Below are 121,222 nucleotides of genomic sequence, written 5' to 3'. Positions count from 1 at the left end.
TTTTAATTAGAATCCAATTTTTCGTCACGTATCCATTTATTTATTTTTTTAATTTTTATAGTAAGTGAATTATTGGATGAAAAAAACCAAAGAGTCTAAATATAATTAAATTCTAAATTATATATATATGAGAAACCTTTACACATTTTAGAAATGTATGGTTTTTAAAAAATATAAGCGAATACTATGTATGATTTGAATCTCTTCTAAAAAAATGCATAATTGTGCACGGGGCTACACACAGTATACGTGGTGTGGGGATTGGGGAGTACATGCTTTTCATGACAATAGCAAATTTCATTGACCATTCTTAGGAAAAAGAAGAAGAAGAGGTTTTTGTATTTTAAATAAGAGATGAGGAATTTAAACCATGAACATATCTATTAAAAACACACAAAAATCTCATACGGTCATTATTCAAAAAGGATTTTTGAAGTTTAACAAAATTGAATTAATAATAATAATTAAACTCACCACAATTTCATATACAATTTCATAAACTTATCAATTAAAGACATAATATGTAATTTTTAAAGTTAGCTCACACCCTGTTATATATGTGTGGGTGGGTGTCTAGGTGTGTGTTTTAATGCCATTTTGAAAATGGAAGAATGAATGAGACAAATGTTTAAAATTACGCTCAAATGAGAGCTGAATGAACTTTTTGTCTAGAGTTTTCTCGAGCAATGTATCACGCAAAGTCGAGCAAAGTTACAATTTGATGATCAGTCTTGAGAGAAATGTCATGCAAGGTCAAGCGAACTTTCTATCTAAGAGTAATTTAAGTTTGTTCAATGGTTTAATTGAGCAAAAGCCAATTCACTCAATTGATGCGTCAAGTGAAAACATCAGAGGCTTAAAATTTTTGTAGAATTGTGCATAAAAGTATACTTTTAAGTGGTAGTTGACTGTTTCTAATCATTAGTAACGATTCTTTTTTGATAAAAACGGTCAGACATTAGTAACGATTCTAATAGTATTTTGAAGGTAGTAACTCTATTCAAAACCACCATGCACTCTTAACGCAATTCACAAATATAAGTATTTGTGGGATGTGAAGGGTAAGAGTCAAGATTCAAGTCTCAATGAAAAAGTTTCGAACATATATATACTTAAATTATTTTAAAATAAAATTCTATCTCAGATTTAAAAAAAATAAAAAATAAAAAATCTCTTCAATGGTAACTTTGCAATGGTGTTTTTTCATTGTCATGGGTATGTTACATATTCATTTATTTATTGTAACACATATACAAGAAAGTCAAAGAATTTTCCAAAAATTTTACTTGTAGAATTTAAGCTCTATTAAATCTTGAGTCAATTTGTTAGGATATACGAGTCCGTTGACAAATTTATCAACAGCAAAAAATAGGAGTCCATTGACAAACCCTAGGAGAGGAGACAAATATTAATTCTTATAAAAACAGCAAGTCAAGTCAGCCTATGATTTTATGGTATTGTTGTTCTTGTTTTAACCCCATTTCCTAACATATCCTGGCCGATTTGCCCACTCATTGTTTAGGATGCTATTTCACTCTTTCTTTTCAGATTCACTTTCTTACTCCATATGTGCATTGCATACATGGGTTTTGTTTCGGCATGTAATTTATGTGGTTGTTTTATCTTATGGTCTTTGAATGGAATTTAAGCATTTAGTGGGATAGTTATTGATTATTAGAGCTAATTAAATATATGTGAGAATGACTTGGAGGCTAAGTGGGTGAGAGAGAATATAGTAGAGAGCCGACTTGATTCTCTTGTAAACGGCAACAGGCGAAGACAAGTGAAGCACCTGTTTACAAGAACCACTAGACAAAACAAAACCCCCTTGCTCTCTTAAACTCAAATTTTGAATCTTTAAACTGAAGCATTATTTACTAAGATGCACAGACTTAATACAAGTACAGATACAGCAATACGAGCAATTTTTGAAAACTATAATCTAATACGATTGATAGGATACTGTTATGACACAACTACGATATAGATACGACACTTCAAATAAAATGTTTGTACATCCTAGATTATCTTATATTATTACTAAACATGGTAGGTACACTCAATGAGCTATAAATTTTTTCTATAATGTAATTGAGGTCAACAATTGATATAATTTAAAGTAGGAGAGGAAGAGAGAACAACGGCAATTTTGGCTTGGAGTTTGTGGTTTATATGGTGCTTAAAGGTCAAACGTGTGTTTCATGACTTCATCAAGAGGAAGCCACGCTCACGTAGTAACATCCATGTTTTTAAAGTAAGGGTTTTATTCCCAATGAGTGGGATGGGAAGACGACAATGAGGGTATCTATGATCCGGCTATTTCCTTAATTGCAATCTCTATTCTCTACTAGTGTGCATGCAAATGCCATATATATATATATATATATATATATATATATATATATACATGTGACCTGTGAAACATACTTTGTAAAATATTAAATATGCAACATATATATTGGGTAAAAAGAAAACTCAATAAAACTAAAGAACCAAACGAGTTTTAGGATAAATCCTGTTACAAACACAGTATTCAAATTGAAAAATATAAAAGTCTAACAAGTCCATTGACGAACTATCATACAATACAAAATTAGAGGTTCGATTGTGTCCCAATCTCTCCAAACTATTACTTAGCACATATGTTTGCTTCTTATTATTCTGAAAAATACATGAAAGTTTTTATATTTAAAAACATAAAGTCGTATTAAAGTTTGACTACTTATTATACTTTACAAAGTTACTTCAACTTTTATTACTAAACTTTAATAGTATTATATAATTATGTTAAAATATACGACATTAGAATAATTTCATGTTATATTTATTATTATACATCAAGATTTTCATCTTTATTTATTTATTTAAGTCCTGAATTTTTCCTGTGTTCTAATATCTTTATATAGTTGGGATGCTAAGATTTTAAATAAAAAAAATAAAAAATAAAAACACTAGTTCACCAAGAAGTGACGTGGACTAAAGAAACAAAACAGCCACAAAAAAATTCCAATGAAATCAAGAATCATGAAATTTATGGAGCATCTAATAGAAATAAAGAAGTTCAGCCTTTCGCATCTTCAAGAAATCATGTGATATGTGTAATATCAAACATATACACAGTTCAGCTTTAGAAATAGGTTGTAAAAGTTGATTTAGTTGTTAAGTACTTAAGTAGCTATTCATAAGTGAAGGAAAAAATAAGCAACATTTGTTAAAATACCTTTGTCAAATAATATAATTCTAGTCTAGTTTAGGCACTAAGACTCAACAAATCTTTTAATTTTAAACAATGAGGGCACTCGTTTCAATTTATAGATTATCCATTTACACTAGTGTCACAAGAGCAGACATTCAGGTTTGCAAAACATGACAAAGTGCAGGCCATGGCTAATGTGGATGCATCTATGGGAAGGAACATGTGCTTCAGGAAGAGGGAAAAGTAACTATGATAGTTATAAGTACTTTTAACATTGTATCCCAATCTCAGATCTATGACCACAATACATACATCACTATCACATGAGATAAATGTCCTTCCTAAGTTCTCTAAATAACGACCCATTATTCCATTCTATTTCAATACATTTAACAGAGCCCAACTAAATCATTGAATTGGGCACATGATTACGTCTCACCACCTTCTCCACCTAGCAGGCTAGCCCTATCTTCTTTTGAAAAAGAGCAAACTTTATTACCTAAAACAGATCAACAAACTACCACAGTGGTGGAAAAGCACAGACGAAAAGATATAATCAGAAAGAGTCAATTTTGCATGGCCATGTTGGGAAGGCACAGCTGAATCAAGCTTTCAATCATATAACAAGAGCAAGAGACAAGACAAGTTACACTACCATATGTATAATTACTACTATACGTAAATATTCAGTGTATAAAGAGGTCCCATATGGATTTGCAGTTACGTGCAGTGGAATACTATTTACATGTCTAAGCTTATCTGGATTATCAGCAAGAAGTTTGCTACCAACTAATTGATCCTTCTTTTCATTTTTGTACTGAGCAACACGGATGTTAGTCTTACTACCCTGAGACCTATCCATACTTTTCCCATTAGAGGAATTGAGGTTTTGTGTGGTTTCCTCCTCTACCCTTCCAGTTCTTGTATCTTGCTGTGAATGAATGCTAATCTCATGGTGATTATATACAAAAGGATCATCTAAATTATCAGACCGAATGCTTTGTGTATTTTTGTTTTCTTCTTCCTCGTCAAATTTGTGGTCATCAATGATGCTATGTTGGTCAGAACCAGAATCAATTTTCTTCTCCTTAATGCCTTTCCTGTCCTTGTCTCCATTTTCATCATCTGAACCCCCCTCCACTTGAGCTATCATATTTTCTAGTACACCAAAAACACTGTTCATAGCCACTTGGGTGGAATCATCCACCCCTGTTAAAGCATCCAATGCTTGGGATACACTGAAGGTGGGGGGACTAGGATCATACATAATAGAATTAGTTTGATCCTGAACAGGCTGCATAATTTCATTATCTCTCTTCAGATTATCGTTACCTTCATTTCCCATCGCATCAGCATCAGAGGAGGTGCCAGGAGGTACTTCCTCTGTTATACCGGATGATGCCACCCTGCCTTGGTCAGTTCAAGAATCTCCAGTTTCCTAGTTATTATTCTACTCTTTTTCCTCTATTTGAGCTATTCCACCATCCTGGCCTTTTTTCTCATCAATTGTTGGCTTGACATCTGTTTCTGATCCAAGCTCACCATTGTCAAGATATGGAGAAGATTTTTCTTTAGAGAACTCATCATATTCACCATTATTTCCTGACTCACTGGTGTCCTTGACTGAACCAGATATATCAACTCCATCACCCCTTGTCGATTGAGATGGATCTGATTCTAGATCCCCAGTAGGTTTGTCTATGCCAGGTTGAGCGTCATTTAAGCAATCTGTGAGGTCATCAGCCCTTTTTATCTGGTCTGAAGAAAGATGGTCAGTGTTTAAACCTTCTCTACCTGATATTCCAGCTTTTTCTTGGATCTAGGCCTTCAATCCTGTTGAAACATCAGATCCGAGCAATATCAAGAAGTCCATTAAAATTTAAGTTTGTGCTTTGGGTATGCAAAATTCCAGTTACAGCGGTTGTAAGCTTTTCACGAACATCTTCTGGCACAGCATCTTGTCAAGCTTTCACAAGTGTCTCTCTTTGATCCACAGCAGTCAAGACCTGGACATTATTATAAAATAAATGTCAATAAATATACACAATTATGGTAAGCAATGAAGTGACAGTAAATACATGTTAGAAATTAGCATTCCCCATCAAGTACCACCAGTCACCAAGGAGCCAGTAGAAATCCTCCACCTTTTTTTATTAAAAAAAAAAAAAAAGCATAATATCAAGTAGCAGGTAGAAATGTCTCAGAAAACAATTAATTTTCTACATAATTTTAATTGATGTGACTCCTAAAAAGGTTCTCATTCTCCCTCCCAAGATAGATAATGTGAGTCTAATCATCACAGGCCAGATGAAAAGTCAAATATCAAAAGAAATCAGATATTCCTCTCTAGCTGCAAAAGGTCTTACATTCTACTTTTAAGCATTAACATGAATCAAATCCCCGGAAAACATGAAAATGGAAAGAATACTACTTAACATTTGCAGCAAGCAATTATCTTAAAAGGAAAAATAAAAACCATTGACAACAACAATGTAAAACACAATCAAAATCTTGTTAATCCAGATTACAGCATAGATTAATAATTAGTTAACACAAGTTATAAATCCACATATATGACCAACATAAAATGACATACGAAAATCATACATTTCAACTAACTTTGACTCACATGCACATAATACAAATTATCGAAAATCAACCTCAATTTTGCCAAATTACAAAATTTCTATGTTCACTGCAGGTGCATAGAACACACAGAAATTATTAATGGCGATATTTTTTTTTTTTAATAAGTAATTTCATTAAAAAAAGTGCAATAAAAAGGAGCGCAAACCTAGACACAGGAATTATAAAAAGGAAGAGTCAAAAGAGGCGATTAATAACAATATTAAACATTAATATGATTGTAGAAGTGACATCATGGCAAAAATATCATAGAAATGAGAATTTTAAGCCTTACCTTCTGTTTTTTTCTTCTGTTAGAGTACCAGGCATGGTTATATCAAGCATATTCATAACCACTTGTGCTGTCTGTAGCCCTCGACCTCTTTCACCATCTACTGAGCTGACTTCCTCCTCTTTGACCAATTCTGAATCGACAGAGCTAATCTGCTGCAAAGCACCATTTTCCATTTCTTGCAGGCCTGCATCTTCAGCCTCCAAATTTTCTTGGGAATCTCGTCTGGAACTTAAGCAAAAACTAGCAACAGTGTCACTATCTTCAAGCATACCCTTTATAGGATCCACAGAGTATCCATTCAAAGCATTCGGCTGAGTAAGATCCGAGAGCTTATCAACCTCATCATTCTTATCAGATGATCTGCTTTCCACAAGAGCTAAGCCTTTTGAAGGGTTGATGGTAAAGTCCACATCTTTTAGGAGAGGATGGCGGCCCTTCAGAAGTCCCAGCTCCACTGCTGTCAGCCACTGCACATCCCCACATCAGAATATCATTTGCAAGAATGCAGGGTTAAATTCCACCGAGTCTTTTAGCAGGGGGTTTTAGTATAAATAAATAAATAATAATAACAATAACCACTGTCATTGCCATTATCAACCACATCTTCAAGAGAGCTAGAGAATCATATTAAGAGTATCAGACACTAGCATTAAGTAACCAAATCTAGGAATCAAACAGTGTTTATGGCATTTCCCAATGTTTACAATAGAAACATCCATGATTCAAATCCCCCCTCCCCCAAATATCAAATCATTTTTAATTATCAACAAAGAGGAACCAAACCTAGTGTCAGTCACCCTAGAGAAAATTTCTTGGCGTCAGAATTCAAAAGCTTTATAATTAAAAGAGGGGATAGCAAAGCACCTTTCTTTCATAGATTGGCTAATTCTCACAGGCATATCAAACCCTGACATAGTGGGGCCAAATTTGTGGGTCACTGTGAGATACTCAAACCATCAGACACATTAAGCCCTGCTCAAAAACCACCGATAAAACCTCTCCCCCAGTTTCCTTTAGCATCTGACTCAGCACCTTTACAGCCAAAGTAAATAGAAGTGGTGGTAAAGAATCCACTTGCCTTAACAACCGAGAATTGCTACAAAAAGCCAGCATGGGAACCATTGACCAGAACTGAGAAGCAGACACTACAAACACAAGCAAAGCATCCACCACCTCCACCTCTCCGCAAATCCTATCCCATCTAATAGATAAATCAATGAGTCCAAATTCATATGATTGCAGGCTTTCTCAATATCTAGCTACAAATCAATCCTAGGAGACAACTCTTTACTCTACTATCCAGACACTCACTAGCAATAAGAACCGAATCCAATGTCTTTCTGCCTCCAACAAAAGCATTATGTGACCAAAAGATGAGTTAATATGAATTGCATTCTATTAGCCAACACCTTTGCTACAAACTTATACACACTTCTCACAAAGCTAATGGGCCAAAATTTCCTAAAATTATTGGCATTATTCTTTTTGGGGAATCAATGCAAGGAAGAAGGCATTGAGAGATTTTCAAATTCACAATGCCTATGAAAATCTGCAAAAAAAAAAAAAAAAAAAAAAAAGCCATAACATTTGCTTCAACCACCCCCCAACACTTTTTGAAAAAATGCCCTAGTAAACCCATCCAGACCTGGATCTTTGTAACCCTTCATCTCCTTCAACACCTATATGACCTCCTCCTTTGCAAATTTCCCCTCAAGGAATTGCCTCTCATTCTCATCAATGCTAGCAAACTCTAACCCATCCGCATTAGGTCCCCAATATAGTTTCTTATAAAATTGCACCACTTGCTCATGAACTGCAGATTCATCCTCATAAATTATATCATCCATCTCCAGGCCTCTCGAATGATTGAAGAATGATACGTTTGTGATAATCAGTCAATCTATGAAGAAACGTGTGTTGCAATTCCCATCTATTAGCCATAATGCTAGTGAATTCTGATGCCAAGAAATTTCATCTAAGGTGGCTAAGGCTATGAGTGAAACAATAAACCACTTAACTAACTCAACTAATGCTGTGTTTGCTTGCACTTGAGGAGGAAAAAGAGAGGAAAAGAGTGATGAAGGGAGGGGAAAAAAAGGAAAAGAAAATAATATATATCTTGCCTTTGTTTGATTTGCTAAAAACAAAAAGGAAAATATATATATATATATATATATTTTTTAACTTTATGCCCTTAAAACAGTAAGAATGTAGATATGAGAATGAGAGCCAGAATCTTAGAGGAAAGAGAGAAAAAGTGTGGTAATAAACAATTAACGTAAAGGTAATAGTAATTTCTCAATATAAAAAGCATTTGATGATAATTACCAGCTTCTTTTCCTTTGGGCTCCCTCCAAATAGGACTTTCGTGAAATTGAGGGCCAAAATGGAAAATTACCTCTTCCATTTTCATTCAAACACCAAACAAAGGAATTAGCTCTTCCTCACCTGCTTTTGCTTTCTCATCTTTCTTTTCCTTACATCCAAAATGATGTAAATAGAAAACTACAGAGACCCCTCTAACCCTCTTAGAGATAGAGGTCAATGAAATCTTCAACGCCAATGTGGCATTTGAACTGCATATGTTAAAAAAGGAAGAAGACTATTATCAAAAAAATAAATAAATAAAAGAAAAAGTACAAGATTTATTTGCTAAAGTTAATTCAATTAAGAAACAAATTTTTTATGCAACAATTTTTATAATATTTAAATATATTAGCCAGATGATGCACACCAATTTTCTGATGGCCAAGCTGAACATAAGTTGTCCATCATTCCCCAAAACATGTCACATTCTCCTACAAGGCAAGGATCAATAGGCATGACTCTGCAAGATAAATGACCATGGTAACTAAGGCAGTTCAAGGGAAGTCATAGACTACAATAACACAAACACAATACAATTTTTGACACATCAAATTATACAACCAGGGGAGAACAATCTCTAAATTATGATTCAGCCAGAACATTACATTAGTTGATTGCCAACAAACATATCTATAAATGTGCTCACAGAAAAAGAATGCCTCATGAGTCATGACAGCTTTGTAGAAGGAGATATAAACTAATCAAATTGAAGTGGAAGTCTTCTTTTTCTTCTTATCATTCTTTTTATTCATATAATTCTTTTTCTTCTTTGCTTTTTCAATATTATTTGCCACTTGTTCCCGGTTCTTGGCTGTGGAGCAGTCCGCAAGGTTGGTTGTTTCCAATTTCCTTGTTGGCTTAAAAACCTCAGTGATTGAAGCATCTAACACATCACTTGAGCAACGAAGAGTAACACCCAATCTCATGGCTTCATTCCAAAGCTCTCTCCCCTTCTCAAAGTCCCCTCCACTACAAACTTTTGGTATGAGCACATCATAAACTGGCCCATAACCACCCAATGAACTCCTCTTCATTCGCTCAAAGAGCTCAAGAGCATGATTTATCCTCTCAACTCCACATAGAATACCAATCAAATCATAGTAAAACTTACGATCTGGTATCAACCCTGTCCCAATCATCTCATCCACTATCTGATTACCTTTGCCATGTCTCCCAGTCAAATACAATACCCTTGCAACAAGATAATAGGTAGTCCAATCCGGAGAACAACCTGAATTCTTCATTATCTCAAGAATTCGACAAGACTCCTTCACTCTTCTTGTCCTTCCAAGACAAGAAAGCAAAATATTATAACTAACTGAGGTTGGGGAAATCTTATAAGACCTCATTTCCATCATCACATTCAAGGCCTCAGGAACGAGACCGGAAGGATTACGTTTAAGATTCCTCTCACAAAGGCATCTAAGGAATGTGTTATAGCAAAATAAATCTGGCATAAACCCAGCCAACTTCATCTCTTTGATAATCCTTCGTGCTTCCTTCACGTTCTCCTGCTCAGACCAACCATAAAGAAGTCTCTTGTAAATGCAAGGCTCTATTCCAGAAATCTTATCCTTGTGATGCCACACAACCCCCTCCGCTCTCCTAGCATGCCCTTTTGCACATAAAGAGCTAACAATTGCAGTAACGGTAACTCCATCTTGGGGGCACTTGTACTTGTCCAAGTTCTTGAAAATACCCAATGCCTCATCTTCTCTCCCTAGTTTAACCAAAATGTCAGCTACAACACTGAAAGTATGAGTGTCCATTACCCGACCCTCCTTCCCAAGATCCGAAATCAATATATCCATTGCTGTGTGATCTTTCTTCTCTGCAAACACCCGAATGGCATAATTGTAATCCTTGTCTTCCAAACCACACTTCAAATTCTTATGAGACCACAAAAAGAATCTCAGCAATCTTCTAGTGGGTGCTTCCTGCTTGCAAGAATCTATTATCTGGGTCACAAGTGACGATGTTAAAGAACCTGTAAATTTATTTAACCCCAACTCTAATTCATCCAAACCATCAACTGTGCTTGAAACAACACTACACAGCTCCTGCAGCTCGGGCAGTGCCAGGTTTGGCAGCATTGTGCAGTAGAGAGACAAAAAAACATGTCTGTGTTTCTGGGTCTTGATATTTTGCAGCAAAAAGCTTTGCCATTTCAAAGATTTCAGAATGAAATGCATCGTCTTCTATAAGGAAATTTACCAAACACGTAATGAGCACGTATCACATGGGCGAGCATGTATGAGAAAATGAACCTGAAGAGAGAGCTATATTAAAAAAAAAAAAATAGTTTCTTCAATATCTGACTGACCAAGAATACTAAAAACACAAACGAGGAACTTGTTTATCATCACCCAAAATATATATATATATATATATATCTTCTAGTAAATCTAACGTGAGAACTATAAATAGATAAACAATGGTTATAAACTGTAAAGGTAAGTTTGACAGTGAATGAAGTTATGAATTTGTAATGGAAAATGAATACCACAAAACAAAAGTAAGCTTCCAAGCATTCTAACACATGTCAAAGCAAATACAAATATAGTTTGATAGAATCGAGAGAGAGATTGGGTCACCTCTGATATTATAGTGTGTGGGGATGGGCACTTATGCAAGCACTAGCAGCTGTAAAGGATGTGGGGGAAGGAATTGGGTAAGGGGAATGGAGAATAGAGAGGGAGAAAGGATGATGTCCAGTATTTTAGTCTGAAGCAGAAAAATTATTCACCGTTCGAGGGAATGTGCAGAATAGCTGTGTAAAGGGGTTGTGTGTAGTTAGTTAGGCAACATTCGTGAGAATAATAGAAAGTAGTATCTTGAGTTTTAGAAACTCGACTACCACATTAAAAATTGACTATCAAAAACTCGCTTTGTACTTATTTTGTGGTGTTGAGTTGGGCGAAAATCCACAAAGATCTCGAGTTTTAGAAACTTGAATTCTTATAGTGACATTTTTAAGTCCTATAGTGATGTTTTAAAGACACCAATTAGTTTTTTGTGTAGGCAGAAATTAAACTCTAGATCTTTTATTCAATTATCAAACATTTTACCAGTTGAGTTAACTGAAACCTACACATAACTAAACTTTATTATCAATAGATTTCAAAAATGTACACATGCAAACTTTCCATAAGCATAATTGCTGCAATCAAAATATGGGGGAACAGTCAAAGGATCACACAAGGTAAATAAATCCAAGCAAGGTGAACCTATGCTTTGATACCAATTGAAAAATGTTGTTTATACCCCTAAAGTCGGCTTACTCCCAATTTTATAAATTTTGCAATTAATATGTCCAAGTAATTAATAAACCAATTTCAAGTTCAATACGGATAAAGCAAATAAATTAATAACAATTACACGAACAACTCACTCATCCACCAACAAAGAACAGTTCACAAAGTGAACTCAATCAAGAAAAACACGCACTTCGAGGTCAAGCCCAACTCATCAAATCCAATACAAAGATTGTCGGTGATACGGGCTCACTTACAAGACTTCACGCTCATGTCAAGGATTATGTACCCAAGCTCCCCGCTTTTGCTCTAAACTGCAAGCTCCAGCCTTGTGTCTTCACAGTTAAAGATTTTTCTTGTCTTTATGGCTTCAAATCAACACTCCAATAACATAGGTGGAGATCTTGTGTTTTGTAGAGTAATCTCCTCTCAAGAATATGTCAATTGGAGAGGGTGAAAGACTTGATGGCTTTGGCAACGTTTTCTATTCAAATTCTTGTATCATCTTTCATTTTTGAACATTGGGAGTTTAATTTTTTTCCTAATATGGTGTAGATTACATTCATGGGATGATTGGCTACAAATAAATTGTGAAAGCAAGGTCGGTTGCCTTCCTTAACATGTCCACTTGACTGAGAGTCGTGCGAATGTCATGCAAAACTTTCTAGACTCCAATAGCTTTTTGAATTTGTTTGATTTCGCTCGGCCAATCATCGATTTGCCTGATCGAAATTCCCAGGCTTTTATAGTTAACGACTTTTCTGACTCCATCCTTAGGTCAAACGACTATAAATGAAATTGAAGAACAAATACATTTAAAAAATTTCATTATAAATAAACTTTATCCTAATACATTGTGATTAAGTGGATCCGGTTTGGGAGGCTTCACCAGGAATGCTACTATCATGACACTAGATTTTGGCCGCTGGCTGTTGGCACTAAAAAATTGGTCAGTTAAAGCCTCCCCAGTTAGTAGCAACCCAGCTTATAATAGATAGTTGCATTTAGAAAAATGAAAATGGAGACTCTACTCTAAAGAAATCTTATTCGCATTCTTAAAAAGCCCTTGCTTCCGGCATCTAAATAGCTACGTACGAACTTTACAACTGTAATTGACTTAGCAGACTGTAAGGACTCGATTCTGGGCTAGGGCCCAACAATTATGGGGTTCTGGTCCAAAGAGCCTTAGACAATGAATTTATAGAGAATGAGTTACAGAACTAGGCCCTTACGAAGTGCGCGCTAGTTATCTTTATGCCATGCAACAATTAAAAATAAGCAAATCTCTCTCATGTCCATCAAGTATGCGATCCGAGGAGAGGTATGGTGTGTATCCCTGTCTCTACTTAAAGGTTATAGCCTTTCTTCTTTTTTGTTCCCTCTTTTTCCTCCTTTTTTCCAGTCCCCTCTTCATGGGGACTCCTCTCTCTTATATATTGAGGTCATCAGAACTTTACACTTGTCGAACATCTGGACCTTCACTTGAGTGCCAGTTCCATCGGACATCTCTCCCATCTTTCTGTGAGTTGTAGTAGCCAAGGTAACACTGTTCGTCAGTCCTCTCCACATTAATGCGGCCAAAAAAGTAGCTACCATGCATTTAATGTGGCAACTGTAATCTTTCCATTGGCATCTTGTGCTTTCTTCTCTCTCACGGGCTTGTGGGGCTCATCCCTACTACTAATGCTCGTTAGAGTGATTTTTTACTGTTGGCAGGGTGTGCGCTTGAGCCATACATAGTACGTCCGAGGAGACATTCCTCCTCGGATCGCCTTTTAAACAAGTTTGGGCCCATTAGAATTGGGCTGGGACCCTTTTGGTGCCGACACCTTCTCCTCGGACGTGGTCAAATTTACAATGGGCCTAAGGTCCGTTATATGATCTGGCGATTTTACCCCTACACAGGCAATTCATGGTGCTAATCTTACTTATTTTTATTATTTTTTTAGGGAACATGATGTTTATCTAAAAAGAAAGAGAGTGGAAAAATTATTGACTTTACTGTTTTTCATATAAGTTTTGACTTAGAAGAGAAAGGAAAGGAAAGATTCACACTAATATTTGGTCCATGTAATTTGGATTACCATTCAATTAGATTTCTAAATTTTTAATTTGTATACCCAGCCTTTCAATATTTTTATATGTCAACGTCATTTTATTAAACAAAGATTAATTGGAATTCAAAGGTTAAAATGAAATAGCATACGTTCATTTAATTTTTTTTAAAATAAAAAAATCCCATTAACATAACGAGCAAGTTAAAATAATTTTTAGTTTTTATAATGAGTAATTTTTGTGCTTAGTCTTGACAAGATTTATAGGGATGGAGACTTTTCTCTTAAACCCCAAAAGAACTGTAGGAAAAAAAAAAAAAATAGGGCTTAACTTGAATTCAATGCTAAACTAGAAGTGTCAAGATGGTGATGAGTAATTTTACCCCCCCAAAAAAATTATTATGAAAAGTATTTTTAAGTTATTAATTTTCCCTATGGATGTAATATCTCAAAAATAAATTCACTAAATTTTAGATATCATATTCCGGTAAGAATGATACTATTGACACATATATTAAATAATAATAATAATAATAATTAAAAGAATACCGACTTAGTTGAACAATCAAAAACTTTAAAGACTTAATTGTTTATTACTCAAATTACAACTTACAAAACTAAAAGTTATTTGCAATAATAAAAACAAAAGGTCACATCATCCGTGGATATTTTAAAACTATAAATATATAATTATACTGTGTTATGTCCGTGTTAGCATTGTTTAATCAAGAATCATGTGTAAATTAAGAAAATAAAAAATAAAAATTTATATATTAATTAAAATTAAATAGATAATAAAAAATAAAATAATCTTTTACTCTATTTTTTTTAAACGAAGTGACTTTTTACTTTAAGTTATATAATGAATGCATATTGTGTAAGATTAAGTTTTAAAAAAAAAAATTCATATATAAATCCCAAATTAATTGAATAGAATATGGTAGATAACTGTGCAACTAATATAAAAGGAGATGTCTGAAAAATATAAAGGGAGTTTGTATAATTAAAACTTAAGTGCATATTTAAATGAAAAACCTTGAATTCAATAATTAAAAAAATAATAATTGAAAGCATATTTAAGTGGTAACCTCAATGTAATAGTTAAGAATTATGAACAAACCAAATTACAAAACATTAAAAAATAAAAGTAGATAAACTTACATAAGAATTGAATTTATATCTTTGAAAGTGTGGGGGGGAGGCACTAAATTTCACCCCATCAAAACAAAATATGTAAATATAAACTCCAAGAAATTTTTTTGAGCATAACTTTTGATTAAGTGCTTCGGAACCTCAATGAAACTCCCTGAAAAAAATAAAATACAAGACAACATGAATAATAAAACAAAAAACAAAATTGGGAATTTATTTTTTGAAGTGAAGAGGAGGGATTGAATTTGAGAGAAAAACAAATAACAAATAACTTTAAAAAAATGATAGATACTTGGATGTTCAAAATATTAATTGTGAGAGCCAGTTAATCATGAGGTATTATTAAAACTGTACGAATTAGGCCTATGACCCAATCCGAGAACATTAACCAATCCGAAAATAGCCAAATGAGGTTATAATGGGAATGGTATAAAGAGAAAAATAAAGATGGTACGAGATAAGTCCAATACACGTCCGAGGAGAAAAGTCATCTCGAAAACGAGGATCCGAGGTCAGTAAGAATGTCCTATCATCCTAGACCTTCTTCAAAGTTGCATCACAACTAGGAGTTGGACGTTGGGTAAGGGGTGAGTAAAGGGAGGCGACAAATATCTTCAAAAACTGCTACCTCCACATTAAATGCCTCCCAACTAACTCTCTGGCCTTAATGTGGAGGTGATACCTGAATAGCGACTAAGCAATCTTACAGCTACTATTTGATGGTTTTGGGAGGTGTTGGATGGGACAAGAAGGAGCTCCTCGAATCTAACTTACACGTGTATGATGGAGATGACACCAAAATTATAGTATATAGCATGGGAAAGTGGCCTAAAGAAAATGATCGGAAAAAATCAAGAAATCTTTGTAAGAATACAGTGAACTCTTGTAGCTTTGTTATAGTAGGAGGTATTATGACATAAGCTCCTCAGGCCGTGCCGAGGACGGATTTTCTTATTTACTTGTGTTCAATAATCTTAATTCAGCAACTTTTATAGTCCATCTGTTGGAGTAGAACTAGTTCTTTCACCCACGCTCTATAAATTCATTGTTTGGGCTTGTTGGGCTTAAACTCAATCCTATACTAGGTCTAATCCAAATTCAGTCCTTTCAATTGGCGCCATCTGTGGGGAGAGCTTAATCTACTCTGAAAGAGATTTGGATGCGTCGTCTAAGATGGAAAAAACAGGTCCACACCAGGCAGCGACAGGTCCATACCAGATGGATGCTAATTTACACCAGGCAGAATCAAGGGGATCCCAACATGGCGATCCACGTAGGAGCCTCAAACGAAGAGGAGGTCGTGAGGAAAGTGTGCACACAACTCATACCAGTAAAAGTCAATCTTGAGGGAAGAGTCATATTTCCTATGCAAAGGATGATAGAGACATGCAACGTGAAATCGATGAATTGAAGAGGGAATTGCGTCACACTTAGCGAAGACATTCGTTGCCCAACTCCGAGCCATCCTTTGAAGAGACAGATGGTGCTAATTATAGACGGAGATCCAGAACTTCGTCTAGCGAGACTTTCTCCTATGATGAGGAGTACCACCATAGACGTAGATACAAGAGCCTGCCTCACAAAAGCTTGGGGAATGATGCCATGAACAAGGCGCTGAGTCAAGTTTCTAGATCACCCTTCACACTAAACATAGAAGGTGCGAATCTTCCTCGGCGATTCCATCAATCCACATTCACCATTTATAATGGTCAAACAAATCCAGTGGAACATGTTAGCCATTTTAGTCAAAGGATGGCCGTTCACTCTAAAGATGAGGCCTCAATGTGTAAGGTTTTTCCATCTAGCTTGGGCCCAGGAGCAATGAGGTGGTTTAATGGTTTAAAGACAAACTCCATTGACTCCTTTAAAAAACTCACCCGGGCTTTTGGTGCTCGCTTTACCACTTGTAGCAGGGTTCCTCGACCTTTGAGATCCTTATTATTTATGTCCATGTAGGAGGGAGAGACTCTTAAGGCCTACTCAGATAAATACTGGGAGATGTTTAACGAAATAGAAGGAGAGTACGATGATGTGGCCATTACCTTCCAGCCAAGCATGATTTGAGGAAATCTCTAACTGGTAAGCCTGTTACTAGTGTACGTCAATTGATGGATTCGATTGACAAGTACAAGAGGGTAGAAGAAAACCAACTGTAGAGGAAAGGAAAGGCTAAGGTGATCCCTCAAGAGATGAGGGATTTCAGGTCGGACTAGTACAATAATAACTGGTCTCAGAAAGACTTTGTTGGGCAGTCAGGATCTGCTAACACCCAGGTGGTTAACACTGTGTTTCGAGAGCCGGTGTAGCAGGTGCTAGAGAAGATTAAAAATGAACCATTCTTCAAATGACCAAACAAGATGGCAGAAGATCCTATGAGATGTGACTAGGACCTTTATTGCCAATATCATCAGGACCATGGGCATACCACCAAAGATTGTAGAAACTTGTGAGACCATTTAGACCAGCTGGTTCGGGAAGGGAAATTGAAGTAACTCCTGCATCACTCTAGTGGACGGGGAAGCCAAACGGGTTCGGAATTTCGGGGAGATGCTTCTTCAAGACCCCCTCTCGGCATAATAAATGTCATATTCATTGCCCCCGGAAGGACCAGATCTTGTCCCTCTAGAGTAATGTCGGTATCCCATTACCTAACTGAGGAGTCTAGCTCAATGTCGAAGAGAATCAAGATGGGCACCCCACTAGTGTTGGGTTTTTCGGATGAGGACAAATTTGGAATCATACAGCCTCATGGTGATGCTTAGGTGGTTACATTTAGAATTAGTGGGTACAATGTAAAAAGGGTGATGATTGACCAAGGCAGCAGAGCTGAGATAATGTATCCTGACCTGTATAAGGGGCTAAATTTGAAACCTATGAACTTAATAGCCTATAGTTCTCCACTGGTAAGTTTTGAAGATAAAATGGTTGTTCCGAGAGGTCAGATCAGATTACTCGTACAAATCAGCCTAGATGTGGTAGAGGTGGACTTCATTGTCATAGATGCTTTCTCTCCATACATGGCCATTATGGGCAGACCCTGGCTTCATACCCTAGGGGCCGTCTCCTCCACTCTTCACCAAAAGGTGAAACATCCTTTTGAAGGCCAAGTGTTGGAAATTTTAGGAAATCAGTCCACAGCCAGACAATGCCTAGTAGCAGCTATACGACATTGGCCTGAGATTGAAATCTCGGCTACTGCTGCGAACGACTTATAGCAATCAGAAACTCTGATGTTGCCCTTTAATAAACCGGCCGATGAAGCGAAATGTAAAGATCTAGAAAAGGTAGTCATTGGCGATGATCCGGAGAAGTTCTTTTAGGTTGGGGCTCAACTACCTCCACAGGAGAGGGAAATATGAAACCCCGGGTATAGACCCAAGTTTTATTTGTTATCATTTGAATGCTAACCCTTCTATCACTCTGAAGAGACAACCACCTCGGCGTCCGTCCAAAGAGCACATCGAAGCTATCAGAAATGAGGTAATAAAGTTCAAACAAGCAGAGGCTATCAAGGAAGTGTTCTATCCTCAGTGGTTAGCTAACATGGTGGTGGTGAAAAAAAAAACTAGGAAATGGCGTATGTGTGTGGACTTCATGGACCTCAATAAGGCTTGTCTCAAAGATCCTTTCCCTATGCCTTGGATAGATCAGCTGGTGGATGCGACAGTAGGCCATCTTCAGATGAGTTTTTTGGATGCCTTCCAAGGATATAACCAAATACCACTAGCATTGGACGACTAGGAAAAGACAGTTTTCGTTACTCCCATTGGAAACTATCACTACAAAGTGATACCCTTCGGTTTGAAAAATACAGGGTCTACTTATCAACGGATGATGACTAAAATGTTCAAACCGCAGCTGGGCAGGAGCATCGAAGTCTATATTAATGATATGGTTGTAAAGAGCAAGGTAGCGTCGGAGCATATGGAAGACCTCACAAATGTCTTTGAGGTTCTAAAGAAGCATAAGTTGCGCCTAAATGCATCCAAATGTTCATTTGGTGTAGGTTTGAGAAAGTTTTTGGGTTACATGGTGACTCACAAGGGAATTGAGGTAAACCCAGATCAGATTAAGGCCATTAACGCCTTGCAAGAACCTCGGAATCCCAAGGAGGTCCAGAAACTGACTGGGATGACTACTGCTTTGAACCAATTTATATCCAGATCAGTAGATAGGTGTAGACCCTTTTTCCTTTTATTGCATAAGTGGAAAGGATTTGAATGGACCGAGGAGTGTGCTATAGTCTTTCAGCAGCTTAAAGAATATCTATCTCGGTTGCCCATCATGTCCAGTCCTGAGATGGATAAGGTTCTATTTGCCTAGTTGATGGTAGCCTCCCATGTAGTAAGTTTTGTTTTGATACGAGTAGACGATGGAATACAACGACCAGTTGTTGAAGGCCAAAATTTCACAAGAATGCCCATTCCATGAAAAAGTAAAGGAGGCCCAATTCAAGTAGCAAGAAGAATCAACATTAAGGCCTAATTTATATTCAGATTTCCAGCAAAAAGGTCATCAAAAAGTCCAGCAAAATTCAGTGAAAGAACTGGGCCGGGATACCCAGAGGCTGCCAGAGGCCCGAGATCCTCAGAGGCCCGGGATCCTCAGGTAATGCAGGACAGCTACTGTAGAATTGAGACAACTCAAGAAAGGTACCACGAAATACAAGAAATGAAGAACAGAGATGTCCTTCTCAAGTACCCACTGGTGCAGCAAAGAATCAGAAAGTATAAAGCAAACATTCATGAACAAATGAGCTGTATCACAAGGAACCAAGAATGAGAAAATCATACGAAGAAGCAACTGGAAGAGAACTTTCAACCCAGCAGTAAAAGATTCCAACTATTTGGGAATAACGACAAAAAGGAAATAACACCGACAGCCAATTCTGAAAAATGAGAAAACTTGAAAGAAGAGAGATTGAAGGCTAATTGCTGAGGACGTCCTGGAATGGAAAGTCAGCAAATGACTTTTAGAGAAACAGCAATGAAAGATGAAAACCATGAGAAAAAAGGGAAGAGACTAGCCCCTAAGAAAATGACACAGCACGAGCTCTGAGGGGCAAAAGAGGGAAATCACTAGTACCTCAGAGCCCTAGAAAGCACGCTATAAAAGGAAGAGAAAACCCATGTTGAAGGAAGAGGATTTTCAGTAGGAAGAATATCATAACAGAGTCATTAGAACTCTGTAAAATTTAAGAAAAACAGAGGAATGTCTCCCGGTATCCCAGAAACAGCCACTATAGCACATACTTGGATTCAAAAGGATTCAAACTTTGCAAGTCTTAGAGGCTTGAATAGCCATCAAAGTCTGTAATTTTTGAGCTTATTTGAACCTTGTATCACGTCTTAGTGAGCACATTTGTAATCCACAATCAAGAAAAATAATGAAATATCTCATATTGATTTGAGAATTTCTAACGATTACTTTGCATATTTCTTTACTGCTTCTTGTTGCTCAATACATATATATTCTTGCTTGTAAAGCTGAGTCCCTGCCCAAGTAAAGCCACTCGGACTTGAGTTCCAAATCCCACAAGTCTTGTGCAAAAGCATAAGTCTGTGAGAATTGGGGCCAGGATCCTCGTGGCTGAATCATTCTCATAAAATTCACTTACATATATGTATGTGTATTAATATATATATATATATATATCCTAATAGTGCAGAGAACCAGAGATTCTGGGTTCTTACAGGCCTAATACGCCTCGGGATCCCACGACAGTACGCCCCGGGATCCCATGACAGTACGCCCGCTGTAGCAAGTGAAGGAATTCTTTAAAATGTTTATACGATAAAAGATAAGCCTTAAATATTCTATTTCAATATCTTTCTCATTGTGAATATTATGAACATCTTTCACTTGTTTTGTAAGAGTAAAGGATCCTTTTATGATACTAAAACACTTATAATGGTATTTTATTGCTTAGGAGGAATCGCATTTTTGCCTTGAGGAGATTTATGTGACTTGCGCACAACTTGGTTCGTAATCAGCCCATATTTAGCTGCGGTGAACCAAGTCCAGTCCACCAAAATACAACTATTTGGCCCAGGATCCTTGGGCCTGTGTGCTAAAGAAAAAAGCACTCTCACACCAGTCTACTACGTAAGCAAGTCACTATTTACCACTAGAAAAGGCCATTTTGGCAGTAGTGCATGCTACAAGAAAACTCCCCCATTATTTCCAGGCACACACCATGGTTGTCCTAACTCAACTTCATTTAAATCAGTACTTCAGAGTGCGGATTATACAAGGAGAATTGCCAAGTGGGGCAAAATTCTAGGAGCTTTTGATGTCAAGTATATGCCTCGTACCTTTGTAAAAGGCCAAGTTCTCGCTGACCCAGTAGCCAAGTTTGCTGAATTTCCTGAAGAGATAGATGTGAAGCAACATGGCATGGATGAAAAATCGGTTGGCCTAATCTCCACACAATATCCCCCATCCTGGAAAGTATATGTGGATGGGGCAGCAAACCAGCGAGGATCAGGAGTGGGGCTAGTTCTGGTATCTCCTGAGAAGATCACCATTGAAAAATCATTGAGGTTGGGGTTCTCAGCTATAAATAATGAAGCAGAATACGAAATTTTGTTAATGGGAATGACGATGGTCCAAAAAATGGGTGAAAAAGCAGTAGAAATGTTCTTAGATTCAAGACTGGTCGTAGGCCAGGTAAAAGGGGAATTGGAAGCCCAGGATGCAAGGATGCAGGAGTACTTAGGTCAAGTTAGGCATATGCAAATAAAGTTTGAGTTCTTCGACTTATTGCACATCCCCAAAAGTGGAAACACCCATGCAGATTCCTTAGCTACCCTTGCCACTTCCTCGGCTTAAGATTTGCCTTGAGTAATACTTGTCGAAGACCTATGCACCCCTACCTCATTAGAGAAAGACGTGCTCTAAGTCCATTAGATCAAGGTAGGACCGAGTTGGATGAATCCTATACTATTATTCCTCGAAAGAGATATATTGTCCGAGGAGAAAGCAGAAGCTGAGAAGATACGGAGGAAAGCTCATCGGTTTTGGCTGTTCAAGGACAAGAAGTTGTATAAACGCTCTTCTTTTGGTCCCTAGCTGCTTTGTGTACATCCCAAGTCATTAGAATTACTCCTAGAAGAGCTACATGAAGGAATTTGTGAAAATCACAAAGGAGGAAGATCTTTATCTCATTGAGTCATTACTCAAGGGTACTGGTGGCCAGGCATGCAAAAGGAGGCACAAGAGTATGTTAAAAAGTGTGATCAATGTCAGAGATTCGCTCCAAACATCTATCAACCTGGAGGAGTTCTTATCCCTCTTTCCAACCCTTTGCCATTTGCTCAATGGGGTTTGGATATTGTAAGTCCTTTCCTAAGGCACTGGGAAATAAAAATTATCTGCTGGTCGAAGCTGAACCTTTGGCTAATATCCGAGATGTAGATGTCAAGAGATTTATCTGGAAGAACATCGTTACTCGATTTGGTGTTCTCCATACCCTTATTTCGGATAATGGCCTTCAATTCGACAGTAAAGCTTTTAGGAAGTACTGTTGTGATCTTGGAATAAAGAATAGATATTCCATTCCAGTTTATCCTCAAGGAAATGGGCAAGCTGAAGCTGTTAATAAGGTTATAGTGAGCGGACTTAAAAAGAGACTGGATGATGCAAAGGGAAGATAGGTGGAGGAATTATCGCATGTCCGTTGGACATATTGAACAACGCCTTGCCGGTCAATCGGGGAAACTCCCTTTTCAATGACATACGGGGCCGAGGCTGTGATTCCTCTGGAAACTGGCTTCCCAATGCTAAGAACAAATGCATTTACCTCGGACGGCAACAATGGGTTGCTAGAAAAAAGTCCAGACTTAATCGAGGAACGAAGGGAGAATGCAATGGTCCAACTAGTCTATTACCAACATAAGCTCAAGTAAGGTTATGATACCAATGTAAGGCTAAGACTGTTAGTCCCAGGAGATTTGGTATTGAGAAAAGTTTTAGGGACTATCAAGAATCCAGCCTGGGCAAAATTAGGACCTAATTGGGAAAGATCGTACCGTATCACTTTGGTGGAAGGAATAGATGCGTATTATCTTGAAGATTAAGATGAGAAAACTGTACTCTATCCTTGGAATGTAAACAATCTAAAGAGGTATTATTATTAATAAAAATAGTCCTGTTTAGTTTTTCTTTAATTTATTCCAACCATGTATCATGTGTTTCCTTATCGATTGAAGTATTAAACAGAAACTAAGTTATGTTAGGTTCATTAGACCACAAACTTAGTGAAAATTAATACCCTTTGACATCTATTGAAGTATTAAATAGAAACTAAGTTATGTCAGGTTCATTGGACCACAAACTTAGTGAAAATTAATAACTTTTGACATCTATTAAAGTATTAAACAGAAACTAAGTTATGTTAGGTTCCTCAGACCACAAACTTAGTGGAAATTAATACCCTTTGACATCTATTGAAGTATTATATAGAAACTAAGTTATGTCAGGTTCATCGGACCATAAACTTAGTGGAAATTAATACCCTTTGATATCTATTGAAGTATTAAACAGAAACTAAGTTATGTTAGGTTCCTCGGACCACAAACTTAGTGAAAATTAATATCTTTTGACATCTATTGAAGTATTAAATAGAAACTAAGTTATGTCAGGTTCATCGAACCACAAACTTAGTGGAAACTAATACCCTTTGATATCTATTGAAGTATTAAACAGAAACTAAGTTATGTCAGGTTCCTCGGACCACAAACTTAGTGAAAATTAATACCCTTTGACATCTATTGAAGTCTTAAATAGAAACTAAATTATGTCAGGTTCATCGGACCACAAACTTAGTGGAAATTAATACCCTTTAACATCTATTGAAGTATAAAACAAAAACTAAGTTATGCCAGGTTCCTCAGATCACAAACTTTGTGGAAATTAGTACCCTTTGGCATCTATTGAAGTATTAAATAGAAACTAAGTTATGTCAAGTTCCTCGGACCACAAACTTAGTGGAAATTAATAAACATTGAACTGAGTTATGACAAAATTATAAGACAAAATAAAGTCCATGAGCATCACTTAAGGCATTTTAAGGTACTTTGGACTTGGCTATTATTTAAACGTTTGGATATTTTCTCAGAGTTGGAAACTTATTAGAATTGATAGATTAAAAGTTTGTCTAATAGTGGCTTGGACAGCCTAAAAGAAAAGGGTCAGTAACATAACAAATAAAAAGAATATATATATATATATATATATATATAATAATTATAAGTAAAAAAAAGGGGTTAGCATCATACCATGCCCAAATATCTCTTGACATTGAGGAAAACCTCGTTCTTTCTGATATTCCGCAGCTCGACCATATCATTTGGAAGTAACAAAGCCTCTTCCAAGGCCGAAGCAACATGGCACCCAATACCCCCATTGAAATCCTTGAGTGATGCATCATCTCTTAAGGGTTCACTACCGAGCATGGGTGCTGGAAGCGAAGCCTAAGGCTCCGGAGGCTGATTATTCGCCCTTTCCATGCCTCGATGTGATGCATGGCTAACGTTGCAGCTCGTTGAGCCTTGTCTTCATGAGTAGGACGAGATCTCCCGGTCTCCACCACATCTTTATCTTTCTACTCTCTCTTCCTCTTCGGATCAGCAGGTTCAGGTCTGGAAGGTAGAGATGGTTGAGGAGGAGGTAGAGGAGATTTGGGAGGAAGAAGAGGAAGTTTGGGCTGGGTGGATTTCCCTAGTGCACCTCGCCCGGGTTGGTCCTCTATTAATTCCATCAAACTCCTTTGGGATTTCCTTTGGATACCCATTTCGTCTGATATACTCTTGGGGGATAAAGGCTAGTTAAACACTTCAAATTCGTCCGAGGAGTCTGATACGTCTACGATCCCCTCTAAATCTTCTTTTTCTTCTTCTTTCTTTTCTTCCCCTTCTTCAAGAATGAGTTGGAATGAGGATGCTCCTATTAAAGGGGTGGCAACAAAGAGTGGTTGAGTACGGGGAGTACCTTTAGGAATTGGAATACCCTTTGGAACAACGAACCCTTGGCAGGCAACACTGATACAGTGGAGCCGAGGATCGTTGGCTTTTATCACGTACTTAAGGGATTGGAAGGCAAGAGAAATGGGTGTATACTTGAGAATCAGGTGTACCGCTCGTAGTTGACCGTCGGCCTCGTTTACGTACACCTCGGCCCGTAAAATCCTATCCAAACTCTCTTTGTTGACTAAACTGAGCTGGGGTCTAGTAGAACTTTTATCTGCAAAATCATTAAAATGAAAAAAAAAAAATTGTCAGAAGCAGGGGTATTAGGAAGTAAAAAAAAAAATATATATATATATATATACACAAACCAAGACACATAAGTCTACGGCTACACCCCCACCTAGTTTTCCCTCCTTAGTCAGATAGGGTAGACCATCGTGCCATTCCCTAGAAAAGATTAAGAAGGCCTCTTTTAAGTTTTTGTTTGATGTAGGGAGGCACTGGGTTAACCTTACTGCAGGATACCTCGACTTAAAGTAATATCCCTATCTCGTCAGATGGTGCAAGTTGTATACCCAATTCACATTGTGGTGGGTCAAATTTAGGTTCATTCTCTCGTTTAGAGCTTCTATACTTCCCAATACCCTAAACATATTTGAGGCGCACTGTGTGGGAGATAGTCTAAAGAACCTGAGGTAATTCCTAGTGATGGTACCCATGGGAATGGTCATCCCTCCCTCTATGAAGGCGATCATAGGAATGGCCACCTCTCCTGTTTTCCTAGCATCTACCCATTCCCCCCTGGGCGGCGTACCTCATGCCTACTATTGGTGGGATCCCGTACTTAGCCCTAAACTTTTCCATACCCTCCTTGGACTCAACTTAACATTTGAACTTTCCCATTTTCCTAAGAAGTTTTGAAGAAAAATTAACAAGTTTCAAAATGAAAACTGAGAGGGTTCAAGGAAACTTACAGGTTTGAAAAGAAGATCCTCGGACAAATTTTTAGTATTTGTAGACGCATAGGGAGGTGAGAAAGAATAACAGGTTCAGTGTATGTGCTCTAGGACTGTGTGATTGTTGAAAGTAGGGAAAGGAATTGATTTGAAAAGCTAATTTATACTGGCGCAAAAATTACAAGTAGGAAAATTCCCACTCGTAAAACTAGAAAAATCCTCCACCGTTCGATTTACATCATGCCGTTGAACGTGGGGGACAAAGGTACTGCCAAAATTTAATGATGGCACGCTCTGGACACCGAAGCGTTAGGAGCATGCCTTGAGTAGGTAAAAAGGCATTTAGGAGATCAGGAAGACGAAATAAAACTATAGACAGGATGGGCTGAGGACATCAAAATCCTCATTTCCCCCCAAGGAGTTGAAAAGTAAGATTTTGAGAGGTTATTGTGGGGGCCAGTTAGTTAGGAGGTATTATTAAAACTATACGAATTAGGCCTATGGCCCAATCTGAGAACATTAATCAATCCGGAAATGGCCAAATGAGGTTATAATGGGAATGGTATAAAGAGAAAAATAAAGATAGTACGAGATAAGTCCAACACACGTCCGAGGAGAAAAGTCATCTCGGAAATAAGGATCTGAGGTCAGTAAGAATGTCCTATCAGCCTAGACCTTCTTCAAAGTTGCATCACAACTAGGAGTTGGACGTTGGGTAAGGGGTGAGTAAAGGGAGGCAACAAATATCTTCAAAAGCTGCTATCTTCACATTAAATACCTCCCAACTAACTCTTTGATCACATTAATGTAGAGATGATACCTGAACAGTGGCCAAGTAGTTTTACAGCTACTATTTGATGGTTCTGAGAGGTGTTGGATGGAACAAGAAGGAGTTCCTCGAATCTAACCTACACGTGTATGATGGAGATGACACCAAAATTATAGTATAAAGCATGGGAAAGTGGCCTAAAGAAAAGGATCGGAAAAAATCAAGAATTCTTTGTAAGAATATAGTGAACTCTTGTAGCTTTGTTACAGTAGAAGGTATCATGACACAAGCTCCTCAGGCTGTGCCGATGATGGATTTTCTTATTTACTTGTGTTCAATAATCTTAATTTAGCAACTTTTATGGTCCATCTATTGGAGTAGAACTAGTTCTTTCACCCCCACTATAAATTCATTGTTTGGGTTTGTTGGGCTTAAACTCAATCCTACACTGGGTCTAATCCAAATTCAGTCCTTACATTAGTGAAATAAATCATGAATCTGGCCTTATTATTTATAGCGACCTGAAAATCTAAAGATGAGAGTCATGGCATAATAAAACTATTATCCATAATCATTCCTATATTTATCTAACAAACAAAATTTCAACCATGGTAAACTTCAACCCAAAAATTTTTTTTGTTAAGAAGTTGTTTCTATTTAAAATAATAATTTTAAGTTGTGAAGAAGTTGTTATAAGAAAAAAATATAAATATAAATAAAAATAAAAAAATAAATTTATATAAAATCAAATACCATAAAAATCAAGTTGTTAACGTTAATTACAATGTTTTTCCCTAATATATGATAAAGATCAAGTTGTTAACGCTATTAGTTTTTTTTTTTTTTTTTTTGGTTGTCCAAAAATTTGATATTTATCCAAAAAATAAATAAATTAAAACAAAATATATATATATTTTTTTAAAAAAGTAGATAACAAATTTATTATTTATTCCTCCCTGTGTGTATATCCTCCCAATGAAAGTGGTTTTTTTTTTTAATCAATCCAATCCATTTTGAATGTAGAAATAATTTTGGAAAATGAATGTTAAGACAGGTTTGGAATAAAGTGTAATTTTCTCAATCAAAAGATAAGGATGGGGAGTATAATTATCTTTTTTTATTTTTTATTTTTTATTATTAATAATCTATCCTAAAATTGCTAAATCCTAGTATCATACCACAGCACCTCATCAATGCTTTTCTAGTATCCTAACAATTTTAGGACATGTTTAATAAATAAATAAAAGTTGTATTAGTCAAGCTCAATGTTAGCATACATGTTGTCGCAAATACCTTCACTCCTTTGATCATAATAGCTCGAATTGCTAGGGGGTGAGGTAAAAGGATACTGTGCGAAGTTGTAGAACTTAGCCTAGCCTTATCGTGAATAGAGATTCTAAATTATGTGGATTAAATGGATTAGATGAAGAATTTGGATTATAATATATTACACTTAAAAAATAAGGATTAAATGAAGAATTTGGATTATAATCAAATTAAAATTTTTGTCAATTTAAAAATTATAGGAGAAGAAAAATTATATATAATATATATTTTTAAAATCTAAAAAAAAACAAAAGATGATATATTATCTAAATTAAATTTTTGTATGTTAAATATTATCTCCTAATTTAAGAAATATATCTTAACAAATAAAAATTAATGTTAATTAGATGATAAATATTATCTAAATTAAATTTTTGTATGTTAAATATTATCCCTTAATTTAAGAAATATATCCTAACAAAAAAAAATAATGTTAATCTAATTTTATTTAATGATAAGAATGAATTAGAGTTCCAGTAGTATACTATTCCTTTTTAGTTCTTTAAAAATCTAAAAATTTAATAAAATTTCTGTAATTTGGTGAAGCCACATAGCGCAACCACAGCATCTAAGCCTAAATTTTATTGTATATATAAAAATTAAATTTTTGTATGTTAAATATTATCCCCTAATTTAAGAAATATATCTTAACAAATAAAAATTAATGTTAATTAGATGATAAATATTATCTAAATTAAATTTTTGTATGTTAAATATTATCCCTTAATTTAAGAAATATATCCTAACAAAAAAAAAATAATGTTAATCTAATTTTATTTAATGATAAGAATAAATTAGAGTCCTGGTAGTATACTATTCATTTTTAATTCTTTAAAAATCTAAAAATTTAATAAAATTTCTGCAATTTGGTGAAGTCACATGGCGTAACCACAGCGTCTAAGCCTAACTTTTATTTTTATTTTTATTTTATATATATATATAATATAATATAATATGATATTGATAAACCACTAAAACCAAATGCATTACTGTTTGGTCAATGCTAATTCTCATAAAATCTACCATGCATTAGCATGAACACATGTCCATGTGGAACTGGTATCTTTAATTATAATTCAGTAAAACTTATAATTTCTATCGTCATACTTTCGTTGATACGTAATGAGAATTAGATAAGAAAATAAGTAATTTTTTATGTTTGTTTACAAGAGGATCAATCGTAAGACTCATATAGAAAGACGCAATACCGAGACGAGACAATGTAAGAATTTATATTAGTAATTATTGTTGAGTAACATGTGTGAGTGAAGTCCCACGTTGAATAAAAATGAGAAGAATGAGTGGTTAATATAACATAATTGAGCACATACCCATAGGACTTAGGCCTTTTAGGTTAAAGTGTGTCTCTATATATTATATTAATTACTTAAGGAAGCTCTCAAAGGTGTTTATTTCCCCGAAAAGTGGTATCAGAGTCTATGGTAGTGTATGGAAAGCCCAGCAAAGGACTATTGCTAATGGTGTTAAATAATGGTGTGATGCAAGGTTCCTATGGACATGGACGTGCAGGATTCTCATGGATGTGTATACGGGGTTGACACATGGTTTCCATGGATGGCATACGAGAGACCCATGGATGACATGTTTATGAAATGAAAAACCCATTAGGCAAGAGGGAATGAGTAGGACTTGTTCATGGCCCATAGAGAGGTCTTGAAGCTTATAGAGAGACAGACTCACATGTGAGGGGGAGATTGTTGAGTAACACGTATGAGTGAAGTCCTACATTGAATAAAGATGAGAAGAATGAGTGGTTAATATAATATAATTGAGTATATACTCATAGGGTTTAGGCCTTTTGGGTTAAAGTATGTTTCTATATGTTATATTAAATGACCCACACACAAAGATCTTGAATATATATATATATATATATATATTTATATATTGCTAATGGTGCTAAATAATGGTGTGATGCGAGGTTCCCATGGACATGGATGTGCATGGTTGACACGTGGTTCCCATGGATGGCGTACGAGAGACCCATGGATGACGTGTTGATGAAATGAAAAGACTATTAGGTAAGGGGGAATGAGTAGGACTTGTCCATGGCCCATAGAGAGGTCTTAAAGCTCATAAAGAGGCAGACTCACACGTGAGGAGGAGATTGTTGAGTAACATGTGTGAGTGAAATCTCACATTGAATAAAGATGAGAAGAATGAATAGTTAATATAATATAATTAAGCACATACTAATAAGGTTTAGGCATTTTGGGTTAAAATGTGTTTCTATATGTTATATTAAATGGTTCACACACAAAGATATTGAAAAAAAAAAAAAAAAAAGGAATATTGCTAATGGTGCTAAATAATGGTGTGATGCGAGGTTCCCATGGACATGGACGTGTAGGGTTCCCATGGATGTGCGTGCGGGGTTGACACGTGGTTCCCATGGATGACGCGTTGATGAAATGAAAAACCCATTAGTCAAGAAGGAATGAGTAGGACTTGTTCATGGCCCATAGAGAGGTCTTGAAGCCCATAGAGAGGCAAACTCACATATGAGGGGGGGATTGTTAAGTAACATGTATGAGTGAAGTCCCACATTGAATAAAGATGAGAAGAATGAGTGATTAATATAACATAATTGAGCACATACTCATAGGGCTTAGGCCTTTTAGGTTAAAGTGTGTCTCTATATATTATATTTATTACTCAAGGAAGCTTCCCAAGGTGTTTATCTCTTCGACAATCATATAAGTTACCTTAATTTGGACTTTGGAGATTGCTTGGTTGGGAAGTGAAGGTTTTCTTACCCTACATGAAAAAACGAACTCCCTATATTATTAACCTTATGATTTTTAGCGCTAGCTAGATTTCATGACAAAATTTCTTATGAACAAAGTTTCTATTGTAATTTTTTTTCAATTTCAATTGTAATCGTTTGGTGTAAGAAAGGATAAAGTCATTCGAGTGTAGATCTTGGTTGATTTAATTTAGCACTCCCCTTTTAATTAAGGTAGAGATGGTTTAAACCCAAAACCTCTTCCTTTGATATAATAATAAATGTGGGGGGTAAAAGACTAATAGGTCCATTTCAATATCTATACTGGGCCAGGGGCCCAGTTCATGGAAAAACCCCTCCTCGGCCATGGGAGAATCCTTCTCAGATGGATATAGCCGAGGGTAAAAGAGTTACAGACCACCGGTAGCGAGACTCTAGATCGTTCCACAGGGCAGGGAAAGCAAAAAAGTAGAGAAAGACACGGATAGAACAGAAGCGTCTAAGGGAAGGCTGCCTTTATTGCATTTAGTGCCTTGTGCCTGACACAACCATACTTCTCTGTACTTACAACCACTCCTAACAATTGGAGGTAGAGGCTAATGGGACAAGTACCTACCCTAGGGACCCCATTTAGGAGGAGAAAAACAATTATAAAAAGAGGAGTAAAGAGAAACAAGGGAGAGAGAGAACCCTCAACACATGAGAAGCACAAAAAAAAAACTCCTCGGATCCTGCCAAGGACCAATTCTCTCTATTAAACTCGGCCTATGGGGAATACCTTGATGATCGTTATTCACACACCAAAGCCTAGCTTTTTGGCCCACTCTCTACAAATTCATTGTATTGGGCTCACTAGTCTAAGGTTTCATGCATCTTGGACTTGGCCCGAAAAAATGTGACCCTACAATAAACATTCTCCCAAAATCTTAAGTAATTAAGAATTTAATTATTTAATCTAACAATCCCCCTATGTGTAAGCATCAATTATTACGTGAGGTCCAACATGTGAGAATTTTTTAAATATGAGATAAAATGGAAACATATTTTGAATGTAAAAACTCTTATTCTGATACCATAATAAATTACCAATAATTAACACTTTTTTTTCACGAGTAGGCCTAAAAACGGCCATTGTTAACAAACGGGCCAAACACGTGTCATGAGACTAAACTCATCCTTATTGAATTGAATTGCATATTAATTGTCTCAATTCCACAATTTTCTCTAGCAATCAATTTCATAATTTTCTCTTGAAATCAATACCTTGATTTGGTTTTCAATGACATGGAAAGTGAGTTATACCTTGCAGCACTCCCCTCATGTTGTGCATTAATCTTCGATGAAATGTACAACTTATGAAAATTTGAATCAAAAGCTTGATCTATCTTCCAATGTTTTGAACTTCCTATTTTCTTTTCTTTTCTTTTTTTTCAGTACAAGAAAATATAATTAACCGAAGAAAGTGTAACTTGGTATGAACCAATGTAGGTGCTCGATGACACATGAAGATAACAATTCCACTATAATTAATGGCAACAAATCTTCACATAGTGAATTTGATGAGTTAGGGTTAGCCCTAAAGTGATTTTCCTGTTTGGGTTTTCGCTTTGTGAGCAATTCCTCATCTTTGTGTGTAAGTTATTTGTTTAATTGTTGTTTATTGTCTTTACCCATATTGCACTTGACATTGATTAACTAAGTCAAAATTAAGAGTTTTGACTTCTAGATTCATCTAAGCTGCATAAACACGTATAAGAAGCGTTATTGATCAGTGGAGTATAGGGATCTCTTATAATTTGAGTCAGTTTTATCTCTAAACCTTTGTGCACTGCAATTTAGAGGCATTGATCTTTAATGTTAGGTATAAATAAATAAAAATAGATTTGAAGCTCAACTAGAACCTCTTAGCGTTTTAACGGAGACATTCACAGTTCAAATCCTCTCTCTTTTGTTATAATTATTAAATTTATCAATGGACAACATGGTATTTATTTTTGTTGATCATTATTAAGTACATATGAACTAATTGAACAAATACATTAATGAAATGACCAAACAGATGTCATTGCTGATCACCTTGACCTTATTAAAAAATTTATGACAAAGAGTGCTCCAATCGCTTAGCTCCTTTAGCTAGACAGAGTACTAAAGGGCAAGAAATTAATTTGATTCATCATCTCTTACAAACTACTCCACGGCCGTTCATCCCGCTAGAGCAATTTAGATTTCCAAACTCCAAATTTTCCAAAGAATTACCTTCCGTGAACTGACCAGTAAATCTTGCTACAGCACAATCAGTGGCAAAGAGGCTTGAAGATGAGAATTCTTTGTCACCACCCAAAACAGGCATGACTACTCCCATCTTCACCTTACTCACATAGTTGCTCGCATAAGTTTGGCCCAAAACACCATTAACTCGGCCGCTCAATGCATAAAACTTGAAGCTCAAGTCCAGATGAGCAAAGCAATCCTCTTGTGTAATCCCATAATTATGAACACGTGAATCTTTCTCAGTTATAGGCACTACCGTTGCTTTTATCTTGAAATTCCCTTCAACCTCAACTTCTACCGAGTTAGTGTCACGAAGCCTTGTGATTGTAACACTTGGCGATGTCGTGGACTCCCATTTGGTGCCTTCACCATCAAGCAAGTGTATGGGTTCACCATTGAAACCTAGGGAAAGGCGGTCGTTGGAGTCGTCCCAAATTGATGTATTCTTTGCGCCAATGAAGAGATTGTGGGTGTCAAAGAGGATTCCTAGAGACTGGACCCAGGTGAAGTCCCTCTTCATGTTTTGGTTTCTTTTTCCAATGAAGTGAGCGTTGATATGGAGGTTGGAATCAGAAACTATGCAAAGTCTTGGGCCTTCTTACCATGGAAGTAAAAGGTGATTCCATCTCCACCAACGAATCGGGGATCTTGGCACACAGCACCGGGTCGGTTGCAATCTGATCAAATTTGTATGAGCAAATGTTATCATAAATTTACTCACCTCATGTGACATATTTTCAACACATAGACTCTTATAGCATATATGCACACTTAGTTTACACGCATAGGCCATTATAGAATCCAGGTGAAATGATAAAAATCACACCAATCACTGCATGAATGCCAATTCAACTCAAAAAATAATGTATTAAAGTTGCAATCAATTTGAATACAAAAAGTTTACAAATTGTGATAATAAATATGATTAAAATCATCCCAATAATATAACAAATAATTGTCTAAATTACTTTTTATGATATCGGTAGTACATAATTAAATTTATCATACTTATATAATAAAATTTATAATATATCTACCATCACTATATCTATAATTTAAAAATAAAAATAATGATAACATAAAATAAAATAAAATAAAAAAAGAGGTTTTTGAGTTTACAATAACTTCCTATAAAATAAGTTTTTGAAAATCCATATTTTTAGACATAATTATTTTAATATATATATATATATATATATAAATATAATTTTGGAGTAATATATATTGCTAAACTACACAAAGATAAGACACTATTGGCCGGTTGGGATTAAGGGTGAAAGAGGGGGAGTAAAGTAAAGTAGCTAAATTTGTCTCAAAATTATTTTCAACAAATTCTTTTCTACTCCCCTCCACTCTTTCTCCTTCCTCCATCAATCCAAACAGACCCTATTCCCAAAAAGATAGTTATAAAGAATCACTTATTCAAAAGCAGAAAAAAACTTTGAGATTGAATCATATGTATCGTTACTCATTAATTTAAGTTCTATATAAAGAGCAAGTGTAAGGACAAACTTACTGCAAACGGGACTGCAGGTGACGCAGTCAACCTCACATTGCTCGGGGCAACCACTTGGACAACTATGCTCCATGGCATAGCATTGAGGGTAATTCTTATTCATGCATCTAACTTTCTTTCCATCGGAACTCGAAGCTGGGGGAGGTGGAGGGGGATGTGAAGAAGGGGGAGTGGGTGTTGTCAATGGAGGTGGAGAGGGTGAAGGATAAATAGTCGTAGGAGGTGGTGAAGAATGAATGGTAGAAGGCGGCGGTGGAGGTGGTGAAGAATAAATAGTAGGTGTGGGAGGTGGAGGAGAGGGTGAAGGATAAGTTCTAGGAGGTGGAGGAGGCGATTGCTTTCTAGGCTTTGGTGGTGGTGGTGGTGGTGGCGGTGATGGTGATGATGTACAAACAGGTTGGCATGAAACACAATCCACCACACAAGTGCGAGGGCAAGTTGTAGGACAATATTTGTCTACATGGTAACAAGTAGGGTACTTTTTGTCTTTGCATTTCACTTTCTTCTGTTTTGGTGGTCCTGCCTCTGCCACCATCACTGTGAAGAGGAGAAGCAAACACACAGTCAGGCATGCTATAGATTTAGCCATTTGATGATGAAATGAAAGAATATTGTTCAAATGACTGTGGATATAGGTTCCCTATACTCCCCCTTTTATATTGATTTTGAAAGGTGGATTAATTGGTTAGCTTGTGTAAGCCTCAAATTTAGCATGGGCTTCACTTCACGCTTGCTTTTTTACGTGGAGTGCTCTTTACTTTAATTCCAATTGGCTGTCACATGCCCCATCAAAAATTAAGAAGTCAACCTCTAATAAGTCTTGATCAATTTGTACGTCAAAACTGATTCCTAGCGTTTTCGAGTTAGACATGTAGTCTTTGTAGGGTAGATAAAAACACCAAACTCGGTATTTACGTACATTTTAAATAAGATCATGCTACTATAAATGTTCTTGAATCCCTAGCCTCTGCATGGGGTTGTCGATCTTATACTAGGATAATTATTTTGTGAAATAATTAAGTCTAACAATGCCAGTGTACAGGTTTTTTTTGTCAAAATTAATGATATACTCAATCATGTATGCATGCCATTATTTTGGATAACAATGTAAGCTTTCTTCTTCGCTCCTACTCCAATCAATTCTTTCTTGTATGTAGGCCTTGTGTATGTCATTTCTACTAGTAGTACTAGTATGACCGTAGGAATCTTGTTTGGATTTTTGAGTTTATGAAATTGTGTAACATGTGTGGCGCGCTAATTACCAATATAGTGATAATCACGTTTAAACTAGATAGTTGCATTTGGAAAAAAGAAAATGGAAACTCTACTCTAAAGGAATTGGGAATCTCATCTTAGAAAAAAAAAATACTCAAAAGAAATCTTTGTAGCATTCTTAAAGCCCTTCCTTTCGGCATTTAAATAGGTACTAACTTTACATCTGTAATGGACTTGCGAAAAGTCTAGTAGGCAATCCATGCATGATGCTATTCTTTAATTGCCTTCAGGATAAATGATATAAAAGAGAGAGAGAGAGAGAGAGAGAGAGAGAGAGAGAGAGAGAGAGAGGACTAAACGATTAACTGTACTGTTTTTTACATAAATGAGTTTTTTTAACGTATATATAAATAAGTTTTGAGTCATTTCACCTAAAAGAGAAAGGAAATTTCTAACTAATAAACTCCAAGTACTTGCAATGTACTTTCGGTCCATGTAATTTAGATAACCATTCAATTAGATGTCTATTCTAAGCCTTTCAATATTTATATGTCAACAAAGATTAATTGGAATTCAGTGGTCACAATGATGCGACATACTTTCTTTTAATTTTTTTAAGAAAAAAAAAATCTCATTAAACATAAGCAAGGTAAAATATTTTTAGTTTTTATATATGAGTACTTTTTTGGGTTTATTCTCTTGGCAAGATATATAGGGATATGAACTTTTCTCTTTTAGAGCTTCAACCCCAAAACAATTGGAACATAAAATAAAAAACATGACTTAGGCTACATTTGTTTTGGCTTCAAACCATTTCAAGAAATCATTTTCCGTAAAACTGTGTGTTTGATTGCACATGAAAAATAGAATTTTCCGGATTTGCATTTCAGTTAACCGTAAAAAGAAGCCTTTGACCCAGAAATTATTTTACATTTCTATTTTCACTTCAAACCATTTTCGGATTGAGCTTTAGATGCGCAAAGAGAGAGAGAGAGAGAGAGAGAGAGAGAGAGAGAGAGAGAGAGAGAGAGAGAGAGAGAGACGGTGAGCAAGAACAGACCGAGCTTCAGTCCAACGACCACAGACCAAGCTCCAATCTGACGACCCACACTCCACCAGTCTCGTTGATTGCAGCACCGCGCCGATCAAGCAAAGATCAACTCCAACGCCGCTCGATCTCGCCTCTAGATCGAACCCAATCGCCTCTCTCTCTTCGTTCTTCTCTCAATTTGACCGGATTTGATGAATTTTTTTTTTCTGGGTTTTGTTTCTTTTGTGTTTCTGTATTGAGGAATGATATTATATATTTGTTTGGCAGCTGAGAAAATGTGAGCAACAAATAGAAAATGTGTTTTCTATGGTATTTTGAAGAACACAACCAAACACCAGAAAATATTTTTCAAAACATTTTTTGAAATGCAATCAAATACTTGAAAATATTTTCATTTCCCGAAAATATTTTCACTTGAAAATATTTTACACCCTGAAAATATTTTACACTAAAACAAACATAGCCTTAGGTTCAATGCTCCAATACACTAACTAGCTAGACCCATCAAGATGATAAAATGTAACTTGTCCAAAAATATGTTATAAAAAATATTTTTAAGTTAATCTTCCATATGGATATCACATGACTCAAAAATAAATTCACTAAATTTTGGATATCATATTCCAATAAGATGATATTGACTCGTTAAAAAAGAAATTGTTAATTACAAATTACACTCCTGAAGTTTTTGGATGATTGGATTTTACACCCTAAAATTTCAAAAACTTGATTTTGCACACTGAATTTTGGTTTCGTTAGCAATTCACCTCTCATGATTAGTTTTTGTTGTTAAGTGACACATCATCGTATTAATATATTTTATTTTTGACAAATCAACCCAAAAATTACATCATTTCAATGATGGCCAAGTGAAGAGCTGACACAATCAAAACTATGTCATTTTAGGCCTAAACTTGAAACACAAACCTCTAGCTTAAACGACACCTAAACTCTAAAATCAAAAATAGAAACCATAAACCCAAGCGACGACTCAGCTCAACCTAGCTCATGAACCAAGCGGCGGCCAGCAAGTACAAATCTAGCAACAATAACCCTAAGAACTCACAAACCGCTGCAAACACCACCAATCACGGCAAACAATTTTAGCATAAAAAATCACAAACCCCACCCTCTTTGACCGAAAACCTAGGCCTACTGCATGCATCCCTCTTCAAGAACCATACCCAATCACAGTAAAGCCCACCAACTATAATCTCCAGCGAAAGCCACCTTCAAGTACCAAATCCACTCACACCACCTTCAATCAACAAGCCCACTGAACCAATCAACAGAGAAACCCACCTTCATACACTAAACCCGCTCGCACCACCTTAATTCAACAACCAAACAACTACAAATTCAGCAAAAATAACCTTAATAAAAAGTGAGAAAGAGAGCTGGAAAGAAATGAAGGAGAACTGATGGTTTTACCGTTGCTGTGGCCATCACAGTCGAGGGGTTTGGGTTAGGAAGGTCTCGTGGGGTTTGGAGGTTTTGAACATATTGTGGGATTCACGGTTTCTATTTTTGATTTTAGAGTTTGGGTTTCATTTAAGCTAGAGGTTTGTGTTTTAAGTTTAGGCCTACAACAACGTAATTTTGATTATGCCAACTCTTTACTTAGCCATCACTGAAGCAACGTAGTTTTAGAGCTGATTTAGCAAAATTAAAATACATCATGTAAGGTTGAATTTATTCAACCATCTAATTGGCTTTATTCCGTGCCAAATTTTCTTGTAATTTAGCATTTAGTAACCCTGTATTTAGGTGGGTTTGATGTAAGGGTAGTGAGTGAGATAGAGTGAAGATTGCTCAAGAGTGTGCAAGAAAACAGAGACTCGCGGCTGGACCTCGCGGGTGACTTGCGGCTGCAAGCCGCCAGACGCAGCACACGTGCCAAGCATGCTGGAAGGTGAACAGTCATGCAAGCTGGAGCACTACAGGACAAAACATGACAACTGGCCATACGGTTATCTCGCGATTGGATCTCGTGATTTAGTCAAGCCGCGAGGTCAAGCCGCGAGCCACCCCTGTTTTGTAAAACCTGATGTTTCACATTCCTCTCCCACTCTAGTATAAATACTCCTTTTACCCACGATTGTAAGTAGGGGTGGCAATTTTTATCCATATCCATGAACCCACCCATTACCCACCTTATTTGGATAAGTCTTAACCCAACCCATTTGAATATTTGGGTTAAATGGGTAAAGACCCATTTGGTTATTTAATTAGATGAGTCTAAATGGATAATCCCACTAATACCCACTAAACCCATCTAAAATTTAAATAAACAACATAAAATCTAAATTTCTAGAAAATGACTAAAATACCCTTGAAACTTAAAAAATGACCAAAATACTACCAAAACCCAAAAAATGACCAAAATACCCCCGAAACCTAAAAAATGACCAAAATATCCCCCAAAACCTAAAAATTACCAAAATACCCCCAAAACCAAGAAAATGACCAAAATATCCCTGAAACCCAAAAAATGACCAAAATACCCCCAAAACCAAGCAAATGACCAAAATACACTTGAAACATCTAAAATTACCGAAATAGAGGTTTTAGGGTATTTTGGATGTTTCAAGGATATTTTTGACAAATTAAAGGTTCTAAGAGTCTTTCATTCATTTTATAGGTTTCGAGGGAATTTCGGTAATTTTTTAGGTTTCGGGGTTATTTTGATCATCTTTTAGATTCTAAGGGTATTTTAGCCATTTTTTAGGTTACGGGGGCATTTCTGTCATCTTTTAGTTTTAGGGTTATTTCAGTAAATTTCTAGGGTTCAGAAGTATTTTGGTAATTTTTAGGTTTTGGGGTATTTCGGTAATTTTTTAGGTTTTGGTGGTATTTTGGTCATTTTTAGGTTTCGAGGGTATTTCGGTCATTTTTTGGGTTTCAAGGGTATTTGGTATTTTTTTGAATTTCGGGGGTATTTTGGTATTTTTTGAGGTTTTGGGGGTATTTTGGTCATTTTTTGGGTTCGAGGGTATTTTGGTAATTTTTTGGGTTTCGGGGGTATTTTGGCCATTTTTTGGGTTTCGGGGGTATTTTGGTCATTTTTTGGGTTTTGGAAGCATTTTGGTCATTTTGTAGGTTTCAAGGGAATTTCGGTAATTTTTTAGGTTTCGGGGTTATTTTGATCATCTTTTAGATTCTAAGGGTATTTTAGCCATTTTTTAGGTTACGGGGGCAATTCTGTCATCTTTTAGTTTTAGGGTTATTTCAGTAAATTTCTAGGGTTCAGAAGTATTTTGGTAATTTTTAGGTTTTGGGGTATTTCAGTAATTTTTAGGTTTCGGTGGTATTTTGGTCATTTTTAGGTTTCGAGGGTATTTCGGTCATTTTTTGGGTTTCAAGGGTATTTGGTATTTTTTGAGTTTCGGGGGTATTTTGGTTTTTTTTTGAGGTTTTGGGGGTATTTGGTCATTTTTAGGGGGGTATTTTGGTAATTTTTTGGGTTTCGAGGTATTTTGGTAATTTTTAGGTTTTGGGGGTATTTTGGTCAGTTTTTGGGTTTTGGGGGTATTTTGGTATTTTTTAGGTTTCGGGGTATTTTGGTCATTTTTTGGGTTTCGGGGGTATTTTGGTCATTTTTTGGGTTTTGGAAGTATTTTGGGTCATTTTTAGGTTTCGGGGTATTTGGTAATTTTTTGGGTTTCAATGGTATTTTGGTAATTTTTGGGTTTCAAGGGTATTTTGGTCATTTTTTTTGGGTTTTGGGGATACTTTGGTCATTTTTTGGGTTTTGAGGGTATTTTGGTCATTTTTTGGGTTTTGGGGGTATTTTGGTCATTTTTAGGTTTTGGAGGTATTTTGGTCATTTTTTAGGTTTTGGGGGGTATTTTGGTAATTTTTAGGTTTCGGGGGTATTTTGGTCATTTTTTGAGTTTTGGGGGTATTTTGGTAATTTTTTGGGTTTCAGGGGGTATTTTGGTCATTTTAGTGGTTTTTAAGCATATTTGGTGATTTTAGAGATATTAGGGGTATTTTGGTCATTTTAGAGGTTTCATGGGTATTTTACTAATTTTAGAGATTTTGGGGATAATTTTGGATGTTCAAGGGTATATTGGTAATTTTGGAAGATTAGGAGGTATTTGCATCATTTTAGGTATTTATGGGTATTTTGGAGGTCAAGAGGGTATTCAAGTAGTTTTAGAGTTATTTGGGTCATATTGGGTTAAATGGGTGGATTACTAATTAAATGGGTTGGGTTGGTAATGGATAATTAATTTATATATAAACGGGTCATAAATGGATAAATGGGTAATTATACACCCAATCCATATATGACCCAACCCATTTATGACCCAACCCGCCCATTTGCCACCCCTAATTGTAAGAGAGCTTCCAGAGAGAATTTTGAGAGAGAAACCGTAAAGAAAAACAAGATTGATTCACCCACAATCTATACATTAGAGTCTCTTCAAATTCCTCAACTCTCTTCCTCTCCATTGTCAAATTCTTGAGAGGCATTATACCAAACCTGATTCTCACTATTATCATTACTGTGAGAGAGCTGTTTGGATGTCTGGGAAGCAGTTAGGAAGGAATCAATCTTCATTGGTTGATGCTACGGTCTAGTAGTGGAATCCGGGAAGCTAGAAAAGAAAAAGGTTCGGCGCAACCTCGTTGGAGCAAGAAGCTTGGAGGGCTTAGGTGCACTGGGTAGATTAGGCTTGGAGGGTCTATTGCTGTCCATGTATCCTAACTGTATTTTCTAGTGGATTGTTTACCGCTTGGAGGGCGGCGGAGAGGTTTTACGCCGAGGGCTTCGGTTTCCTCTTTGATAACACATCGCGTGTTGTCTTTGTGTTTGCATCTTCCTTCCTCTCTATCTTTGCCTTTTTATTATTTGCTGTGGATTGTGTTTTGTTTTGGCTTAGATAGTTTTTACCAATTCCATATTATAGCTTATGTTAAGTTTCCGCACACTAGTTGTTTGACATATTGCTTGAATTGGTTAAGTTGTAATTTGGGGGTCTAAACGTTCAAAGGTGTTTATACACGTTTTTGAACTTTCACATCAGTATGGTGATGTGTCATTTAATAGCAAAAACTAACCGTGTTTTGAATTGCTAACAAAACCAAATTTCATGATGTAAAATCAAGTTTCTAAAATTTTGGAGTTTAAAATCCAATCAACCTCAAACTTTAAGAGTGTAATTTGCAATTTATCTCAAAAAAGAACTTAGTTGGAAAAATCAAAACCTTAAAGATTTGCTGTGTTTGTTTCATGTAAGTGATTTTCTGGAAAATACTTATTTTCTGGAAATGCTATTTTTCGAAAAGGAAAATATTTTTAAGTGTTTGGTTGCATTTCAGAAAATGTTGTGAAAAATATTTTCTGCTGTTTGGTTGTATGGTTGAAAATGCTATTTTCCTACAAATTTTTCACACGGCAATTCAACCCACGGCAGCAAACTCTGGCCATCAAAAGCTATAACCACCAAAACACCACCACCATACCACCACAACAATAACAAAAATCAAAATCACATAGAAAACACATTTTCTCACCTGCCAAACAAATATATAATTTTATCCCTCAATTTAGAAACACAAATAAAACCCAAAAAAAAAAAAAAAATCATAATCCAATCAAATTGAGAGAAGAAGGAAGAGAAGGAGGACGATCGGTTTTGGGGTGCGATGATCGTGATTGGGGACGACGAATCGATGCTACGACTGCGATCACAATCGGCGCAAAGGCGAAGTCGAATGGCGAAGTCAAAGGGCGAAGTCGAAGGCAAGATCGCGATCGGTGCAGCGCTGCGACAATCAGACCCGGTGTTGCGACGATCAGACTCGGTGCTGTGACGATCGAGTTGTTCTTTCTCTCTCTTTCTCTCTCTCTTTCTCCGTTTGCACGTCTTCTTTCTCTCTCTCTCTCTCTCTCTCTCTCTCTCGTTCTCCCTTTGCGCATCGTTCTGGAAGTGATTTGAAGGTAAAATAAAAACGGAAATGCTTTTCCGAAATTAGAGAGCTTATTTTATGGTCAACAGAAATTATTTTCCGTTTGACCCAATTTTCTGAACCAACCAAACAGCCTATTTTACGGAAAAGCACTTCAGGAAATGCTTTTCATCCAAAACAAACACAACTCATTCTTAATTGTATACTCAAATCACAAGAACTTAAAGTTTTTTGTAATTATAAAACCAAAAAGTCACATAATAAGTGGATAATTAAAAACTATAATATATATTGATAAACCATAGGCATTATGTTTGGTCAATGCTAATTCTCATGAAATCTACCATTAGCATGAACCGATGTCCATTTGGAACTGGTATCTTTATAATTCAGTAAAACTTAATTTATGTCCTTAATTAATTAGTAGGCTTCGTTGAAGAACAAATGTTGTAGTACAAAGGCCACCTAATCGCTTTTAGTTTTGAACTCGATTGTCTTATTAACAATAAAGTCTATGAATTGCAGTGATGGACAGCCGTCCACAAATAACATCCATGCAAGGGCTTGATGTTCTTCTTAATTATCTCATATAATTCTAGGAAGTATTTTATTTAATATTTTTTGGAATTAATATATTTAGATGGTTGGCATAGCAGACAACGTAAAAACAATTTTCTGTCATTTATGTTGCCTTCTGTATAACCCTAAATCAATGTTGAAAGGTTGTGTTTTACAACCATCTGATCTTGGTAACCAAACCCTACACCTTTGATTGTTTATGATTATTTTTGTTCATTGTTTGTAGTTTAAACCCATTAAAACTTATTGCTTGATGGTATTTCATGGTTTTTTTTCCCCTTTACTTTTTCTTTCATGGTTGCTAGGAACATAACCTAACATGTGATTTTTTTTCATTGTTTAAAGTTTAGACCCATTAAAATTTAAAACTTATTAATTTATAGGTTCATGTACTTTTTTCTTCTTCTTATTTTTCTCTTTTGAATAGTCATATATTTTTGGCATTTTGGAAGTTTTCACATCTGAATTTTTGTGTTAGTTTTTGTAATATTTGAACATGTTTAGCAGGTTTCAACAACTATATCATGTATTATTCTTTTGAAGGTAATCAATTTTTCTTTTATATTTCTCTATTATAAAATCATATATATATATATATATATAATTTTGTTTCAATAATTTATAGGATGTAAATCTTATGATTCCTTAATATTTTTTGGCCTTTTGGAAGTTTTAACATTTGATTTTTTGAGTTATATTTTTGTAATATCTAAAACTATCTGGAAAATTTTAATGATTATAACCATGAATTATTAATTTGAGTGTAACAAATTTTTCTCTTATATTTCTCTGTTGTGTAGTCACACACACATATATATATTTTTATAATTTTTAAGCTCTTAATCTTTTGATTCTTTTTAATAGTTATAGGTTTATAGTCATGAACTATTCTTTAATATTTTTCGTAAGTCATTGCACGTTCAAACAATGAATTCTTTATCAAATTGTAACACAAATTGAAGTTATACAAGAGCAATTCATGCAATAATGTAGTTTCTTAATCAATTTAAAATTTTATAAAATCATTTTAGTTTACCACACAAATAGGTAGGTTCCTGTGCATAGCACGGGTTAGCGATTAGTTCTTACTTGTATACTCAAATCACAAGAACTTAAAGTTTTTTGTAATTATAAAACCAAAGAGTCACATAATCAGTGGATAATTAAAAACTATAATATATATTGATAAACCATAGGCATTATGTTTGGTCAATGCTAATTCTCATGAAATCTAACATTAGCATGAACCCATGTCCATTTGGAACTGGTATCTTTATAATTCAGTAAAACTTAATTTATGTCCTTAATTAATTAGTAGGGCTTCGTTGATAAGTAATGAGAATTAGATGAGAAAAAAACATCTAGTACTTGTTTAATGTTTGTTTACAAGATGATCAATCGTTAGACACTAGAGAAAGACGCAATACCGAGACCAGTCAATGGAGGAATTTATATAAGCATAGTTATCATACTTTGTTGCCTTATTTTGGAGATTGCTTTGGCACGAAGTGAGAGGCTGCGATTGGTTTCTTGGCTTACATGAAAACACGAAGTCCCCAAATTAGTGTGATGCCAGGAAGAAAGGGTTCTGACTTCTCGATTTTTGGTCATCTGGGCGGCATAAACAAAGGCATATAGATAGTGTGTGTGATTTACAAGCATAAGTCAGGGTCTTCTTCTCCATATATAGTCTCAGTAGCTCTTTTTTTTTTTTTTTTTTTTTTTTTTTTTTTTTTTGAGGAACTAGTCTTAGAGCATTCCCATCAGCTTTCTCTAAAAAAAAAAAAAAAAAGTTATTTTGACACACCAAAAACCCACTTTATCATTTTAGCACATCATTTTACAACATACCATTTATCAGATGTTCTATACTTCAATTCTATATATTAAAATAATATTTCCTACCTATTAAAATAATATATTTACCCAAAACCCAACAAATATACAAATGTACAGCCTAGTTGCCACCGGTTCCAATAGCCACCGCTACAACCACCGCCACAACAACAACCACCGCTACAACCACCACCACCACAAACTACAACCACAATCACCGGATCCTCCAACAAATTCCAAATCCAAAAACCTCAACCCAAAAAAAAAAAAAAAACTCAAAATCTTCAACAAAACCCCAACACAACAGATCAATCAATGACCAAACTTAACCAACCATCGGCGGCAAGAGTTGTGGAGGACGACGAGCAAAGAACGGCGACTATGGAAGACAATGAGCAAAGAACGGCGACTATAGAGGACGACGAGCAATGATTGGCGACTATGGAGGACGACGAGCAAAGATCGGCAACTACCCCTGGGCGAGTAAAGCTTCAAATCGGCGAGCAGAGGTTTAGATTGGCGAGCTTCAATCGGCGAGCTCTGCTTCAGGTCAGAATCACCTTCTCAGGAAAAAAAAAAAAAAAAAGAGAGAGAGAGAAAGAGGCGCAAAGACGGAGAGATAAAAAAATGAAACTAAGAAAGAAATAGGGAGCAATGAAGAGATGGAGACCAGAGAGGAGAGAGAGAGAGAGAGAGAGAGAGAGAGAGCTGTGTTGCAGATGGAGAGAGATGTGTTGGGAGGAGAGAGAAAAGTGAATAAAATAAGAAAAAAATTATAGCATTGATGTCTGTATGGTCTCATATTTGAGACGGTACTATAGCGGTGTGCCAAATTTTTTGGCATTTGGCATACCTTAGAGCATCAGCACTGGGACTTTCATATGCCATATCTAAAGAAATTTTGGCATTTCAAGCCTAAAAGAGTCAGCATCTGGAATTGTAAAACTGAAGAATGGTAAAAATTTTTAGAATTGTGCTACAGTGCCATTCTACATGTAGAATGACACTGTAGCACTATTGTATAAATTTAAATAATATTTTATTCTCAACTATCTCTCTCAATTCCGAAATGCTCTCTACTTTCTCAACTCTCTCTTCCTTCTCTCTCATCTGCTCTCTCCTCTCTTCAAACCCAAACACCATCCTCCTCCCAACATCAACATCACACATCACAGTAGTTCATTTTTTCTGGTGGGTTGCAATTCGGGTTGTTTTTTTTTTTTTTTTTTTTTTTTTTTTTTTTTTTTTTTTTTTTTTTTTTTCGGTGCTTAGAGGAAGAGGTGGGTATGGCTGGGTTTCTGGGTTGCTCAGATTGGTGATAGGTTTGGTGGAGATCGGTGGCCGTGGGTCACTGTGTTTGGTAGAGCTCGGCATGGGTCACTGGGTTTGGTGGAGATCGGCACGCTTCCGTTGCCTTCTCTTCCTGAAAAAGCTGAAATCTTACTGTCCAATTTATTAGCTCTACCGCTTCGTATCGCCAAAGGTTTGTCCCACCCGAAATCATTATCGTACATCGGAAATCTCGGTGATCTTCCCATCGTTATCATTGCACTGTCGAAATTCCCCAACGGAAAAAGCCTCAGTTCTCTTTCCCAGTCCTTGACTCCGCGACACACCGTTTCGTTATCGTGCACCACTACGTTTTTGTGTAGGCTCACTGGGTTTGGTGGAGATTGGTGTGGGTTTGGTGTTGCTGGGTTTCTGGTTTTCTGTTGTGATGCTAGGTTTTTTTTTGTTTTGTTTTTTTTTTTTTTTTGTTTTTTTTTTTTTTTTTTTTTATGCGTTTTTGTTCTGATGGGATTTTGGTGGGCAATGGTGGCGTGGTGGGTATGGTGGAGGCACGGTGGTGATGACTTGGCAATGGAGGCGCGGTGATAGAGGTTGAGGGAAGGGGAGGAGAAAATTGGGAAAAAACAAAAAATGGAAAAATATATTTTATTATGTAGATATATTATTTTAATGAGTAGAATAGGAAAATAAAAGTTGGAATGTTGGATATATGGTAAAATGGTATTGTATAATTAATAAAGTAGCTTTTTAGGATGGTAAAATGGGATAGGATGGCAATTCGGGATGTGGATGCTCTTATGAGGGTCTATTTTTGATGTTTGGTGTGCCAAATGCCAAATATTTGGCATTTGGCACACCTGATGAGAGTGCTCTAGCTAAGTATAGCTACCACAACACAATAAATTAAAGGTTGCGATCATAATCATATTGAACACCAAGATGCACGTAAGGAAATATATGCAGTAGAATGATGAAGAGATATCTCTAGTTATGATTGTTCAAGTATTGTAGAAAGAAAACCACTGCCTTCTTTAGAGAGAATTCATCTAACTTATAACCAATATATCTTGATAAACCCTTTCCTGGAGATGCATGTTCCCTTTTATGTCACTGTTTATTGGAAAATAATCAATAATTCCTTAATATAATAACGTAATTTTATTTTTCCTTGAATCCCATCATGAATATCAAGTTGCTATACTCCAAAAGTACTAATAATTAATTTTATTTATTAAATAGTGTTTCATCATTAAACTTTTCATAATTAATATATTTAATCTTTATTTATAACTCAAATCAATATTTAATAAACATATAATAATTAATCATTGAGATAAATTATGCATGGAAAACATTAGATATTCTAATATAAATTTATTTTATATTCTCCACTTGGTTCACTTGACATTTAAATATCTTATTAATTGAGTCATATATGGTATATGGACATTATTATACTACCATCTCATCTAGATTTGAAATACTTCCACTCAAATAGAGAGCCCATTATTTCTCTAAAAAAATTAAAATAAAGAGCCCATTACATGAATCATGACCATAATACCATTAATATATATAGCAACTAACAAGTACTTCATTCCGTGAATTACAATGCATTTTACTCTTTAAGTTAGTACAAATATCAATTTATAATGGACTTCCGGCCAATAAGCCATTCAGATTTTCATTTATATATCCCAATTAATGGATAAAATAAACTCTATATATACATGTTTTCTCAAAAAAAAAAATAAAATAAAATAAAATCTATACATATACCTGGTGTGAACAAAATAAACATCATTCTGTTTATTTTCTATTGAATAATTACATATATGTTACAAAAACTAGAATGACTAGAGAAAATTAACCCCCATAGTATATAAGTTAACAAGTCTTATTCTTCACGTGATCTTTTTACTAATTTACAATCCTTTAGCCATAGGATTTGTGATCATTAATTAACTCAGTAGGTATATGCTTAATGGATAACTTATGTTTCTTAACACTCTCTCTAACACAAAGGTTTTATTTGGTAGGGGAGTTGGAAGAGTAAGAGTATGAAAAATATAGGAAGAATAGTAAAGCTGGAAGAAATAAATTATTCTTGTTTTCTTTTCTTGTGTGTTTGATAAAAGGGATAAAAAAATAAATATAAAAATCCTTTATAGATATTTTTTGGCTTTCATATTTTCTTGAATTACGTGTTGATTTTTGTTTGTTTTCTCATGATTATATCATTTAATTTATTTCTAATATTTTGAGACTTTTTTTTTTTTTGAAAGTCTCACGAATCTACATAAATAAAGCAAAGATGAAAGAAGAACTAATATTTGAAGGGATGGAGTGATCAATGTTTGCGTTCTGCTTATTATTGTAATTTTCAATTATGCTAGTGTTAGGGTCATATTTTATTGTAATTGGCTAATCTTTTGACAAAATACACTTTACTTATAATTTGGTAGATCTAAGATGGGTTTAGTACTTCAAAAAACATGTTATTCAAGTCAAGTGTTAAAGACATAAAAACTAGTCTAAGAAACAAGTGAAGAATCATTGAGTCTCGATAGAAGCCTGTTATCGAGACTTAATGTGAACCTTGATAAATAACTCGACAGCAGCTTAATCTATCGAGAATTACGATTTCAGAATTTCTAGATTAGGAATTCGGCCCTAGACATTTATAAGGTTTATTTTAAGAGTTGTTACACACGAATACAAAGACCAAGAGATTTATTTTCTTTGTGAGAAGCTACCGCGTTTGAACGTCATAGGGTTTTGTAACTAAGTGTTTCCTGATCTTCATTATTGATGAAGTGAAAAATTTTACAGCCAATAACATCTGTTCAAGTTGCTGAAGTTAGTCACGTACTAGGATCCGTGCAAAAGGGTTAGTCACAAATTGAAAAGGTTCAACTGTAGGTTGGTATTGGAAAGAAGGCTACTACAAGATCAAGTCCAATTAGATATTGGAGTAAAGGTTCAACTATAGGTTGGTATTTCGGGATAAGCTAGGGTAATTGATAAGATTCCTTATACTTGTAACCGGTTGATTGTTAATCAGTGGATTCTTGAGAGTGATGTCTTTAAAATCACCGGATGAGATTTTTGCCTTATGAGATTTTCCTTATTTGTCAACAAATTACCGTGTCTCATTCGTTTTCTGCTGCACTTAGTATTTTTAGTGATTTGTTGGTACCTTCACAATTTATATGCAATTGAACCTAATTAATCAACTTGGATAATTGAATTAATTAACCGGGGTCAAGCTATATTAACCCAACAACTAGAATTTATAATTATAATATTGAAGGAAAATGACTTTTCTACCTTTTAATTTTTTTATTTAAATAATCAATCAATGTGACCAAAAAAAAAAACCAACCCTACCAACCAAAACCCATTTGGTTCAGTTACTTTAATAATAATGGGTTAGTTGAATTAATGGTTTTCAAATTTGATGATGTTGGATGTTGGTTTAGATTGAAACTACCATTTTAACCGACCTGTTTCACATCCATAATATTCTTTTTAAATCAGTATAATTCTTTCAAGTAATATTAGTACCACTGAAATTGGCACAAATTTGTGCCTCAACTCGCCACATAGTGAGTTGTGGGAACACACATTCACCAATCACAATTCGCCATTTAGCAAGTTATAACACAAAATTATGCCAATTTTGATGGTACTAGCATCACCCAATTCTTTCTCATCTTCTTCATGGGAGTTGAAAAAATAAAAAGAGAAATAAATGGAAGCTCTAACAAACTTAATTAAATATAATTTGTCCTTATATATATAATGACCAACTGCACAAAATGCATGGCTGAGCCACATGGAGTAACTCTTGGGAGCAACATACGTTACATACTTACCTTCTATGTCCTCTCGGGGTTACATTTGACAATAACTAGAAATCTCTGGTTATTACAATGAATTGCCATTCAAATCTGTGGAGAAGAAGAAGTCAAAGTGTCTAATAACTTACTATGAATGAATGTACTCTCTATTTCTCTTGTTGCGTTCATAGAATTTGAGATTTAAAAAAAAAAATTAAAAATATAATTACAAAAGTTAATATTTAATTAAAAAAGTATAGAGTTTTGTAATTCAATTGTATTGTCTCATTTCCTTTACGAGGAAATCAAAGTTCAAATCTCCAATTTTTGTAATTGTTAAACTATTTGAGAGAGAGAGAGAGAGAGAGAGAGAGAGTAATATTGAGTCATTTTGCAAAAAGCCTTTGTAAGTTGTAGCTAAAAAGAAAAAAGTTGAGTCATTTTTAAAATCTTTAAAACTAAATCAAGATTATTGATAAAAGTCTCACTATTTTAATATTGGGTTGAACACACACACTAGCTTAGTTGAGTCAATCCCCCACCCACCCCCCCCAAAATTGTAAAATATATATTAAGTAAGACAATATTGTATATTCTCGGTTAAGATTAGGTAGGTATGCTATATATTTGAAAAAAATGTAAAATATAATTCTCCATATATAAATTATTCTTTTTCCATTTTCAATTTATATGCATAATATATATATATATATATATATATATATTTTTTTTTAAGGATAGTATCTGTAGGGACAAGGGTCCAAAATAGTATATTGGGCCTTGGGCTCTATCCGAGGACATTGATATATCCGAGAAAAAGCAAGTAGTTGTTAAACGTTCCCAATTAAAGTCTCAGAGATGGGGAACAAGCGAGAGGTTGTCCGAGGAGGAACTCCTCCTCGGATATGATGAATATAGTTCACAATATGTACTCCATCTATTAGTGTAATCCTCCAAGAAACTCCAATGATAGAGACATGCTTCATGAACATACGAGAAGGAAGGAAACCTAAAAATATCTAAGAGAAAGCTACTACCACCGTATTAAATGCATTGCAGCTACTTTTCTGGCCACATTTATGTGGAGAAGACATCTGAATAGTACTACATTGGCTATCACAACTTACAGAAAACCAGAGAGGGTGTCTGATGGGACAGGCACTCAAGTAAGGTTTCGGATAATCAACAGGTGGAGGGTGAAGATAATCCAAAGGAAGATATATAGGGTGAAAGACTCTTCATGGACAGAGGATCGGAAAAAGGAGAAAGAGAACACTGTAGCAATCCAAATTGTCTTTGTATGTAACTGTGATCAATATATACAATTTTGATCTCCTCGGACTGAAAGTCCATTAAGATCAATACTTCTTATTCGTGCTTGATTGTCATTTAATTTAATACTAGCCGTTGTTCAATTCATTAGAGCCTAGTTCTTGGATCCAATATCTACAAATTTATTGTATTGAGCTCATTGGACCGAGATTCCATACCCTTTGGATTTGGGCCACAAATCGGGACCCCACAGTATCAATTTACTATTTAAACAGCGAATATTTGTTGACTTTTGGAGCTAATAAACAACAAAAGTTGTCAATACATTATTAAGCTTTAACATCTTGCATTGAATATAAAAGTTTTAGACTAACATAACGACTTACTTTTTCCAACTAAATTTGTTAATACTTTATTGACTTCACGGCCTTCATTTGAAGACAAGTCTCAGACTATCATAACGACTTACTTAAATAATGAACAACTGATGAGTAAGAAGAATCTTTTTTTTTTTTTTTGGTTCAAAATGAATATTAAGAATCTTGTTAATTTAACAACAAGAATCTACATTTATGATTCATCATAGGAAAATCATGACTAAAATCAAGCCACAAAAATTTCACAACCATGCATTTTTGCCACTAAATTTTTAGAGAACAAAATTTCATATTAATTTTTTTTTTTTTTTTAAAAAAAGAAGAAGAAGAAAGAAACATATATCTATACTACCATTTAAAGGGCTTTCTGATTTTATTATACATTATATAACTAGAGTACAATTACAAAAGGGTTTAACCTTTGTAGTTGTAGACTGGGGTTATAAACACTATTATTACTATTTTCATGTGTATTCTAATAAATATTATTATTTACTCAAAAAAAAAAAAAATGGGCTTCCCTTATTTGGGATCTTCATTTTTTTTTTTGTTCAAAAATGCCCCACACCACTATGTTTAAGTAGAGACAAAACTAAATGAAAATCCGGTAAAAATACAACTCTAATTCTCACTAAAATATTGCCTAAAAAATTTGGTCGCTCTTCTATTGATTTTCAAATTATTTTATCCACTTATAAATTAAATTCTCAAAATAAAAACTATATATAAAAAATAAAGACACAAGTTTTTTTTTTTGGCTATAAAATAGGACAACTAAGCCCAATGTTTTCACTTTTTTTTTCTTCTCATTTTTTCCCCCTTTATCAAGACTTAAACGCTTCCCTCTTTTTTTTCTTTTTTTTTTTTTAAGTTTCCTTTCTTCTAAATTCTAATCTCACTTTTTTTTAAAAAAAAATTTTGGTTTTTATTTTTATTTTTTTAATCTATTTTTCTTTATTTTTGAATAATTAAAAAACTGTGATTTTTAATGCACTCCTTTTTTTTTTCTTTTTAATGATTTATTTATTTATTTATGTTGGTATTTGAATTGTTTTCTCTTCAAATCTGTTTGCACTACCTTTTTTTTTTTCATTTTAATGAATGTATTTTCTATGTCCAAAATAAAAATCACTATGCATGTGGTTTAATTGAATAGAAGAGAGAAATGTCTCAAATTGATATAAATGGAAAATTATAACACTAAATCCAAAAAAAGTATCATCGCATACACAAAGTGTGTGTGATGAAGTTAGTATATAGGTGTGTGTGTAGTATGAGAAATGTATAATTGTTTTGGGAAATTGGGATTGAATTCAACACATGCACGCACATATATATAAACTAGTATGTAGCCCCGTGCTACCGCACGAGAATGGATATATTACTAATCATGAGTTTATTTATGTTTAAAAGGCTCAGTTAAGTCTAAATTCATATTATTAACCAGAAAATTTCATTAACAAAACTTAGCAGTATATATATTTTACACAGAAAGATGAACCTTGATGACAATGTTTATTCAAAAGATCCATTCACACTTTTGAATCTTCAATCTATATTGGTGATTGAAATTTTCGTAGCTTAAAAAATTTTAAATTAAAAAAAAAAAAAAAAACCTCTTAGAGTTGTATTCATTTTGTAGTTTTACGATGGGTCATTTTGTAACATGATGGGCATTTGTGTGAAGAAAAAACCTCTGAAATTCCATGACTAATAAAAGAAATTCTCTCCAATCTCTTTTTATAGAGAGAGGGGTTTGTGCGTGTTTTTATACATCCTTCATAGTTGTATTATCATGAAGTAGGTCCAATGGATTTAGATTGGTACTACCGATTCCCAAAGCATGAGTGTTTAACGTGTTATTAATTTCATCTCATTGGCTTTTGCACATGACAACAAAATTAAAAATAATTAGATTGTACACATGTATAGTAAAATTGGACTCCAATTTCAGAATCTAATTGAACAATTAGAATGATAATATATGATAGTAACAACAATAGGAAAATTCAAATAAAATTTCGAATTAAATTGTAACAATTTGAATAAAAAATTCCAGTAGAAAAACAGGGTGGAGTGATCCACTCCAAGAAGGCAACCAATCTTGCGTAAATATAGAATAATAAATCTCTCTTCGGAAAATTTACATTGTTCATAGCCTTTACCTTCACTGAACATTTTAAAAACATAGTGACTCACATCTGCTATCCAGGCATCTACAGCCGGGTCCTCTCCAATTCGTGTGAGATTCCATTGATCACTAAGTTCCTTTGCAGCTTGCAAAAAGTATCATCCATCGGTCCACAGTAGTGCTTTCTTCATTGTTATAGGTGTCAAACCTGAACAAAAAGCCAAATATAAGGATAGTGAATTTTAGGCATAATATGCATCTAATCACATATTAGCAATTTATAACAAATGTAAAGATGCAAACTTTGTAAGTGAATAATAAACAAAACTCAGTGCCAGAACCAAGAAGAAAGCACTTTAATCCGAAACTCAGTGCAAATGTAAAGATTCAAACTTTGTAAGCAATTTATAACAAAGATGCAAACTCTGGCTTTGCTATCTTTTTGGAAATTATGCAATGTACCCAAACCAAGTTCTTATCACCGATATTAATCTCTTTGGTTTTCACTTTTGACTACAAAATCAAGAAAAAACTTAATTAGCACAGTAACTCACTTGACCCGATACATAGAAGTAGTTTTAATGAGAATGAACCCACATACATTTAGTCATATGATGCAAAATTCAACTTCAATTTCAGATTCTAGACATATGGCACAAAATTAGAGTTCTAATTTGGAATTCAATTTCACACTCTCTTTGCTTTACCTATTATTTTATATATAGATTATTCTTTTTCTATTTTCAAATTGTTTCCTTGATTTCATACATAATAGCATTAACTGACAATTTATAATGGTGAATATTTGTTGACTTATTGTTAATAAACGACAAAAAATGTTAATACTTGATCGGCTTTACGATTTTCATTTAAATACAAAAGTTTCAAACTATCCTAATGACTTACTTAAAATAACAAATAACTAACAAAAAGTAAGTGAATTAATTAATTTAACAACTCAAATTTGCATTTATATTTCATCGTAGGGAAATCATGACTAAAATGAAATCACAAAAATGTAATAAAGGTCATGATTTTCATATTTAAAATATGTTTAAAGTGGAATTTTTTATATTAATGAGTAAGTGAGAATAAAATTTACTTAGACTAATATTAAAAATTGACTCAAAAGCATTAACAAAATGTGCTCAAGTAGAAAACCATAAACAAGAAGAAATTCAAATTAAAAATAAAATAAAATAAAAAGCTTTTCTTATGAATTTAAAAAAAAAAAAAAAAATGGTGCCCTCATGGTTAATTTCTTAAAGTAGAGGGGTAAATAAGACCCTAGCGCTTTTCCCTCGCCCGTTACTCTTCTTCATACCAAAACGACAAAAAGAACCAGAACCAGGGTCACAGACAGCTATCTCAGCCTCTTAAAAAGAATCAAAAACTATTCTATAAAAACCAAACCCCCATTCTCACTTCTCACTGCTTAGCCTAAAATCCTTCACTCTACTCTCTGTTTGTGTGTGAGGAAAAAAAAAATGTCTTTGGAGATTCAGAAAGCTCTGCTCTTTGGCTTCATTCAGAACATGTATGACGAGGTAATCGCCAATCAGATTTCACTGTTTCGTTTTTCTCTTTTGTTCAACATGTTTTTCATTTTGAATTTTGGTTCTGAAATGTGAAATCTTTGTTTTTAAAACATTTGGAGGCCACCAAAAAAAAAAATTCCCTGCTTTTTTTACACATGCATTCTCGGAAAAAGCACTGATTTTGTTACATGCTTTTACTGCTACTGTATTTTTCGTTTTGATAGAGATATTTAAAGAGAAGGATTTTCGTTTTCATTTTTTTTTTTTAAATTTTAAATATCTTGAATAGAGTATGAAATGGCCAATTTTTTCTAAAAAGAATTTTCCTCCAAATTGAAAAGGGAATTGATTTTCACACTCTTTATTATACATCATTAGTATACATCACTAATCTTGCATTTATAAATGTTAATATCACAACAAAGTTAACAATTTTTTTTGCCAAAAGTGAGTGGTGGGTCCACAACAAAATCCTCACCTCCATTACTCACAATACCGACTTACTAGTAGAGAGTTGTGAAAAAAGGAAGAACACCCTTTCCAAATAATAATAAATATCAAAAAATTTAGTTGTCACGTTTCAAAACAATACTGAAAACTAGCATTCCGAGTATCTAAAACTCAAGTTTCAAGATAAAATTCGAGTTTTTAAATCTTGATTTGTAAGTGGATAGGCCTGATGTGGAAAAAAATTCACGTGGAAATCGAGTTTTAAAGACTCGATTTCTATAAATTTCAGAAAAACGCCGCTATAGGGCTTTAAAAAGTCACTATAGGGCTTTAAAAAGTCACTATAGGGTTTAAGAACACCACTATAAGACTCCCAAAACTTGGTATGGGTGATCACACTTCAAAAAAAAAAAATTGCAAGAAAGCGCCGCTATAGGGATTTAAAACGTCACTATAAGGTTTAAAAATGCCACTATAGGGTTCCCTGAACTTGGTATGGGTTGATCACACTTAAAAAAAAAATTTGCAAGAAAACGCCGCTATAGGACTTAAAAACGCCACTATAGGACTTAAAAATGGCACTATAGGGGAAAATTTTTTCGCATGGAACTCGAGTCTTAAAGACTCAAGATCTGTGTGGCATTTTCACTCCAAATCGTCTAGCCAAACACTTACAAAGCAAGTTTATAAAACTCGGATTTTAATATGGATCTCGAATTTCTAAAACTTGAGATGCTATTTTTCTTAAAACTTTGAAACGTTGCCTAACTTACTACTTTGAATCTCTATTAACAGCTATTCTGCACATTCCCTCAAAAAGTTATGAATTTTGTTACAGCTAATAACACCAACTCATTAGGTGTGCGTTTGGATACAGCTTATTTTGTTGAAAACTAAAAACTAAAAATAATAAAATAATTTTTTTAATTACTGTTCATTAGAGAGAATACTGTGCATTTACTTCGATACACTGTTTTGGTGCTAGATTTAAAAAAAAAAAGGCCCTGAAATAAACTTTGTTATGGTAGCATTTTTCTTTTTACATGTGAACATTGGGCGTGAAATTATAGATATTATGTATATGATTGTCATCTATGTGTATTTTTAGTTACATTTCTTAAGTTATACTTAATAATCATACTTTTTTTTTTTTTTGGAGAATCAACTTAATAATCATACTTGTTTAAAATTTTAAATGATTTAATTTATATTTTGTTTTGAAGTAAAATATAAAGGTAAAATATATCTTACATATAAAATATTCAGTAAAATATTTTGAAGTATTTGGTATGTCAAGTAAAACTTTTCAAACATCCACCTAAAGTGAGTCATTGTGCTGCAGGTTCGGCAAACAGGCAATAGAAACGACAACTGGAACGGTAGCTTCGGTGGCCACCGCTATAGTGGTATATTCGATGATCAGACTACAACACTAGTGGCTAGAACGGTGTCTCCTATGACCGGACAGCCAACACTCGGTGACCAAATCTCTAACATTGGTCGTCGGAATGGCAGCTCCAATGACTAGACATCTGGCACTGGTTGTTAGAACGACGGCTCCAAGGACCAAACATCCAGCACCGGTCATCAAAACGGTGTCTGCGGTGATCGAATCCCGACACTTGAAAATGGTCCATAAAATATTTTACTTCCAAACAAACGGAGTGATAATACGTCTTCTGAAAATATTTTATTTCAAAATAAATGGAGCTTTAATATTTCGTCTAAACCATCACATAATGGATTGGAAGAGATTTCTCCAACCCTAGAGGTAAACTTTTTTTTCCCTATCGATAAACTTTATGATTGGATTTGAGCTTTGTTCATATGTGGATTTGAAATAATAAGGTATAAGATGTAATTTCAAATCCATAATATCAAAATTTAAATCCTCATTTTTGTAAAATTTATATCAAACAATTTATACTCATAATTGTTCTTCGAATCCCTTGATTTTAATTTCTCAAATCCAAACACAACTGACATGATAAAATGATTTTTATTTGTGCAAAGTTTTCCAGTATCACTCTTGATTTGTATAATTTCATATTTTCATTACAAGATTTTTGGGAAAATAACTTTTTTTTTTTTTTTTTTTATTAATAGATTGAAAAAATTGTTTTTGGTTTCTTTCAAATCTTATAACTTTTTATTGATAAGTTGAAATGGTTTATAAATTGCGGTTTGGAAAGAAAATGCTAAGTTTTTGGAAAATGTTTAATTGTTTTCAGGGATATGTGAATGACCAATTCTGGCAAATACAACAAATGAAGAAAACTACTCAACCAGATTATGCTGTGAGAGCAGTCACCTGCTACTGCATGTCTGCACAAAATTTGTTCACTCAGATGACCGATCACATGTAATTATGAACTAGTTTAAGTTCTGTTTGGAAGTTGATAACTTGATTATCATTTGTAAAATAAAGTTGGTTATGAATTTATAATCCGTTTTCCATACTTATCTGCAGCAACCAAGAGAATGTTGATTTTCATCAGGTTAATGTTTCCGCTCATGAATTATTTGAGCAATCAAACAGGTAACATTTCATATTATGTTACAATAAAGAAACGTGTTTATTTTTTGGAATAATAAACACTTTCACTAGAAATCTTCAAATTTTGTCTGTATTATATGGTGACTTTTATATGTCTAACTTAAGTGTAATATATATATATATATATATATATATTTTTTTTTTTTGGGGGGGGGGGTGTCAGAAAGTCTGCATTTCTAATTATGAAAATGAGTTGCTGTTTCATTTTTTTTTTTTTTTTTTTTAACTTTAATTGCCCAACGCCAAGGAGAAGTTTTTCCCCGTTCTATATGAGTTTGAGTTTTGTCGCTACAGCTTTCATCTCATGTAAATGACTGTTCTAAAGGATGTACCCTCTTTAAGGGGTAGTGTGCGTGTGTGTGGCCTAGGGTTCAGATGATTGTGTCCTATTAAGTTTTGGCAGTACTACCCTTTCCGTTCTACCTGAAAACGCTATGAATATGAATGTTTGAGTCATTTTTTTTTTTTTACTGTAATTGCCCAACCCCAAGGAGAAGTTTTTCCCCTTTCTTTATGAGTTTGAGTTTTGTCGCTACAGCTTTCATCTCATGTAAATGACTGTTCTAAAGGATGTACCCTCTTTAAGGGGTAGTGTGTGTGATCTAGGGTTCAGATGATTGTGTCTTATTAAGTTTTGGCAGTACTACCCTTTCCATTCTAGTCGCAGCATTAATCACATGGACTGAGAATGCATCTAGTTATCTAATTTTATAATTTTTCTCCTTTCCATGATTGTCTCAACAATACAATTATATGTTCCTTTCCTTCTTGGTACAGTGTTGGTGCAGCGCATGTCAAGCATGCATGTGTTGAACTCCTTCATGCTTGTGAGGAGAATGACAAGGATTAGTAAGAAAACACTTTCTTTCTCTCTCTTTTTTGTATTTTTTTGGACTTAGCTGTCTATTATGTCTATATCCTCTAGCTTAAGAAAGTCATATACATGTTCATGACTAAATGATTATTTTGTCCCTGAAAATACTGTCAATCAACAAGTTCAGTATATCTTGTAGAACTTTTATCTTCATGCTGTAGGTCTTGTACATTTTTTTTCCCTTTCAAGGATTTCTAAAGAATTTTGCTACATTTATGAATGATTATTTTGTAGTTATGCCTTTGAGCTTTCCTTTTATTAATAAATTTCCTTATTACTTAATACATACATACATAAATATATATATATATATATATACACACATACACACACATATATATGTATATATGTACACACACACAATTTAAGCCTTAGTATCAGAATTAACTAAATGAGTCATTGGTGTAGATATTATTTAGACTGCACAAAGTCTAGGGTTTTATTTGCTTCTCTACTTGTTTTCTTAAAAAATTATCAAATTTTGCATAAATGTATTGTGGTATTTATTACTGTGCACACAAACACATTTTTAAATCACTAAACTCATGTTTTTTGTATAATATTAAAATACAAAATTAAATATTTTAAAAATGGAATGCCAATGAGCTCTAACTCCACTGACACCCCCTCCTCATGTAAGCTTGGTGGAGGGTGAAATCATATGTTCAAGATCTATCGGGTGTGTGTGTGTAATTTTCCACACAAAATAAATAAATAAATAAAAAGATGAAATAGTTATTGATATATCATAATCCTGATCTTTTGCAGGTATCAACAGGATAAAGTGGCCAAGTAATCCAATGGATTTGTCAAAAACTCATCCAATAAAAAGTTATTGAGTGATGTAACATTAACAAAAGTTACATTGGGTATAACTTGAACTCAACCCATCTAATTTTATGCATTAGAGTATTATTTGAATAACCAATGACTTATATCTATTAATTTTGGTCTATGATATTAGAGTTTAATTTTTCTTCTCTGCATTTTGTGGGACTTGTTTTGTATCCGGTGTTGATTGATCAAATTTCTTGTCACTCTTATGATTGATAGATGACTGGAATGGCTCCTATATTCCAACTTCTCTTTTTAACATATTTGTGTGTGTTTCTCAACCTCCTGTTTTTTCCCTCTTTACTGGAATTGAATGGGTTCTACCAAATATGGATAATTGACTAAGGCAACTCATGCTTAATGGATGAGTTGTTTAAGCAGTTGACTCAAGTAGTGAAAATGCTCTTACAAAAAATGGTGTCCTGAGTTCTGGTTAGCTGTCTTTAATAAATCAATTTGGTAGATATCCATACTAGTGCATAACACTTCTGTTATCCTTGCAATTGAAAGCATCCACGACAAAGTGGATGAGAATTTTATGGAGAGCTTTGGCTTTTGAGCACAAACTAGTATCTTATCATCAGTTCCAGTTCTGAGATCTCTTGAAATTGAAATCAAATTGACGATTTAAGCTATGGCATAATTGCTTAAAAAACAAAAGTCACCAAATGGTAGATTCTCAATTTAGTTATGTGTCTAGTACTAATATTTTCTTCCAATAGGTTATCGATCTTCATGACCTATTCATAGACTCCCCTTTCTAGTCCAAATAAACATTTTTAACATTTTTTTGGAAGGTTAAGATTTCATCTTTTTCTGATAAGTCGGAAGGTTAAAAAATCTTCAAAATGATTGGCTTATACATTGATGTACTTTTTCTTATTAATTAACAATAAATATATTCGTAAATGTCAATCAAGTTTGTCTTAGTATATTAATTCATATAACACAAGTTTGGGAAGTAAATACAATCCGTATTTATACACATTATAAGATAATGACATCATATAATTACAGTTCACAGCAGGTATATCATGTGTAGAAAGGACACAAGTTGTTACTGCCAAAAGACTTTATTAGTGTTGAAGGAAGGTGCCTTGCATGATATGTACTATGGTAAGTGGTGCATTGGAGAAAAACGTATTCTTTAGACATTTGGTGCTGAAGAGCTTTCTCTGCTAGAGTTGATGCTTTTGAGTTGCTTTACAAGTGGATGGCAGCAATTAGCTGTTTTTCCTTTTTTACTATTTTACTGTTTCTGGATTTTTTTAATTTCAGTACTTAGTTTTGTCTTTTTTATTTTTTGGCATTTTGTATGCCTACTAAGTCCCACCTAGGCACGTAATGGAGTACCGCCCTGTTTTGTGAATATTTTTTAAAAAACATTCTACTAATCCAAAATAAAAATAAAAAAGTTTTGATTTCTGTATTTGGTTGCTTCTAAAAATAAAAAGAAAATTACATGATCTAGTGATTAATGTCCTTGAAAAATATCTCCATGTGTTATTGAGGGTTCTTTTTAATGGTTTTAGTACCCATGGGTTTATTAATAGTACCTTTTGATACGCAAAGTATTATACTATCAATATGTCAAATATATTGAGAACAATGCTGATGTGACTTTATTGTGATATGTTAGCAATAAGTTGACATTTTAATGCAAATGTTTAAAAATTCTTTTATGCCTCTATTATTGAATTTCGTCACTTTATTATGAATGGGTCATTGCATTGGTGGGCTTATAAAAAAATTGTCTGTGAATATTTAATTTCATTACCATACATGTCCACCATTAAAGCATGTAAACATGCTGTCTTTGTTCCATTTTTCTTTATATTCCGCAATTAACTTTTATTTTGTCTCTATCAAACTTAAGATATTTTCTCTTTTTTACGGTACTTTTTTCTTTATGATTATTATTGTGCGTGTGTGTCTTTTTTTATTATTTAAAATGTGTGTTTCTATCTACGTATGTGGATTGTTAATGTGCATCTATTTTTGTTTAAATTGTGATATTTCAGTTGCTCCAAGACTCTGTATTGGACTAAGAATGAATTCTCCCAACTGAAAAGAAAATTTGAGACTGTTGTTCAGGTATGGTGGTGAATAGTTTAATTTTTATACTTCTAATAATCATTCTCTCTAGTTCTTCTGGGAATAAATAGCACATTCTACCTTCTTGTGCTTTTTTCTTTTTTCTTTTTAATCAAAATACAACATGGTCTTTGTTATTTATTTATTTTTTTACTTTCATGTAGAAAAGTTAGTAGAAACTAGATGGAAATATAACCCTTCTGACATTTGAGAATGGTGTTGGTATTTAAATTTCTTTTGGATATTAACAGAGCTCATCTAAGACATGGGTTATAAATTTCATTTCAGGTTACCAAAGAATCTTAGTTAATACAATCAAGGGCTATGTGACCTACTTTCCCTTTAGGTTTTTCAATGTTATTAACCTTAGTATATCATTCCTCCTAACATTTCTAGGTTTAGCATTTTTTTTGCCTCTTGCCCTTCTGTTATTGTTTCTAAGAAAGTTTCTAAAGTTCTTGGCAAGATATGCAATCTCTGTAGCAAAGAGCTCATCATCAAATCCATTCACATGAACATCATCAACAAACTTAAGAGCCATGGATTTGGATTTGCTTGTCTTAGGTAGGTCCAACTCATAAGACTGAAGAAATCCTACAAGTTCATCAACAGGGATGGAGTCTACATCCTTGCTTTCAATGATGGCAGTCACTTTGGGTCTAAAATCCTCAATCAAAGATTTAAGAATCTTCCTAACAATTTTAGGTTGATCATAGATTTCACCCAAATTATAAGTAAAATTAACAATATCATTAAGCTTAGCATAGTGTTTGTTTTTAGACTCCTTAAAACACAGCTAGATTAACCTAGTTAATTAGCCAAGTAATTACTTAGTCAAATTAATCAAATTTAGGTTAACACAAATATATCATATTATTGTAAAGTGCGGAAAATAAAAAACACAAAGATATGATGACCCAGGTTTTTAATCCCTATAGTGACGTTTTAAATTCCTATAGCGGCATTTTCTTGCAAATTTTTTTTATAAGTATGATCACCCTATACTAGGTTTAGGGAGCCCTATAGTGGTGTTTTTAAACCCTATAGTGACGTTTTAAATCCCTATAGCGGCGTTTTCCTGCAATTTTTTTTTTTTATAAGTATGATCACCCTGTACTAGGTTCAGGGAGCCCTATAGTGGCATTTTTAAGCCCTATAGTGACGTTTTAAAACCTTATAGCGGCGTTTTCCTGTAATTTATGGAATTCGAGTTTTTAAAACTCGATTTCTACGTGGATTTTTTCCACATCAAACCCATCCGCTTACAAATCGAGATTTAAAAACTCGAGTTTTTTCTTGGAACTTGAGTTTTAGACACTCGAGATGCTATTTTTCAGTATTGTTTTGAAACATGACAACTAACTAAATTTTTTTATATTTATTGTTAATTGGAAAGGGTGTTCTTCACCATTCTAGAATATGTAAAATAAAATCTGCTGTAGTCTAGTTGGTTAGGATACTTGCCTCTCATGAGAAGCTAGGCTAGCTGAGGAAAAAAAAAAAGTGTTTTACAACTATTATGTGTAATTTTAATTCCATTCCAAATTTGATTGTAATTTTATTTAATCATATTTCCTTGATTTATGTGGTTTTTAATTGTAAGGAATAAGAGTGTGAGATTGTGAAGACTCAAGATTAAAAGGATGAATAAGTAGATTTCACGGGAAGCTCACGAGAAGCTAACCCGCAAAATAAGCCACATGTAGAGCACATGACCAGAAAGCGAAGAGTCACGCCGACCTGGAGTGTCTTATAGGTAAGGCAATACTCGCGAAACATTCTGTTTAGCTAATTTGTCATGTTTGTTTTACCAAGTCTTTACCTACACTATATATACCCTCATTACCCACCTATTTTAAGGAGTGTTTTTAAAAAGAAAACCCTAGAAAATACACTTGAGAGTTAGAGATTATTATTCCTACAATCATCTACACATTTCCTTATGGTTTTCCTCTACTCCAACCTCTCCATCTCTAAATTCTTAAGAGGTTGATAGCCCAAACAATTGCCACATACAGTCTGAGTGTCAAGTGAGGTTTTGGTGCTGCTAGGAAGCATTGGAAAGAGCCAATCATTGGTAGATGCACTTAGGCTGAATTGCAGGATCCGGGAAAGTTAGAGAAGACAAGATTCTGAGAAGCCAATTGGTAGCAGGAGCTTGGAGGGTTCAAGTACATTGGGTAGACTAGGCTTGAAGGGTCTTTTGTTATTCGGTTTCCTCTTCGATAATACGTCTCGATATTATCTTGTGTTTGCATCTTTCTTCCCTACTCTTAAGCTTCACTTTATATCGTTGATAATGTATGAGTATGACTTAGGATAGTATTATCGTTTGTTTGCACTCATTTACTCTTATTCCACATTTAGTTTAAGTTAAAGTAAAAGTAATCTAGCCATAATTTTAATTTGAAGGTCTAAAGAAACTCTTGTATTTTCACACAAATTCGAGCTTTCATATCTGAAAAGTAACAATTAATTAAAGTATTATCTATTTTAAATAATAAAAAAATTCTATAAGTATTTTTTATCTTTTTATCTCTACAAATATATCATATTATTATTTTTTGTATGTTTGATTAACATTTTTCTAAGGTGGACTATATTCTTCTAAATTTCTCTCTCTCTCTCTCTCTCTCTCTCTCTCTCTACTTTCTTGTGGATTTTTTTTTCACTTCTTAATTCTATTTATGGTTGATGATTTTTTTTTTTTTTAAATGTGTTTTGGTATTGTGTTTTTTTAATTTCTCATTACAAAGTCTTTTTTGATAGGCTAAGAATGTATTGACCCCTTAGATAAATTAATCAATTAATTAGCCAATTGAATTACTTAAGTCAATTTAACATGCAATATGCATGGTAGCACAAAAAAATCTCCAAATAACTAAATGCAGTGGAAAAAAGATTTGACACGGGGATTTGTTTACAAATGGTGAAAATCTCCAAGGCAAAAACCCTACTAGGTGAATTTAAGGTCACCACTTCCGAGAATTTACTATTATCAAAAAAAGTATTTACAAGTAAAAGAATCTCAGTACTTTATACCAACTTACAGTTGAACCCTTACCCCAATACATAATTGGACTTGTAATGTAGTGACAATCTCTCCTTTCAATGCACGACTCCAAGTATGTGACTAACCAATTGATGCACAGATCCTAGTATGTGACTGACACACCAACTTGAGAAGGATGCTGGCTGCAAAGTTCTTCAGTTCATTTAGGCGATGAAGATCAAGAAGCTCTTTGGTCATAAAACCCTATGGCGTACAAACACAGCAACTTCTTCAAGAGAAAAATGGACTAGGGCAAATTGTCTCCGGTCACAATATGCTTACATAAAACCTTTGCATTAAGTGAGATAGCCCTTAAAATAATCTTTATATATGTCTAGGGTTGTGAGAAAAGAAAACCTAAACACATAGCTTGGATATGCATGAAAAACAATTCTGAAAAACTGATTTTCATAATTCTCGATAGATACAACTATTGAGATTATCTGTCAAGTTTCACCTTTTAAATCTCGATAGATACATCTTTCGATCTAGATATTGAGCTTTAAAGAACATCACTTCTTCACTTGATTATTGGACAGATTTGCATGTCTTCAATACTTAGACTTGAACTCTTGTTCCTTGAAGTATTAAACACATCCTAGATTTATCCAATTACAAGTAAAGTGTATTTTGTCAAAGGATTAGCCAATTCTAAATGACATGTGTTCTTAACATGATCCACACATGTCCTAACATTTTCTCTCCCTTTTATACAACTTTGCTTGAATTTTGATTTGAGTTTTTTTAGGTAATAAGAGTAATATTAATCATGATGAAATTATTAAAAAAAGAAAAAAAGAAAAATACATGATGTTCATAATGGTGAACATTGAAAAAAAAAAACCAAACAAACAAACAACATCAAAGAAAAAAATAACTTAGGGGACAATTCTAAGAGTAGAAAGAAACTCAATAATAGAAGAACAATTCGAAGAACCCCGGCGCATCCTAGACTAATCAAAAATATATAGTTCGTTGGCATAAAGTTTATTCTTAGTTTTTTTGGAAATAGGAATTGAGTTTATGTGAAAAGATAATCTACATGACTATGAATTTGAAAATTCCTTTTTAGTTAAGATAATGTTGTAACTTTTTGATGAATTTATACTATTATAATAATCTTAGGAGTGTTATGGAAGCTGAAGTGAAAATTGTGGAATCAGGAATTAATTTTAAAAATTTTATATGAACAAAAAGTCTAAAGCTAATATTGATTGAATAGAATTTTATAACCGACTTTTTTATATCCGACTTTTTTATATGTATAATTTTATGTTTGATTCGTAGTTTTTGGATTACACTACGTTGCAACCTTAGACAAAATACACTAAAGAAAATAACAAATTAAGCACCATGTGAAGCAACTATTGTTGGATTTAAATTAATAAGCTAAATTTCCCTTTGGATTCTCCCCTGGGGTTTTGCTACTTCTATTTGAACCATTTATTTTCCTCTTTGATTGCTCATCATCCAAATGAAAAACTTCAATTGATCCTCCACCCAAGATGGACATTCCTACATACACTTTCTTCAGGTCTAGCACTAAGACTCACACAAACATACACATAAATATGTGCATAAATATTCATACTAAATGATATACTTTTAAGATCTTAGTGACATCAAGTTAGGATCCAAGACACAAACATCCATCTCCAAAATATGCATGCAAATTTGGATCTAAGAACACACGCATGCACCCATACATCTATATAATAACTAATAATCGAAACGTTTGGCTTTTTGTTGACCACTCCTCATTGCACCACGTGACTACATAAATTGATGCCATGTTTTCCTTTAAAAACACAAAATAATGTATCTTTTCATTTGGAGGAATAAGATAAACATTTTAGTGATATTTTCTCTTGCGTAGTAGTTACCAAATAGCAACATTCCAAATAAGTTTTATAACATATAAAAATCATTCATATCCCTTCATTATTTTAAACATACACAAACTCTCTCTCTCTCTCTCTTAAAACTAGCATTATAACCTTTCATGTTCCTTACTCAATTCCCTACTTTGCATTCTCAATGTCTCCACCACTACCTTTTTTTTCCATTTCCATTTCCAATCATGGTGTTTTCAACTTCCTGTTATTGCTGGTCACATTCTCTCCGTTCGGCAGGTCGCAAAAACGGAAGTTGGAACTTTTTCACTTAGTGGGAGACAATACGGTGTGTTGGATTTTGCTACTCTTACTCTGCTTTGCTTTTTTGTTTAATCATTTTATTTTACTTTTTGGATATGGGTTTGCATTAGAGAGTTTGAATGTTAAATATGAATACAATTACCTTGTATTGATTCTGATGTTAAGTTTGTCTCATAATTTCACAATATCAGTTGTGCTTATATACCGTATTGATTGCATTGGCAAAAATCAATCTTAGTTAGGTTTCAGCAATTCCATCTTGAGTTTGACCCAAAGCAAATGTGAGTATGTGTCATATAGGTAAAGCATTGCATGCGTTTTTTAGGGCAATTTGTTATATTAAGATGAAATGGTGCAATCTGTCATCAATTCACAAGTAAAGGCACTTAACAAAATTTTAAAATTTTATAGAAAAATTGTAGTCCCAAATATAAAACAACTTCTATTGTTATGAAAAAAAAAATATTCATCATTTTTCCTAATTCACATATTGACCTTATTAAAAATTTATCCAAAAATAGAGGTTATATCATTTTTTCCCTAATAGGAATGAAAGCTATAATTGTTAGTGCTTTAAAATAGTGTTGTTCATCTTTATGGAATCAGATCTCATACGATTAATAAAATATATGTTTAATTCACTTTGGTCTACATTGTTTTAGATTTTATATCATTCTAATTTCAGTTTTGTCATAGGAGATACTCTTAAATTGGCATGCAACATATGGTATATTATTAATATCATCTCCTATTTCTAAGCATTTTATGCATTTGTTATGAACCAAATGAAAGAAAAGAAGTTGAGAATAAGTTACCAAATGAATATGAACCACTATTTACACCTAAAGGATTATAACCCTTCAACAGACATATTTTTATTCAATATGCACATTTTCAGTCAATAGGCACAATTTCATTTAATAGGCACCTTATCATTCAAGAGGTACCTTTAATATATATATATTAAATATGAAGAGTTATGACCTTTTAATAGGTACCTTTTGGTATATCCAATTTGAATGGTTGTGAACTTTCAACAAGCACCTTTTAGTATACACAAACTAAATTAGAGGCATAACATTATGTCTCTTATTCTTTCTCACAAAAAACTAATAAATAAAACAACATTGTTTTTTTCCCCTTGAAAATCATTTAGTAGCTATTCCCGTGCATCGCGCGGGTTAGCAACTAGTGTGTATATATATATATATATAATATGATTCAACCCAAATACTAAAAATCATAAAGTAAAACTAACCATGTCCAACATTTTGGAATTGAATTAAATATAGAACTTTTACCACCAAAAACAAACTATATAACCATCAACAATATAAATAAAAATACCATTACATCTCCAAAGAAGAACTTGGCTTTTGGGGCCAACTGTGCCATAAGAACAGTTGTTGCATTGGTAGCATTGATCTCATTATTAAAAAGATCAAGATGCCAAAAAAGTAATGATAATCTAAACTTTTATTCTGCACAAATAAGGTATATTCAAAATTTTCCCCAAATAATTTGATTGAAGAATTGAATTTGACTAATTAGGCAATTTCAAAATGTCATTTCAACTTCATCTACATAATGAGTAATGCAAAAACAAATTAAGCATGGCAAGATTCACCATTAGTTACACTTAAAAGAAAAGAAAAGAAAAACTGAAAATCTTCAAGAAAAAGTAAGCCTAGAGTCATATTTATTTTATTGTTTTAGGTCACTTGGTTTGATGGTCATATTGCTAACCTTACTATAAAAGATAGATAAAAAAGAAAAATAAAAAATAAAACTGAAGTCATATGGACTTACCCCTCCTTGTGCAAAAACAATGGCCATAATAGTTGTAGCTCATGACCCATGATAAAGGAATCCACATAAAACCCAAAATTTTTAGTATTTTGTTTTCTGAAGCAAGATAGAAGAGTAGAAGAACCAATCAATGAGGGAGATTGAGCAAGCAATAATGAAAAAATAAAAAAGAAGGGATGAATATGAAAATCTAACATTGCTTTTCTAACCTTTTCCTCATCAAGTTTGTTGTATATAAACAAATCCAATCTTTCTTGAATTACATCAGATCAAAGGTCAAATCCTTTCTTATACAATTAAGATGCTCAGGGGGTTAAAATTTCCAACATTAAGCAACTTAGAATTTAACATCAAACAAATAAGAAAAGTAATGGAATTTCCTTTGTATTTCCATCTTTTTTTTATTCTTCCTGACTCTAGCCAAATCAAAGTATCCACATGACACTACATGAATTAAACATGAAAGATCTAATTTCTTCCAATTGAATATACTTCCACAAAAAGAAAATGAAAAAAAAAAAAAAAGGTTGTTTGTGGCATAACAAAATATATTCTACTAAAGTATCAATTTGAGCCTCTAAACTTCTTCATCTAACTATGAAGCTAATAACATTTGGCTTTATTATTCTTATATTTGCAGCTAGTCACAACAACAACAACAAAAAAAAGAAAAAAGAAAAAAAAAAGAGAATATTGAATGGCTTTCATAACTGGGACATTCATTAAGGTAAAGTTGGCATGCCATAAGATGATAAAAGAGTATAGTGATTTAAAGAACATCGGGGGGAAGGCCCTATTCAACCATCTTGGATTTTCTTTAGATTCAACCCTACACCAAGTTGCTAGAAGAGAATTTGCATTGTCAGATAGTTTTTTTTTTTTTGTTTTTTGATAAATAAACATTGTCAGATAGTTCATTACATCTCACTTATTATTTTCTCTTAAGTTCACTAATCCACAAACAAATTAAACAGTGCTACTTATCTCATGTGCAAATAGTTAAGTCATTCCCATTGTATTTAAGTGTTCCTATCACCAATCCTTTTCCAATTGGTGTCTGCTCATGCACCTTGCCAATATGCTAAGATCCCCACCTCATCCATTTTACACAATTCCTAGTGGGACTCTAGATTCAATCTATAAATTGTTATTATTGAGGTAGCAAGTATAGCCAAGCCAGGAAACGTTTAGTGGCCCACTATTGGACCAGTTATTTTGATAATATACTTTGTGAGTGTGATATAGTATTAATGTCACTTTTAGGTCATTTAATTAAGTTCTTGTGTTTTGCACATTTGTAGATGACCACCAAAGTATAGCATTTTTTGAGGAATTTGCAAAGGACCCTGAACCTATTGTCTCACAAAGTTATGAAGTTGCTCTAAGCATGCTTGAGTTTGAAAGATCAGGAAAATCATTTGAGGTATACTATCTAAATATGAAATATATTTAAAATATTGGTTTGTTTTCAAAAGTGATTGACTACTATTATATGTGCAATACCTTTTCATGCAAGCTCCCTTTGTGAATTAAATTATTTAAAATTTTGACAAAGTAGTCATTGCATCTATGCGCACATATTTGAAGAATGAGTTGCAATATGAAAAAGAATGAGCTAATGATGAGCAAGCATGAAGTTGGGAAGGAAAGAAGTAGGAAAGTCAGAGAATTACACAATCTTGACCTCTGTTGCATTGTTCTGCTAATTTATGACCATACTCAGTGAACTGATCTGAGTTCATAACTCTACCTAGAACTCTATGTAAGAACATGCTTGTGTGCTTCAAGAAGAGCACTCTAAGCTTATAGAGCATCTCATCAGTTTAAAATCCAATAACATGTGAAACCACATCAAGCTCAAACAAATTCACTCCAAACAGACTTCAAATTAGCCATAAATAATCACAAATGCATTGGAAAAAAAAAATCAAACAAAGAAAATCAAGGGAAAAGAGAGCAAAAATCTTACAGTGGATTGCTACCCAAAAAACAATGTGAAAGCAGATTGTTGTAACAAAGCTACATCTACATTTAGTTTAATTGATCTAGCCTTAGAATGTTGATTAGAGTACCATAGTGTTCCACCTAGTTCCTTGGGTTCCAAGGTTCAAAAGTAAAAGGTATGTAAGCAGAGCATTGCTCTTTTAATAATACTTGTGAAAATCTGTAAGGGCATTTAAAGAGTGATGTTAAAAATAGTTTGAGGAAAATCACAATTATTAACCAAACAATTGTACATAGAATCCTCACTGAGACCCAGCATCAAACACTTCACAAGCAATAGTCTCCAATAATTGAATAACAAAAATTGATATTTCAAAAACCGTAATTTTGAACTTAACAAATTAAATTTGGAAAAAAAACCCAAATGAAGATTGAAAAGGAGAAAAAAAAAAAAAACTCAAACACTCAAAATTGAAATTTTTAGTTTGAATTGCCACAACCACCATTCAATTTCCATAGCAAAATGGGTTTTTTGAATCAAAACCCAATAGTTTTAATCTGCAGAAATCAAAAGTGTACGTTTTTAGACCCATTGAAACACAATTGGATTAACCTAATTAATCAGCCAAGTTATTACTTAGTCCAAATTCCAAATCTAGGTTATCACAATCAAACAATCATATCATGCATAGCAGCAGAAATATGAATAACACAATGATATGATGACCTAGGAAACCACACCGGCAAAAACCTGGGGAGGATTTAACCTAGCTATCCTGAAGGTAAACTTGAATCCACTATGAAAGAATCGAAGTTTTACAATAGGACTTAGACCACTAACATCCTATTGCCACCCACTAGTAGAAACTTACTGAGCGTTCTAACGCACTTGAGCTCAGAACATTTTAAGTGAATGCTGGTATCCATCAATTATGGATTGAAGGTGTGACCAAGTTCCGAGACCACGGACTCCTTCTTTCTTGGATTCTCTAGCAAGTACAAGCACACCTGCTTGTGTTTCTTTAAGCTTTTATGGCAGCAATTGAATGATCATCAAGTTCTTGAACAAATCTCCTTCTTGATAATTCTAAACTTGTGTAAAGGAAAGCTCCTCACAGATCTCATAAGAGATTTACACAAACCGTAATATAAGCAACATCTAAAACGTGGTTAGGGTTTGCCTTATATACCTAGGGCAAAAACATAAAACCCTAAACGTTTTAATGAACTAGGGTTGAGTTGGAATTCTGCAGAAAAATGCATTCTGCCCGAATTTCGATTGATTGAGCCTAAGCTTCGATCGATCGAACCAAGCTGATATGCACTATTAATTCTACATTAGCTTAAATCCAACTTTACATAAAAGACACAACTTTGAGCAAGTCTAAACAAGACTAAAAAACCTATTTTGATCATGGTTTGCCAACAATACACATTAGAGTTCTACATACATTAGTTCCTAAGTCTTTAGAACCTAACAAAAAGGCTATTAGAGTAACTATGGCAGTGGTCTAATAGTGTAGCTCGGTCATGGAAAAAAAATTGAAACTCCAAACCAAAGTAACCATAGAAATTGAAACTCCAATAAATAAATCAGAACCCTATAGTAACTGCAGAAATCAGAAAGCTACAATATGATTAAAGCACCTCACTTTTGTGAACTGGGGCTGAAGCTCAATGCTTCAGTGACTTGGGTTGAGGTCTTGTCATGGCTATGATGGGTGATGGTGGCTATGGCAGTGGCGAAGCTGTTGATGGTGTGGCATGGGTGGGACATGGGAGAGAAGGAAATTGAGTTTTGGGAGGTTTAACATATAGCAAGTATTGGTTTTTTAGAGACGTCGGGATGTAGTTGTAGAAATTAAATGATAATTGATTGTTGTTTTTATAAACAAGAAAACTTTATAATATTTATTTAAGTAATGCTGGCGTGGAAAATTGTGGAGAGATCAAAGACTTAGTAATGCTGACATGAAAAATTGTGGAGATGTGAGAGGTTTCGGTTATATATATATATATATATATATATAAATAATATATGGCATTGTGCAAGCAATCCCAAGTGACTTACCCGACTCTTCCTCTTCCTTGACCTCCTTTTATTAAGACCATAAATGAATTAAGTTATTTATAGCTTGTTTATATTTGTTTATTTAGTAAACAAGTCAAATTCAATCATAAATTTATATTTTAGGCTATCAAATAAGTCATGTGCAAATATAATAATGTGCCCATGAACAAACTTGTAAGAATGATACTTAATTTAAGTATATCTAATATTATAAGTTATATATATACATGTGTAAAAATATAGTTATATAAACTTGAGATTAGATTATGTGAATTTATAAATAAGGTTGTAGGGTCATAATTCAGGACCCAGGCCTAACAGGTATGGGGTTCTGGCCCAAGGAGCCCGAAACAATGGATTTATAGAGAGTGTGCTACAGAACTAGGCCTTAACGAAGTGTGTACTAGCTAAAATTGGGCCATGCAACAATCGAAAGTAAGAAAATCCCCTTCATGTCCATTAGATATTCAGTCCGAGGAGATGTCAAGGATGTATATCGGTCCCTGCTCAAAGGTTATGGTTCTAGCACTGTTCTTCTGTTCTAAGGTCCTTTTTTCTCCGTCCCCTTCTTCATGGGGACTCTCCTCTCTTATATAGCCCTCTTGAAGTTATCACGGCCTTACATTTGTTGATCATCTGGACCTTCACTTGAGTGCCTATCCCATCCGACATCCCCCCATCTTTCTATGAGTTATGGTAGCCAAGACAACATTATTCACAAGTTCTCTCCACATTAATGCGGCTAGAAAAGTAGTTGCCATGCATTTAATGTGGCAGCTGCAGCCTCTCCCTTGGCATCCTACACTTTCTTCCTTCTTACGAGCTTGTGGAGCTCATCCTTATTACTAATGCTCGTTGGGCTGGATCCTTCTAGCAGGCAGAGTGCATGTTTAAGCCATATTTTGGTACGTCCGAGGAGACATTTCTTCTCGGACCGTCTTTTAAACATCTTCAGGCCTACAAGAATTGGGCCGGGAGCCCTTTTGGCACCCACGCTTTCTCCTCGGACGTGGTCAAATTTTCCATATGAGATTCAAGGCCCATTGTATGATCTTGAGCCTTTGCCCCTACAAAGGTCATAAGAAATCACATTATTATTTAAAGTTTATTGATAATAGAAAATAATTCATTTTGTAAGTGTGTGTATGTATATATACTTTTAACAATTTAAATTTGACAAATCTAAATTTTAAGTCTATAAACAAAAATTATTTTATCTAATTAACTCAAATAATATTTATAAGGCATCTGAGGACTGAAGAGGATGGAGCATATCTGACCCGAGGACTTCATCAACTCGAGAATGGAGAAAGATGCAAGATAACACTTTGGGAGAACCCATTCGAGAAAAAGGGATCATGGAAAGGGCCAAGACGGTGGAAGGAAGCTTCCTTTAAAGGGTATACCTTTCCACCGCATTAAATGCACCGCAACAACTTTATCAACTGCATTGATGAGGAAATGACACCTGAACAGTAGTTTTACAGCTAGCAGCCCCTTCTACCACCTTTAGCAAAACTCTGTTGGGACAAGTGACTTAAGAAAAGACTTGAGGCATACAATTGGTGGGCTAGGATGTAAAGAGGAAGGATATATAAGAGAGGGGAACCTCCCCGTCAAGGGGGGAGGATTTTCTAAGGATGAAACAAACAAGAAAGTGAATAGTGAATAATTTGATGTAGAATTGGTGTAATATATATATATATATATATATAAGAATTAGTCCTCGAACTCACCCAAGGACCATAATATCCTCAATTGTTACTTGAATTGTCTTTCTTCATTACTTCAAATTCCTTGGCTTTAAACTTGAACTTAGTCCCAATTTTACGCTAGAACTATTTTCCCACTCTCTATAAAAATACTATTGCGTAGACTTGGTTTGAGGGACAAGGCATCACTGTTCTTAGTGGGCTTGGGCCATCAAATTCCTAGTACTTACAATATTGATTTTAACTATAATTTAGTTATTTAGTATTAACATAGATTTGTGATGGGTGAAAAAATCTAGTCATAATGTTTACTACATATTGAAAAATAATACGTTAATCAAGTAGTTCATGAACAAGCTTGAGTCTAGTAAAATGAATCAAATTTAAACATGTATAATCTAGTTTGGTAATGAACTTAAGCTTGGCTACTCAACTTGTTTTAGAAATAAAACTAAATGATCAATCCTAAACTTTTACTTCTCAACTTGGCTTGGCTCATTTACAACGCTACATTTAACACCTTTCTCCATAAGCTTACTAAGAGTTATATCATCTTATTTAAATTGAAGGTTGTATATGAGAATTTGAGGGAGATAATTATATAAACAAATAGAAATTGAGGAAATTTTTGGGGAGAGAGAGAGAGAGAGAGAGAGAGAGAGAGAGAGAGAGAGATTTCGTTTTTAATTAAATTGGTTTCATACAAATTGCAATTTATCTACTTGTGATTTGGTCATATTACAATTAAGCTTGAAAATTTTCATTGTTACATTTGACACCCTAAGATTTGGAGTAAAATGAAACCGTTAGTGTTCCGCATAATGACCTCTAAACAATTTTATTTTAATACAAACTTTAGGTGTTCAAAATGTAGCAATTAAAAATTTTATGAAATTAAATTATGATATGGCCACACCAAAAGAGGCTAAGCTGTAATTGAAAATTGGTCTACAAAATGCGAACTTTGCTAATCTAGACGAAATGTTAATGATTTCATTAATAAGGTTAAACCAAAAGAAAAAAAAAAAAAAAAAAAAAAAGGTGTTGAGGGCCATTTGTGAGAATCCAGGTGGAAAGAAAGAAAGCCCAATAACAATGGCAACAAAGAATTGACAAAGCAGACATCAAAAACATTAGGCCTAAGCGACAGGAATAATGGATCACAGGCCCAAGAAATAAACAAGTGGGTCTTGAAGAGGCAAGTGGGCTCAAAGAAGCTCAGAAAGAGAGAAATAGCATCCTATAGGCAGTATATGAGGTAGAAAAGCGAGAAAAGGCTGTCGTAGGCCCAAAGTAATGCAAACTAAGAAAATAAGGAGTTTATGGCAGGCCCATAAACCCTAAGGATGAGAATAAGGTTATTGGACCAGGGAAGCCTAATGAAGTTAGTAAAAAACCCATGGGAATGTAGAATTAACAAAAGGGCCGAGGAAGCCCAAAGAAAGAAAACGGGCCAAGGATGCCCAAGGGAAAGCCAAAAGGGACATAGGAGCCCATAAATAAAAGCAAACCAGTGGCCATGCCAAGCCATTGAGAGAAGGAATAAGCAGCTGGCCTAAAAGAGGCCCAGCAAGATTAAGTTATTATAGCAGGAATAACATAACGACATTGCAAGAAATAAGGGAAACCAAGGAATGGGCCAAAGAAATGTAAGACCCATCATAAAATAAAACCTGAATAACAGAACGACATTGCAAGAAATAAGGGAAACCAAGGAATGGGCCAAAAAAATGTAAGACCCATCATCAAATAAAACCTAACTCTTGAAAGGAGCGGGAAAACAAAAGGCAACCCACATAAGAGGTCAAGAAACATGGACGACGAGCCTTTAGACCACGGCAGATGAATGGGCAGCAGGCAAGTTTTGGACACATATGGAATGAAGGCACCCGCAAGGCCCAGACAACACCAGCCTATACCCATCCAATACAGAGCATGGTGAGGTCAGGGGGTCAGAGAATCAGAGGGCATGGTTTGGTGGTGGGGAGAGGGGAAAATTTTATTTTGAAGGTTCCGGCTCAGACTCTTTCGGGGAGGTGTCCTGCTAGGATGGCTTACTACCCAAAAGAGGCAAACTGAGTTGGAACCATTAGGTGCATTCCATGAGAGATAGGGAGAGAGAAATAACCCAGACCATAGCAGGAAAGGGTGCCACAGCAGATTAGAACATTGATGGTTGGCCAGTACACCCAGACCAAATAAAGGGAGTTAAAGGTTAAAATAGTAAAATCGGGTCCCGGCAGGCATTATAAAAGGGGGGCTTGCTGTGAACAGAGGGGAGGAACAATGGGAACTTGGACTAAGAAATAGAAAGCCTAAAAGAAATAGCAAAGAAAACAAAGTGAGAAGAAAGAAAGAAATAGTGAGAATTAAAAAGGTGGGCATCCACCGATAGATTGGTCCCTTCTCTCCCTCATGAAATCTGACCCTCTGTAAGAAAACTCGAGAGTATTTATGCAGAAAACCACTTAGACCTGTTTCCCTCAGGGCAGTTAACCTCTACGGCAGGATTTTTTCCTAAGAGATTAACTGCTTTGAGAGGAACGTTCTTCCCTTTGTGGTTCTGCTCTTGCGGATTGGATTTCCGGTCGATTTCCTCTAATAGTCCGACTAACCCATGCATATTAACATTTGATGTCCTTTGTTATGCTTTTTTTTTTTTCCTCTTCCATAAAAAAGAAAACAATTAGTATTTGCTGTTATAATTGATTTTAGGGGCTATTTGGTCAATTCCCCATAAAGTGGCTAGATATTTTCTGTTTATTTTATTATTATTATGTTTGTCTGCCACGATTTGTCTGAAATAGTTTTGCCTACCGTGAACACGTCCCTGGCAGACTTGGCCTAGTTTGCGCACAAGCCGGACCAACTTAAGCTGAAACTGGGCCAGTCTCGACTCTCTTATTCAGAAAACTTGGGCTTAGTGCAGCAGGAGGCAGCCCAATACCACTAGCACAGCCCACCCCCTTATAATTGGCGACTCCGCTAGAGAGTTGGGAAGCAGATAGGGGTAAAAAAAAAAAGCCCCTTACAAACAATGCCACCAAATTCTAAGACGACACGGAATATGAGTACCGTACCTTCGCAAGCAGAATCCAGGCCAACAACACCCCACTAATAGTAACTTAACCAAACGGAAGGTGCCAATAGAACGGGGGCTGATCCTCAGCCACAGACAAGAGTCCCTGCAGACAATGTCAACACCTTTATTGAAGTATTGCAATCATTGCAGCACTCATAGCAACAAATGATGGAAAAGATCCGTCAACTAAAGGCAGACAAAACAAAGGAGAAAGGAAGCCAACATGATCCAGAGCATCCGACAGACAGAGAGGAGACACTGGCAGGAGGTGTCCCACGGAATACAGAATAGCGCTTCAGTACTATGGCTGAAGTGGCGGCTTTTCTGGAGCAAGAGAGAGCCAGAACACCAAAGGAGAGGTTTTACTCACGAAGACCTCCTTACCCTCTAGAGGTACTCAACAAATCATACCTTGAGAGGTATGAGCCAAGGGCCTTTGCACAATACGATGGTAGGAAGGGAAGTGTGGTTGAACACATGAGCATTTATTGATACCCTTGCCCTTTATGCAGCAGACGAAGCTTATGATTATGGGAGTTTCAAAGTCACTGTGTGACCGGGCATACCCCTGGTACATCGACTTAAAACCAAGATCGATCCCAACTTTGGATGACATAGTGGATGTATTTTGCACTAAGTACTCCATAGAGAGGAAACAGTAACACTCCCAACCCTGCAAGTGACCAAGCAAAGGAATGGCGAGGATTTGATGGAATACATCAAGCGGTTCAGGGACATAGCACTTGACTACTACAACCACTGTGAAGAAAGGACCTTAGCAGAAATGTGCATGACTAACATGATTAGGGAATTCAGAGCTATCCATCAAAAGGGCCTTGGTGGATACAGGTGCTTCCGTAAACCTCATTTCGTTGAGCATCTTGCAACTAGTAGGAATTTCAGAAAGTAACGGGGTTCGGCAGAAAAGGTGAGTACATTATAGGCCACATTCAATTGTAATTGAAAGTATGCCCTATAGCTTCTTTAGCTCATTTCCATGTGATCAAAATGGAAGTATCCTATCATATGCTTTTGGAAAGGCCTTGGTTACACAAACACCGATGGGCTCCGTCTAGGGAAAACTCAATTTTAAAGCCATAAGGAACCTTCGTGTCTAGGTGGGAAGATGTTCAAGGTGACCCAGAACCCGATCTAAGAGAGCTATTGGCATGAAAGAAGAAAAGAAAAGAAGCGTTTGCCGCAGAGCCAGACGAAACACCTCAGCGCATCAGGGTCCGAGGCCTTGATGGCAGGATTGTGTATAAGTTATGAAGGCATGTGGGGCCCACAAGTGAGATGCAAGTGGTCTCACCCAAAAAGGGCAACACAAGAGTTTGGTGTGTTGCGACGCCGAAGAAAGTTTGGGAAAAGAAGAAGAGAATGATGGGGAAGTTGCGGCAGAAAAAGACACACAGGTTGTGACAGAGGAAGAATTGGAAGAAGTTGACCTAGGGTCTGATTCACGGGAACCAAGGTCTATCTCAATTAGTGCAAGCCTGACAGAAAAAGAAAAGCCAGAACTGACGCTACTGTTGAAAGAATTCAAAGACGTTTTTGCTTGGGACTACAGTGAAATGTCAGGACTGGATCCCAGGCTAGTTGCGCATACATTAAATGTAGACCCAGAGGCCAAGCCGGTGGCCTAGCCTGCCAGGATATTTCACACAGAAATAGAAGAGCAGATAGTCAAAGCGATGCAAAAGTTACTAGCCGCAGGATTCATCAAACCTATTCAGCATCCTCGCTGGCTATCCAACATAGTACCATTAAAGAAGAAGAACGGCCAGATAAGATGTTATGTAGATTTCAGAAATCTCAACAAAGTCTGTCCGAAGGACGATTTCCCATTGCCAAATATGGATTTACTAATAGATTGTGCGGCAAGAAGTGCCATGTTGTCGTTCATGGACGGTTTCAGCGGATACAATTAGATCAGGATGGCACCAAAGGATGTAGAGAAAATTGCTTTCAGAATGCCCATGGGCAATTTCTACTATACTGTGATGCCCTTTAGGTTAAAAAATGCAGGTGCAACTTATCAATGATGGCCATATTTCATGATAGGATGCACCAGGAGCTAGAAGATTATGTGGATGACATAGTGGTTAAATCAAGGAGGAGAGAAGAACACTTTTGCATGTTAAAAAGGGCATTCGAAAGATACAGAGCTTTTAAGTTAAGGATGAATCCCCTTAAGTGCGCATTCGGAGTGTCCTCTAAGAAATTCTTGGGTTTCTTGGTTCACAGCAGGGGCATAGATGTGGACCCGACCAAAGCCACGACCATAGCAATTATGAGACCTCTAGCCACAGTAAAAGAGTTGAAGAGCTTCTTAGGAAAAATCTCATATATCCAGAGATTCATCCCTGGATTGACATCAATCACCTCTGCCTTCACCAAGTTACTCAAAAAGGGGCAAAGTTTTGAGTGGGGGGAAGCGTAGCAAACGGCCTTCAAAAGGCTACAACAAATAATGATGAACCACCCCACGATGCAGGCCCCTATCCATAAAAGACCAATACTACTTTATTTGGCCACCAACTTGTATGCCATCAGTGCACTAATCGCTTAGGAAGATTGAAGTGGTGTCGAGCAACCAATATACTACATTAGCTACGCCTTAAAAGATGCAGAAACTCGTTACCCATGGGTAGAGAGAGCATGCCTGACTATTGTATACGCTTTGCAGAGGTTGCGTCACTATTTCTTGGCCTATGAAGTATGGCTGATGACTATGTCCTATGCCATTAAAGCTCTATTATAAGAGCCGATTCTCTCTAGTAGAATATCCTAGTGGTTGCTACAGTTATCACAATATGACTTGAGAATGGGGACACCTAGGGTAGTGAAAAGTCAGGCTATAATAGATTTATTGGCACAGTTTCCAAGAGAGGAAGAATTCCCGCTAGATGATGAAGTTTTAGGGAAAGTAGCCATGGCAGAAGAGGCCAGGGAACAGTGGGTAATGAAATTCGATGGTCTTCTACTACCCATTTCGGAGGGGTGGGAGTAGTTTTGTATCATAAAGAAGACAAGGCAGTGGCGCTGTCATTTAAGCTGGAATTCCCCTGTTCAAACAACACAGCCGAGTATGAAGCCTACCTAATCGAGCTTGCCAAGGCTCTCGAAATGGGAGTCAAACATTTAAGGGTATTGGGAGATTCGAACTTGGTTGTTTGCCAAGCCAAGGGAAGCTTTTCCTTAAAGGAGCCTAGCCTGGCCCCATACAAAGTGATGGCCCAGAGAATAGAAAAAAAAAATTTCAACCTTCGAAATAGAGCATGCTCCGAGAAACAAAAACTAGTTTGCAGATGCATTAGCCGCATTGGGTTCGCAAATAATCTTCAAAAGGGATAGCACCAGGATAGAAGCCAGCAGGAGGAAAGAATCCATCATTGAGGTATTAAAAGAAAAGTTCTTGGAGGAACAAGGCGAAGGGGATTGGTGGATCCCTATTAAGGAAATCTTGATAAAGGGAGACGATGCAGCAGAATTAAAGATACTAAAAGACTACACCTTGGTATGAGAGGAGTTGTACACAGGATGCCGGTGGGGTCTTATCCAGATGCGTGGGGTAGGAAGAAGCCCAAAGAAAATTGAAAGAAATACACAACAAGACTTGTGGGTCTTGTGGAGAAGTCAGTCTTTACCGCAGACTTCAGAGAGCAGGCTTCTATTGGCCAAGTATGGGTAAAGATGCAGATCAAGTCCAAACCTAGTGTGGGACCTGCTAGCTTGCGGCAAAAAGGGAGAAAAGTTACGATGTATTCATCAGAGAGGATTGGAGAAGCCCTTTCATGCAGTACCTAACAGAAGGCATCCTGCCACAAAAGCACAGTGAAAGATACAAGTTTAAGAGGTTGGCAACACGTTACTTCTTGCATAACATGATCCTTTTCAAAAAGGGGTATGATGGGGACCCTTTGAGGTGTTTAGGCCTTGAAGAAGCAAAAGAAATAATAAAGGAAATACGTTCAAGGGAATGTGGTGAACACCAGGGGAAGCAAAAGCTTTACAGATGCCTGCTGCAGATGGGCTACTACTGGCCAACCATAAAAAGAGATGCGGCAAAATTTGTAAAAAGGTGTCATAGTTGTCAAGTACAAGCCAACTTGATTCATACCCATCCACAGGACTTACATAGCATGGTCACCTCATGACCCTTCCACACTTGGCGGCTAGATTTAGTAGGGCCAGTCAACCCACCATCACGTGGATACATATGGATATTAGTGGCTACAAAGTATTTTACTAAGTGAACAAAAGCAGTGCCACTCCGTAAGGTCATAGGGGGAGTAGTGGCAAATTCCATCAAAGAAAATATAATTGTGAGATTTTGGGTGCCTCACAGGATCATCATTGACAAGGGCACACCATTTGTCAACAATGATGTAAGGAGGATGCTAGAGTTCTACCAAGTCAACCACCACAGGTCATCACCTTATTACTTTCAAGGGAATGGGTAGGCAGAGACAACAAACAAAACTCTCATAAAGATCATCAGTAAAATGAACCAAAAGTATATGGGGGGATGGGCGATGCACCTGCCAGATGCTCTTTGGGCTTACAGAAAATCACCAAAGTCAGTCATAGGCTTTTCACCCTTTTTCTTAGTCTATGGAACTAAGGTAGTGAACTCGGCAGAAATAATGACGTCGTCCCTGAGGGTCATGCAGACGCGAGAAAAAGAAAAGGAGGAAGAAGTCTTCGCGGCAGAAAGGTGTAAGGACCTAAAAGGGCTTGATGAAAAGAAAGAAGAGGCCCAGGAATGCAACTGAAGATACAGACAAAAGATAACTGAAGCCTACGGCAGGATGACTAGGGAAAGAGTGTTTGCAGAAGGACAACTTGTGTTAAAGGTGGCAGAATGTCAGGCGAGGCCTGGCAAGACCATCTAAGTTTGCACCAAAGTAGGAGGGACCCCTTGTGATAAGGGAAGCACATCAAAGTAGGTATTATTGCCTAACTCAAATGGATGGCAAAGACTTAATAGATCCCATCAATGGGAAATGGCTGAAACGTTATTATGCTTAGGGAAAAGAGTTATGTGGTTGTCCTTTTCTTTTGTTAAAAAAATTTTATGTTTCCTTCACTGCATTTTTTCGTCCAAGTGATTATGTCACATAAGAAAAAGTTGTAACGTGCTTTCATGAGTATATAATGAAAAAGTACGAAGTATTAGCACCATGTCATAGTAATAGTAAAAGAAGTAGCAAGGTGTAGTATCATGATTACAAATCCAAACTGTGGCAAACACATGCCAAATAAATACTATAGGAAATATATAAGTGCTCTGTGCGACATAACAAAAACAAGAAAACAAAGAAAAGGGAAGGGAACTGCGTCATCATCAATAGAGTCCAGAAATGAGAGTCTGGTCTCCAAAAGGACTGGGCCCACTAACGTCGGAAAGAAGGCGCTTATGACGACCCTCCAAATCTGCCAACTCTTTCTTCAGAGGCTTGATACGGGCATCTATAGCATCAACAGCTGGCTGAACTCTCCTCATAAAAAGGGCTTGGGTAACTTCACAGAGGTGATCAAGAACAAACTCCACAGAAGCCGATGTTGATAAGCTCCTGAATCATTGCCCTTTACTGTAGGATTCTCTTGGCAGAAACAGAATCAATAAAGTTGTGCTTAATGTCATTCAGCATGCATCCCAACATCTTCAAGAAATGCTCTCTAGTAGAATGGCCAATACGGAATTCTTACATAAAATTGACATGGCTGCTGTAGATCATCACCAAGTGAGAAACGTAATCCTCAAGAACTCAGAAGCCATAAAATTCCACGTAAGGAGGACCAAAAGCCCAGAAGTCTGCTGGGCCAAGGTCGTTAACCTCCGGCTGCTCAAAGCAGGCAAAGAAGGTTGCAGCATCATCTGGGATGGCAGTGGAACTGCTACCCACGTCAAATTGAGAGGGGGCAGTAGGAAGTGGACCTATATAAAAAAAAAAAAAAAAATACAAGGCAAAATGAGAAGCCATGGTTTGGGAAGAGAAGCTTTACAAAAAAAAAAAAAAAAAAAAAAAAAAACAAAGAGAAAGAAAGAAAGATATAATAAAAGGGAAAGGAAACTTGCCAAAGCTACTAGGAATAGGGGCTGCGGGTGTAGTGGAAACAAGTACTGTAAATACAGAAGAAGTAGGAGCAGTAAGTACGGCTAAAAAAAGTGTTGAAGGTATGACAGGAATGGGCGCTACTGGTGTGGCAGAAGCAGACATTCCCACACCTGCTACAATTTCTGGCCCCTCAAAAGTCTCTGTAAGCAAGGAGATAGGCATGCAAATGAAACGCAAGTACAAAAAAGAAGAAGAAGGAAAGAGCAAGGAAGGAAAGATGCATACCCATGAAGTTAGGCTCGGGCGAAGCACTCTTCTCTTCATCGGAATCAGAAATCCTCTATTTCAGGATGGACGCATCATCAGGATCCTTAAGAATGTCATCGGACCCCTCAGAGGATAAGTCCATATCAAGACCACGGATAGCGGAACTGGGAATGGAGGAAGGAGTAACAACAAGGGAAGCCCCACCCTTTGCAGCCTAGGAAATAGCTGCAAAGGGGTCACTGGTCGAAATGACAAGCGGCAAAACAGAGGAAGTGGTCTTGGTCTAAACGACGGTAGGAGAAATGGGTCTTTCTGGAGGAGCGGGTGCCTCAGCGGGTAGAGGTGTAGTCTCACCAACCCCTTCAGTATGAGTACCCTCTTCTCTGTGTATTGGCTCGACAGAAAGGGTGGGAGATTTGGCAGGAGCCTTATTTGCAGCAGTAGAGGGAGCGGGTGTTGCGAATACCACATCAGCCCCATCGAAAAAGCCTTCCATGGGTACACCCATGAAGGCGGAAATCTCCTCAGCAGTAAGGTGATATATGGATAGAGGTTCGGGCTCCTCTTTAAAAAAAGGGGGGGAAAAAGGGGAAGAAGGTGAATACAAATATTGACGTGAAGACCGAAGGAATTATTAATCAAAACAAAAGACACACAGCAGAGGGAACACGTACGAAATATGGGAAAAAAAAAAAAAAAGTGAAGAAAAGAGACTTACCTCAGATTCAGGCTCATCAAGCAAGATAGGGTGGGTAACTGACGAGTCCTCCTTATGCTTAGACTAAAAGGAAGGAGAAAGAGGAAATTAGCAAGGTTAGCCACAAGAAAGTTAAAAGGTATTTTTGTCAAAAAAAAGGGAGAGAACTTACCCTCCACTCAGTAGCAAACACAGGATTAGAGGTTGTCTTCCTTTTGCTACCTCAAGTTCTGCTAGCCAGGGAAGCACCTATAGGTGGTAGTGGGGTGGTAGGCTTGGTTTTGCCGATAGATTTAAGCTTGGCAGGAGCTTTCTTACTCGACACAGAGATGTTTATTACTTCGACATTTTTCTCCCAATCGGGAGGATAATCGCTAGCATGCCAGTACCATCATTTTTTCTCTGCATCCCATTCAAAAATGGCTGATCGATTCTATCTCCTAACATATGCCAAAACAAATATGGAAGGGAGAAGCAAGCGAGAGTCAACCGAGATGACCATACCAAGCCCATCAAGGAAAATAAGAGAGAAGCCACGGCTACCTACTAGTTCATCCACAAATTTTTGTCATCATCGCTTGCCAATAACTATGCATGGGAGGAGTACAGAGGCCCTCCCTTAGTGAAGTAGAAACTATAATGGCACTGAAGCGCTGCCCCCAAAATTCAAAGGCAATATGCCGTAGGAAAGGGCAGACCAAAGTAGGAGATTCCATAAGGAAGGAAATGTCATCGGGGATATCCTGATCTAACCCAAACTGCCTTCTCACCCGGTTAGTAGGATAGTGAACGAACTAATGCCTTTGTCGACTAGGTAAGGTAGCCATCCGGCATTAGTGGCCACTAGATAAGTAATCCCCATTTCATCAAAACTAGCCAAGGGGGTAATAGTCCCAATGATGTCAACAAACGAACCCATGGTAGAATCTATACATGTATAATTTGCGCCCAAATTTTTATAAGCCCTCCAAGAAAAACCAACACCCTTATCAAAAGACTCAACCACAGAATAACCAATGGGCTTCAAGCCAGACCAATGGAAAGCAAGCAGAAAATCAAACTCAAACCTATCACAAAAGTTAGTAATTACCCTTAGACATGTCTGGTACTTATCTCTAACAAAACGAGTAGGTCTGCACTTTGCCAAGTATTGAGCACAACGCTTAAATAACAACTGTTGCAGTATGGTACAGTGGACGGAAGAGGTAACTATATGGCAAGACCCAGCCTGACTATCATCACTACGCAGAATGTCTAAATGGACATACAGATGCCTCAGGAACATGGGGGCCAACGACAGGCTCACCCCAGCAGATATTTTGATGGCTAAACGAAAGTACAAAAGTTTTATAGCATGGTGGGGGTGGGACCCAAAAACAAATTTACAAAGCCAAAACGCAACAAAAGCCGCGCGGCGAGAAGATACAGAGAACTTAGAAGAAGAACTAACCCAGTATGACAACTTGGTGTTTCCGGCCATCCTTTTCCTCAGTTCAACCTCAATAGCCTCTTCTTCCAGAAAAAACTCTAGAGTGGTAGGATCGGTATCACCAAGAATAGGCAGGAGTAACTGATTGGCCATATCTTCGAGAGTAATGGTAAGTTACTGCACGAGAAAAAGAAGGTGTGGGTGGTGGTACACTACCGTCGGACCAAATGTCAGAGGTTATAGAGGTCCCTAAAGTTTGACAGGTAGTAAGATGAAACAATAGCTTTCAAGACGCCGGCTCATTGCAACAACCCCATGAAGCCCATATCAGATAACTCACTATTGACCCATTCTCTCCAACCCAAGGTAGTGCCAGACCTAAATTCAAAATGAATGGGTACAGGAAGTGAGATGCCTTGGCGAATGGCTAGATTAGGGATTGAAGACAATAACAGAGCCCAAGAGACGTCGGGGTTTCAATGGTCAAGGGCAAGCCATACATGGCCCAGCGGTGGCGGCGCATAGTCACCAGGAACTTTCTGAAAGTGAGGGTGGGCTTCATACCACGAGTCGATCAAAGGGGCGCATTCACTGTTGGGGTCGCGCCGTGTCTCTTCCCCAGTTGACTGCTCTGAATCAGAGTGTTCCGTCTCCTCGCCTATGCCAGGAACGGTGGGAGAGTCAGAAGCGATTGTCTTCCCTTTACAGTGGGAAAAGCCTTGGCTTTTCATTGACAACATGGTAAGAGGACTTAGTCGGAGAAGATGGGTACGGATGTTTGAAAAGGAAAAGACAGTGAAGAGTAAGAGACAGAGAATATGTGTTCTTGGAAAAGAAGGAGTTTGTGTTTAAAGTGCAGAAGGATTCCTCTTTAAATACCCAAGTCATTAATAACGGCACGAAGGAAGGTGACGGGTCAACCATTAGAATGGGATGAAATTAATGAAATGGCGGCTATGCTTAGAGAATAACTACCAAACTGGGAAATTCGAAGAGACCACCCTATTCATAGCAGGAAAGAAAATATATATAATATATATATAAGAAGGGGTCCACAACTTTAAAAAGACCAGAGAAGAAAGAAGAAAAAGATGAGAAGAGAAAGGACAGAAATGTCTTTTCATTCACATATGAACCACAGGAACGTTTCATATGTTCAGGGGCCTAATGTTGAGGGCCATTTGTGAGAATTCAGGTGGAAAGAAAGAAAGCCCAATAACAAGGGCAACAAAGAATTAACAAAGCAGATAACAAAACCATTAGGCCTAAGCGACAGGAATAATGGATCACAGGTTCAAGAAATAAACAAATGGGTCTTGAAGAGGCAAGTGGGCTCAAAGAAGCCTGGAAAGAGAGAAATAGTATCCCATGGGTAGTGTATGAGGTAGAAAATCGAGAAAGGTCTGCCGCAGGCCCAAAGTAATGCAAACTAAGAAAGTAAGGGGTTTATGGCAGGCCCATAAACCCCAAGGATGAGAATAAGGTTATTTGGCCAGGGAAGCCAAATGAAGTTAGTAAAAAACTCATGGGAATGTAGAATTAGCAAAAGGGCCGAGGAAGCCCAAAGAAAGCAAACGAGCTGAGGATGCCCAAGGGAAAGCCAAAAGGGACATAGGAGCCCATAAATAAAAGCAAACTAGTGGCCATGCCAAGCTACTGAGAGAAGGAATAAATGGCTGGCCTAAAAGAGGCCCAACGGGATTAAGTTATTACAGTAGGAATAACAGAACGACATTGCAAGAAATAAGGGAAACCAAGGAATGGGCCAAAGAAATGTAAGACCCATCATCAAATAAAGCCCAGCTCCTGAGAGGAGCGAGAAAACAAAAGGCAGCCCACATAAGAGGTCAAGAAACACGGATGACGAGCCTCCAGACTATGGCAGATGAATGGGCAGCAGGCAAGTTTTGGACATATATGGAATGAAGGCACGCACGAGGCCCAAACATCACCAGCCTGTACCCATCCAATACAAAGCATGGTGAGGTCGGGAGGGTCAGAGAATCAGAGGTCATGGTTTGGTAGTGGGGAGAGGGGAAAAATCTATTTTGAAGGTTTCTACTTAGGCTCTTTTGGGGAAGTGTCCTGCTGGGATGGCTTACTACCCAAAAGATGCAAGCTAAGTTGGAACCATTAGGTGCATGCCATGAGGGATAGGAAGAGAGAAATAACCCAGATCGTAGCAGGAAAGGGTGCCATGACAGACTAGCAAACAAAATACTCTTCCTTTTCTGGCAATGGGAGGGCGACACACAGATGGAACAATAATGGTCGGCTAGTACACCCAAACCAGACAAAGGGAGTTAAAGGTCAAAATAGTAAAATCGGGTCACGGCAGGCACTATAAAAGGAGAGTCTTGCCGTGAACAGAGGGGAGTAACAATAGGAACTTGGACTAAGAAATAGAAAACTTAAAAGAAATAGCAAAAGAAACGAAGTGAGAAGTAAGTAAGAAATAGTGAGAATAAGAAAGGTGGGCATGCACCGGTAGATTGGTCCCTTCTCTCCCTCATGAAATCTGGCCCTCTATAAGAAAACTCGAGAATATCTCCGCAGAAAACCACTCAGACCTGTTTCCCTCAGGGCAGTTAACCTCTACAGCAGGATTTTTTCCTGAGAGATTGACTGCTTTGAGGAGGAACATTCTTCCCTTTGTGGTTCTGCTCCTGTAGATTGGATTTCCTATCGATTTCCTTTAATATTTCGACTAACCCATGCATATTAACATTTGATGTCCTCTGTTATGCTTTTTTTCTCTTCCGTAAAAAAGAAAACAATTAGTATTGCTGTTGTAATTGATTTTAGGGGCTATTTGGTTAATTCCCCATTAAGTGGCTAGATATTTTCTGTTTATTTTATTATTATTTTGTCTGTCTGTCACAATTTGTTTGACACAGTTTCGCTTGCAGTGAACACGTCCCTGGCAGACTTGGCCTAGGTTGCGCACAAGCCGGACCAACTTAAGCTGAAGCTGGGCCGATCCTGACTCTCTTATCCAGAAAACTTGTGTTTAGTGCAGCAGGAGCAGCCCAACACCACTAGCGCTGCCCACCCCCTTATAAAAGGTTAAACCAAATGGATAAAACTTGTAATTGAAAGTCCAGCAAAATCTATTAATTTGGATGGAATCTTAATGATTTCATATTTAGTATAAACTTTAGGGGCTTGAATATAGTATTGAATTTTTTTTTTTTTTTTTTTGAGAAGATAGTATTGAAAGTTCGTAAATTAAATTGTTATAAAACCAAACCAAATAAGGTAAATTATAATTTTTCCAAAAAAGAAGAAGGAGAGGAAGTTGTCAAATCCAAAACTCTTTAAACATGCAAAGACACTAAACAAATGGTTTGCTTGCTAAAAAACACATAGAAGCACGTTAACTCTAAGCTCTCTCGCCATTAGATAACTGATCAGTAGCTTAGTTCAAGTAAACTACCCTCAAAATCGATTCTCTCTCTCTCTCTTGCTTTCTCAATTCTCAAACTCTATTGTTTCGTTCTGATTTCCGCTGCCGAATTGTTTGCTGGATCTTTAGGAAAATGGGTACGCTGCTTCGTACTTCCCACTCTTCTTTTCGTTCTTATTGTTATTCTACTCTTATTGCTACTGCTGCTGCTACTACTAGTATTGCTAGTGCTAAAAAAAACCCGAATCACAATCTGAATCAAAATCAATTCTTGAAATCTGTTAGAGATCAATGCAAATCTAGAAGCTTTAGGAATGTTGATCATGCCTTAGACCTGTTTGATACAATGCTTCACATGTGCCCTTTGCCTTCCATTAACAATTTTAATCACATGTTGAGTGTCATTGCAAGATTGAAGCATTACCCAGTAGTCATTTATCAAATTAAACAAATCAAATCATTTGGTATCTCTCCTAATGTTTATACTCTTAATATTTTGGCTAACTGCTTCTGCCATTTGGACCGAGTAGATTTTGTGTTTTTTGTCTTGGCAACAATTTTGAAACTTGGTTATCACCCAAACTCTGTTACTCTAAACACCCTTGTCAAGGGGCTCTATCTTCAAGGTAACATTGCTCGAGCTGTGAAGTTGGTAGAAGATATGGAGCAGAAAGGGTATCAACCTAATGCATTTACTTGTGGAACGATACTAAATGCTTTGTGTAAGATTGGTAAGACTGATATGGCTATGAGGTTGCTTAAGAAGATGGAAAAAGGGAATTTTGAGCTTGATAGTTTATGTAAGGATAGATTGGTAACTGAGGCTTTGAACCTTTTATCTGGAATGATGATTAAAGGCATTCAGCCGGACCTTACCACTTACAATTCCTTGATTCAATGCCTATGCAATTTTGGCCAGTGGAAAGAGGCTACTACTCTATTGAACGAGATGTCACAGAGGAAGATCATGCCAAGTGTGAGGACCTTCAACATATTGGTAGACACATTTTGCAAAGAGGGGATGTTGAAAGAGGCGAAGATTATTTTTGATAAGATGATTCAAAAAGGTATTAAGCCTAACGTAGTCTCTTATAATACTTTGATTGATGGATACTGTTTGCAAAATAAATTGAAGGATGCCATTGAAGCATTGAATATGATGGTTAAGAGGGATTGTTCACCTGATGTTGTTAGCTATAACACATTAGTTAATGGATTTTGTAAAGAGAAAAGAATTGATGAGACAATGAATCTCTTTCATGAAATGTCCAACAAGGGAGTAACTCCAGATGTTGTGACTTACAACACTCTTATAGGTGGGTTTTGTCGAGTGGAGAGACGCAAGGCTGCTCTAGAGCTATTCCATAAGATGCAGGCTTGTGGCCAACCTCCAGATCCCCGAACTTATGTTGTCTTGTTGAACGGCCTGTGTAAGAATGGACAAGTTGTTGAGGCAATAAAAGTGTTTCTTGAGATGGAAGACAAAATGTTGTGCAACAATATTGTGATTTACAACATTTTGATTGACGGTTTGTGTAATGTCGAGAATCTTAAAGTTGCAAGAGAACTCTTTTATAGTCTGCCTGCGAAAGGATTACAACCCGATGTTCGAACTTACACCATAATGCTCAAAGGGCTTTGCAAAGAGAGACTAATAGATGAAGCGAGTGAGCTACTTGAGAAAATGGATGGGAACGTTTGTACCCCTAACGATTGCACATATAACACAATCATCCAAGGGTTATTGCAATGGAATGAGACATCAAAGGCAATAAAATATCTCAAAATAATGGTTGACAAGGGTTTTTCAGCAAATGCGACGGTTGCAACCATGTTGTTTGACTTACTGTCATCTAATCAAGTAGATAAGAACATTCAAGAATTGCTTCATAAGTTTGTGTGAAGGTTTTTTAACTTCTCCAGATCATGGACAAGCTTCATATTTTTACCCATCGCTGGTCAATCTGTAAGCAACATGTTTTTTTTTTTTTTTGGAGTAAATTTTATATTTTTTACAAGATTAGCTCAAATGTGCAGTAAATGTAAAAGGATCCTCTTAGATTCAAATGAATCTATTAAAATTAAATATTATAAATTAAAAAAATATATTTAAATATCATGTTATTTAAAATTTTAAATAATATAAAAAGTTAAGTTTAAGAATCAAGTTGGTTAGTTTTAAAATATCTTGGATGCATTGGCCCAAATATGGGTGTTAACTGTATTTTACCCAATAAATAATAATAAATCTAAAATGCAAAGTGCACCTTCTAAGTTTAACTAAAATTCATTTCAGTCCCCTAATTTTACTTTTGTTCAATCTTCTAAGTATCCAATTTTGCCCTACGTGTTCTATCTATATTTATTTTAATGTCAAGTGAATTATTAGGTGCAAAAATTGAAGAGTATAAATCCAATTAGTTTTTTTATTAGATTTCAATTGGAGTTCAATTTTGTGCCACATATGTATATTATTTGGTGCGAACAAAAACCGAAAAGTTCAAATCTAATTAGGTGTTATATATATATATATATATATATATATATATAATTAAAAACCATTACATATTTTAAAATTTTATGACTTAAAAAATATGTAAATTGTAACTCTAATTGTAATTGTTTTTAATTATAGCCATGTATATGCACGGTATTATACACTAACTAGTTACAATAGTTATAGTGAACTTGATGATTCTAATTGTATATATGGTGTTGTTTTGCAGGCTGTGATGCTGAATGAGAGAATCAAGAGCCTAGATGCTCTCCAGAATGTTTTGAGGAAGGCAGAGGATTACCTATATGCTGGTGTGACTTTCTCTTTGCTAAACAGTATCTGTAACTTGTCCAATTTTTTGAGATGTATAATCACAAGTCCTTGAAGAGGAAAGGTGTAAGAATAAGAAAGAACATTGTCTATTTCTTCACACTCAGTGATCCAAATAGACTCTGTGCATTTTAAACACGCCTATATGCCTAACTCAACATGCCTGATGCAATAAATATATCATTGCATCAAAATTTTCATTAAAATATCTAAAGTTTATTACAACAAATTTTTTTTTGCACAAACCTATTACCTTAAATTTTATTGTAACACCTTGCATCAACTATGCAATAACTTTGATGTTATTGCAATGATTGTTTTCATTGTAATTGATAATGACAACATCGGTGTTGAATTTCTATTTTACCATTGTTTTGGACTTTTGCAATTGATAATGACAATATCAGAGTTGAATGTCTATTTTACCATTTTTTATTTTTACTAGTCGTAGACCCACAAAAGAGCCACGTGTAAAGCACATGTCTGGAAGATGAAGAGACATGCCAGCTTGGAGGTTTTTGCGAGTGTCTCATGGGAAAGGCCACCATGCGAAGTACTTGCAAAACTTTTTGTTTGGCAAAAATTTATGTTTGCTTTACTAAGTCTTTACTCACACTATATATACCCTCATTATCCACAAATTGTTAGGAGTGCTTTTCAAAGAGAAAACCCTAGAAACTACACTTGAGTATTAGAGATTGTTATACCCACAATCATTTACACATTTCCTTGTGGTTTTCCTTAACTCCTACCTCTCCATCTTCATATCCTTGAGAGGTTGATAGGCCAAAACACTTACCACACCCATCCTGAGTGTAAAGTGAGAATTTGGTGCTATTGGGAAGCATTGGAAAAAGCCATTCATTGGCAAATGCAATTGGGCTGAATTGCGAGATCCGGAAAGCTAGAGAAGACGAGGTTCTGAGAAGCCAGTTGGTAGTAGGAGCTTGAAAGGCTTAAGTACATGGGGTAGATTAGGCTTGGAGGGTCTTTTGTTATTCATGTATTCCAACTTTACTCTCTAGTGGATCGATTTCGACTTGGAGGGTTACAGAGAGGTTTTTCGCCGAGTTCTTTAGTTTCCTCTTTGATAACACGTCTTGGTGTTATCTTATGTTTGCATCTCTCTTCCCTACTCTTAACCTTTCCTTTTATTGTTGATAATGAATGAATATGGCTTAAGGTAGTGATAACGGTTGTTTGCACTTCTTTACTCTTATTCCACACATAGTATAAGTTAGACTAAAAGTTATCTAGCCGTAATTTTAATTTGGGGGTCTAAACAAGCTCTTGTGTTTTTACATAAATTCGAGCTTTCAATTGGTATTAGAGCAGGTACACTTATCGGATTTCATTATTCTAGTGTGATCCTAGACCCTAAGTGAGATGGATAGATCTCAATCTCTCAATGCTCCTCCCTATTTTGATGGGAGTAATTATGCTTTTGGAAAGTACGAATGCGTGCTTTTCTATGTGCGATTGATGAGACGGTGTGGGATTCCATCGAAAATGGTTGGGAAAGACCCACTACAGCCAAATCCGAATGGGATAAGGCTACTTTTGCTTTGGCAAATGCCAATAGCAAAGCGATTAACGCTATTTTCTGTGGTGTTTGAGCACAAGCTCCAAGAGATTGGTTTGGAGAGAGGGTGTGGTAATAATGCTGAGCAAGTTTCAGAAATGATTCATCATCTTTTGGATCTCCTTGAAGCTCCTGAACCAAGAACCCCTGACACATTCCTAGGGAGAATTCCTATGGTTTTTAATGTTGTAATTATGTCTCCCCATGGCTATTTTGCTCAGGATAATGTCTTGGGATACCCTGACACTGGTGATCAGGTTAGAGAACATAACTTCAAATTGGCTGTGTTGTGTCAATTTATTTAACTTGGGATTGGACTATTTGGCTTCATATCTAGGTTGTTTATATCTTGGATCAAGTTCGGGCCTTGGAGAGTGAGATGCTTCTTCGAATCAAGCATCAAGGCTTGTATATCATCCCTCGTATCCTCATTGTAAGCTCTGCTAGCTGATGCTTTTTGCATGAACTTTAAACAATATGTACAACAAACAGTGCTACATAGTACATACTGATATATACAAACAAATTTCACAACTTGTTGCGTTAGTTAATGTTATTTGTACAATATTGATATACTTTTATCATACACTAATAATGAAAAATTTTCTTATTAATTTGTTGTACCCAGGTCACTAGACTTCTACGTGATGCAGTAGGAAACACATGTGGTGAGCGTCTTGAAAGAGTGTATGGGACTGAACATTCATTTATTCTTTGAGTTCCCTCCTGATCAGAGAAGGGAATTGTCCGTAATTGGATCTCAAGACTTGAAGTGTGGCCCTATCTTGACACTTATGCTGAGGTAAACTTCAGATATTATTAATTGTTATGTAGTTTGAGCTAGCTCCCACTTGATTCTAAGATTGAATAAATATATTTTCCTGTTATTAGGATGTTGCAAATGAACATTCTATAGAGTTCCACAGGTTTGTCATGAGATTTATTTGGTTTAGACACATCCATATTTGTTATCTCTAGTGATTCTTACTAGCTATAAGCTATTCTTGCAACATAACTGTTAGTGTATAGCTTAGACTAGTTTAGCCCATTGGGCTTAGCCCAGTATACTGTACTTATGGTTTACTCCTTTTACTTGTACTGCACACATATCTAGCTTATATAAGGCTCTCTATTGTACATTATTATACACACATCAATATACAGACTATTCAGTCTTTCTCACACTTTATATTCTTAACATGGTATCAGAGCCAATCCTCTAACTTTCTGGTTCCTGTGGACATCTTCGGCGTTCTTCCGCTGCCCTCGCCTTCATCCAGTAGCCACTGTCAGAAGCGAGTCACCGCCGTCACGCCCACAGTCCCAGCAACTCTCAGATCTCATTGTTCTGCTCATCCAACTGTCAAAGCAACGGCATTGAGTGACAGAACAGACAATCCCGAGCAAAACCCAACCAAGAACGGCCAGAAAACACTTCACACGCGCCTCCACGCGCCACCTGAAGTTTCTGCCTCACGAGCACGCGCTCCACGCGCCGTCACGCGCCAGTCCAGACTTCCTCCACGCGCCTCACGCGCTAACACGCGCCTCACGCGCCAGTTTCGTGTCACGAATTGCCACGTCAGCCCTAGTGTGTCGTCACCCTGCCACGTCAGCACACGTCATCAGTTGACTAGACCAGACCTGACCGTTGACTTTGACTTGACCGTTGACTTTGACCGTTGACCAAGTCAAAATTTTCAACAGGACCTGTCTTGCTCAATTTTTCGCGTAGATTCTGATTTTGGGCTCCGTTTCTGCATTTGAGGTATCTAAATCTCACTTTTTGGTCATTTTTCTTCATTATGGCTCAACAAAGTGAACGAGATATCATACGTCCTATCACCATCATGTTGGATGGTCCTACTAGCTATCATGCATAGTCTCAGAATATGACCATCTTTCTCAAGGGTCGTAAACTGTGGAGATATGTGACTGGTTCAATTCCTAAGCCAGTACCAAACCCTAAGTCCAAAGCCATAGCTGCTGAAGAGTCTTCCAAGACTGCTGTTACAACAGATGATTATGAAGAACGTCTAGAAGAATGGGGGAGTATTCAGAGTAAGATCTTATCTTGGTTTATCAATACCTCTATTCCCTCCATTCATAATCTTCTTCCTCGTCTTGAAACTGCTAAGGCTGCTTGGAAATTTTTGGCCGATTGTTATAACTGCACTTATGATTCAAGCTTGGAGTTTCACATTGAATCAAAACTTTATCAAATGCGCCAAGAGACAGGTCAGTCTATTTCTGATTTTTATTCTCAGACTTCTACTATGTGGGAACAACTCTCTGCTGCAGATCCTCCACTGGTGTGTTCTAAGGACATTGAGCTCTTTGTCAAATATCGAGATCGCCGTAGATTTATGCACTTCATGACGGGTTTACGTGAGGATTTTGAGCCTACTAGGGCTTCTCTACTTAGCCGGTCGCCTACTCCTTCTCTTGATGCTGCAGTAAAGGAGCTCATTTCTGAGGAGAATCGTCGGCCTACTTATCACATGACATCATCTGATCATGTCTTGGCTACACCCTCACCACAACCTCCCATTGTTGCATTCACTGCTCCTCCGTGAATAAACTCCGGGCGTCCCATCTCTCAGTCTTCCAAAGGTGCTCACTACAAGTTTTGCCGTGCCAAAGGCCATGACATCTCTGTTTGTCGTAAGTTACAGAAATTTGTGCAAGAGGAGAATAAAGCTTCTCTTCCTCAGGCAGCTGCTGTATGTCCTTCAGATCCATCGGTTCCTACAGGTCCATCTTTGGCTTTCTCACTTACTACGGCTGATATTGAGGCAGTTGTTCAACAAGTTTTATCCCGCACTTCCACTGCCCTTTCTGTCACCTCAGGTAAACAACCTTGGTTTTTCGATACTGCATGTTGTAACCATATGACTCCTGATGAATCCCAATTTTCTGATAAGGCACCCTTAGAACATCCAATCACCATTTACACTGCTGATGGAACTCCTATGCCTGTTAGTCATAAAGGAACAATCTCTTCTCCTTGTTTATCCCTTAGTGACACTTTTCATATTCCAAAGTTATCCCTCAATTTGCTTTCTGTTGGTCAACTTTGCGAATTAGGCGTAGATCTTCTATTTACTAATCATGGTGTGGATGTGCAGGATCCCCGGACGGGTCAAGTGCTTGGGACAGGCCGTAAGGTTGGTCGCATGTTTGAGATTCATGACTTGAAGATTCCTTCACAAGTTGTTTCTGTAGCTGCTACCACTGCCACCTCCTCACCTAATCTATGGCATGCTCGTCTTGGTCATCCATCCTTATCTTGTCTTCAATTGTTAGCTTCTCAAGGTCATTTAGGTTCAGTTCAGTTTTCAAAATTTGATTGTACTTCCTGTCATTTTGGCAAACAAACAAAATTTCCATTTAATAAAAGTGACTCCTTTTCTTCTGCCCCTTTTGATCTTATACATTCTGATATTTGGGGTCCTGCACCTGTTCCCACTGAGGGGGGATCTAAATATTTTGTCATATTTGTGGATGATTTTTCTCGATATACTTAGATTTATCTACTTCACCATAGGTCTGAACTTGTGTCTATTTACCAAACATTTCATAAAATGATTGAAACACAGTTCAATTGCACCGTTAAAGTCTTTCGATCAGATAATGCTCAAGAATATAATGATAAATCTTTCCTATCCTTTTTAGACAGACATGGTACTCTTCCTCAGCGGTCTTGTCCTTACACCTCTCAACAAAATGGTCGTGCAGAACGAAAACATCGTCACATTCTTGATGTTGTCTGCACCCTTCTCATTTCTGCCTCTCTTCCTGAGCGATTTTGGGGTGAGGACGCACTCACTGCTGTGCACACTATTAATCGTATTCCTTCACCAACTACACACAACAAATCACCATTTGAGCTTCTCTATGGTCAAACTCCCGACTACTCCTCCTCTCTTCGGGTTTTTGGTTGTGCTTGCTTTGTCTCTCTCCCTCCTCATGAACGAACAAAGCTCCAACCTCGTACTCGTCTCTGTTGTTTCCTTGGTTATGGTGTGTCTCAAAAAGGGTTTCGCTGCTATGATCCCATTTCTCATCGCCTTCGTGTCTACCGTCATGTTGAGTTTTGGGAACATCGTCCTTTCACGAGTCTTCAGCAGTTTCCTACATCTTCTTCCTCAGAGTCTCCCATTTTTACTGATCTTTTCCTCCCTCTCTATCCTAAACTTGTGGAGGTTTCTTCAGCATCGACTGCCTCTCCAGACGACTCATCTCTGGTTCTATCTCCTGCATATGACCCGCCTGTCTTGGATCCTGTGGCACCACCCTTTCCTGAGTCTCCTATTGGTCCTGAACTTCGTCGTTCCACTCGGGTAAGCATTCCTCCCCTTTATCTCACTGATTATCATTGCTCTTTTGCTCTTGCCACTCTTTATGAACCTCACACCTATTGTGAGGCTCATACTAACCCTCTTTGGCAGCAAGCTATGAATGAAGAACTAGATGCCCTTCATAAGAATCACACTTGGGATATGGTTGATTTGCCTCCTGGTCAGTCTGTAGTAGGTTGTAGGTGGGTTTACAAGATCAAGACCAAGGCTGATGGATCTGTTGAACGATACAAGGCTCGTCTAGTTGCCAAGGGCTTTACTCAGGAGTATGGTATTGACTATGAGGAAACATTTGCTCCTGTTGCTCGTCTTACATCTGTTAGATGTCTCATTGCTGTGGCTGCTGTTCGTCATTGGCCTCTTTATCAAATGGATGTGAAGAATGTTTTCCTCAATGGAGACCTCCATGAAGAAGTGTACATGCAACCACCCCCTGGCTATCCACACTCAGGCAATCAAGTTTGCTGCCTTCGCCGTGCTCTTTATGGCCTCAAGCAGGCTCCTCGAGCTTGGTTTGAAAAGTTTAGCTCAGTTGTTGCTCAGCAGGGTTTCACTTCGAGTCCTCATGACACTACTCTCTTTGTTCGAAGATCCTCTGCTGGTATCACTCTTATTCTTCTTTATGTTGATGATATGATTATTACTGGAGATGATTTTGCAGGTATCCGCTCTCTTCAGAACTTCCTTAGTCAGCATTTTGAGATGAAAGATCTGGGCACTCTCAGCTATTTTCTTGGGCTTGAGGTTACCTCATCCTCTGATGGATACTATCTTTCCCAGGCTAAATATGTTTCTAATCTTCTCTCCAAAGTTGGTGTCACTGATAACAAGACTGTTTCCACTCCTTTGGAATACAATGCAAAGCTCACACCCTTGGACGGTGAACTTATATCCGATGCTACTCGCTATCGTCAGTTGGTTGGCAGTTTAATCTATCTCACTGTTACTCGACCGGATATTTCACATGCTGTGGGTATGGTTAGTAAGTTCATGGATGCACCTCGTTCTGTCCACTATGCTGCTGTTCTTCGGATTCTCCGATATGTCAAAGGCACACTTTATCATGGTCTGCATTACTCCTCTCGATCTTCTCTCGAGCTTCATGCTTATTCAGATGCTGACTGGGCAGGTGATCTGACTGATCGATGCTCTATCACAGGTTTCTGTTTCCTGTTAGGTACTTCTCTGATCTCGTGGCGCAGCAAGAAGCAGGATGTGGTTTCCCGTTCTAGTACTGAGGCTGAGTATCGTGCCCTTGCCGACACCACTTGTGAGCTTGTTTGGCTTCGCTGGCTCTTGGCTGACATGGATGCTTTACAGCCCACTGTCACTCCTCTTTATTGTGACAATCGTAGTGCTATCTACATTGCTCATAATGATGTCTTCCATGAACGCACTAAGCATATTGAGATCGACTGCCACATCACTCGCCAGCATCATAAGAAAGGAAATCTCAAGTTATTCTCCATCTCCTCTGCTGACCAGCCTGCTGATATCTTTACCAAGACTCACCCGCCTGGTCGTCTTCGAGATCTTATATCCAAACTCCAGTTGGCTTCCTTCTTGCCACCTCAAGTTTGAGGGGGGATGTTAGTGTATAGCTTAGACTAGTTTAGCCCATTGGGCTTAGCCCAGTATATTGTACTTGTAGTTTACTCCTTTTACTTGTACTGCACACATATCTAGCCTATATAAGGCTCTCTATTGTACATTATTATACACACATCAATATATAGACTATTCAGTCTTTCTCACACTTTATATTCTTAACAATAACAAAAACATGCTATCTTCTACAGTGCACCATAGCACATGCCCTTGAGAAGACAAAAGTATCCCAATTCTGACATAAATTGGAAGAAATTTGACAAGTATCACTTTTCTTGCCAATTTTCTACTGATCTTATAGCAATGAATCAAACTGATTTCATTATCACCAGCACTTTACAAGAGATTGCTTGAAAGTGAATCATTTAGGGCTTGTTTGGTTAGTTTTTTTTTCAATCACTCTGTTTTCGTCACTCATCACTCATCACTTAAAATACCCCAATTTTCACTACCCCACCGTTTGGACACTGTTTTCACTTCACATAACTCAAATATTTCAACCTTTTTGTGGGACCCATACTTGATCACCAAGTCAGACCCTTCTCATTTCCCCTTCACCCCTTCAATCATTCTCCAACAATCCTCTAACATGCAATGCTTGTCACCAATCGTTTGAAAGACCGATAACAGTTCCTCCGCCGTTATCTTTCCGTCGTGATCTATGTCGAAGAAATCGAAAGTCTCTTGGAGCTCCGTGTCACCGACGGGCCCGCAAGCGGATCCGACATAGGTCAGCAACATGTCAACGCTAATGCAGCTATGTCCCTCGCTGTCCACGTTGCTCAACATCATGGTCACCTCTTCTTGACTTAAGGGTTCAGCCCCGAGTTGACTCAAAAGAGCCTCAAGTTCTTTTCAGGAAACCATGCCGTCGTTGTCTCGGTCTATGAGCTTAAACACCTGAACGAGTTCCAGCTGCTTTTTGGCCGAAATCTCACCCCAGCCGCCCGATTCTTGGGGTAAAATGCTTTTAGGTGTCCCAATATTTGCGAATTCGGTCTCAGAACCGGGCTTGTGAAGTGATACGGATGAGTCAGAATTCGAGGAAGACGAGGTGAAGGAAGTTGAGGATCCGAATGAAAGTGGGTCATGGCGGGACAAGTCGGGGCTCCAACAGTAATAACCCAAAGCCTGAGATGATGTGACAATGCATTGGCTTTTGGGGCCCACAATCTCCTCCTATTTACGAACATGCCATTGAAAATCAAATTTTGAGTTACAAAAACAGGTTTCGCCTGTTTTCATTTTCCATGACTGTGATCTGGTTTTTTGAGTGATTAAATCATGAAAACTATGACTGGAAACTCATCCAAACAACTACTCCTCCGTGGGACCCACACAATTTGGATGATGGAAACAGAAAATTGATGATATTACTCAAAACTCATCCCATCCAAACAACCTCTTAATCACACTATTCCTTTTTTTTTTTTTTTTGGTAAAAAGGGGAATGACATTAAACTAAACAAAAAGCAAAAAATCAGGGCAACGCTTGCTTACAAAAAGACCATGACTATCAGCCTCAAAGAAAGGAATAACATCCACAGGTGGACTAGAGAACACAGTAAAATTAGCACCCATATAAGTGCCTAATTTAGCCATATAGTCGGCGCATCTATTAACTTCTCTATAGACATGTCTAAATCTAAATTGAGGGATCTGAGAAACCAGCTGCCGGCAGTCATCCATAAGGAAGGAAATAATAGGATTAGCATTTTTTTTATGAGAGAAAGCATCTACAATGGCTTTGGCATCCATTTCAATTATCACAGCTTGTATGTGAGCTTGTAAGCATAAGAAGAGGCCATCTCGAAGAGCCCACAGCTCAGCAAGAAAGCTATTTGCTTACCCAATTTTTCTAGCGTAACCAACGACCCAATTCCCTTCCTCATCTCTAATTACACCTCCTCCTCCAGCCAAACCGAGACTCCCACTTGATGCTCTGTCTGTATTAAGCTTCATCCATCTAGTATCGGACTTCTCCCATCGGAACCTTCTCAAAACCCATTTTTTGGTAGCTGTAAAGCTATACACACAGTGCATATATTCCAATGCTCGGGCCTTTATATCTTTAGCAAGATTAGGATATTAAGATCTTCCTTTGAAAACAAATTGATTTCTATTTTTCCAGATCAACCAAATAGCGAATAGAAATACTTGATGCCATTGGGGCTACCCTTCATCAGATTTGGAATTAGACCTACAATTGGAGATGAGCCAATCTTCTAAGCTTTCTGTAAAAAAGGAAGGATCTGCAAGCGGAACACCAAGTTGGAGCCAAATATTCCTGACCAAGGGGCAGTCATGCAAAGCATGTAAAATCGATTCAGAGCCAACCTGACAAGTAGGACAAACAGTATCCAAATTCAGCCCTCTTGCTGAAAGGCGTTCCCTCACACCAATGCTTTTGTGCATACACTTCCAAACAAAGGTTTGGATTCTAAGCAAAATTTTAAGCTTCCAAATCCATTTCCCCCTGAAGGGAGCTTCAATATCAGGATCTAACGTTAAAAGGTACACTGATTTCATGTCAAAATCACCTTTAGGGGACAAATACCAAGTCAATTTATCTTCAGATCTAGAAACAAGAGGGATTGGTGTAGCTTGAATGACCCTTTTAATGTTGTTTGGCAGTTCCATATGGATGTTTGACCAATCCCAACCCCTCAGATGTCCAACATCTTTAATCTTGAGGTGCATAGACTCCCAGGTCAAAGGGCCTTACATGGCTTGTCTAAGGTGGCCGAGAGCTGACCAATTATCATGTTAAAAATCAAGATTACTATCAAACCCTGGGATCCATCTAACACCCTTCCTAAAAGTATCCTCTCCTTTTTTCAAGCCCTTCCAAATTCTTGAGCTAGAAAGCTGGTTCTCATTCCTCAAATTAACTCGTTGATGATTACAATATTTCAGCCTTAAGACCTTTGCCCATGGAGCATTTTTTTCACTATGAAATATCCAATTAAGCTTCGCGAGCAAAGTCGTGTTCCTACCTTTGGCTGTTTGTAGTCCCAACCCCCCATGCTCTTTTGGTCTTGTTACCTTCCTCCAACCCACCCAATGCATTTTTTTCCTATCTTCAGATGAGCCCCATAGAAAGTTCCTATTAACTCTGTCAATCCCCTCCAAAACCTTACCGAGAAGCATATTGCACTGCATAACATAAGCTGGTATGATCGAAGAAGAAGCCTGGATGAGCACTGCCCTTCCTGCCAAAGACAAAAGGTTTGCCTTCCAATTAGCTAGCTTCTTCTTAACTTTATCCAAGATGAAATTAAAATCTTGATTGGATCTCCCACGGTGCTTAATGGAAAATCCAAGATACTTCCCCAAACAGTCCGTCGCCTGAAACCCGAGGGTGAAGCTCAATGCTTCCTTACTATCTTGATCAATATTCGGGGAGAAGAAGACTCTTGACTTGGCATCACTAATAGTCTGACATGAAGCCTTACAAAACATGTCAAGCACCTCTTTAACTACCTCACAGTTTTTAGGAGTGGCCTTGGCAAAGAGAACCAAATCATCGGCAAAGAAGAGGTGAGAAAAGGAGGGTCCACTTCTAGAGACTTTAACCGGCTTCCACAGCCCTGCTTCACACTTCTCTTGGATCAACTGGCTTAGAAAATCCATACACATGATGAAAATATAGGGTGATAGGGGATCTCCTTGTCTTATCCCTCTCGTTGGTTCAAAAGGCTCAAGGCTTCCTCCGTTGAAGAGGATGGAAGTAGTAACCGTAGTGATGCAACTCATGATAATCTCTATGAGAATGTTCGGGAAGTTAAATCTTTGTAGCATGCATCTAATAAAGCTCCATTCCAGCTTATCATAAGCCTTCTCTGGGTCAATCTTAAGTGCCATATACCCCACTTTACATTTGGTTTTACCAATTGTATGAATAATCTCTTGAACAATAATTGCATTGTCCACCCCCTTTCTACCGGGCACAAACGCAGCTTGGTAAGGAGATATAATCCTATCCAAGAGAGGTTGGATTCTACCAACCAACACTTTAGAGATGATCTTATAAACCGAATTACATAGGCTGATATGATAGTAGTTTCCAATGGACTCGGGACCTTGCACCTTTGGAATTAGCACAATACTAGTATTGTTGAGATACTTTGGGATTTTCCTTTCCCTAAAAGCCTTCTTCACCTCTTCTCTAACCGAGTCACCAACAGTGGTCCAAAACCTCTGAAAGAACCCTGCATGCAACCCATTCGGTCCTGGAGCTTTAAAAGCCTTTAAGGACCATAAGGCAGCGGAGATTTCTTCTTCAGTCACCAAATGGCTGATGCTAGCACTCTCTTCCTCCGAAATCTTGGCTGTGGTATAAAGCTTATAGAAACCCTCTCTAAAAAAATTCATTACTTCTCTCTCCTCCATAATCCAATCACCCGCTCCATTTTTAACTGAAGTAATTAAATTCCGCTTCCTTCTAGTCAAGGCTGAAATGTGATAGAAAGAAGTATTTCGATCTCCCAAAACCAGCCAATTAATTCTAGCTTTTAGAGCCCAAAGTTTGGTTTCTTGGCTGCACACGACATCCAAATCCTTAAGGAGTTGGGATTCCAAATGAATCAGAGATGGAGAGGGGTTAATTGCTAGAGCCCTTTGAATCCCGTTCAGCCTAGCCTTAATTTTCTTCTTTTTTTCAAATATATTCCCAAAGTGGTGCTTATTCCATGAGCTGGCCTCCTTCACAAAATTTTCAATATCCTCCGACAACTTTCCCAAATTCTTCCAAGCGTGACTAACCACCGTTAGAAAAGAAGGATCAAAAAGCCAAAAACTTTGAAATCTAAGCGGCCTATTGAGATGGATCATCCTTCTAGGCATTGTTTCAAGCAGTACTAGACAGTGATCAGAGTGGCACCTCGTGAGATGGGAGATTCTACCTTCGGGATAAAGGAGGCACCAGCTCGGGCTCATAAAATATCGATCTATCCTCTCCTGAATGAAAGAGTTAGCATCCCTCTTATTGGTCCAAGTAAATCTTGGGCCATTAAAACCTAAATCCACCATATTACATTTATCAAGGCACTCCTTGAAAAGAAGGGACCTATTAATGCTCACTGGTCTACTCCCAAATTTATCTTCATCAATAAGTGGTTCATTAAAGTCCCCAGTTATCCCCCAAATTTATCTTCATCAATTTGTAGACCAATGCCAATAAGTGGTTCATTAAAGTCCCCAAATTTATCTTCATCAATAAGTGACCCTCATCAATAGTGTCATTAAAGTGCATTGAAGAGAAGTACTATGCAAAAGAACACTACAAATTTTATTGCAAAGCTTATACAAACTGATGTTTATTATGTTCTGAAATTCTCTAATCAAATCTATTGTCATGTTATAAACCTATAAAGTAAAATTTGTAACGTCTTTAGCATTTTACTTCCTATTGATATTCTAGATTGCTATATATTATTTGTATTTTGGTTTTTTAATTATTCTTTGCAATTCAACAGGTATACATGGCAGATTTACTCCAAAAGGCTACTAACCTTGACCGGAGTTTTAAGGCTTTTGGAAACGTGTGTCTAATAACTCGGAGAAGCGTCGCTATGTTGAAATGTTTTATGCCCTCATGTATCGTAAGCTGGTAAGCTAGCTTATATTGCTCGATTTGAATATTTCTTTCTTAGATCTTAATTAGCTTTTTGTAATAACTATACACATATGCTTGTATTCATGGGATATTTGCTCTTATTTTTACTGATACTTCTTTATTGGTGTAACCTTTCAGGCCGAGTTAGTTCCTCTTGCTGTTGAAGAGTAAACAAAAGCTTATGGATTAATAAAATGCCTAAGCAATGGGGTTCTTTTGAGTTCAAGGAACAATGGATATTGTGTTTGAGATTTTTTATCAAATTAAGCAAAGGCTTTTTATTTTGTTCTTTTTTTCCTAATCTTTAAGGTCAGTTTAGAATCTGCTTATTTTATTAAAACTAAAAAATTTTTGCTGAAAGTACTATAAATAAAGTAAAAGTTAGTTAAAATAGTACAGTAGGACACATGAATAGTACCAAAAAGTGCAGTGAAATCCATGTATAGTAGCAAAAATAAGTTGAATAGTAAAATAAGCTGATTTTTTAATTTGAAGCCAAACGCACACTTAAAGGTATTATTTGAACATGGGTGTTTATAGCCCATCATTTCAATATAAATTCATGAGTTTTGGTTTCCCATCCATTTTGTTGTCTAATGGTTATATTTTTAATAATTTATAATAATCTTGGGATGAAATTAATGTAATGCTAGTCCTTCCTTTGCTTAATTATATCAATTCAATTATTTGGGTAATGCATGACTGGAAGGGTAGGGTAGATGATGGCCAGGAATTTGACAGCATGGTCAATAAGTTGTGTTGGTTGGCGAACATAGCAGCTCTTTCTAGCATGGTGGGTTTCCATTAACTGAATAGCTAAAGTTTTAAATTTAAACCCCCATTACCTAAAAAAGAAATTTATTAGTGACTTGAATTAATAGTAAAGAGTCTTGAATTTTACTAAAGACTCTCATTGTAGAGCGAAAAATCATCATAGACAAAGCCACCACTTAGGCCATGCCTTCCCCTTAATAGACAAAGGCCCCCAAATGGTAAAATATGTGAAAAAAAATTTATTGTATAAAAAAAATAAATTTGAGATTCATGTTGCTCTCCCCTTTTAAGAAGACAACAAATTGAGTGATATTATAAATAGATATTTTATTATTGGTGTAAAATTTTTGTTGTAAAATTTGAAGTAACTTTAGTATTTTCCCCAAAAAACATTTCCAAATCACCACACAATTAAATGATTGAAAAATAGTTACCAAAAATTTTACTACCAAAAATGATTTACAAAGTTATGTGGCAAAAATATGATGTCACTTAACAATATAATAAATGAATGTTTAAATCAGTTTTTCTTAATTAGTGACCTATCTGCTTGTGGGACATATGTAGTAAAATTTGTAATATTCATAGTATCTCTTAAGTGAATTAATCATATTAAAAGTATGAGAATAATAGATTGTAAATATAAAATAATATAGAACAATAAATAAATTGATAGTTAATAAACTAAATATTATTTAACTGGTATTTAAATATAAAAATGGTCATTTATAATTTTCACCTTAGGCCCCAAATTGTATTGTGCTAGATTAAAAGAATAATGTCATTTTAGTTTTGATTTTGATGAAGGTTCACTAAATTCTTCCTAATGAAAAGAGATTAACTGGTATTGTTGGTTGAAATTCCTCTCCATTTGTTCGGAAGCAAAGACTCCCTTGGTGAGATATTTTCTTATTATTATTAATGTTGAAATCCACTTTAATGTGAATATGTGATAAATATTTTTGTGTTCTTGATGTTTTTGGAAGCCTAGCAAACAATTGACTAGTGTTTCACGACTAACCAAACACATCAATTCTTATGTTTAAATAAAATGCCAAAATGCAAAACTGATCCTCTAAATTTCACCTTTTGTCATTTTAGTCCTCTAAGTTTCAGGTTTATCATTTTAATCCTCTAAGTTTCAAACATAATTGTATGGGCTAAAATTTAAGAAGCCCAAAAAGTTTAGGCTTGAATCTAGGCACACTACAATTAATTTTTATAAAGATGGGTATGCGGTCCAACACTGGTGCTTCCTAGCTAAATAGCTTGGAGGGTAGAAATGGATTAAGTTAGAGATGCTCACCAACAATAAGAACATTAAAGAGAGAAAGAATTCTTATTTTATCTTTCCTCGAGCTGTCCGAGGATCATAATTATACTTGGGAACTTCACAACTTTTACTCTCTATTTTGTTTTTCCATTTTTCCAATCCTTGTTCATTTGGGATCCTCCTACTTTTACAGTGATCCTACTCCCATCTTAGCCTTCCACTTGGAGGGTAACTGATCTTCCCTTAGATACTTGTACCATCCTTACTTTTATGCTTGTGGCTGAGTGAGATACAGGTTATATAAGCACTGTTCAGATGTCATTCCGCCATTATACTGTATGCTTGGGTGTTATAGTGCATTTAATGCGAAGGTGATGGATGCTTTCTTAGGAAGTCTCCTCCCCCTCTTATTCATGTTTGTCACAGTAGTCCTTCTTGGGTCTCTGGTGGCCTCCCCCTCGTCTCCCACGAAGCACCCTCTACAGTGCCTCTTTGGGCGTGGGACGCTCCTTGGTTGTATTTGCTCTTCGGGCATATCAGACATCTCAGTTGGTTTGGGCCTAGTTTCAAGGTTGGTTAGGCTCATTAGCTCTTTAGGTCTGGTTCAGCAAAGGCATCACTTCTTGACCCCCTACAGTAGTCAATTCAATCATTTGTTAGGCTTCTGTTAGGTGCTGCCGTATACTAACCAAAATGACGGTGTTTTGGAGAGATATATATATATATATCTTAATTTAAAAAAACTGAAAAGCGTTCATTACAAAAATAAATAAATAAAAAATAGATAAAGGAAACAATGTTGTTCCCCTGCCCACTAAAAAACAAAACAAATCCCCACCTCGACCCATTGAGACGATGCCCTAGCCTCAGATGAAACCCAATTAACTGACAAAATAAAAGGGTTGAAGCATTGAGGGAGAGAGAAAGAGGGAGAAAGAGAGAGTGTGAGAGACCGGTAGGGTGGGAGAGACAGAGACAAAGACAGAGACTAAGAGATCAGGAAAGTTGTTTGAAGAGATGCCCAAAAATGACCTAATCTCGTATTGTTCCATGATACAAGGGTTGTCGTATCATGGGCATGGGAACAAAGCTGTTGACCTTTTCAATAAGATGCCTTTTCAATAAGATGCTAAATGAAGGGCTGGTTCCAAATGAGGTGTCCTTCACCATTATCTTGTCAGCATGTAGTCAGGCTGGATTTGTTGAAGAGGGTTGGCACTATTTTGAAAGGATGAGATATGATTACTCTTTACTTCCTTCTCCTGATCACTATGCTTGTATGGTTGATCTTCTTAGCAGGGCACGAAGATTGAAAGCAGCTTGTGAGCTTCTAACTTGATGCTTATGGGGCCATATGTTAGTGCTTGGAGTGCACTTCTTGGGGCTTGTAAGCTATAATTATGTGTCTTTGTCCAACATCTATGTCGTAGTAGACCGATGGTTGGATATTTCTCTTGTGGGGGAGAAGATGAAGGAAAGAGGAGTTAGGAAAATATCTAGTCATAGTTACATTAATTCATGAGATTGAGGTTCATCATATGACTGATTCACCTTTCATCAATACCATGTTTTTGTGGCTGCTACATCGATGTGAAGTGCTGATCCTATTGGAAGAACCTTTCTATCAATTAAATAAAGAAAATAAGTGCAAGGGCTAAACGATTTCAGAGTCTTGTTATCCCAACCACAAAGAATTGTAGTGGTAGTTTTCTGCCAGAAAAAACTGAAATCCTCCTCTCCCGTGGTCATTGGGAAAAGCTGCACATAGATTGTTTAATAGTTCTGTATGTGTTTCTGCTTTATAACATGATCACAAATGAGCTGGTTGGTTTCAGTTAGACTTCAATCTGTGCCATTCTAGATTTGGTCTAGTAAGTATCTACCAAACACTAATTGTTGTAATGAATGTGTAAAATTTTTACTTGAGAAGCACGGGTGTGGCTAAATGGTGGCCCCACCCATGCCGGATACCGCTGGACACAGCTGCACTTGCGTCCCACATAATTTTTATTTTTTAAATTGTGTGGGACACGTGCGCAGTTGCGTCCAAGACGTACGACGCATCCCAGCAATATCTAGCACAGGTATGACTACCATTTAGCCGCACCCATGCTTCTTAGGTAAAAATTTTACACATTTACGGATTTTACACATTTACGGTAGTTAATGTTTAGTTGATACTTGCTGGACCAAATCTGGAATGGCACAGATTGGAATCTAATAGAAACCAACCAGCTTACCATAATAAACTCATCAGGCTTTACATCCCTTGAATCCATTTCATGGAAAACTTTCATTGCTTCGTTAGGCTCACCACTTTGAGCATAACTTGACATCAGTGCAGACCACACAAAAATATCCCTTTGAGGCACCTGCTCAAATAGAAACCTTGAAGACTTCATATTACCTACCTTTGCATACCCATCAATCATGATAGTATACGAAACCACATTCCTCTCAAACATTTCATCAAACATCCTCCTCGCACCCTTCAAGTCACCCAATTTCACAAGGCCATAAATGATAGCATTCCAGGATGCCACATTCCTCTTCTAAATCCCCAACAATTATATACCCAACAACCATAGCCGTCCATTAAACTACATTTCTGTCAGACATATCATCTAACAACTCACGAGCACTAAAAATATGTTTACATTTCCCATAGAGGTCGATCATAATAGTCTTAACAAAGAGATCCCCTTCAACCTCGCACCTTAATGCCGACCCATGAAGGGCACTCCTTAGGCTAACCTTACACTGGGTCTTCGAACGCGATTGAAGATGGAAGTGGAATAGGAAAGAGTGGAAAGGGGTAGGGAGATGAAAAATGTTATTAGAAAGTGATCTTGCTCGAGGCCTTTATGGATCATCTAGGCGTGAAGTTGGTGGAGGTGGGGAAAGGTCTTGCAAGCTCTGAGGAAAGTTGGGATTGAATTTGAATTGAAGGAGGTGGTGGCTTTGGCTTTGGCTTTGGCTTTGGGAAGGCTACTGCTATTGCAACTGAAACCAAAGAAAGAGAAGCAACAGCTAGAGAGAGAGTATTGACATTGATGGATAAAGGCCATTCACCTCTCTGCGTTCTCCATCGCCATCGTTCTCTCTCCTCCTTGCTTACTCTCTCTGACTTCTGGGCTTTTATCTTTCATCCTCCTTGCACCCTTCAAGTCACCCAGTTTCACAAGGCCACAAATGATAGCATTCCAGAATGCCACATTCCTCTACGGCATTTCATTAAACAGCCCTTTTGCCTATTCTAAATCCCCAACAGTTATGTACCCGATGACCATAGCCGTCCATGAAATCACATTTTTGTCAAACATATCATCGAACAGCTTAAGAGCACTGAAAATATGTTTACATTTTCCATAGAATTCAATCAAACTAGTCCTAACAAAGAGATAATCCCCTTCAACCTCACACCTCAATGCCGACCGATGAAGGGCACTCCTTAGGCTAGCCTCACTCTGGGTGGAACATGCTTTAATGATTGATGAGTAGGTGTGTAGCTGTTAGGCACACCTCCCTCTCTCTTCATGCGAATGAAGAGCAAAACAATGTGGATGAAATGAGAGTTTTGAGAATAAACTCTAATGAGAGAGTTCTAGAGGAACATACTAGGTCTGCAAACGCGGTTGAAGATGGAAGTGGAATAGGAAAGAGTGGAGAGGAAGAGGGAGAGGGAGATGAAAAGGGTGATGTGAAAGTGCTCTTGCTCGAGGCCTTTACGAATGATGTGGGTGTGAAGTTGGTGGAGGTGGAGAGAGGTCTTGAATGCTCTAAGGGGAGTTAGGATTTAATTTGAACTTAAATTGAAGGAGGTGGTGGTGGTGGCGGCGGCTGCGGCTTTGGCTTTGTGAAGGCTACTGCTATCGCTACTGACACCAGGGAAAGAGAAGCAGCAGCTAGAGAGAGAGAGAGTACCAATATCGATGGATAAAAGACATTCACCTCTCTACTTTCTCCGTTGCCGTCGTTATCTGTCCTCCTTGCTTACTCCACTGTTAGTCTCTCTGACTTCTCGGTTTTTTTTCTTTAGCAAAAATAAAAAATAAAAACTTTAATATTAATGGTAATTACATGAAATTATATATATACTAGCTTTAAAGAATACACAACAAAATCAAACACAAAACCCAAAACTAATTACACCCAGGATTCCAGTTAGCTTAACTGGTAAAGTCTCTGATGGTTGAATAAGAGATCTGGGGTTCAATCCCCGCCTACACCAAAAACTGATTGGTGTCTTCGTCTGATGACAAATATCTATCATCAAGAACGGACGCCATAGGTTGAAACTCTCTCAAAAATAGAAAAAAAAAAAACTACACCCAAAATTACATAACTTAAACTAAAAAGCAAAAAAGAACTTACCCAATGTTGTACTTGGCCAGAGTTGCCTTCTTAAACTAGTCCTGACAAAGAGATCCTCTTCAACCCCACACCCCAATGCTGACCCATGAAGGGCACTCCCTAGGCTAACCTCACATTAGGTAGAATACACTTTAATGATTGATGGGTAGGTGTAGCTGTCAGACACACCACCCTCTATCTTCATGAGATTGAAAAGCGAAATAATGTAGATGAAATGAAAGTTTTGAGAATAAAATCTAACGAGAGAGTTCCAGAGTAACGTCCTAGGACTGCGAACATGATTGAAGATGGTAGTGGAATAAGGAAGAATGGAGAAGGAGAGGGAGATGAAGCAAGTGATGAGAAAGTGGTCTTGCTTAAGGTCTTTACAAACGATGTGGGCGTGAAGTTGGTGGAGGCGGAGAAAGGTCTTGCAAGTTCTAACCTCTAAGGAGAGTTGAGATTGAATTTGAATTGAAAGAAGAGATGGTGGTGAAGGTGACGGTGGTAGTGGTGGTGATGAAGGCGGCTTTGGCTTTGGCTTTGGCTCTGAGTTTGGGCAAGTTAGAAACAGAAGAGTATCAACATCGAGGATTGTCCTTGCCAAATAACAATAAATATAAAAAAATTTAGTTAGTCGTCACATTTCAAAATAATGTTGAAAACTAGCATCTTGAGTGTCTAAAACTCGAGTTTTTAAGTCTCGATTTGTAAGAGGATGGATATGATGTGGAAAAAAATCTACATAGAAATCGAGTTTTAAAAACTCGATTTCCATAAATTGCAGAAAAGCGTCGCTATAGGGCTTTAAAACGTTACTATAGGGCTTAAAAACACCACTATAGGGCTCCAGACCTGATAGTTATAAAATTTTTCAAGAAAACACCGCTACAGGGCTTTAAAACGTCACTGTAAGGCTTAAAAACGCCACTATAGGTGAATAAAACTCGAGTCTTAAAGACTTGAGATCTAAGTGACATTTTCACATTCGCAAAGCGAGCCTTTCGGACTGGAGTTTTAATATGGATCTCGAGTTTCTAAAACTCGAGATACTACTTTCCATTATTCTTTTAAAAGTTGCCTAACTTACTACATAGAAAAGCTACACAATGCTAGTTTGCTCATTCTCCCCAACATCGAGTGATAAAAGACGTTCACCTTCACCTCTTTGTCCTTCTCTCTTCGCCTTACATTGCCTGCTCTCTCTAAATGAAATGTTCTAAATGCCAAACAATTTGGCATGGATGAACAATACTGTTCCAGATTTGGAACAGTACGAACATAAATGCTATAAAAAAAAATAAAAAAAAATCTCTCTCCTCTCTGTTTTGGAACAGTACGAACATAAATGCTATAAATTTTTTTTCCTCTCTCCTCTCTCTTTCTTTTTTCTTCTCCGGGCCATGTCTAATCTTCTCTGTCACTCTTTCTTTCTTCTTTCTTCTTAGACCACCTCTCTCTCTCTCTTGTCCTCTTTCCCCTCCCTTTCTCTCTTTTAGGCATCATTGGGTGTCCAATGATAGAGATGGTGACCCATGACCAACGATGAAGACCCACCACGACAGCGACCCATGACCTCATTTCTCTATTTTAATCTCTATTTTGCTTACGGATTTGGTTTTTTTTTTTTTTTTTTTTTGGGTTGTTGTTGCAGTTTTTGGATTTGAAATTTGTTAGAGAATTCCAGCAGTTATGGTTGTGGGTTTGTGGCAATTGACTCATGGTTACGGTTGTGCTTTGTGGCGGTTGACTTGCGGTTGTTGGTTGTGGATTTGATAATGGGTTTGTTGTGGGTATTTGGTTGAATTTTGTTGTGTTTGTTTTGAGTTGTGTTTTTGGTTGTAGAGGACTTGGTGGTTGTGGTGGTGTTGGTTGGTTGGTGGCCACTCTTTGTGGTGGTGGTTCTTGGTTGGTGGCCACTGCCACTGGGTTGTGTTTTGTATATTGGCCAAGTTTGTGTTAATATATTATTTTAATGTATTGAATTAAAGAATAGAACATATGGTGTAGGGTGTATTGAAAATAATAAAGTATGCTTTTTGATGTGTTAAAATTACATAATTTTGCAACAAAATGCTCTAAAGGTAGATATATGAAAAAGAACAAAAACAAAAACATAAAATAAAAAACAAAAGAGAAAACCCACAAATGACACTCCATCACTCTATTAGTCTTATCAGACTAAAAGCGATCAATTTTAGTTTATTAGAAACAAAAATAGTTTATGAACTATAATCTAATTACAAAAGGTACATATAGCCTTTTTTTTTTTAGCTATATGTTCTGTTTGTTAGCTTTCAACCCTTAGGTTACAAGAACAAGCTTCTTCTCAACCAAAAAAGGGGGTTACAAGAACAAGATTGTTATCGTTCGACTCTTCATCATGAAGCTTGCTGAAACCTTAATTAATTGAATAACTTTCTTCTTTCAAATATGGCTACACTTCTGACTACATTCCCAAGGCAAACTTTATAGATGAATGTGTTGAACACATTTGGAACCTACTACAACTAAGAAGCAACAACTAATCTAGTTCAAGGTTCAAACCTCACCTTTTTTTACTTTATGTTTGCATGTAGTACCAGTGGTGGAGTCAGGAATTCAGTTCAAGGGAAGCAATGTTGAAAGCAAAATTAATCTAAAAAAATTAATTGATATTAGTAGCAAACTAAATACACAAATATATATTAATATAATTTGTAGATTAATCTAATTAAATAGAGTTTAAACAATCAATTTTATTTCTTGAAATAAATTATTGTAAAAGTGTTAAGAGTATAACAATGTACTAGCAATTTTGTATCCTCACTGCCTTGAATTAATGCTATTAAAAAATAATGTTGAATTCAATGTTTTTTCTCTATTTTTTTAAGCAGTTAAAGTTTGTATTGTAGCAAAAACAAGATTGAAAAAAAAAAAAACTAAAAAATAAGAAAAAGAGTGGATGCTATGGTTTTAGTACTATATATGAATATAAGTAGGCCATTTTTTTATATAAAAAATAATGATTATGTAGCACCCACCAAGAGGAGAGTCGGTATTTTCACAAGTTGACACTGTGAATTATATAACTGGTAGACAATAAAGTAGTATAAGTGGTAGGCCTAAATGAAAATTAAATGTTCAACAATTGTGAAATTTATTGTGAGATTTGTTGTGAAAAATAGTATATACAGATAAGGACATAGCACATTTTCGTCTTTTTCCAATGAAAACAAAGTTCAATGGCCCTACATAAGACTAAAAGTATTGTCCTTTTGACAAGTTTCCAAACTACTAACAGTAAATAATGAATTTACACAATTTTTTTCACAAAAAACTCTACAATTGTCAAAGCAATATTATATAGTATATATAGTATAAATTCATTATACACTATTAGTAGTTTGGAAACTTGTCAAAAGGACAATACTTTTAGTCTTATGTAGGGCCGTTGAACTTTGTTTTCATTGGAAAAAGACAAAAATGTTTCTATGTACTTGTACAGGACATTAGATTGCTTTCTTTTAAAAGCAAAGAAGTCTTCTTATTTATACTAGGGTCAAAGTTGAGATAGAAAATTTTTGTCAAGGGGCAAAATGCTTTATAGGTATATTATAAAGGAGTTTTTGGGGAGGTTAGGGGGGTTTACTTGCCTACTCTCGCCCTCCCCTGGCTTCGCCCCTGTGTAGTACAGTATTATGTATAGTGCTTTTAATAAAGAACTGATTAGCTAATTCTTGTATTTGAAAATATGTTACCTGCTGATGTAGTTTGTTGCTCAACTTGACTCGATCCAATAATGCTTACAAGGAATGTACGTTAGTGTTTGGTACTGGATAATCTTTTAGAAATTTTGACAATGTTAAAATGCTCCAAGCATTTCCATATATATATATATATATATATATATATTGTCAAAATGCTCCAAGCATTTCCATATATATATATATATATATATATATATTTTGAGAAGAAGCATTTCCATATGTTTGGTTACAAATTACACAAAAGAATTCCACATGCCAATGGACGTCTGTTTTCCTATATTTTTGTGGGAATGTGAATTCCCTTTTGAAAAAGTGGATATCAATGTTCCCATTCAAGGAAAATTTTATATTTTATATAAATTAATAATTTTATCCTATGTTTACCAAAATAATAATAATAATTTTATTCTATTTCTTCCTGCCCTTTAACCAATAGAAATATGAGTCCAGTTAAAGTATGCCCTTAGGGCATACATTAACCATCTATTTTAGGAAACATTTTATGAAAAATTGAAAAAGCTACCAACTTTTTTTTACAGGCTTTTCAATTTCTTATAAAAAATTTTCTAATGCTCTATTTGTTGTCAATGGAAAGTATTATGTAAAGATAATTTTCTGTATTTTTCACTATTTGGTAGCATTAAAATAAATGAGTTAAAAGAAAATTATCTTTAGTTAACATAAAAAGTATGACTTATTTTAAGAGATTATTTTCCACTAATTTTTTTGGGAAAACAACTCTATCTCACAGCAAACTAAATAAGGGAAGTTATGAGATTGTATTTCAACTTATTTAAGGTTGCTACCAAACATAGGAAAATGAGATAGTTTTATGGAAAATGTTTTTTTGTAAAATGACTCATTTTCTGGAAAACATTATTGCTTAAACAAACAGAGTGTAAAATGGTTTACTACTATATACCCTAAGGGTATACATTAGTAAATCCCTAGAAATAAAACAAAAGAAAAAAAAGGTATATTGCTTTGTTTTTTTCTTTGTGATTTAAATTATTTAATGACTTTTCAATTCAGCAAAAAAACTAGTCTTCATTTATTATTAATTAAGTAATTATGATGATACTTGAATATATATATATATATATATATATATATATTCAATGATAACATTGAAATACAATAACATTAAAATATAATGGCGAAGCTAGGATTTGAGTTAGGGGTGCAAAATTTATGTATAATACACAATTATGCATCGTGAATACAAATAGTATTTGAGACAAATTTGAAAAATTAGAAGTTATTCATTTGAATATTAAATGATATTTTAATGCAATTATGTTCAAAATAAACCTTTACATAAAGAAAGTATATTCATTCTGTTGTATTTATCTATTTAGCTTTTGTTCACATGAATCATCAAATTTTCAAAGTCAAAATTATGAATGAAATGATGTGCAATTTTATGTAATTTGGGTTAATGTAGACTTATATAATGCTTAAATTATAATATGTGAAACTATAATATAATTTTTATTATATAGTTAGCTTCATATTTTACTGTTTCTATAAAAAATTTTAGTTACTTAAACTTTCTTAAACCATAGGGGGTTTAGCTCTCTTGCTCTAAGGAAGATACGCATAAAGCTATTGTGCAAGGCATGGTAGTGATAGTGGAGGACTTGAGGTTTAGAAGCTTTGCTCTTTTTCAAGTCCAAGAAACATAGTGGCATTTATTTAAGTTAGCTAATAACTTTTTTTCTTTTCTCAAAAAAGAAAAAAAGAAAAGAAAAGAAGCTAATAAATTTTCATTAAGTGTGAGTGAGGTTAGGTGAAATTCCTCAGTGGTTAAGGTTAAGGGATATAATTTTGATTAACCTTCCAGTGCTCCTTAAATTTTATCCTAACTAATTGTCAGGATAAAATTGATGCATATATATATATATATATATATATATATGTATGAATGTATGGTGGAATGGTTGAGGAGAGAGTGACTTTAAAGCTAGTTGACAAAGTTTGAAAGCTAAAAATAGATATTACAAAAAGAATATTGATACCTTAAAAGTAAGAACATTAGTAAGGCGGTAGAACCAACCAAGCAGTATATATGAAAATAATTCAAAGTAAATGAAAGCAATTTAGAACCGTCCATTATGGCGGTAATCCATCCAAGGTGACGGTAGCAACAAGTAGAATAATGAACAGAAACTGAAAATACTTGTTATTGAAAGTAGAATAAACACTTACAGTAGTAATGAATACATGATCTCAACAATACAGTTTAACAATTACAAAACTTGAACTAGTCCTAGTTACAAGGTTTTGTAAGGAAATAGTGGTAGTAGGAACAAGGTAATAGGAGCAAAGAATTCTCTCTAGAGAAAGGCTTCTAAGAGGAAGAAGTTCCACAAAGAAAATCCTAAGTAGAATTCTGTCTTAAACTTAAGGGACAACCCCCCTTAAATAGGAAAATTTTTGGAGTGAACAGTATTATGAACAGTAAAAAGTGAACAGTGTCAATGAATAGTAATCCGTGAACAATAAAAGTGAACAGTGTTTTTCCCACTTTTTGACTTAAAATCAGCTGAAATTTTTTGTCCTTTTCTTCAACTTATAATGTTCAAACTTTGTTAGAAGAAGCATGGCAAGACCAAAGTAATCATGACAAGACCAAAGTAATCATGACAAGATCAAAGTATTAGGATTCCTTTCTTTTTCTTTTGCTTTTCAAGAATCTCAATATGAGCCCAAAGGACATGTCAGGAGAATATGAGACGCATGCCTAAGGAAATTCTTTATTCCAAAGGGCATGGGATACATGGAACATCACAGGGACTTCTCAGCAGGCACATGGGACTTCAACATCACAGGGACTTCTCAGCAGGCACATGGGACTTTATCATAACATTTTTTGAATATTGTAACAATTTTGACCATTGTGCAGGCTAGACAAATAGGGAAAAGTAGCAACAGTCTTGAAACAGTAGTAACCTCAGGAGTGAACTCATCAATCAGTGGAAGGAGCATCGGATGGATAACCATCAAAATGATCAAAAGGACCTTATGGAGAATCACATTCATGCTTATGGTAGATAGCATACTGATTACAGAATCCACAATATAAAATTGGCTCAAACACTGAAGTTCTCCTTGGAATGAGAAGACTTCTCGGATTACAATGATCAGCAATCCGCAAATGAGCAATGGCATCAGAATATGGTCTGGGACCAAAGACAGAAATTCTATCTGTGCTTCCTATGAAATGATAATTTTTCCATAAATTTTGAGCGACATTAATAATTTAGTTATTAAAACAATTTCCCCAACATTCTGCAAGAACATAAGGATCATCAAAGGACAATTGAGAATTTCCTTCAAACCATGGCCCTTAGTAAGGGTGGCCATTAATGAGAATGAAATGCTTTGAAGGCTAGACATTCATTCAATTATCTATTTCCCATTTTGGTGACATACTCCAGGATCTGATGGAAACAAAAGGACTGTTAAATCCTTTAATAGCATCCTGAATAATATGTGGGAGTTGGCTGGCTTGATAATGGCCTGTTAATTTTATGAACCTGATAAAGCAATATTCAAACATTTGGGAAAGCTAGTTAGGGTCTCTGTCATCATCATCATCTGAATCATCAGCAATATATGAATTATCATCATAATTTATCAAAAGGCTAGGAAATGGGTGTTTCTTTTCATACACTCTGAGAGTACTCCCAAAGTGTTCTTCCCAATCCAGTTGGACAAATACATTATCAGATTCATCTAATTCATCAGGATTAGGAATAGTAGCAGTAACAAGTTTCTTGAAATGTTGGATCATAGGTCAAAAGACCTAAACATAGCCTTGCTTCTCAGAATATGTGATTGTATATCCGTCGGCAAGTTGGCAACAACACTTCTTAACAAAGATTGGGTCTTAAGACTCAATCTAGCATAATTAGTGCCCATTATAGTCTCATTATCCATTGAATGGATTTCCTCTTTGCCATAGGCTTAAAGACGGCTTCCAAGAGCCTCATTTTCGGCAATAGGGTTATTTTCTGAAACAGAGTTATTTTTTGAAACAAAATTGAATCATTTTTGGAACTTGAACTTTAGGATCAGGAGTTGAACATTGAATTTACATAGTTTTACCAGAAGGTTCTCTGTGATTTATAGCACCAGAATTTAATTGAGTACCAAATAATCTATAATAAATGCGGTAAATCAAAGCAAAAGGCTTACTACCTTCTTCCATGATATAACAAGATGAAGCAATATTTAAAGTCAAAACTTTAACAATATTAGGATCATCCAAAGTAAGAGTAAGATCAGGATAACAATTAAAATAAATAGGACCATCATACAAAGAAGCAGTAATCATACCAAAAATGCTACCTTTAAAATTTTTAAATCTAGCATCACTTAAACGCATTAGAACATAAGCATTAATACCCTTTCGGGTGAGTGGTTTAATAGCAACCTGAACCATACCAATATGCAAATAACTGAGTTTTTTTGCAATAACTCATTAATATTTCTTTTAGAAAACAAGCAACATTTTTCATGTACTCTAGAAATAGAAAATGTTTGTTTAACAGTTGTCACTTTGTAAATGGGATAGAAAGTAGTTTCAACAAAACTAGTCTTATAAACAGTTTTAGTATCAACTTTAGGAATATTCCATTTCCAGAAATCAAGGATCTCATGTTCTTCAACAGTGTGATCTTCTTCATTTATGATAACAGGAGGACAACCAGTCCTGGAGCTGATAGAGGAGTTGGATCTCCACAACTTATCCATAACATCCTAGGTTCAACACTCAATTATACTGAATGTAAACACATTAGAATAGAAGCATTAATACCCTTTCGGGTGAGTGGTTCTATTTATTTTAACTGTTATCTTGATCTTACTCTTGCTTTGGATGATCCTAATATTGTTAAAGCTTTGAATTTAAATATTGCTTCATCTGGTTATATCATGGAAGAAGGTAGTAAGCCATTTGCTCTGATTTACCGCATTTATTACAGATTGTTGGGTACTCAATTAAATCTTGGTGCTATAAATCACAAAGAA

At 36.0% G+C, this 121,222-nt stretch overlaps 5 protein-coding genes and 2 pseudogenes across 7 annotated transcripts; 4 read left to right on the top strand and 3 right to left on the bottom strand.

The window, feature by feature from the left end:
• Positions 1-3,834: 3,834 nt before the first annotated feature.
• Positions 3,835-11,305, bottom strand: LOC115963828 (pentatricopeptide repeat-containing protein At5g61370, mitochondrial). 3 transcript variants are annotated; one of them, XM_031083013.1, is made up of 5 exons: positions 11,078-11,305; positions 8,851-10,762; positions 8,445-8,692; positions 6,117-6,583; positions 3,835-5,202 (listed from the first exon to the last, which is right to left on the bottom strand). In XM_031083013.1, exon 2 carries the CDS (start codon positions 10,673-10,675, stop codon positions 9,185-9,187), a length of 1,491 nt encoding a protein of 496 aa, XP_030938873.1. In that variant the 5' UTR covers positions 10,676-10,762; positions 11,078-11,305; the 3' UTR covers positions 3,835-5,202; positions 6,117-6,583; positions 8,445-8,692; positions 8,851-9,184. The 3 variants fall into 3 exon arrangements, with proteins under 3 accessions (XP_030938873.1, XP_030938872.1, XP_030938874.1); XM_031083012.1 differs by having other exon boundaries at positions 8,851-10,750; XM_031083014.1 differs by having other exon boundaries at positions 8,851-10,681.
• A 21,547-nt stretch (positions 11,306-32,852) lies between these two features.
• On the bottom strand, positions 32,853-35,030 carry LOC115964447 (annotated as a pseudogene).
• Positions 35,031-55,369: 20,339 nt separating this feature from the next.
• On the top strand, positions 55,370-62,660 carry LOC115964446 (histidine-containing phosphotransfer protein 1-like). The gene is made up of 6 exons (XM_031083755.1): positions 55,370-55,554; positions 58,227-58,357; positions 58,466-58,534; positions 59,330-59,401; positions 62,282-62,354; positions 62,643-62,660. The coding sequence occupies exons 1-6, from the start codon at positions 55,495-55,497 to the stop codon at positions 62,658-62,660; spliced, it is 423 nt and encodes a 140-aa protein (XP_030939615.1). The 5' UTR covers positions 55,370-55,494.
• Positions 62,661-90,177: 27,517 nt separating this feature from the next.
• On the top strand, positions 90,178-90,937 carry LOC115964445 (putative pentatricopeptide repeat-containing protein At1g12700, mitochondrial). Its single transcript, XM_031083754.1, has 2 exons — positions 90,178-90,858; positions 90,902-90,937. Exons 1-2 carry the CDS (start codon positions 90,178-90,180, stop codon positions 90,935-90,937), a joined length of 717 nt encoding a protein of 238 aa, XP_030939614.1.
• LOC115962934 (putative pentatricopeptide repeat-containing protein At1g12700, mitochondrial) lies at positions 90,901-92,850 on the top strand. Its single transcript, XM_031081821.1, has 2 exons — positions 90,901-92,010; positions 92,771-92,850. Exon 1 carries the CDS (start codon positions 90,994-90,996, stop codon positions 91,945-91,947), a length of 954 nt encoding a protein of 317 aa, XP_030937681.1. The 5' UTR covers positions 90,901-90,993; the 3' UTR covers positions 91,948-92,010; positions 92,771-92,850.
• Positions 92,851-94,257: 1,407 nt separating this feature from the next.
• LOC115964444 (sucrose synthase-like) lies at positions 94,258-106,323 on the top strand. Its single transcript, XM_031083753.1, is given in 5 exon segments — positions 94,258-94,710; positions 94,791-94,886; positions 95,082-95,255; positions 105,900-106,033; positions 106,178-106,323. Coding segments are annotated over 5 exon segments (867 nt in total). The 3' UTR covers positions 106,188-106,323.
• Positions 106,324-108,948: 2,625 nt separating this feature from the next.
• Positions 108,949-112,375, bottom strand: LOC115964443 (annotated as a pseudogene).
• Between the last annotated feature and the right edge of the window lie 8,847 nt (positions 112,376-121,222).

The sequence above is a fragment of the Quercus lobata genome, chromosome 10 (assembly GCF_001633185.2).
Source record: "Quercus lobata isolate SW786 chromosome 10, ValleyOak3.0 Primary Assembly, whole genome shotgun sequence".
Classification (NCBI taxonomy): domain Eukaryota; kingdom Viridiplantae; phylum Streptophyta; class Magnoliopsida; order Fagales; family Fagaceae; genus Quercus; species Quercus lobata.
This window is presented reverse-complemented; position numbering and strand designations above follow the sequence as displayed.

What these genes read in the sequence shown, in the direction of transcription:
- LOC115963828 (XM_031083013.1), bottom strand. Translation starts at nt 10,675, where the DNA reads ATGCATTTCATTCTGAAATCTTTGAAATGGCAAAGCTTTTTGCTGCAA.
- LOC115964446 (XM_031083755.1), top strand. Translation starts at nt 55,495, where the DNA reads ATGTCTTTGGAGATTCAGAAAGCTCTGCTCTTTGGCTTCATTCAGAAC. An exon ending in ACTCAGATGACCGATCACAT is followed by an intron (nt 58,358 to 58,465) that starts GTAATTATGAAC and finishes ACTTATCTGCAG; the next exon opens with CAACCAAGAGAATGTTGATT. An exon ending in GAGGAGAATGACAAGGATTA is followed by an intron (nt 59,402 to 62,281) that starts GTAAGAAAACAC and finishes GTGATATTTCAG; the next exon opens with TTGCTCCAAGACTCTGTATT.
- LOC115964445 (XM_031083754.1), top strand. Translation starts at nt 90,178, where the DNA reads ATGGGTACGCTGCTTCGTACTTCCCACTCTTCTTTTCGTTCTTATTGT. An exon ending in GTTTATGTAAGGATAGATTG is followed by an intron (nt 90,859 to 90,901) that starts GTAACTGAGGCT and finishes TGATGATTAAAG; the next exon opens with GCATTCAGCCGGACCTTACC.
- LOC115962934 (XM_031081821.1), top strand. Translation starts at nt 90,994, where the DNA reads ATGTCACAGAGGAAGATCATGCCAAGTGTGAGGACCTTCAACATATTG.